The 144179-nt window shown below is 38.8% G+C and overlaps 8 protein-coding genes and 2 pseudogenes across 10 annotated transcripts in view; 4 read left to right on the forward strand and 6 right to left on the reverse strand.

Moving 5' to 3' along the window:
• The window catches only part of LOC130734248 (protein FAR1-RELATED SEQUENCE 5-like), a 3589-nt gene extending 3183 nt beyond the window's left edge, over window positions 1-406 (forward strand). The window contains exon 4 of the mRNA XM_057586588.1: window positions 73-406. The gene's annotated coding sequence lies outside the window, so the exon portion shown is untranslated. The remainder of the gene's footprint in view (window positions 1-72) is intronic.
• Window positions 407-7974: 7568 nt separating this feature from the next.
• Window positions 7975-13579, forward strand: LOC130734250 (probable beta-D-xylosidase 7). Its single transcript, XM_057586590.1, has 6 exons — window positions 7975-8555; window positions 8677-8976; window positions 9862-10031; window positions 10243-10340; window positions 11371-12138; window positions 12861-13579. The coding sequence occupies exons 1-6, from the start codon at window positions 8148-8150 to the stop codon at window positions 13451-13453; spliced, it is 2337 nt and encodes a 778-aa protein (XP_057442573.1). The 5' UTR covers window positions 7975-8147; the 3' UTR covers window positions 13454-13579.
• Window positions 13580-17802: 4223 nt separating this feature from the next.
• LOC130734251 (uncharacterized) lies at window positions 17803-23663 on the forward strand. Of its 2 annotated transcripts, XM_057586594.1 has the most exons (7): window positions 17811-18017; window positions 18133-18219; window positions 20483-20598; window positions 20690-20866; window positions 21298-21396; window positions 21938-22180; window positions 22814-23663. In XM_057586594.1, the coding sequence occupies exons 3-7, from the start codon at window positions 20524-20526 to the stop codon at window positions 23285-23287; spliced, it is 1068 nt and encodes a 355-aa protein (XP_057442577.1). In that variant the 5' UTR covers window positions 17811-18017; window positions 18133-18219; window positions 20483-20523; the 3' UTR covers window positions 23288-23663. The 2 variants fall into 2 exon arrangements, with proteins under 2 accessions (XP_057442576.1, XP_057442577.1); XM_057586593.1 differs by lacking the exon at window positions 18133-18219 and having other exon boundaries at window positions 17803-18017.
• A 744-nt stretch (window positions 23664-24407) lies between these two features.
• Window positions 24408-27693, reverse strand: LOC130734252 (2,3-bisphosphoglycerate-dependent phosphoglycerate mutase 1-like). The gene is made up of 9 exons (XM_057586595.1): window positions 27271-27693; window positions 26403-26685; window positions 26005-26228; window positions 25734-25852; window positions 25482-25638; window positions 25238-25339; window positions 25023-25142; window positions 24794-24848; window positions 24408-24684 (listed from the first exon to the last, which is right to left on the reverse strand). The coding sequence occupies exons 2-8, from the start codon at window positions 26680-26682 to the stop codon at window positions 24804-24806; spliced, it is 1047 nt and encodes a 348-aa protein (XP_057442578.1). The 5' UTR covers window positions 26683-26685; window positions 27271-27693; the 3' UTR covers window positions 24408-24684; window positions 24794-24803.
• Window positions 27694-31147: 3454 nt separating this feature from the next.
• Window positions 31148-32906, reverse strand: LOC130731733 (protein DOWNSTREAM OF FLC-like). The gene is made up of 2 exons (XM_057583975.1): window positions 32646-32906; window positions 31148-31683 (listed from the first exon to the last, which is right to left on the reverse strand). The coding sequence occupies exons 1-2, from the start codon at window positions 32803-32805 to the stop codon at window positions 31316-31318; spliced, it is 528 nt and encodes a 175-aa protein (XP_057439958.1). The 5' UTR covers window positions 32806-32906; the 3' UTR covers window positions 31148-31315.
• An 11926-nt stretch (window positions 32907-44832) lies between these two features.
• Window positions 44833-47373, forward strand: LOC130731734 (uncharacterized). The gene is made up of 3 exons (XM_057583976.1): window positions 44833-46413; window positions 46506-46794; window positions 46881-47373. Exon 1 carries the CDS (start codon window positions 45017-45019, stop codon window positions 46100-46102), a length of 1086 nt encoding a protein of 361 aa, XP_057439959.1. The 5' UTR covers window positions 44833-45016; the 3' UTR covers window positions 46103-46413; window positions 46506-46794; window positions 46881-47373.
• A 268-nt stretch (window positions 47374-47641) lies between these two features.
• Window positions 47642-48137, reverse strand: LOC130730850 (uncharacterized). The gene is made up of 2 exons (XM_057582987.1): window positions 47952-48137; window positions 47642-47866 (listed from the first exon to the last, which is right to left on the reverse strand). The coding sequence occupies exons 1-2, from the start codon at window positions 48135-48137 to the stop codon at window positions 47642-47644; spliced, it is 411 nt and encodes a 136-aa protein (XP_057438970.1).
• A 570-nt stretch (window positions 48138-48707) lies between these two features.
• LOC130731735 (probable glucan 1,3-beta-glucosidase A) lies at window positions 48708-52289 on the reverse strand (annotated as a pseudogene).
• A 43600-nt stretch (window positions 52290-95889) lies between these two features.
• Window positions 95890-100031, reverse strand: LOC130734253 (probable glucan 1,3-beta-glucosidase A). Its single transcript, XM_057586596.1, has 8 exons — window positions 99791-100031; window positions 99573-99692; window positions 99297-99482; window positions 98094-98252; window positions 97547-97716; window positions 97266-97421; window positions 96398-96750; window positions 95890-96242 (listed from the first exon to the last, which is right to left on the reverse strand). The coding sequence occupies exons 1-8, from the start codon at window positions 99989-99991 to the stop codon at window positions 96061-96063; spliced, it is 1527 nt and encodes a 508-aa protein (XP_057442579.1). The 5' UTR covers window positions 99992-100031; the 3' UTR covers window positions 95890-96060.
• Window positions 100032-121770: 21739 nt separating this feature from the next.
• On the reverse strand, window positions 121771-125452 carry LOC130734254 (probable glucan 1,3-beta-glucosidase A; annotated as a pseudogene). Its single transcript, XR_009017842.1, has 8 exons — window positions 125293-125452; window positions 125047-125166; window positions 124773-124958; window positions 124317-124475; window positions 123316-123485; window positions 123044-123196; window positions 122240-122592; window positions 121771-122072 (listed from the first exon to the last, which is right to left on the reverse strand). The product of XR_009017842.1 is annotated as a probable glucan 1,3-beta-glucosidase A (transcript).
• Between the last annotated feature and the right edge of the window lie 18727 nt (window positions 125453-144179).

Raw genomic sequence — 144179 nt, forward strand, 5'->3', positions numbered from 1 at the left:
ACGGTCACTATTTTGCTTTCTACCACTGTTACCACTGACTTCTAATTGCCTATGTTTTTTGTCATCTCACAGGTGGGGCTGCACTATTGGAAGGGAATCACACACTATCTATCTTGGAAGGGGAACCTCGCCGGTGGATGTTGGGTGCTCTGAGTAGCACGGTTGTTTCAGTAATGTTATTCGTGGATTTGTAATGTTCTTTTTCATAAATTGGTGTGGATTTGTAATGTTTTATTTGAACTATCAGTACTTTAAATGGTCTGTTTTTAAAATTCCTGGTACAATATGCTTGTTACATTTGACATGGTATGTACTAAATTGTGTATTTCACTTGTAATATGTGAGATGTGTATTTCACTAGTAATTTGTGGGGTTTGGAAATGGTTTTCAAACATTTTTATGTGAGGAGTGTGGTTTCAAACCACGGTTATTCCTTGAGTTTCTAGTGATAGGAAATATTTTTTATGTGAGGGGTGTGGTTTGGATGAGATTAAAGGGATTAAAACCTATTAGAAATCCCTTGAGGGTGAAGTGAAGAAGAGGTTGAATTAAATTAATACTAGTTATTACAGAGGTTGAATAAGAACCAATTAATACTATTTAATACTAGTTAATACAGAATAATACCAAAATAAAAACCAATAACTACTTTATTTGGTTGCCAACTTGCAATCCCTTGAATTTCTTGAATTAGGTTCATTTTTTACTTCACCCACTGTCTTCACCGCCAATTCAAAAAGAAATTACAAAAAAATTCTCTTTTGGATCCTTTTTTCCTTTTTTTTCTAATACTAATAATTATCCCAAATTTAAATAGTTTGGACCAATTTTTTAGTTACTTACTTACTCACTAAATTTTCGATACCCTCACTACCTAGTTTTATTGTGTTATGTTAAGTTGTAATGGAAAAATATATGCCCAACACAAAGTGAACTTCATTGAAATAGTAATGGCCATAATTGGCTACAAAATGGAAGAGGGACAAAGGGGATGACAACAAAGGGGCAGGGTAGGCTTTACCCTACGCCTGACCAAACGGAAGACAGCTGTGTTAATTCACATTCAAGTTAAAGCACATCACGTGCTTAGTTACCTGAACACGCATCATGCGTATCTGATGCGTCTCAGCAAAGGAGATGAGGGTAGAAGACAGGTGAGAAGGGACAGATGAGTGTACAAGAAAGGTCAGAAGGGACATATGAGATAAGACTTAAATATTTAATAAATATTTATAATTCATTAATAATCTTTTATTATCTACAAATAAATAAATAAATAATTAACAAATATAAATATTATTTCTAACAGAATAATATAATAACAAATATTAATAATTAAAAAATATTAATAATAAATGCATAATAAAAATATTTAAATATTATTTATTACAATATAATAAATAAAAATCAATTTTTTAATAAAAACAAATATTAATAAATAAAAAATATTTATTATTTTAATTTATTATTTTTTAGAAATAAATATAAATTATTTTGTTTATTGATATTATTTACAGTATAATACATAAAAACAAATTTGTTTTTTTTTTGGTAATAAAAAACAAATTTGATTTAAACGGACCTGAACAATTTTTTTTTGGCCCGGATTGAAGAGGCAAAAAAAATAAACCATCTGGGCCATGACAAAAATACATATACTTACAAAAACTTGGCCCACTTCGCTCGACCAGCTCCTTCATTCTTCATTTTCAAAAAAAAAAAAAAACGTGCTCCTCCTTCAAGCATACCCAGATTATCCTGGGATTCATGTCTTCGCCATAACCTGGGTTTCATGTCTTCACCGTTATCCTTCAAGCACACCGAGATCCTCCCTTGTTTTAACACAAACAGAAAGTGTTACTGTTAGTATTCATTCAATCCAATAATTGAACAAAGTAACGAAAAAACCAAAAATACTTCGAATCACAAATTAAAAAAGTGTTTGCAGGATAACATCTTCGCATCCCATACATGCACTACTTAATTTCAACACTTGAAATCTCTTATTTGAAAACCCCCAAATTCAACCCTAATTTCAGAATAATGTCAAATCCCTAATTTGAAAACCCCTAAATTCAACCCTAATTTCAGAATAATGTCAAATCCCTAATTTGAAAACCCCCAAATTCAACCCTAATTTCAAATTGACTTCAATTCAATAATTTGAAAACCCAAATTTCAACTCTAAAACGGATCAAAATCGCTTTAATCTGGCAGAACCCCAAAATTGAACCAAATAATTCTCTCTTGTTCATGCAGTAATTATTTTCAAAATCACCTTAATCTGGAAAAAACCCAACAAAGAAAAACCAATTTCAGAACTCGAAAACGACACTTAGATCACCAACTTGTTTCAAAAATTTTAAATCCTAAACTTCAACAAGGAGAAGGGGATGAGAAATGAAGAACTTACACTTCGGTGGAATGAGAAAAGGAAACGCGATGTGTGACAAAGGGATTCGCTAGATCTGGAGACGAATCCACCCATGGAAACCGGATTCGATGTTGGGCTTCGAATGAAGGTGGGTTTTCAACGGATGGTGGGTATCAAGGGAGGTGGGTTTCGAGGAAGAGAACAGGCGACGCTGAACGAACGATCTCGGCCTTCGATGAAGGTGGTTGGAGGAAGAGGAAAGGCGACGAGAACGCTAGATCTGGAGGTGGGTTGCGATGAAGGTGGCCATGAACCCTAAAGAGTTCTCGAGAACAAAAGGCCAAATGGGTTTTTGTGTTTGATTTCTGGGGCGTATGGGTTGAAAATGAAAGTGATTTAGATCTGATTTTGAAAATTAAAGTGAGTGGGTAGTTGGAGTAATTGAAGTGAGTAAGTGGGAGACAATTAATGATTTTTTGGTGTAATTAGTAGGAGTAATTAAGTAATTAACTGATTTACCTTATCATTTTACCTCCCCAATTACCACTATGATTTACCTTCAATTAACTACTAATCTTTATTTACTAATTAAATCATTTATGGTTTATAAATTAATTATTTTGTTTTCAAATATTTAAAAAATACAATATTACCTATGGTATCAGGTCAACCGGGAGTGGTGTAACATTAGACCACAAAAAACTGGTCCATAATAAATAAATCCATATTGTTATGTTAAAAAACCACAGAGTGCGTAGATCAACTGACACGAGGTTGTTCTAGCTTAAGCAAAAGTCTTGAGTTTGAATACATGTGAATGTTGTTGGATATAATTAAAGGCTCTAGACGAGCTTCCTCTTCCTCCTAACCTTCAGAATTTGTGACCGGCCTTCTAGCATAGTGGTCATACTCGACTTGAAATTGCAAGAACAATTTAATACACCAAAAAAAGAGGTTGTATTGCACAATTTGTCATAACAAAGTCATATGATTGCTACATCCATAATCAATCAATCATAAGTTTCTATCAGAGGAATCATCCTTCAAATTTGACTTGGCCATCAACAACAATTCATCATTATCTTCATTCATTTCAGCATAATTTGCACTTTCTTCCCAACTTAAGTACTCATACTCATACTGAAAGTGACCAAGTTTATGGCACTTGTAAAAATCAATAGATTCTTGTTGGTGTAGTTTCTCCTTCCACCACGACCACAATTATCAAACCACTCTCTGCCTCCTCTTCCTCCTATCCTAATCCTTCCAGCATTTGTGACTTTCAAGGCTTGCTCCTACTTCTTGTACCCTCACATCTTTTGCTCAACTACTTTGAAGTTGATCAACTGTAGGAGTGCCCACATTTTTTTTTATTTCTCAATGGACCAAACAACATAACTAAATCTTCCAGTCATAGATCTCACGTTTTTTTCAACAATCAACATTTCCTTCACCGGTTCACCTCGAATCCTCATTTTATGCACAATACTCAGGTTCTTGCAAAGTAATCATCGACAGTTTCACCTTCTTTCATTCAAAGAATTACGAATTCACGTTTGAGAGTCTGTAGCTCCGCTCGTTTCACCTTGGTTGAGCCTGCAACTTAGGGATGTCAAAATTACCCACACCCGTGGATAAAAACCCGTTATGGGTAAAATTACCCGCACCCACGGGTATCCATGGATTTATTTAATGGATATTTCTACTATCCATTTATTAATGGAGCGGGTACGGATATTGATGTATCTATACCCATAGATACCCACCCAATATATAAAATACTAAAATATATTTTATATGTATGCGTAGATGTATATTAAGTCTAGTATCTAGTGAATTTGTGATTGAGTTATACAATGATAATGGTAAAAAGAAGCCTTTAGACTCAAAAAAGGGTAGAAAAGAAATATTTTCTTTTACACAATGATTGGTTGTAAAGTCCAATCTTAAATTTAATTTTGAACAAATATAGGTGAATTTATTTATGTTCATGGGTGTCGGGTGCCCATGGATATCCACGGATATGTTAAAATTCGGTTAAAACCCACTTAATGGATATCCATGTGGGTATGAAGCGGGTATGAGTATAAATTTTTACATGTGGAGCGGGTGGTGGGTATATACTATCCATGCCCACCCGTACCCATTGACATCCCTACTGCAACTTCATTTAATCCTTAGCAAAATATGGTCACCATGACCATGATGCTTCTCTCAATTGATTGAAACACATAATTCTTTGCCTTGAGATCCTTCAACTTGCACTCTTCATTCGCTTTGACTTGTTATGGGGTTGCATCTTGTGGGAGAGGTGGAACTCCTCCTTCAATTAGTCCTCATTACTCCTTTGATCACAACAAATTTTTCATGAGCATCGCCCAATGGCCATGAAATTCGCTTCAACTGTATTCTCACAAGAGCATTTTCTCTCTCGATTAGATCTCACTCTTTCACAAGATAACTGTCGTTTTCTGGTTCAGAGCCTTTGCATAGTTCTTATACCAAATGTAAAAGCTACTAGACACAATTTTTCTGAGATCAAAGAACTTCACACATTTCATTGATTTCTACTGTATTTATGCAACAACTCATTAGCTGTTAACTTAACAGCTAATTGATTAAACAGGCCTCCACAATTATAACTCCATGCACTTTGTGAACCACAAGGGATCAATTATTGTTCCGTACGTAAATTACAAAAATTTCCATTTTTGTTTTTCAATTCTCTTCTTTCTCCTTTCTCTCTCCGCCCCCGTATTAAGCCACCACCCACCACTTCCGCCCCTCCAACCGCTCCTTCCCCACCACGAACGAGAGAGGTCAATCCACCATTATCTTCAACAGCCACCTTTCTCTCTCTCTCATGTCACTGGCTTTCTTCGTACAACAATCAATCTCCAATAACCATATTACTTCGCCCATCGCTGCAGAACCACCTCAACAGCCACCGTCCAGATCGCGGCTACCGCTACTGTTCTCCAAACATTTTGCCCCTCTCTCTGATTCTCGTCTTCTCTCTCATAAGTTTCTTTCTCCCTTACCAAATCTGTGCTACGCACTATTACTTTTCCCTTTCTCCTTGTTTCTTACACAAATTAGGCATGAGGAACTTTAGAGCAACTCCAATGCCAAAATCCTTATTTGGTTTCTTAACACACTATTTAGCACTATTCTGCACTATTCATGTGGGCCCATATTGCCATATCAGACTTAAGAAACTCCTAAGAAACTGAAGCAGATTTTGCTCAAACTCATGGTTTCTTAAATTACTATTTAAAGGGTCCCACCCGTGTCTCACCATACAAGATAAATTTATAATATTTATTTTCACCCAATTTAGATTTAAATTTTAATACTAAATCAATACTTCAACTAAAAAATAATTTAATTAATATTTATACGAATTTAATTTAAATTTAATTTTACTTAATGGAAATATGTTAGAAAACCGGTAAAACCGGTCAAATCTCGCCAAAACGGGCAGAAACCGGCTATAACCGGTCAATAACGGTGGGATGACCTACTAAGCAGGTCACCCACTATATATTCATCTTTTCCTCCTCACTCTCCATTCTTCAACCCTAGCCGCACCCTCTTCTTCTTCCTCTCTTCTCCCTTTCTCAATCTAGATTCCTCAAGCTCTCTCACTCACCTTCTTCTTCCTCGAGCTCTCTCCCTCACCTGCATCACGCCTCCTCTTCCCCTTCCTCTCTCCCTCACCTGCATCACCTCATCTCTGCTCCAGACCCTCGACGCCTCCTCTTCTCCTTCCTCTCTCCCTCACTTCTTCTCCCTCGATCTCTCTGGTCCACGCCTCCAAAGCCCCAGGCGATCACCAAACAACAACCGCCGCCACCAAACAACCACCACCGCCACCATACAGCCTCAATCCGCCCCCCACAACCCCTGTTTCATAGCTTCAAAGCCTTGAAGCTTGCAAAAATCCTTCCTTTTCACACATGCAAGATTAATGCTTTCAGATCAGAGCTTCCAGAACTTCAACAGAGACTTGAAGAATTTTTTATTTATTTATGTAAATTTCAATTTTTGTGTGTAAAGTTTCAATTTTTTCATGTAAAGTTTCAATGTTTTCAATAAAATTGCAATTTTCGTCCTCTGATTATGTCTCTGTTGAACTTGAATTGTTCAATTTCATCCTTTCTGTTTATTTCCCTCTGAAAGCTGTTGGGGAATGTTGGTGAATAAGTGAGAGAAAATATCTTATTTTAATTAAGAAACCGAAAAAGCAGAGTTGCTTGCAGAAGCAACTCTGCACTATAGTTAAGAACCCAAAACTGCCAACTAAGCAAGCTCCAATGGGTTGAAAAATTAAGAAACGGTCCTTAGCATCTCAAGCTGGTTTAAGAAACCAGCGTTGGAGATGCTCTTAGGCTAGGGTTTCATTTCCCCTTCCCATGAACCGTCCACCACCAAGAGCCTCCACCTCTTCCTTCGTTGTTGGATCTGTCACCCTCTACGGTGACTTGCACTGGAGAAGGTTTGATCTTTTTCATTTTTGAAGCTTTGTTTTGAACAAACAAGGGGGTGGGTGGGGGGAAGGAGACTCTGGGCATTCATTTGGAGGTTGTCTTCCACGAAGTCTTTAAGCTCCACCGCTTAATCGCCATTGCATGGTCTGCGCGTTTCTTTTTGAATAGTAATGACCAATTCTTTCTCAATTCCTCTACTCTAAGGAATCAGTGATGCTGGATTAATTTGTGTTTGTAGGTTTGAATTGCCATTGAACAATTAATGCCATGCGCCCATGCCATGTTGATTTGTTGAGAAATTGGGTTGATTTGTTGACAATGAGGAAGGAAGGGTGTTACGTTGGGGTTCAGGAGGGGGTGACTGCTCCGATAAAGGTGGTGGTCGAGACGACATTAGTAGGTGGAGGCAGCCAGTGACAGATCCAGAAATTTAAGGTTGTGAGGGCAATGTATACATACGTAAAAGAAAATAATATGTACTATTAGAAGTAAATGCATTTTTTTACCAAAAGAGACACAAGTGAGAGCATTTTTTTACCAAATGAACCATAAAAAACCACATACTTAAATTACTCAAATGAGGACATTTAGGAAATTGAAACACAAGTGAGGACATTTTTTACCAAAGAAACCATTAAAAATCACATACTTTTACTACTCAATTTTTTTTAATGATTTTTTAAAAAACCAAGTGAGGACACTTGCCCTCATGGTCCTTAACCTGCATCCGTCATTGGAGGCAACAATGGTGGTATTGGCCGGTGGAGGTGGCTTCTCCGTAAAAGGTGGTGGCCAAGACAACACGAGCGGGTGGAGGCAGCAGCGATGGCACTAGCCGGTGGAGGTGGAGGTGGAGAGAGAGTTTTGGTGGTGGAATGTAGGAAAGAATATTTTAGTCATCCTAATTATATTTTTGAATGAATCCGGATCCTTAAAAATTTAAATATATATCTAACGGTTCGTGGTTTAGTTTTTAACTGACCCACAGTAGATGTAAATCGTAAAAGGGTCCTAGAAGAAAACATGAAATTGAATTGAACATGGGATGAAAAAGTTATAAATGTACAAGTTAAGACAAGGGTATTGTGTTGTGTCTAAAATCCTTCAAAGAGATGTCTTGTTTGGGATGAGGCCAAGCACGTTATCACAATATACAATAATAAGTTAAAACTCAAAATAAAGTAAACTGAAAATGTGTTGTTGGACATGTTCCCGTGACACTGGTCTTTATAACATGCTCTGTTCTCTGCAACCTGCACTCACCACTGCATCACATTCACAGCATGGCTCTCTTATCCCATGCCATCACCTTCTTCATCATCTCCTTCCTTTACCTAACTCACCACCAACTCGCCCACGCCCAGTCACCAACTCAGCCACCTTACTCCTGCGGCGCTCACTCCAACTCCTACACCTTCTGCAACTCCAAGCTCCCCATCACTCAAAGAGCCAAGGACCTCGTGTCACGACTCACCCTTGACGAGAAGCTCTCCCAGCTCGTCAACTCAGCGCCACCGATCCCCCGCCTCGGGATCCCGGGCTACCAGTGGTGGAGTGAAGCTCTGCACGGCGTTGCAGACGCTGGCAAGGGCATTAGATTCAATGGCACTATAAAATCAGCAACTAGTTTCCCCCAAGTCATTCTCACCGCGGCTTCATTCGACGCCAATCTCTGGTACCAAATTAGTAAGGTACGTACCGAGTTTTGCACACCAACTGCTTTTGTGTTTTTGCATCTACCATTTAATCCGCAACTCATTTTCCCCAAGTTATTTTTCAACAATAAAGTGAATAATCTACATTTTTTTGAAGGTGATTGGAACAGAAGCTAGAGCGGTGTACAATGCGGGGCAAGCTCAGGGGATGACATTTTGGGCTCCAAACATTAACATTTTCAGGGATCCGAGATGGGGGAGAGGGCAAGAAACTGCAGGTGAAGATCCTATGGTGAATGCTAAGTATGCTGTGGCGTATGTTAGAGGGCTTCAAGGGGATTCATTTGAAGGAGGGAAATTAGGGGAGCGTCTTCAAGCTTCAGCTTGCTGCAAACATTTCACTGCTTATGATTTGGATAATTGGAAGGGTTTGGATCGCTTCGACTTCGATGCTCATGTAATTATAGAACAGTAGAACTAAATAACTAAAAGTAATTAATTAATAATATAAAATATTAATCCTCTGGATCCATTGGTTATTAGTTAGTTTAGTTTATTCTATTTCTTGGTATGTTTTGTTTTTTATTTAGAAAAAGTAATTGCTTTATTATTTTGTTTTATGCCGTTGATGGGTGTTTGGAACTTGGGACCATGATGTCGGGTAGTCGCGTGTTATTTGGTCTTTTTCTGTGAGTTTGAAGAAAATTTCTTTTTTTATTAGTAAAAGTTGTTCATTAGATTGGATTCTTTCAAATTTTAGCTATAGTGGTGCTGTCAATTACAATAATGGTTAAGGGATACCTATTTAAATGTACATGCTATAAAATAATAGAGTGCAAATGAGTTGTCTAATTTACCCTATATTGTCATTTAACCCTATCTTAGGGGATTCATCAATGATGTTTTTAAGATATAGAACATGTTAGAACATCATGGGGTAAGTTAGATAACTTGAGTGAAAAATGAAGTAAATATGAATAAGCGGCGATACATATGATATATAATGTAATGTGATTGAAAAATTATGATAGATTGAAAATTATGGTAAATATTGGATAAAATCATATTAATATTTTGACGTATGCCTGAGGAAATTTTAATTCATAACACGTGCAGTGTTAAATATTATTGGGTCACCTAATAATATTATTGGGCTAGCTGCTTCGGAAGAGTAATCATTTATGCACATGATTTCCAGCTATAGTTGTTTATAGCTACGACAAACATTAGAAACGGTTAAAAATCGTCACTAAATCGTATGTAAATTGCATGTAACTAGAAATTATGTCGGAGTAACATTAGTATTTTCTGAATTGTTCAATTTAAATTGTTTTTGATGCAGGTGACTCCGCAAGATTTGGCGGACACCTATCAACCCCCATTTCACAGCTGCATACAACAAGGGCGAGCAAGTGGAATAATGTGTGCTTACAACCGTGTCAATGGGGTTCCAAATTGTGCAGATTTCAATCTCTTAACCAACACCGCAAGAAAACAATGGAATTTCAATGGGTATATTAGCTAGCTTTTCTCCTTTTCAAGCAATGGTCTCACTAGTGAACTTGAGAAGAGAGAATGACACTTTTATTCCCTTTTGGTGAAACTTCTTTTCCAATTTGAAAGTTTTAATTTTAAGCTATCACTGGAATGTGAGAGTGACACATTACCTTTTTATTCACTAATTGGAACGCTTTTGTTTTTGGATTTTAATACTTAATATCAGGTATATTACGTCGGATTGTGGAGCAGTCTCGATCATACACGATAGGCAAGGCTATGCAAAAACAGCAGAGGATGCTGTGGCTGATGTCCTTAGAGCTGGTATATTGCCATTTGCCACTCTTCTCTTTTCAATCCTTAATATTTTCTTCCTTTGTTTATATGATCATAGAGATATAGTATAAATAAATCTTTATGTAAATGAAATCACAATGTGAAGAGGGTAATTATCTAATCCTATTGATGTAATAATGTTCCCAATGCAAGATGCTTTTCTCACTTGTCTTAGGCCAGTTTACTTTCTTTGCCCATGTTACTAGCAAAGTCATATGGTTTTGGTCCACATTTTTTAAAGGTCACCCCCACGCATGCCGCATGCCATTGCCAAATTTTATGCTCTTTCACACCACTTTTCTATATAAAAATTGATCCCATGGACCTACACCTTTCAGGAGGATCCCTTGAATCATATGTACTAGCTTAGTTCGGATGCAAGAAGACACATATTTCAAAGCATGTTAATCCTAGATTTGTTTTAGTTAGGAGTTCAAATTTCACGTTAAGCCCTTGAAACCGCATCAAGCAAAAAATCACACAATTTAGCTTAAGCATTAGGGTTCGGCGATTTAGACTTTGGTGAGATCGACAATTGCTCGATATCCAGATTTTGTGGCAGTTTTGAATTACCATAAATTATGGAGTTATTAAAAAAAGGAAAAACACATTTCTGGTGGTCATGTTGGGTAACGGACCACCAGAAATGATTTTTTGTAACTCTACGATTTGGTTGAACAACACAATTCTAGGATTCAATAATCATTTTTGTAAGCATTAACATGTATTGACGTGTGTGCAAAAGTTTTTCCAAACACACATATATAGTAGATCCAATTGAATGTGATCCTAACAGAACCCAAGAAGAAATAGTTGTTACTCACTACTCCCATGATTTCTGTCAAATAACATAGCTAATTTTATTACATCAGCATTTCTTGCAACTTTCCTTTGTAACATATAGCATTTTTGTGGGATATGGGACTTTAAAGGTCTTTGAAGATCATTCAAGATTTAATACTAATGTAATTTTGATGGACCGTGATGATTGACTTGATTGTGTTATGAAATTTTCCAGGGATGGATGTGGAATGTGGTGATTACTTGACAAAGCATGGTAAATCAGCAGTTTTGCAGAAAAAAGTACCAATATCTCAAATTGACCGTGCCCTTCACAATCTCTTCTCCATTAGAATTAGGCTAGGCCTATTTGATGGAAACCCTTCCAAGCTCACATATGGCTCAATTGGTCCCAACCAAGTCTGCTCCAAACAAAACCTAAAACTAGCACTCGAAGCCGCCAGAAACGGTATTGTCCTTTTAAAAAACACTGCATCAATTCTCCCCCTTCCAAAAACAAACCCAAGCATTGCAGTGATAGGCCCCAATGCCAATGCTTCATCACTAGCTGTTCTAGGAAACTACTATGGCCGTCCTTGTAAACTGGTCACTCTGTTGCAAGGCTTCCAGCACTATGCTAAGGATACCATTTATCACCCTGGTTGTAGTGATGGAACACAGTGTGCTTCTGCTGAAATAAACGAGGCGGTGGAAGTTGCGAAAAAAGTGGATTATGTGGTGCTGGTTATGGGGTTGGATCAAAGTCAAGAGAGGGAATCACATGATCGTGATTTCTTAGAGTTACCAGGGAAGCAACAGGAACTGATTAATAGTGTTGCCAGTGCTTCTAAGAAACCTGTTATTTTGGTCCTCTTGTGTGGAGGTCCTGTGGATATCACTGCAGCTAAGTTTAACAAAAATGTTGGAGGCATATTGTGGGCTGGTTATCCTGGTGAACTTGGAGGAGTGGCACTGGCCCAGGTTATCTTTGGAGACCATAACCCAGGTGAATTTTCTACTATACCCACGAACAAATAAACACATTTATAGAGTTGTTTAACTTACACTAGGTATTGGATAATGTGGTCAAGAGATAGGTTTGTTGAGAATTACACTATTTTCTTTGCTTGAATTTTCATAAACAAAATTACAGAACCATCTCGGAGGAGACTATTAAACTTCTTGTGATTAGTTTGACAACCCAGAATATGAAATAAAAGCTTAGCACTTCTTTTAGAAGTATCATTCTTGGATTTCAGAATTGGGGCGAAACTTTTCACGTTAGAATTAGGCACAAACTGAAATTTTAGATGGAATCAAAACCTATCATCGATCCATTGATTAGGCAATTTATAAATGATTCACTCGCAAATGTTCAGTAAACTTCACACTCAGATGTCCATCTTTGGGCATGGGCATGAGGGGTGTTAAGGTTCCACATTGACTAGATATAGCTAACTAAGTCATTATCAAGAGTAAAACAATCTTTGATTTTAAGCTACCATTTGGGTGAGAATTACTTAAACCGAATTCTAAAATGGACAAACTAAAATTTACACATTAGTCTTCAGGTTTCTCCATGCAAGTCACATTATAATTTTAGCATAACATTTTTCTTGATACCCAAATTGGAATAGGGTACATGCCTTAAATAATTTTTACGAAAGCATCTTTTCCTAAAGCTATTTTTAATCAAATGGGGTGCTTTCTATGATCACTACAATGCAGGAGGAAGACTACCAATTACTTGGTACCCAAAAGACTTCATCAGAGTACCAATGACAGACATGAGGATGAGAGCTGATCCAGCATCAGGCTACCCCGGAAGAACCTACCGATTTTACACAGGTCCAAAGGTCTATGAATTTGGCTATGGTCTAAGTTACTCAAAATACTCCTACGAGTTCGTATCCGTCACACAAAACAACCTTCACATCAACCAGTCATCCACTCATTTAACGGTTGATGAAAACTCCGAAACCATCCGTTACAAGCTGGTTTCGGAGCTCGGTGAAGAGACTTGTCAAAGCATGTCTGTCTCGGTGACTTTGGGAGTTAAAAATGATGGAAGCATGGCGGGGAAGCATCCAGTGTTGCTGTTTATGAGGCAGGGGAAACAGAGAAATGGAAACCCTTTAAAACAGTTGGTAGGTTTTCAAAGTGTGAAGCTAGATGCAGGGGAAAGGGGTGAAGTTGGGTTTGAACTTAGCCCCTGTGAGCATCTTAGCATTGCAAATGAGGGAGGTGTAAAGGTGATACAAGAGGGGTCTTATTTATTACATGTTGGGGACAAAGAGTACCCTATGAATATCTCTGTTTGATGATGATGCTGCAATGGATTGAGTCTTCAATAAGGTAAAGGGGTAAAGCAAATTTATTTGCAGCTAGTCTATGAAATTGAAATTTCGATTGGCTCTAGTGAAGGAATCATTATCAATTTATCATTATTTCCAGTGTTCTTCACCAGAGTAGAATTATGCTATTATATTTTCCGATGCAGAAAAGAAAAAAAGAGTTATGCTATTATTTCCTATTTGAAACATATCAGTTCACAAAACTTTTACACGTGGTGATCAACAATTGAATGAGTTGTTGCAAAAATACAGTAAAAGAAATCTAGGATGCACGAGTATGGGTACGGTACCGGGTACTGGTGCGACATTTTTCAAAAAATCATGGGTACGGGTACGTTAGTATATATATTCATATATATATATATTTAATGATTATATTTTCAACATATTAAGAGAAAATCTGTACAATAAAATCTTAAAATTCACATTGTTCTAAAAAATAACAAAGCAAATGGAAGAAATTGAGATTTTTCCATGATGCAAGAAAGAAAACTCAAAATTGAGTAACTTAATTGACTAATAGATTGATGCAAATTGAAGATATTAGTAGAGTATATAGGCTTTTATGTGTAATAGAAGTAGAGATACAAAAAAGTATCCAAATGATACCAAAAAACTACACAATCAAATTTCGGTATAGATTGTGTATGCATTTTTAAGTATCCATGAAGTACCCAAGAGTACAAGTACCGGGTACGTACCGGGTACGAGTATGTTGGTCAAACTGGAGTACCCGTGCATCATAGGTAGAAATCAATGCAATGTGTGAAGTTCTTTTATCTTAGAACAATTGTGTCTAACTAGCTTTTACATTTGGTACTCGTAAAAGAGTGAAATCAAATCACGAGAGAAATTGTTCGTGTGAGGATACAGTTGAAGTAAATCTCATGGCAGAGAATAGGATAGGAGTTTCCTTCAACCTTCAGTACTAAGATTTGATGGTTACTATGACCTTTGGGCCATGCTCATGGAGAATTTGTTGTGATCAAAGAAGTATTGGGAATCAGCCGGAAGGAGAAAATCCACCTCTCCCACAAGATGCAACCCCAGGACAAAACATAGCGAATGAAGAGTGCAAATTGAAGGATCCCAGGGCAAAGAATTATGTGTTTCAATCAATTGAGAGAAGCATCATTGGTGACCAATTAACGCAACAACATTCATATGACTCAAATCCAAGACTTCGGTTTAAGTTAGAACAATTCCGTATCAGTTAATCTACGAATTTTATGGTTTTTTAACACACCAATAATAGTATTTTATAAAATTAGACAATAAGCAAGAAAATATGAAAATACTATTTGCTTAACATCTCGTAATTCACTTCCTCACCACCCAATTTCAACTGAGAGCTAGCTAATGTTGAAAAATGCTGAATTATATTCACTTACATCTCTAAAATCTTGTGCGTGTAAGTTCTCCAATTTTTTTTTGACAGCAAAAAAATCATATTATTGAAGAGAAAATACATGAGAACATCCTTCTCATGAAAGAAGGGAACATAAAAAAAGAACAACCAAAACAAAACCCCCTAAAACCCCAATTTTAGAGAAAGAACATCATCAAAACCTTACTAGGAAAAACCATTAGGATAAAAAAAACCTAGTGGATTGTTGACAAGTCAAAACCTTACTTGTAAGTTCTCCCATTACAAGTAACTTTTGGAAGGATAAAAGATGGTCATATCTCTTATTCATTAAAAAGAAAAACTAATGGATCTTTAACAGTATGATCCCTAGCTTTTAGTTCTTCATGTTAATGATGTTGAATGAAAACCATTTTTCAACGTGATTCATAACATGATGATGAATTTCAAGACCATGTACACATGTCAAATACTTTCTTATAAAATCATCAAGACGAAGGAATTCAAGCTTTGCTAGATTTGACATTCTACAATAAAGAAATAAAAAAAAATCTAAAATACGATAAATACTTAAGAATTCTTAAAATAGAAATATTGATATATCATATTGCAAAACTACAATGGAAAAAAAAATCTTATAAGTGAAATTATATAAGAATTTGAGTGAACAAAACTTCTTATATAGATAAATAAAGTTAAGTCGATGCTAGTTGATGATGTGTCATTAATTTTGACTTGTCAACAATCCACTTTTTTTATAAGCCGTAAAGATATATTGAAATGAAGTTAACAACAATCCACGTGATAAGTGATAAAGGTTTTTTCCTTGTTATTTGTACTGCTTTGGAACTAAACCCTTATGATTCAATCGTAGTAAAGTAGATACGAGTTTATCGTCCTCAGGGATTGTGTGAATATTAGTTCCACCCGTTAAACATTGATTTGAGCGGATAAAAAGATGTTTGATAAATTATTTTTGTAGTTTTTGAATATAAAAGAAAACAACAAAAGAAGGTTTACTGAGGTAACACAGAAGAAAACGTATTTAGAAATGTCGTCACCTAGTCCTTTGATTGTTTTCAACTCAAACACTTATGTAATGGTTCATTTCACTTATGATGCCGAGAGCTATCCACCTAACTATCCCTAGCCTAGGTGAATCTATCAATTAGAATTCCTAGACGTAATCCCTTACCATCTAGAAAACTCAAAAGGAATAATATAGCTCAAGTTCTCTCTCAAAGACATTCCCAATGACAAATCCATCCTAAGACAAGGAATCCTAGGCTTGCGAATCTCCGTTCTCACCCGGAAACTCCTGTTAGAACTCATAACTCCACCTGTCACGTAGAAATTCATTCCTACCCAAGATATTCTCACCCTAAGACAATTGATACAGTAAAAAGTTTCTCTCTTGGACCAGACCCACACCAATCTCTCGATCTAATGCTAGTCCCCTGAAATCTAACATGGATCAATAGATACTTGAAGCACAGAAAACATAACTTTAACAACGGTGTTGTAACCTAAGACATAAGTGTCTACTTTCATTGAACTAAGCATACACAAACTCACAATAATCTTCCGATCTATTTATGAATTAATAAAACTCTTTTTTTCACTCACGTATACACCTGATTTTCATCACATCATAAGTTTAATCTTATTTTACCCGTCAAAACAAAAAATCTTATTTTAATTAAAATTAAAAATAAATGTAACAATTTAATTTTATATGACATAATTTAATTGAGTTTCAGTCTAAAATTGTTTAAAACTGTCTTACAATCTAAAACTTAACTAGATGTCCTATTTCTTCTTATGATGTCCCAACCCCGCCTTTTAATTATAAACTTTTATTTTTGAAACTAATTATAAACTTGTACATAGTAATAATTAAGTGAATTGCGTGAGTGATTGAATGGGGAAAATAGAATAAGAGTAAAATTATAAAAAGAAAAAGTGTAAATTCCATTTGAACCAAATATTCATATATGCTCGTGGTTGGTTGGTTTGGAAAATGTTTAAACTTTCAACACCAACTGATTCTTTTTTGGTACATGAGAAGATAAGAACCAACCGGTTCTGAGATAAAAAACCAGCCCAACCTACATGTAAAAATTGCAAATAACATTTTTAAATCATTGGACATTCTTTTATAATTATTTTATTTAATTAAACGTCTAGAAGATGGAAATTTCAAGCAGCGACATTGCCGCTCACCCACTCTGACTTGTGACTGCATTTAGAATTAGACCAGGAGCCAAGTTTGATTTCTCCAGCACATAAGGAAGAAAAAAAAACATAAAAAAAATGTGTTCCATGTGAGATAAAAATATTATTTAAAGTCAATATATATTATTCTCACTAATTTAATTTAAAATATGTTTTAATCTTAAAACATATTTATTTTGGTACAACTCTCCATATGTTTAGGTCAACTTATTTTAAATTTTAATAAAATTAAATTTAACGTAATAAAATTGTATTTGTTCTAAAATATAGTTTAAGTGGTAAGAGCTAATTAACATATAAGTTAAAGAAATAGATGTTCAGAGATCAACCTTGGACAATTGTACTATAAAAAAAACCTTGGACAATTGTAGTTTATTTTTCCTATTTAAACAAAATAAAATTGTATTGCTTTGGATGTATCAAAAAAATAAAATTGTATTAAAAATTATTTTGTGAGGTAAATTAATAATTTTCTTTTGTTACATTGGAAAGATAAATCGTACCTGCAAAAAATCGATCTCTATACCCCACCCAAGCCATATGTTCCCCAGCTCCTACCACTTAAGCTATTCTACGGAGACAAATAATTATTTATGACGTGAAATCCTACCCTCAAAATGATTTTTGAAATAAAAAAATAAAAAAATGAGTTATCAGTTATGTGTCGGATGTGCGGAACTTAAGATTCCACATGGATTCAGCTGATTGTCACATGTGTGATTGCAAGAAATAAAGGGTATCCGAATCAGCATCAGCATCAGCATCAGCATCCATCGGCTTCGCAATCTCCAAATCCATTTATCCTCATTATTACACTCACCGAGCGTATATAGCCAAAACAAAAACAACGGAGTTGACCTTTCAAATCTCCCTCAGAATCGTAACCCTCTCAATCACGCGCCGCCGTATCGATCCCAACTCGACTCTCAGGTCAGTACTGTCTTAAACTGTTTTGTTGATTCAGCTGTTTCGATTTGCTGATCTGATAATGTTTTAATGGGAATCTGGAAACATAATTGAATTTGGGTAAATTTCACCGTTTCAGAAAATTTCTAGACTGTAAGAAGAGCTATAACCGCTTGTGGTAATAGATCTGGGAAGTTTACTCTACATATTTTTGAAAATTTGAAAAGTAAGTAGTAGTCCTTGGATATGTATAATTTTTCCGTTTTCAAATGTGCCTACATCAGTGTTGTCAAATCGCGATCGCGGACCATCGCGGTGAGCCAAAAATCACCTATTTCGGCCACTATTTAGCGGTGAATAGCGGCGTTGCGATTAGCCAAAAATCCGCTACGCTATAGCGGCCGCTATTTGATTACACTGGCCTACATGGGTTTTATATCATGAGAAATGGATAGATTTAAGTATGAGTCTGTAGCCTCTAAAATGAGTAATGGTGAAAATAAAAAAAATTATTTTCTGCACTTTATCCCTTAATCGTGGAGTCGCACTACTTGTTTTGTCATTTTCATTTTATTTAGGGTGTTATATGTGTGTGTTGGAGTAGGAAGGTCTAATACAGTTAGATTGGAAGCCTATGAGTCCCCCGCGCGTCTAGTAAAATCTGAGTTGGTGGGCAGCCCTCCCTAGGGAGATCCCATGGCGCTCCTACCTAGGAGTGGGGCTGGTTTCCCCAGCATGCCACTGGCCTCTGCCTGGTATTTTGGAGGTGCTCTTCGTTCTACCATTTGTTTAACCAAAAAAAGAGAGAACATTACATGCCTACAAATGTCCAAAATATATGAAATTCGGTGAATATGATCATCAAAGTAATATACCATGATTCAACGGTTTGATTGATAAATTTCACATTCTACAAAGAGTTATATAGTAGTGTAATTGTCGAATTTTGACATGTAGTGTCAATTAATCATGTCTCATTTATTTTATGACTATCTTGCTGTACCCATATCCTAAAATTTTAAGAAATTCCATATTCTCATGTCATCCTTTTGTCATATCTGATTATCGTACCTGTATCCATACATCAAAGTATTAATTTTTTTGAAGGGTTTCAATAATAGGATTAACTTGTTGGTTTGTTGTTCCTGAAGTGTGGTATTACTCAGTGACTGCCAGGCCTCATCTATCAAGGCCTTTCTTGAGCCTGCAGTGGATGATTTGGTTGCCTTTAATAGCCACTGGTTTATGATGAAATATGAATTAAAATATTGGTTTGTGTAAAGGTTTTAAAATGAAAAAGTACCAAGGGAATGTAAGGGCAAGTCATTTAGGTTTAACAGATGGATGGGCCTAATAGCATGCTATATTGTCCAATATTTGAAATCCTCGCTAGCTACTTTTAGTTGCAAGTTCCTATATTCTCCTCAGTTCAATATGAATAAACAAATAGGCATTTGATCAGTTATGATTTGACTTGATTATGAAAGTAAATCAGGGGAATTTGCAAAAATGTTTTAACTAGTAGGGGTTATGATTACATAATTAGAGTGCCAATAGTTCCACGAGTAATTGAGTTTTTCAATGGTAAAGTTATTACCCCACCCCCCCGGGGTGTTCTGAGCTATTCCTATGATTCCATTTGCCTCATGTTGCATAGGAATAGGATATGCCTTGTGGAAATAAAACAAATGTCAGAATCTAGTGGAATATTTAAATTTCAAAAATAATCTTGAAAGATTGATTCCATTCCAAACCACGTTGAATTGAATGTAAGGTATAAACCTACATGAACCATTGGTATCTGTTATCTATTTTCATCCATCAGTGTTAATGAATTCTATTATCTTTCAACTTCATATACTTTGATTTTTTCATTAATTGGTAATGCTTGTCCAGTGTGATGTCAAAATATACAATGAAACTTTGTCTTTATTATGGTTTGTGGTGCATTGCTTTCTGCCACTTGTGGAACTAGAAAGTTAGTTCCGGGGTGCATTCATCATCCACACATCTTTCGCTGAATATATACCTGCAATATGCACTTTTTTTTTGGTTGGGGGGCTGTGGTATCCCTCCCACCACCAATAGAGAAACTTCAATGCTGTCCTATCCCTGCTTCTGGGTTTAAAACTTTGTTTTGATCCCTCAGTTTTATATGAATTAAAAATTTTCAATCAACATGTAATCTATTTCTTAATAAATACACCGACTATCCTAAGTGACTATAAATGAATACTGATATTTAAGGTTATCTCAGGAATTCAGATTGACCCCTTCAAAGTTTAGCTGGCATAATTTCACTGAATGTGGTCTTTAATTTATTGTTGATGTTAGAGTTGTTATATTTACAGCTTTTATTCATTTTTAAAATTACAGCCTGACTGCTTAATCGGCTATTGGATAAAAAGATACCTATGTCTAGCTCTCTGTTTCTTAAAATATTTAGAAGATTAGTGGTTACTTACATAACTTGGTATTGACTACTGCAGCATTTAATTTGGACTTTTAGAGAGTCTCTACACTGACCAACATGAGCATGGATTCAAAGAAATCCGCCTCTAATGGTCATGAGAAAACGTTAATACCGCAAGAACAGCAGGCAAAGGTATGTTTTGACACAGTTTTTTGGAAACTATTAAACTGCAATGTTTTGAGCAAAGGAGCACTGTGACGGATTATGATGTTCTTCCTTCTAGATCAATGAGTTGAGAAGGTTAATTGGGCCGCTGTCCGGTAAGGCATCCATCTATTGTTCTGATGCATCCATCTCAAGGTATTTGAGGGCACGGAATTGGAATGTCAAGAAGGCAGCTAAAATGTTGAAGCAAACCTTAAAATGGAGAGCAGAGTACAAACCGGAAGAGATCCGCTGGGTGGGTAGCGACTTTTATGTTTTTTTATTTCAAACTAACTTTTGAGTCATAATGCATAGCTGGGATGAGCCTTGTTTTATTATGTCTATGTCAAGATTTTTCTATATAACTAGTTTAGTATGGTGAAGCCAAGTATTTGTTCTGTATGTTTTCACCCTTTCTTAAAGTGGAGTTGAGGATAGCCTGAGTCCTGAGTAAATATTTAATGTTCTCAAGCAGAGCCACTGGTCTTGTTGCCATATCTGATCAATATGGCACAACCAGCAACTGAATGTCATATTAATCTGAAGACTCATTAAAAAAATTCAGTTGACCTAGTCAATTATTGACTCATGAATTGTGTGTAATCTGGTTAAGTTAGGTCAAACTATAAACTTTCCGAAATTATCTTCTGGTGAAAGTTGTCTGATGTGTATTTTCTGCCGATGCAGGAAGATATTGCTCATGAAGCAGAGACAGGAAAGATCTATAGGGCAAATTATATTGACAAGCTTGGGAGAACAGTCCTTGTAATGAGACCTGGCCGCCAGGTATCTTCTGAAAATCATTCTTACGTTGGAGCATTTCTAAGTCAGATGTTTAGAGTGGGCTTGGATTTAGTGAAAATATAAGAATGAGAATGCAGGAATTGTTTAAACATATTTTTTTCAAACTACCTTATCGCCTTATCGGGTTTCAGTTCTACCATTTTAACTCCTAGAAAGCACTCTTTTACTCAGTGCTTTGACATTGATGATAGATCAAATAGATGATTGATAGGAACCAGCCAAAGAAGAAGAAATAAAACATCGGTATTATTCAAGTAACCCCAGGTTATTTGAGAGATCCTAGACTCTCCTATTCCCAATTACAAAATGGTCCCCAAAAGATGCTGTTTCTCTCTAAGTCTCTTATTTATAACCTTCTCTCTCACTCGAACTAACTCTCTCAAATTAGCTAAAACTACTTCTCAGCTAACTATCTATGAGTACCGATCGATGATACCTGCATAACTGATAAAATCTTATGCATAATTGATCTTGTAGTGGATGTTATCTATTTTTCTAATTTTCTTCTTTATTTGGAGTGCAGAACTCAAAGTCAACAAAAGGACAAATTAAGTATTTGGTATACTGCATGGAGAATGCTATTTTAAATCTTTCACAAGAACAGGAACAGATGGTCTGGCTGATTGACTTCCAGGGTTTCAATATGTCACATATATCAATCAAAGTGACACGTGAAACTGCCCATGTATTACAAGAACATTATCCCGAACGGCTTGGTCTTGCAATACTGTACAATGCGCCTAAATTCTTCGAACCATTCTTCACGGTAAAGCCTTTTCATTCTCGCACTTCATGCTTCAATCTTCTTGGTATTGTTTATGCAAACATGTTGCTTTTGGTTAAGCCATATATAATTTAACTTGTAATGTAATGGCCTATGAAATGTTTAATGAAGCACGAGTTGATGTTTTAATGCTGAATATTTTAGACTTATGCCAAAATATGAGTCCAAAAATGAATTTCGTTCTTAAGGATCTTTTTATGCTCTATGGATATTCGAGGCACTTGAGGTGAGGTTGTGATTGAAATCGAAGTGCACTTGGTTCAGAATTGAAGCACTGGATGCAAGCTCCTTTCTTTTTCTTCCATTCATTATTTGTGTGATGAACTAGATCCAAGTTTTTCATCTTTCATTTGATTTCATTTTTTTAATTTTCCAAACCTGTCATTCTTTATAATAATGAGGCTTAAGGACTCTAAAAGTCAAAAGTATCCAACTCATTTACTTCTATTACTTTGCTTCTGGCATAGGAATCTATTCACTGGTTTCTAGAATTGCAAAGCTATGTAGGAAATTTTGTAGTTTACTTATCCAAACAAGTGCATTTGTTTTAACTGCTAATAATTACTCTGATTAATCTTGTTCCGTTTTGTGATGACAAAATATATTCTGCTGCAGATGGTAAAGCCCCTATTAGAGACCAAGACTTATAATAAAGTCAAGTTCGGTTACTCTGATGATCAGAACACCAAGAAGCTAATGGAGGATTTGTTTGATTTTGACCATCTTGAATCTGCATTTGGTGGGAAAGATACTGCAGAGTTTGAGATAAACAAATATGCTGAGCGAATGAAAGAGGATGACAAGAAGATTCCCTCTTTTTGGGCAAGTGAAAACTCTACATCCTCAGTCCAAAACATTGCTCCTTCTTTAGATTCAATTAAGTTAGACACAGATTCTGATGCTTCAGATAATGAGAAAAAAGTATGTGCATCTGACAGTGAGAAAATTGATTGTTCCCCTAACCCCGATTCGGAAACTGACATCATTGACCATGATGAGAATAATCTAGGGAAAAGAAATGACATCATTGACCATGATGAGAATAATCAAGGGAAAAGAAATGCAAATGAAGATAGCAAGGTGCTATGACTTTCTTGTTTGAAATTTAGAACGAGAAACTACATCCCTTAGAGCCTCTGAGTTTACATAGAGGCAGTGAGGTAGCAAGGTGCTGTGACATTCTTGTTTGAAATTTAGTATCAAGAGACTTTTTGTTAACTTGATGTTGTATTTAAGATGACAGATGATTTTACTATGTTATGATTTTACCATGCGCATGTTGGTTTGAGTAGTGGACGCATAAGTTAATGCACTTTTTTCAAAAGCTACACTTTGTGGCTACTTGCTTGAGTTGATTTTGGAACCTAAATTGGTTTGCAACAGCTAAACCAAACACACTTGTAATATATTGGACCTTCTCACCTTTAAAGTTGGTATGGATTCTTACTTGCTCATCCAACAATAATTGGCTTCTCTTAGACTCTTATTGACAGATGATTGATTATTATAGCAAGCAGGTCTATTTCTCCTTCACCCAACTGCATCATGTCTAGGAATTCATGTGTTATCTAGGCTTGGATCTGGTTCCTCTAAGGTGAGAGTCTCATGGAAAATTTATCCTATTCTAACCTAACCTAACGTTTTATGGTGTTTGATTTTCTAAATCGCCTATCTTCTCATACGTTTTCTTTCAATTTAATTTATGTACTACAAAGTATTTATAATTCCATGCACTGAACAGATATTTTGGGGAAATAGAAAATAAATTTAAATGTGAAAATACAAAAAGTAAAACTTTAATTTTAAATTTTAAAATAATTTTAATTGTTAAAAAATTAATTTAATTTTAGTTTGTAATTATCTCATTATTTGTGATGTTTGATGAAGGAAATTATTTGATTTTGAATACTTATATTTTAAATTAATATTCATTAGAGTTTGATTTAATATACAAAGATATAATTTTGCTTATAAAAAAGAAGATATAATTTTGTCAAATTTTGTAACAGAACACAAATTTAATAGTATATAAGAATGGATAAACACCATCACTGGTTTTTTTATACTTAAAAAATAAAAATTCAAACATTTGTTTTTAATTTGAACAGATTAAAATACTGCAGTGCAGGCTATTTTGAATTGAAAACTGTAAGAAAGACATTCATGTAAACTCCCACTGCAAGTGGAAGGAGGAGCTAATGAAAAGCAGTATTCTGGGATAACAAGTTTTATTGTAAGAATTAAGGGTATCCAGTAAAATTGATATTACAACTCAATGAACTCATATACATAATGGACGTGAAATCATTTATATAAGAATTGACTCATGGAAGGTTTAACTAGCAGTCTAGGACACTGGAGTGAAGCTAGACATCCCAAAGAGAAGCCCAAACTTTCATTGTATCTAACTCAATACTGATAAATCTGGTTTCTCCCTTATGTGACTCTCCTTCAATGTTGCTGATGCTTGATAACTGATATGTTCCCTGAAACAAAGATAACAAAATGGGAAAAAAGATAAGAAAAGAAGAAAAAATAGGTGACACAGAACAGAAGCATAAACAGAAGTAGTTCAGTAATTGATGTAAACCCAACCTTAAAAATATCATTGAAACATGTCATCCAACCTCTGTCTGTAAAGAGCCAAACCCTGTGATGATTGAACCGAATAATAACGTCGTCAGTGCCTAGCAGACTTTTAAAAGGAAGATTTGAAGAATGGAACTTTATTTGAATACCAAGCTAGTAACAGATACCAAAAGAAGCATATCATCTCAGCAAAATGGGATGAAATTTAGAAGGAATATATAATATAGGTGCATACCCTAGTATAGGCATAAACACCAGCTTCGGTTGGGGCTATGGGACTACCCCTCCTTATGAATCTTCCTTCTTTGAAAATATATAGCATTGGAATTCCAGTTGATAGTTCTAAACTAATAACCTGTCAAAACATGAAAGGATGAAAGAATGATTACTAGTGTATCTGTCATGGCTCATAAGCATAAGATTCATGATGATTCAGAATTCTCCAGTAACCTCTTGGGAAGTAAGTTTGTCAAGATACATGATAATGGATCTCAGTGAATTTCCATGGGCTGCAATCATAACATTCTTTCCAGATAAAAGCTGTGGTTCAATCTGCACCATGATGTCACTTGAATCAGTATTATAACACATAACACTGATTTGCTAGTGCGTGTTTGATTTCCCGTTTGCCTCAGCACAAACGGGAAATACAGATCCCGAAGCACAAACAAAGAAGCAAGATTTTGTCACGTACTTGGTCTCTAAAATAGGCAACTGCTCTTTGAGCACACATTTCCAAACTTTCGCCATTTGGTGGAGGTATGTCATAACTTCGGCGCCATTCATGGACTTGTTCCGTTCCATATTTGTCTGCTGTTTCTTGCTTATTGAGACCCTGTAGCTCCCCATACCTAAAATTATGACAATTAAAGCATACGAGTCATTTGTAACATACAAGGTTGAAAAGCAGGAATCCCAAACAAAAAATAGGGAAAATGTCTATTACATTCTTTCATTTAGTTGCCAAGCTGTTATGACTGGAATGGATTGCTTTTTTGTATCTTCACTAAAAACTTGACTCCATTCCCTTGCTTGTTCACTCTCATTGTGCATTATAATAGGCACCTACATCCAGGAAAGTTGAATAGATGTTTGAGAGTCTTATAATCAATTCTCATTTAACAGAATCATTTTTAGGTGATTATTTATTATTGTAGATGTTTAGCAATCAACTTAGAGAATTGATTCTAGTCCCAGAATCACTTTTAGGTAGTTACCTTCCGACGACGGTGCTGTGTCATGGCAAGCATGGCTGTCATTTGTGCACGAATTAAAGCAGATGTGAATATGACATCAACTGGAATGTTGCTAATTCTTTTGCCAGCTTCAATTGCCTCATCTATGCCCTTCTCGGTTAGTGGAACATCAACACAACCTGTGAATAAGTTTTTTTCGTTCCACAAGGACTCGCCATGTCTAATAAGGATCAGCGCAGCTTCACCTAAGTAAGGGGCGAAAATTCAACACATTAAGCAAAATCAACGATGACTAACTAAAGGACACAATACAAGTTTTCTTAGAAAAGAAATACAACATTGGAATGCTACTCTATTAATGAACATGAAGGATGAAATGTCCAGCAATGAGTGTTAATTGACAGCATATAGTTTCTTACTTGATTTCTTGGGAGTGTCACTTGTATTTCTTCTTGAAGGGGATGATGACACTGTATCAACCATTGATGTTTGAGAAGTTGAAGATCGAATTGCACTGCAATTCCTCTGCCTAGAGCTATTAATTTTAGTTCCTGTCCTTAACAGGCATTTACTGCTGAAAAAATCCTTTGCCTCCAGCTTTAATACATTGTTCCTAAGCTTTTGGTGATGGCTAATATTGTTGAAGCAGGAATGGGATTGGAAGGTTCCAATAGCGTGGTGATATACTTCAGTAGCCATTCTCTGAAGATTGAAAAAAAAACAAGGAATTGTTCATTCATTACATTTATCCAACATAAGGAACAGAAACACATTTCAAAAACTAAATGAGATTATTTTAAAAATAAAAAGACCAAAATGAGATACTTTAAAAATCAGGAACTAAAGCCAAATACTGACAAGTTTTTTATATTTACTTTTTTGGCCTTAGCACAAGTTTCCTCTACAAGAGGCTAGCAAAAAACATTCACGTCACAGTGAGACTAGCTCTTGAGCGGTTATTTTTCCCCCCGGTTCACAAGACTCAAACCCTTACTTAAGGAGATGTACCACATGAACCAACCACCATTGGTAAATACTGAAAAGTTACTATTCCTAAAAACATACTTTTTCTATAAAGATGCAGATCTATGTGTATAATTGCAAAACAGAAGATAACCAAATAAGACATATATAATGAAGAATACAGAGAAAATTGATTCAGAGTACCCTGCAGCAATTAACAGAGGAAAACAGCAAAACAAATAAAAACATGCGAAACTGAAAGTGGAAAGAGCAAACTAGTATATCTAGTTTGAGAGTTGATAAAAGGCACAGATAACTTCTTACCTGCTTTGTGTAAGGATGACAATGAAAACAATGTTGGTGGAAGAAGATGAAGGTGATACAGAAGCTACGTGATATGATGTCAATTATTGAGAGGGAAAAGGAACAGAAACTGGAATAGCAGAAGTATGAATGTAAATATGTAATGGCACAGAAGAAGTAGGTGTTTGATGTGGTTTGTGGCCCCAAAAGTCACGTTTTAAACAGCTTATGACAGTTTATATAGTTCGATAAAAACTAAGAGTGGTGCCACAATTCACAAGCACAATAATCCAAGCTTCGTTAACTATATAGTTTCAACCTACCACTACCAGTTTTTCTCTGCTCAATGTTTGTATTTAATGCTTAGGAGATGAAGAATCACTTGAACTGGGAAAGAATATTCTTTCGTTATGTCGTTGTGTGCTCAGTGTAAACAAAGCATTTAAAGATTTGTAATCAACTGAGTAGTATGGTTAAAATAAAAAATATAATTATTTATTTTTTTATAATATTAAAAGTTCTATGTTATCAAATCAACACTTTCAAAAAAATGTTATCAAATCAACTTTTTAGCGAATTTCAGTTATAAATTTGTAACAGAAATTTTGAATATTTGATGTACGTAAAATTCTATTTTTGAAGAAAGTTTAATATAAAATGAAATTTATAAAATATAGAATTTCACGTTAAGACAATTTTTTATCCTTTGAAATTTTATCTCCTATTTGAATAACATTTTATCTCTGTTAGATTACTTTTTTTTTCTCCAACGAAAAACTAGGTCACAGACAAGGAGGACTTGAAAAACAACGTTCCTAGCTCCCTGTTGAGCCTATTCTCAACACAGATGTCTGGGAGGCAACTATGAAGCCTCTTTCCTTGCAAGCCAATCAGCTACACCCTTCCCATCCTGTGAGATCCAACACACACTCATTTCCAGCAGCGCGAGAGCAACTCACGAATTTGCCTCAAGATTTAGGCTTCAACGTGCATATCAATCCCCTCCTCATCCTCAAGAATTATGATGAGATTCTTGCAATCACAATCACATAACACATTACGGTAACCTCAATTCCAGGTCAAGTCCAACCCGTCTCTTAATGTTGTCGCTTCCGCCAAGAAGGAAGACCCCCCACCCCCCTGCCGCATAACTACTAAAGCCCACAATCCAGTGGCCACAATGGCCTCGAAGAAGGCCGCCACCCCTCATGTTGTTCGCATCCTCTAGCTAGCTTCTGTTTGTGTTTAGCTTGACCGCACCATGAGGCCAGGGGAAGCACGCCAACCAGACTCTACCGCCCTGCCATCCTCCAAAGCCTCGGCTTGACTGTAATTCACGAACTCCTCATGATCATGATTAATTCTACGCATCTTCATTTGCAAGGTCCAGGGACGCTCCTAAAAAATTATGTTGTTCAGCCACCGCCATACGCCCCACAACGGTGCGATGAACCTAATACCATGCTTACTCCTCGCTTGCCTCTCTATCCAACCAGACAAATCCTTGTGCGTGAACCCGTTATAACTCAGTGCTCCCAAACCCTGCCAGACCTGCATCGAAAAGGAACAATCTCGCAAGCAATGGACCCCATCTTCTTGCTCATGCAAGCAACCACTGCAGACAACCAATGTAACCAGGTGACAACAGACTCTGTTAGCATTAACTAGTAGTGCGTTATGGAGTGACATCCAGAGAAACATTCTAACTTTCTCTGGAATTTTCTGCTTCCACACCAAATTCCATGCTCCATCTCTTACCTGATCTTCCACCTAGACTCGAAGCCACGTATACCCCGATTTCACCGAGTAAATGTCATTGCTACTTCCTTGTCAAGTCCATATCCCCAGAATTCTCCTCAACCACCTGAGTTACCCGAGAAAACCACTCCCTTGTACCCAACGAGAGGTAATGTAGAGTTGTTCCAGGTGCCACTGATCATCATGAATCAGGTCCCTTAATTGGAGAACAAAATCTGAGACGTGCACAAAGGGAACATGAGCTCCAAGGAACCCAGATCCCGACCAACCACTGTACCAAATCCATGCGAATTTAACGAAGTCGCGCCAACATGCTCTTGCGGTCGCGCTAGCATACCTACACACTAAAACTAGGAAAAAAGACATAAAAATATATGGAAATAACAAAAAAAAATCCTAAAATAAACAAAAAATGCAAAAGGACATAAAGTTAGACTAAAATGTATTGAAATTATTAAAATAACATATTTCTTCGGTTTTAAAATAACTGTTCAAAAGAAAAGAAACACACATTAAAAAATGCAATTAATTTTGCAAACTTTTTAAAATATATTATTTATTTTTCTATTTTATCCTTTAAAATAATATTTTTATCACTCACTATATGGAAACATATCAATTAATACTCTTAAAATTCTAAAATGAACAATGAAAACAATTTTTTGTTCTCTCCACCAATTGCACAATTATTTTAGAATAAGGGAGTACTAAACTATCATAAAATACCCAAGAGAATGACCCTATGTCCAAGGGCCGACAGTGCAAATGAAAAATTTAAGAATTCTTAAATGTTTCAACATCTCGTAAAGAAATCTAGAATGATGATAATTAAACAATATTCTATTCTGATAGATATGTAAGTAGTTAACCTCACCAATGTGCCTCTTCAATAATAGTTAACGTGTTCTTTCACACATCCAAGAGACATGCCCTTTAATTTTGTAATTGTCAAGGTACATTATCTTTCCACTAATCCAAAAAGTGATGTTATTTCTACATTACATTTTCTTAAGGATAAAACATAGATATAATACTTTGAGTATTGCATATGCTATTGTCCAATGTATAGTCTAACCATTTGCTTTCTTAATTTATGAATGTGATAATTTTTTTGTTATTTTTAACTATGTGTCATGTTATTTTAAACTCATTTTCAACACACATGTTATGTTATAAAAATCAAAGAGTCCTTTAAAAAAATGTTACAAGTTTTACAAAAATATTGTCAGGAATGTTGTTTCCCATAACTCTCAAAACCAACAAAATCATTTCCGAGTAAAATGAAAAATATGTTTGGTGTGTATATATTATTCTTCAAAATGTTTTTTTTAAGTTTTATTTAAAAAATATACAAATAATCATATTTAGTGGAAGGAAGGGTTAGTGGGAAATAACTTACATTTTTTTTTTGAAATAGGGAGATAACTGACATTTTCATTGGAATGTAAGATTCTCCTTCTTTCATATGAATAAAATTTATAAAATCTTGTGTAACTTACATGCCTGAGAATCTCTCATACTCGGAAATAAAAAATTTAAAACTTGTACCAAACCTAAAAATGTTAAAATATGTTACTAGAGAATTAAGGTTTTTAATTGAGTGTATTTATTTTAGAGTTGAACCTTAAGAGTCATTTGTAAAGTAGTATCGGATTGTCGTATGTGATTACTAATTCCGTTCAACAATTTAGGTGCTTAAGTAATAGGATTGAAAAACAATTGATATCTTTTAGATTGAAAAAAACCTAAGAAAATGGCAAATATGGTCTGTTTGATTAGGGTCTTTAAAAAGTGTTTTTCAGTTTTTAAAAACTGTATTTGAAAAAACTTTTCACTTTCAATTTTTAAAACTAAAATACTTAAACAACTAAAAAATGTTTTCTGTTTCAGTTTTTAGTTTTCAAGTTACAATTTTTTTAATGTTGGGAAGCATTTAGTTCAAACAGATTTTTTTCTTAACACAGTTTTTAAATATGGTTTTCAAAAACTTAAAAACTGCAATCAAATAGATCCACTACAGTTTTTTAAGAACCGTTTTCTTTTTTTACAAGATAAATTATTAAGGACGTTGTTGAGAGTTTGAAGGACAAAGGGTTCATATCTTGAATGATGCTGCTGTTATTTGGAGTTTTAAACTTTAAATAGAACAATAATGAATTAATGATAAGAGAGTAGAGAGATTTAATTTATTGGATACATTATTAGCAGACTAAAATAAAAGATAGTCTAAACTATCGGTGAAAAAAGTGCAATTAAGAAAAAAAAAAAATTAAATTAACTACAAATCAGGAGCACCCAAATGTTCCAATTAAAAATCAGAAACTGATCTGGCAAGATTTACTGACATGGATTCTCTATTGAACTCTTGGAACTTGCTGATATTCTCAGGGCAACCAGATGCAACCTCCTCCTTCATGAAACCCATATTGTTAACAAACCTATCACCGGTGGTGATGCCGTTAAAGCGGTTGAGAATGACATGGAATTGGTGGCGGCCAGGGGTGGCTTCTTTGCAGTCATGTAAAGGACTGCTCAACAGTCTGGCATCACAAATATGATCTGTCAGTTTCTCATCAACGAAGATCTTGTATGCTCCTGATGAGTCAGTCCTTGCTTTCTTGCTGTACACAATGTCACTGGTGAGATTGTCCTTGCATTGCAAAAGAACCTCCGCACCTAGGGGAGGGAAAATCGTCAGAGTTACATAAATCAGTGAGAATTGGAGCATCAAACTAACACTTAAAATAAGGCATTTTGAAATTTTTATATCAAATTGTGCCTAATCATATTCCAATGTTGATTATGAAAAAAAACTTGTCAATAAATGGATCCGAACTTGCTGCAATATATGTTTCCCCTCTTTGAAACAGTTTATTTGAGTTAGCATAAAACTTATGCACGTATTAGAGCATAGGTAAATAGCTTAAGACCCTACTTATAAACTGTTTGAGCTTATTTTCATAAACGGTTCATATTAACTTTAAGTTATTACTCAAGCGCATCCTAAATCCACGACAATTAGGCTTCAGATCTTGGCTATGTAAAAATGAATCCAAATGCTTTGATTTTGTATAAGCTATCAATTTGTGTTTCCAAACGCAAATAGCTTATTAAATTTAAGCGCTTATGATATAAGCTCTTATACAATAAGCGCTTATTCAAAAACGCTTAATTAAGTTGTTTTTCCAAACGCTGTCGTGATCAATTTAGGATTAGGTGTTGTGTGGCAATTTACGAAGATTTATCCATCTTTTTAAATGAGATTTAAATGAATTTCAACTAAGTAATAAATAAGAGATTGTTAACATGAGAGTGTTAAAAATAATCTTGCTAGCCTTTTTATTGTTTGCAACCTCCAACATAAATCGCAATTGAGCGTGGGGTACATCTTCATCTGCGTACTAAATATCAAAACTGCAAAAGCAAAGATCTAGAAATAGAATTTAAATTCCAAATTCAATAATTTGAAAAACATATCATATCTAAGATTTGGCGCAAGATAATACTTTTATTTTATTTTTCTTGAGTACAATTTAAGAACAAATAAGTAAATAGAAATAGTGACAATCAGGGAGAGAAGATAAAATGAGATCATCATCAGAGTGTGGATAAATTATTGACAAGAAGGGGTTACATACCGGCAATGTAGGCGGTAGCCGGAGTCTCAAAACCGGCACGACAAGGGTCACAGTAAACACGACCCTTGACGCAAAAAGGGTTCTTGTTCGGGCGAATGGCTGCAACCATCGCCGGAACAACACACAAAACTACCAGAAATGTTAATATTCTCATGACCATCTTCACTGTCTCTCAATGAAAGTGATAATTACAGAAGTTGTGTTGTTCTATAATCAAGAAGAATAATGAGTATCACTACAATTGAGATCGGATATGAGAAGATGCGTGATTTGTGTTCAAAACTTAAACTGTTTATTTTGACTCATATTACAACCATGCAATTTACTCGTTTAATTGAGCTAGTTGATCTAATATAAACCATTGAGTAGTATTCGCTAGATGTGTGGTGTGGGATGAATTGTCTGTGACTGTGATGCTGCCACTGTGAATGTGGTTAGCTAAGTGTCAAATTTTTGTGGTTGTTTTAAGAAGGATATAGATTTACACGAAGGAAAAACAAACAAAACAAGCCCTCTTAGACGGTTACGGCTGTAGTTAATCAAGACTCCCCATATATATAGGAATCAAGTTATTTGAGAACACACAACACAATCATTAATTTAAATTACAAATTTCTTGTATTTGAGTTATTTTTCCGGTACCTTTATTTATTGAGAAAAAGTTTGATACACCGTTTTACACTGTTAACTAATCAGATTTCGTGAAAGACTGACATGACAAATCTTTGAAGTCCGATTAGTTGACGGTATAAAATAACTTTACAATATCAGTGCATCAAAATTAAACTCTTTATCAATCTTTATTAATTTCAAGTATTTTTTTTTTTAATTTCCTTAGCCGTTTTCATTTACATTATTAGCCGTTTTTCTTTTTACCTTAGTTTATTTCTCAACTATTCTTACTTTCGTATCTCAGAAGCAATAACTATTAGTTTTTTTAAGTGTCATAGGAACCTACAATGATGACTAGAGTCTCCTCTTTGAGTAATTATTTGTTTAAAAAGTCATTATACATTGGTTTCTTAGCTAATGCACACGGTTGTTCTTAACCTTAATTAATTAATTTAAACTAACAAATTGCACGCCAAATGAGATCCATATTGTTATTAAGAAGTTTTCATCTCCAAATCACGACTCACGTTGGTATATGCAACTAATATTTTGACCAGGGTCGTACAGCCCCTTAGATAAAATAGGCGGCTGCCTAAGGCCCCCAACAAAAACTTAGGCCCAATTTTTTTTTGTTAAGAAGCACCACAGATGCATGCGCTGGGAATTGCAAATAGATAGCAAAACATAATATGTGACGTTGGGAATTGTTTAAGAGATGATATATATTTAATATTAGTAGTGAATCAATGTTTTTTTTTTGAAACTGGTAGTGAATCAATGTGATATTGGGGCTTGTGGTGGGTGGAATCATTGAAATACTACCGGAAATAAAGGCTCATAGTGGATAAAAAAAAAAAAAAAGAATCCTGCCTCTTCCATAAAAAAATTATTCAATTAAAAAGGGAAGCTACATCAATATTATCATCTCTTGTAAAACTATTCAATATTCTGAATATTATGATATTGATGGTCTTGTTTATTTTCAGAATTGAAACCACTAAGAGAAGTGTTAGCGAAAGAAGTTAACACACCAATAGAAATTTTGAGTTACTTTTTTTTTTGAAAACAGAAGAATATTATTAAATGGAAAGAAAGCATGAGGACAACCCTCTCTTTTAAGTCCATACAAAATCATCTCCAAAACCCATCCTTAAGGCTAAAACATAGAGAATGTGCCTCATTAAAACCTTACTAGGAAAAACCCAATGGAAAAACCCTAGTGAAGGAAAAAAGAGTACACAAAACTCTAGTAAGCCTAAGGGAACCTTACTAATATCAATATCTTATCAAAACATAAAAACCACAAAACTAGTAACACCTCAGTACTATGCCCAATACACTTCCTTCGAGCACACTATTACACCAAATTGGCATATCCCAACAGACTTCCTCCATGTAGTCAAGAAAACAGCATTCGAATACAACAATCCTCCCGCAACCTTGAACCTATAATTCCCAAAACAAAACCTTGTCAAACCAATTTGGATTAAAACTCTCCCCTACAATCACGAAAGTAAAAGAACTAAACCAATGGCTTGAATTAAAAGCACCAGAAGCTAAAATTATAACACCCAAAAGAGGTATACACTCCCCTGCACCAGCATGCCAATAATCAAAATACTCCCCCATCTCCTAGCAGAGCCCATAGTATCAATCCCATGCACCATAAGTAATTTCAACGAAACCAAAAATTCAATAACTGTCAAAGACCCAGAGGGAAAGATAGCTGCAACGCCCCTATTTTCAGAAAACATCAAATACGCGACCTCTTCAATCCTACTCCATAAAAGCAATATTTCTCTCCCTCCCCCTTTTTGCCAAACAATCTGCCATGCCATTTCGTGAATACATGGTGCCCCCATCTTAAGTCAGTGTTCTGCCAGATGGGGATGGTTCTTTGCGATTTGATCTTGAAGTCCCTGTATTCCCACCTCTTCGTCCCCTCTAAACACCAAACCCAACTCCTTACCTAACTGCTAAGTCTCCTTTGCTCTTGTTTTAAGGTCCAGGACAAAACCATCATCGTCATCCCAAGCGAACTCAGGAGTTACCGCAACCTTAGGCTTGTTTTTACTTCCCTTTGGCCTTCCTCACTTCCGCTTAACCTTCCTTTCCTCTGGTTCTCGAGCTTTGGTTCTTTGTATTTTTTTGGACCTTTTTTTTTCTCTCTCTTTGATCCACTGTTATCAGCTCATCAAACAGCAAATCATTAGCAACATTTACTCCATCCTCCTCTGCGTTGTCAAAGTCTTTTACATCACTGTTGTTTCTTTCCCTCTCACCGGCGGTCTGTTGAATCAAGCCCTCCTCAATTACAGGGTCCACAGCTTCCGTGATCCGATTTGTCCCCTTTAATCTTGCCACCGCTTTTATTTGACGTAATGAAAATCTCCTTTCATTCAACCTTCTTTGAATCATACCATCATAATTAAAAACGTGGGCCCTTGTCACTAAAGCTTTGTTTAAAACCACCTCAGTATCCTCATTTACATCATGGGTCCCTTTCTTCAAAAATTGCCTCACCACCAAAGAATTTGAATTGGAATTTTTCAGCATATTATCATTCCAACTAGTCATTTTCACTCGTGCGTTGCACGACGATTAAGTTTATTGTGTAGATATATCTGTAGAATATCAAATAACAGAGAATAGGTTCAAACATGTATGTGAATAGACCAACGTAAAATTGTTAAATAGAATTCGTTGTATGACCTACCGATGTCAACACATGAACAATATTATAAATCCAAATTTTTACGGAATGCGTTGAAAAAACAAAAAAAAAACAAAAAAATCACAAAAATGTCAACAGCATGATCGCTGTCCATGTTCAATTATAATGACTTCAGACTTGAAGTTGAATTTTGCTAGCAATTCAATATTTGAGCCTCATAACCTACAATTGAAAAAGTAGATATCAGAGTAATAATTAGTAAGCAAAACAAAGATGAAGTTGATATATCATTTGAAAATAAAAAACAAACCTTATAGCAACGGAATTATCCTTCAAGTCCAAGAATGACCAATAAGCTGCTTGACATTTATTTATACTGTCAACAATTAAAACAAAGACATATCATATTTGGTATTTAAAAAAATATAAACCCAACAAAATTGTATTAAAAAACACCACTTACATATCAAATATTTTCAAAGACTTCTTGATAGACAACGTTGCGGGTAGTGTTAGAAACTATTCCTTGGTCATCTAGGATTAGTATCTTCAAACCTTTTCTAGATTTAACTCTTGATAGTGCAATATATAATTGCCCATGAGTAAAGACTGGCCTTGGCAAATACAATCCAACATGAGATAAAGATTGTCCCTGACTTTTATTTACAGTCATTGCAAAACATAGGGTAACATGGAATTGTCTGCGCTGGAATTTGAATGGAATGTCAGAATTAGATGGAGTTAAGCTCATCCTTGGAATAAAGGCTGTTTCCCCCATTGTGTTTCCGTTTAGAACAGTAGCAACAATTATATATTTAGTCAAAGCGTTGACTATCATTCGAGTGCCATTACACAACCCTGCAGCTTGGTCAATGTTTCGAATGAGCATGATAGGGACACCGGGTTTCAGTTTAATTTGATGGTTTGGAATTCCGGAGCATTTGTAATCATTTAAGAATTCAGATGTAAACCATTCCGCATTGACACCTGAATCTTCATCTGACTTGCATGGAGTATCACAACTCAAATACTCTGTTTCATCACCAGGAATCATACCTAACATAAAGTTGTTGATTTCCTCTACACTTTCAAGTGTTGGTGCAAGGATTTCTCTTTCTTGGAAGAATGAATTTTTTTCCAAATTAAACAAAAGTTTCAGATATGCAAAATTTACTATTTCAAGTAAGGGAACCTTACACGGTGTTCAATAAGGAGATCCGGAGGAATCTCAATGAGTGATTCGGCTTCATCAATAGTTGTAACTGTTCCGTCTCCCACTTGAAGCAACCAATCAGCGAACTCTTTTATTTCTGCTGTTGAAGAAGATGAGTTAGCATTTTGCAATCTCATATTAAAAGTCAACTTCATTACCTTGCAATGCTTCCATAGATATGAAGAATTGATAACAGATCCCACAATCTCAGAACGACTTCCTTTGGAAATAACTGGGAGTATTTGTCTAAAGTCGCCTCCTAGTACAACAACTTTCCCTTCGAATGGAATGTCATAACCATATTTAGATCTAGTCTTTATAATGTCATTTAGAGATCTGTCCAAAGCTTCAAAGCAATGTTTGTTCAACATAGGTGCCTCATCCCAAATAATTAGGCTTGCTTTTTTCAACAATTCAGCTTTTGGGGAACCTTGACGAAGATTACAGGTTGATATCTCATTTATTGAAATAAGAATAGAGAATCTGGAATGAGCAGTTCTACCTCCGGGTAACAACAGGATGCTATTCCGCTGGATGCGACATTTAACACAATAAGGCCCCTTGAACGCAAAGCAGCAGATAAGGTGTTCCAAACAAATGTTTTTCAGTTCCTCCAAAACCATATAGAAAAAAGAATCCCCCATTATCAGATAATACAACATTCAAAACATTTTTATAAACTCCTTCTTGCTCTGAAGTAAGGCAACAAACCAATTCTTCATGAATCTTAAGCATTTCATCTTTATTGTAATTCAACTCATCTGCAACGAATCTATTTTCAAAATTATATGCTTCAGTAAATTTAGGATATGACAAACATGGAAATTCCTTCAATGACATTCCATTTCCTTGAAGTATTTTTTCAATCTCTATCAAACATAGGTTCTTTAATTCTTCATCATCTATATGCAGATCTGAATGAATGACAAAATACTTTTAAATTAGAATTAATGAATAACAAAATCAATAACACTGATTTAATTTTAAAAGTCATCCATCACAATTAAGACAAAATAGTAAGGTTTATTAAGTGGTTTATTATGTTTAAACAAATGCATTTGTGGATGGTAAATTAATGGTTTCATTCATTAATAAATATGAAAATCATTTAAGTTTTTAATTATGAAATATGAGCTATGCATGTTTTAGTATTAATTTATTCAAGCATGCTAAAATGAATGTTGATTGTTTTAAAAGACATAAAAGAAACATAAACTTGATTACAACCTCTAATTGGATGACCGTTTAAGTTTTCATCCTGCAACACACGGGTAGAAAAAATCTTGATTTAATGCTTGACTTTCTTTTAACAAATTGATTGTTAAAATTTAGAAAATAAAATAAATTTTATTTAATTGGTGATACTCCCCTATTACTAAAAATAAATACTTAATTTCAGGAAATTATAATTTAATTAGGTTTTAATGCGTTAAAAATATTAACAATCATCATTTATTATAAATATTCCAAAATTTATTGCATTAATAACGAATTATTGTAGACGAAATTCAAAATAACAAAATAGGTAAACTACATTAATTACGTTCAATTATTTTTAGAATAAATCCGTTAAATTTTTACATTAATTCGGTTGACTTATCTTTAAAAATTCATGACAAAATTTATTTATTTTACTTGATTACAATGATTTAATTATGTAATTTAAGTCACGGTTACAAAAAATAGTATTAATCACGCATTTAATGATTTTTTTCTGAATTAAATTTTACTCAATAAATAATCAAACGAATTTATGATTATTAGAATAAAGGTATTTTCAACCTTTATAGCGTAAAAAAACCATATTTATTAAAAAAAAAACCAAATTTTCTGCATTAATAACACATTAATTACATTCAAAACATTTTTAGTCTAACTGCATTAATTGCATTCAAAACATTTTTATAAATGATTGAATATCTGGAATGTTGAGTGCTTTCTTTCTGTCATATAAAATGCCATCACATAAAAGAGACCAGGACTTTCTCCAAACTTCTTATAGCCGGGAAGACAGGACTTTCTCCATACCCTCTTTGCAAAAGAGAGATGTTTCATCATCAATCTTTATTCTTGTTGTAATTGGATAACAAATATGCGAACCATGAACGTGCAACTTCCACATGCTAGCTTAACTAACATGAACAATCCTGGCTTGTGGATTTGTAAACTTGAAGGTAATCTCCTGAAACGGCTGGACATTATTAAGATCGCAGAAGCTTCTCCAACCACTGCATATCTTCGCATACTTCTTACTTCGAGGAATGATGACATTACACTTTACCTCTGAACCGGAACTCCCAATGAAAATCCAACTTTGAACACCCGCTTGAATAAGGTATTGCTTAACCCTTTTAGGAGCATGCTACATGTAACGGAAAAAGAATGGAAGTTAATGTATTTGAATGTAACTTTAAACACACCAGCATGTACCGCTTAGCTTGACATGTGCTAAGGGTGTGAGTCCATATTAATTCATATTGACCATTGAATTCTGGACTGATGACGGGCTCAGGATTTGGCCCTTCATTCTGATGAAGGGGTAACACCTCGTCTGCAATAGGCCCTTCTTGAGAAACGTCGACAACCCGAACATCATCCATGCCAGGATTGTCAACATGCAAAGGGCTTTTCGGTTGTTCAGTGTCGGGATAGAGAATATCTTTATCCAGATAATCTTTAACCTGGAAATGGAAGACAGAGTCACCAACAAACCGGAGATCGAAAAGACATTCTTCTTCAATCTGGTAGAAGTCACGCAACACATAAAATCCGTTTGTCAATTTAGGATCCGAATGATTCATGTTGTATACAACAACATGAGTATTCCCAACAGGGTCAATCAACATCCATTGGTCGCCGAGCTCATCCTTGAAATCACGCACAAAAGATTTCGAAATAACTCCATGACGCTGCATAAGTAAAATAAAAGAGATGGTTAAATATTTAGATACGATAAGGGAAGAGAAATTCATAGGAGTTGTGATTATAAACAAACCCGCCACTTGTAACTTAGGATAGGAACCCAATGCTTGTAGTGCAGCCATGGATAGTCTTCAATATTTTTCGTGGTGGATGAATTTTTTAGTAGACCAGAGAAGGTTAGAAATATGTTAGGGGAAAAGCAACCAAGACCATATATAATGGAAAAAGTTTGCACTTAAATTAGGTAATGATGGAAAGAAAACAATTTTTTATCTTCCATATTATTTTCTTAATTACATCATATTACCATAATTGATTATATTTTATTTGACAACTAATTCTCTCATCTATAGATAATAAAAAAAACGTGGAACATAAAATAAAATAATTTTTTTATAGATTTAAGTGTTAATTTTTAATCTGGTTGTCAAATTTATTTTTTTCAATTATTAAGTGTCAACTAATCTGGTTGTCAATTATTAACACATCGTAAAAAAACTAATTCTCTCTAATTTAAGTGTCAATTTTTAATCTGGTCAATTTATTTTATTTGACAACTAATTCATTATAATGTTTTTCCATAACTAATAATCATCCGTTAAGACTCGAGACAAAACTTAAGATTTTATTCAGTTTTACTTGAAATTTTTTTTGATACTATTAATTATTTGACTTTTATTAAAATATGTTTTGGAAAATATTACCATCATTCCTTTTTTGAAAACTTGATGGAAATAACGATTTGCAATTTGGTTTAAATCATTCCTTATTTAAAATCTCCGTCAATTTAGCGGTTCATATTCAGATTTTGGGAAAATATGGAGGAATGAATTCAGTTTGCTCTAATTCCTTCAATTCTTCCGTTTTTTTTTTTGAAATAAATCAAGCAGAGATTAGTTTTTTAAAAAAACAAACCTTAATCCAGTTTTTTTATAAAATATAACTAATTCGAAATTGGTGTTTAATTAAGGAAATATTGGTTAATTAGAGAAAATCTCACATTTATTTACCAAATTATTTTATTATGGGTTGGAATCAATCAAACATTAATGCCCAAAGTATTTCCCCTGAATTAAAGCTGATTTAGCCAAGGAATAGCAAAGTTCATTGTTGTGGGCTTTTGGTTGATTCATAGCTCCTTTATATTGGGTTGTGCATGAATTCTACTTTGGAGAGACCATTTAATATGGGACAAAGTATCAAAATTATGGGGTAATCAGTTTGTGTAATTAATTTATTTAAGTCTCTCTAGCTGTGACACTTGTCAGCCAGAGAGAGGAGTGAGAGGAAAATTATTCTGGGAGTGCCATGTGTTAATTTTTTCTGGATAAGGATTTTCTTTTAATAAGTATATAGATTCCAAAACTTACGCCCCCAATTTCCGGCAACACTATCTCCCTGCCAGTAGCGTGAATTTAAAGCATTTACTACGACCCAATTATTTGGTTTCCAAATTTTCAAATTGAAATCACGTCCCATGACATTAGTTTCTTCTTGTTGTTTCGTCAATGCTTTTTCCGTTTCTATCAAATTTTCAAAGCACTTTAATCCCATTAACTCCTGGACCCCATATCCCGCCTCTTTCAAAAATTGTAACGCCTCCGGCACCGTAACTGGGTAGTCCACCGTTGCCACCGTTTTGCCGTCGGTGAGGCCGTCTTCATCACCATCTTTACTTGGTGTATCCATGACCTCCTCCTCATCCATCCCCTGACTCCGATCCTCTGAATCTGAAGCGAAAGCTTGCTCTTGTGATACTGCCTTCTGACGAAGACTCAAACAATCTTGATACACCGACATCTCTTTCTCAACAAGCACCTCACAAATTGTGCCATCTATGTTCACATCCATAACCTGTTGTTCGATAAGCGGATTAGATGTCTGCACCAGCAATCTCCCATAGTCGAGCCTCTCCTTTCTAGCTGTGATCTCATCTACGCACACAAAATTTCCCAATGTATCACCCAAAGCCACAAAAAACCTTATATTCCATGCTCCAACCAGAACCTTCCAAGCTCTAACCCATATCAAAAGCGATTTACCAACCATGAAATTCGAGCATGGTTTCACCCACTCAAAGATCTCCTCCAATGGACTCTTTGCCTCCAAGAGAGTAGCTTCCATGTCAGCCTTGGACTCAAATTCCAACAACACATCACATGCACCCAACACCTTAAGGATGATGTTAGTAATTCCAAACAATATAAGTTTCTCCCGGACAGCCTCAATTGATTGTAACCCATGTGTCGTTGCACAAGCGCACTGTTGTATCCACATAACATCATCATCATCCATAGAGTACATTGCATTTGTGTTTGGATCCTCCACCATCTTCCTTTTAGCATCCTCACTTGGCTTCACCTTTGGCTTCCATACCTTTCCCTTCACTTCAAACTTCAATGTTGTATTGTTCTCACGTAAATTAGAAGCACCCAGAGCCCTGTTCATCTGATACTTCGCTCGTTTTACAGTTAGAAACACCCCTTGAAACTTCAATCCATTGAACATTCTAATCGCCCGCCGAGCATCCATGTCATCTTCGTATCGAACAAAGCCAAACCTAAATATCCTTCCCTCCCTTCGTCGTGGTTGTAAGTACACATCCCTCATCGGGCCTGCTTTCATAAAAATCGCTGTCACCATCTCCTTACTAACACTAACTCTGAACCCATCAATGAAAACTGAAAAGGAGCCCCCAACTACACCTTCTCGACGCTGCCTCTCTTTCAATCTCTCTCCCCAACGGTTACTCTGACGCTCCTCCACATTCCTCCTCTGCGGTGGCCGGAATCGCCACGCAGACGTTCTATGGCCAGAAATATTGAGTTATATTAAAACTCTATATTATTTTCCAAATGTTATATTGCATATAGAATTTTATTGACAATCTCTGTAACAATTACAACTGTTTAAAGAAGTTTTGCAAAATTAAAATTGTTTAAATCATATCTAAGATCAACAATGTTACAAGAAAAATTGAATGATTTAGCTCTTTTATCTATTGAAAGTGAAATGTTAGAATTGCTTGATTATAAAGCTTTGATAAGTGATTTTCCAGCTAAAAAAGCTAGGAGATTAATAAAAAAAATATTTTATATAATATTCTATGTCTCTTTAAGATTCTCGTAAAAAAAATCTGCTTTAAGATTTTCGCCTTAGGCCCCAAAATGTCTATACACGACCCTGATTTTGACAAAAAAAAAAAATCCTACTAACAATCGCAAAGTTAGTAGCTGCGGTACCTCTACGCCTAGCTCTACTACCACTACTCAACTGATGACTATGAGACCAATGTCCAATGCTGCAGGCGATGTCGTATATATCTACAGTAGCTGCTACATACCTACCTCAATGGAAGCCGTTTACATGACTGGCAGTATGGATCAGAGGGGATCAGGGAAGGTCTTCTACAACAACACCAGATTCACATGGCCATCAATGAAATTATTTGTCAAGGAAAATTTTACAAAATGAATTTTGCTAGGAATTTTCTACCGATTTGTATGTCACTCAGAAGTGGGTCCTCCTACGGTACACAATAAAAAACTCTTGCAAATGTGCACAAGTGAGATCTGACCCCTGTAGTGGGTTTCCCCGTTTTAGTATTATTTTTAAATAAATTCTTTTTTCTGAAAAATAAAAAAATGAGTTAGTTTCTGGGTTCATCTCCATTCTTCTTTCTCTATTCTCTCTCTTTTTCCAGCCGATTCATCCACTTCACCATTGTTATAACAGATAAAGGTCAACCTCCCCTAGTATTCCCCAGCATCCCAAAAGCTTCAACTTCATCATCTCCATCTTCAGCTTCCTCATTTACCAGATGAAAAATCAACTTTATAATTGTTCAAGTCCATGATAAATTTCTTACTTTCTCTTCTACATTTTCCCCAGTTATATTCTCCGGACTCTAGAATTTGTTTAGCTCATTTCTGGTTTCTTGATTCTCGAATCAGCCCCCATATGTCCAATTCACTAATTAATTATCTTGATTGCTTTTGTAATGCTCAAGGTTGAAGTGAGGATAAAATATTAAAGGCTTAATTGCACTTTTGGTCCCCCAACTATGGCCTTCCTGCAAAAGTCGTCCCTAAACTTCAAAATTAGAAAAACTCGTCCGCCAACTATACACACAGTTGCACTTTTGGTCTTCCGTTAGCATTCCGTCAGAAATCTAACGTGAGAAGCTTACGTGGCTTACTCACGCGTTTCTCACGTGATCATTCAGGAGAGAGAGTGATGAGTGGACACACATGTGCTTCTCACGTGATCTAACCAAGCTACAACAGGTCAAAATTAGGGTTTTGAATTTCAAAACCTAAGGGACCAAAATTGCAGCTCACAGAAAACCCTAGGAGAAGAGAACGAAGGAGGGTGAAGACGATGACGGCCAAGAAGGCGACGCCGACGAAGAAGGTGAAGAAGACGACGCCGACGAAGAAGGCAACAATGAAGAAGAGCACCCCGAAGAAGATAGCAGCAATGACAAACAACAATGGACCCAAGAAGGGGACCCCGAGGAAGAAACCATCTGCGACCAACAGCAATGGACCCAAGAAAGGGACCCCGAGGAAAGTGATTGAGAAGAACGTGGATTGTGACAAGGAAGAAGCAAGTGGTGTGGTCCCAGAACGTGAAGTTTCTCAGGATGCTGTTCCTATGCCCTCTACCCATGTGCGAAGGTAAGATTTTTTATTCTTCCCTTTATCTTTATGTCATGTTGAATGGGTAATTGAATTAAATCAATGTTGTTTGTTGTCCTTTTGTTGTTTGTTGAATTTAGGCTTGAATTTAATATTGTCCTTTGTTTTGTCCAGCTCCTTAGTGTCTAATAGTATAAGAATACTGCTGCATCATGGTGGGAAATTGACCTTTGAACCCAGATTTGAATATCATGGTGGTTCTGTAGAACAATTGGTTGACTGGGACACAGATGTAATATCTTCTATTGAGATGGGTAAGGAGGTATTTAAATTAGGGTATAAGGCTTTTAAAGCTTTATGGTACAGGCACCCTGGGGCAATAGGTCCAAGTGGGAATAGGCGTATAATCACTGATAAGGATGTGCACCAGTTCTGCTCTGATGTTAAGGGGTATAATCTAGTCCATTTATTTGTTGAACATGACAATGAGATATCATTAGATGTTGTTGACTCAGATGATGATGTTGCAATAGTTGATAGGTTGGATGTGATTTGTGGGAAGTTGATTCAGGGAGAAAAGGATGTGGAAAAGGATAAGGTGATTCAAGAGGAGGTTGTTTCTGTGGTACTAGAGTGTGAGAAGGATAAAGTGGTTGAAGAAGAACCTGATAAGGAGAGGGTGGTGGAAGAAGAGGTTGGTAAGGACAAGTTAGTGGTAGAAGAGGCTGAGAAGGAAAAGTTAGTGGAAGAAGAGGCTGAGAATGTAGTGGCAGAACAGGTTGAGAAGGAGAAGGTAGTGGCAGAACAGGTTGAGAAGGATAACCAAGTGGTGGGAGAAGAGGGAGATGATGAGTCATATCACCCTAACAGTGATGACAGTGATGATTCCTCAGTGGTGTCACTAGATGATAGTGACTATGAGGAAAACTGGGACTGGACCACAGTCTTGCCTCATGAGTCTCTTGTTGATATACCTCATGATGCTCCACCACCTGATCTGTATGAACTTTCATTACCTGTAGACATTAATGATCCAAGAGCAACATACTCAGATTTTGAAGATGAAGATGGGGATTCTGTTGATTTAGAGAGTCCATCTGAAGGAGAAGGAGAGGGAAGGGCAAGGAGATACCCCAGGTTTAGACCTGCAGAAGATGGTGATAGTGTGAACTTTGTCCTTGGTCAGATATTTGACAGTAAGGATATTTTTATTCATGCTGTTAAGGAATTTGCTCTGCAACATAAGAAAGATATGAAAATAGTGAAGAATGACAAGAAGAGGGTGGTTGTTAATTGTGTCAAAGGCTGCCCATTTAATCTGAGAATCAGTAAGACAAATAGCAGGTACTACTTCCTGCTTGTCACATATGAGGCTACTCACAATTGCTGCAGGTAAAACCTAATCTTCCAATTCAAGCAGAGACAATTGATGCTGAGATGGAAGACTTCAATCATATGCCCACTGATTCAGCAAAGGTTGGAATTCTCCAAGGAAGCAGCTGATAAATGTGTAGCAGTTTGGAATGGTTCTGACAATTTCAGACACTTCCAAGTGAAGAGAGATTCTGATTCTTATGTTGTAGACCTGGAAGAAAAGACATGTGCCTGCAGGAGATGGCAGTTAACAGGCATTCCTTGCTCACATTCCATTGCATGTATGTGGTTTGCACGCAGGAAACCTGAGAATTATGTGGATCCAAGCTACAGGTCAGTTTCAATCTGTAGTTCTACATGTTGTTATAATTGTTCTTAATAAATTCCAATTTGTAGTTCTAATTGTTGTTTTGAAAGAATCACAGGAAATCAACTTTCCTGGAAACATATTCTTATCTAATCCAGCCCAATAATGGGCCTAAGTTATGGCCAGAAGATCCTGCACCACCCCTGAACCCTCCTTTTGTAAGAAGAGCTCCTGGGAGGCCAAAGAAGGCTAGAAACAAGGCAAATGATGAGAAGAAGAACCCTACAAAGTTGAAGAAAGGAGGTTCTGCACTAAAATGTAGAAGATGTGGAGGACAAGGGCACAATGTAAGAACTTGCAAAGTCAAGGACCTAGCTGACAGAGAGATTCCTGTTGGAGGGAATAAGGTCAGATTCTTGTCCATTGCATGTACTCTTATACCTGTTCCTATATGTAATATTATTGTTCTCATGGATGTTCTCTAATTTTGCAGGATAACCCTACAATACTGCAACCTGAGCAGAGGGATGTGCAAACTACTCAAAATGCAACTCAGGATGCATCTCCTGTGAGCCAGACCCAAGGTGATCCTCCTCTTAGCCAATCTCAAGCTCCACAGGCTCCACAATCTCAGGCTCCACAGGCTCAAGCTGAAGGGAAAGGGAAAGTGAAACAGCCAGCCAAAGGGAAACAGGGACAAAATGCTAAAGGAGGAAAGAAGATGAAGCTTGGAGAAGTTAGTGGATCAAAGTAGTAATGTGTTTTAGGCTTCAAAATGTGTAATGTGTTTTAGGCTTAAAAGACAATTGAGCAATGTGACTCTTTTTAATGTTTCTGTAATGTGGTTTAGGCCTAAGTGCCAATTGAGAAATGTGACTCTTTTTATGGTTTCTGTAATGTTGTTAAGGCCTAAGTGCCAATTGTGTACTCTACTGTGGGTGTTTGATGACAAATGAAGGCCTAAGTGCCACTGTTATTTTGTTGAATCAGTGCAGGAATTTTGTGTGTTACTTTGTGTTTTGCTTCATGACAATTGAAGGCCTATGTGCCAAAGTTACTTTGTGTATTGCACGACAAATGAAGGCATTGCATCAAAATACAACAGGTTTGCTTTGCATCATAAAGAGATAACTAAAATATCACAGGTCTCTAATTCATTCATGAAATACCACAGGTTTACATTGAATCAAAATCTCAATTTCATACATAAATAACAACTACAACAAATTACATAGCCCAACACCAACTATCCCCCTATTTGTTTACATAAGCAAACACCAACAGAATCATCAAAACGATACAAGTCACCAAAGAAATCTCCAACAGCCTTTCCTTCTTCTTCATATCATCAATCTTCCTCAACAGTGTACCAATAATTTTCTTCTCCCTTGCAACTTCTTCATCAAACCTATCACATTTTACTAGTCCATGATATTCATCATACCAAACAAAGAATCTGCAGACTCTCTTGCCATGTTTCTGCAAATACAGAAAAACAGAGCTATGAGAGAACAGATAACAGATATATGAGAGCAAGGAGAAGACAATGGGTAAGAACACAAACCTTGAACAGTCCACATCCGTAAAATTTTCGCCCAGGGTTATCACCAGTCCAGGATGTAACGAGTGGAGCCTGAAAGCCACAATCGCAAATCGGACCTCCCTTCCTCCTCTGTGAACAAGAATACGAGCCAGAACTTTGAGACCCACCTCCCATTTCCTTCCACCCTTCGCTTGGAGGAGCTCGCATAGCCTTCTTCTTCGTTCTTCAGGCCGTGATTCAGAGGGAGAGAGAAGAAATCAAAAACCCATCTTTCAGATCGTGGGTCGGGTGAAGAAGAAGATGATGGGAGGAGATGACCGTTAGATCACGTGAGAAGCACATGTGTGTCCACTCATCTCTCTCTCTCCTGAATGATCACGTGAGAAACGCGTGAGTAAGCCACGTAAGCTTCTCACGTTAGATTTCTGACGGAATGCTAACAGAAGACCAAAAGTGCAACTGCGTGTATAGTTGGGGGACGAGTTTTGCTAATTTTGAAGTTTAGGGACGATTTTCACAGGAAGGCCATAATTGGGGGACCAAAAGTGCAGTTGAGCCAATATTAAAACTGTAGCATAATACATCAAATTCATCCCACATAACTGAATACAAGATCTAATGACTGGCTTACTACATTTACCTTTAGTTGTTGTAAGGCTGGTTTATTTATCAGTCAAAAGATTGCACAAAAGATCCCAAAAAAAAACTTTGTAAAGCTCCGATCCTTTTTATTTGATGATCACAAACTTTTTCTATTTTGTTTTGGTCAACAAATTTCTAAAGCTTGATATAACCATTTTTTATCATCCACTCCATACTCCAGTGGTTGAAGGGATTTTTGTAACTCCAATAAGCCCATCCAAATGTTGCTTGCCCATAAACATCTAACTGGGCCTTGGCGAATCTTTGATACTCTTCTTCGGTAGCTCCTTGGAGTTGCCATTCAGCAACCCATTCACCTTGAATTAAAATTAATGTGGTTTAAAACAAGAATTTAAATTGACTAAAAAAACAAGAATTTAAATTGACTAAAAAAACAAGAATTTAAATTAGTACATAATATATTTAAAATAAATGAGTAACGTCAATTCTAAAATAAAATCCAAAGTTAAATTTCATGAAGTATTAAAAATATTTGTATTCATAAGGATAAAGAAAGGTCATTTGAAAACTCACCTACAAAAATCAGAGGACCGTTTGAAGTTGTAAGATAATTTAACTCTGCTTTACGATCGTTGTAAATGTAATCAATGTTTTGTTGGACCGTCATCCTTTTAAAAAAATCTCCAAAAGCATTGTAGTAGTGAACATCTATCACAGATCGCGTAAGACCATTGCCAACATCGAAGAATTCTCTAGGGTTTGATGAACCAATCCTATTTGAAAACACAACATAAGCTGTGGAGGAGTGTTTGCGCACTGCTTCATAACCAGCCTTGTAGTACTTGTTTAGGCTCTCGAGTGTCGCACCATGTGAGTGAGGCTCATTTAAAAGCTCAACTGCATAAAGGCTTGGGATTTTTGTATACCTATATACAACACATGACAATATAGAATTGATTATATAATGCAAGTACCAATGGTTTTAAATTGTGGTTTTGCAACTGCCATCGCAATATCAAAGTTTTTCATGACTTCTGTAACATCTGGGTGTCACGAATCTTTGAGTTTTCTTCGCGATCTACACGTAGGAAATTTCATCGCCCCTCCAACAAGTACTTTACCTCTCTAAAATCAATCCCTGGACCTAAGGGCTAAGTACCTTGGGTAGCTCTGGTCCTGGATAAATCTTGGAAAGTAAAGTACTCGTTGGAGAGGATGAAATGTCCTACATGTACATAGTAGGAAGTCCTAGAGGTTGGTATAGACCCCAATTTTAAAAATTATGATGCAACCGTCAATGTGATCTCAGCTACAATTTAAAATCACGATGTTACCATTTAAGTTTAAAACATGACGGTTGTATATAAAAGTGTTCTATATGTAATATAAACCTGGCAGTTAGGAAGTCTATAATGTTAACTGTTTGTTGGATGTTTTCATCTGATTTCCCCCACTCTTGAGAACCATCTCTTGAAGAGCTGTGCTCCTCGCCATTTTGAGAACTAGGTGCAGCATGAAGATCTATGATGATTTTCAATCCATATTTCCTGCCCTCAGATCAATAATCTATTAATATTGTTTTCAATTTCGTTATTAACTGAGCCTTTTAATTTTCATTTTAGGATCTAGCTAGCTAAAGCCACATAAATACTAGAAAATAAAGTTTTTGAACTCACTCTACCCACGAGAAGGCATTGTTCAAGGAACCTCCAACATATGGCGGTGGAGTTGGATCAATTGCTATCCACCAAGTACCAACCAACAGGAATTCTAACAGCATTTAATCCATTATTTGCTATGAACATGAAATCCTCTTCCACAATATAAGTGCTCCAATGTTCCTGTAAAAAACTCACACCATCAAACACATTTCTTTTTGTCTACCAACTTGACCTGCAACTTTCTGGTCAATTTCTTTAGCTTTGAAATAACTTGATTAATCTAAAATTCTTAAGGTTACCTTCATAATTTGCGGTGTTTTTATTGGCCCATAACCATTTGTGAGTTGGAATTCTCCTTTCAACCCTCCAGTGATTCTCATTTCAAAAACAGTTAGGTCATCTTCTCGCCATCCACTTACCTCTGAAACATCAGCAGTCACCAGCACCTCTGTTTTTACCTGTAAATTAATTCCACCCAATAAATTCCACACATGGATAAAAAATAAAAACATTCACGTGCTTCAAATTTTAAGGTTTAGAATGGTTAATTAATGACAAAGAATCCGTACAACAAGTGGTATTCCTTGTTGGTCACATTCTACCAAAATGAGGTTAGATGGACTTGTCGAATGGATCTCAAGTCTAAAGGACATTTTCAGTCTTCTCTTCTTATAGTCTGATTATGTCTTATCTAACGGTGGTCAATCCTCTCGTCGAAGATGCTCACACTAAACAGTAAACGACTTGTCACAAAATACGCTACATTCCCATGAACGATGATAGAATCTCCGACTTCATAATCAAGGGATGGGGTGAATTAACCAACATGTCACACCTCATTGATTTTTATTCTTATATTACTTTTAAAACACTTATAATGAATATATGGGGCAGAAAAATAATTTCATAGTATTAGACTATTAGTAGTTATTCGTGTCTGGATCATTCCATCCAAATTGAATGTTCATAAAGTGATGGTAAGCAATTGATCAATTTCATCCCATCCTCATTTAACAAACTCAAATGTCACTTTTTTTTTCATCTCATCATTTTCACTTTTTTACTTTCCAACTTTAATTTCTATTCCTATCACATCACCCATCAAATCTCTTTTTTTGTCATATTTCTTTTGATGTGAGTGTGGTTTACAACGTGAAGGAAACTTTATTCAACATAAAAACATCTCACTTCATCCACCACCCCATCATTGTCGTCAATCCTAAGTCCAAAAGTAACTCATCAATTTATAAGGAACATTTAAAGACTCCTAACAGGAAGAAGATATATATTTAGTCAATTAACTATAATTTATTTCTTTCTTCTACATTCCTTCACTAAAAGAAAGGAGGACTAAGATTAATTACCTGCAAGAAGCATCCATTTGATGCTTTGATTCGAATACGGTTTGAATTCTCACTTTCCTTAATGACATTAAACGTTGCAGAATCAGTGGGAGTGTTGGTCAAAGCAACTGCATTAATCCCATCTAACCCCACAAACTGCTTGTGGAACACTCTCAATCTGAAAGTATTCTCGTCTATCCTCCAAAGCTACACAAGATTATAGGGATTAGGGAACATCATCAAAATCTAACACCCATCTTACTCTTTCTTTTTTTTTTCTTTCACAAAAACCAGTTTCAATTGATGAACAAAAATCACTCACAGAAAATGTTTCCCAACCCGTAGCGGTAGCGCGATTTGCAACAAGGTTTGTTCCTCCACCAGACTCTGCAAATAGATATTTCCCTGTTGTCACAGACTTGAATTGAAGACCAGTTCCATCCTACAAAAAATGACCATGTAATATGTCTATGAAGAGGGCTATGAAATTAAAATAAGAAAGCATAAAATTAATTGAAATGCAATTTTGTTATATATATAGATATTTACTGATCAATAAGTCTTTATTTGGAATTCAATCGAACAGAGAAGGTTTCATCCAACCTTCAGTAACCAACCAAGCACCTAGATTAACTGCTTTCACTTGAAACTCAGGATTTTGAGTTAACAAATGTCTCCCACCATAGGTGATAGCAAACATGGTGAACATAGTCAAGTTGAGAAGCCAAATTTTGAGGTTGATACAGCTTGTCATGTTTGCATTTGCACGGGTGTTTTTAAAATTTTAATATATTTAACTATTATTAGTTTTTTTTAATAAATACAAATTACGCAGAGAAGTTGTTGAAGGTATGAAAAACACTAGAAATGAGAAGTTTGAATAGGGTTTTGAAGTTTTAAGGCTTTCTCTCAAAGATTTTAACAATCTTTTCGGTATAAAGAATATAAGGTGCAAGAGAAGAGGATAGAGAAAAACACACAATGATTTTATCCTGGTTCACTTGATGAATCACTCAAGCTAATCAAGTCCACCCGTTAAGGTGATTTCTTCCTTCTTAGAATGAAGGCAATCCACTATTCAAAGATTGTTACAACTACACTAGCACACCTTGCTCAGTGACTAACAACCTATGAACTAGCAACACTAAGACAACCTTGTCTTAGTCTTCTCAAGAATACTGACCTCACTGGTCTCTCAAGGAAATACAAACAAGGTTTGGTTTACAAAGAAATGCTTCTGAAATAAGCAAAAGTAAGCACTATAAGAACAATGAAGAAAATATTGCTAAGGTATTCGCTTGATGTTTTTCACTTGTATTGCACAATAGTTTCTTAGCCAATTTCTTCTATCTTCAGCTTTTAAATACTCCAAGGTTTAGGGTTTGTATCCGTTTGAAAGAATCCATTCGTTGGAGAACCTGCTGTGGCTGAACGTCGTAGGTAAGGCGGTCAAAATGGTACACTTGCTTTTGCACGAATGACAATGACATTGCCTTAGCCTAGTATACTCCTGATCTTGGGCGACGCTTCATGTAGGAACTTGTGAAGCAATGTGATCAGATTCAGAAGGAAGCTTGGATATTCTGACATTCAGAACTTCTGCTTCTGGAACGTTCACTCTGAACATCTGGTCTTCAGAATTTGAAATCCTTTGGTCTTGAGAGTCAGCTTACACTTGGACTTCAGAGTCTTCAAGTCTTCAGCTTCTGGACCGTTCCTCATAACTTCTGGTCTTCAGAACTTCAGTGCTTTAGTCTTTCAGAGTCCTTATCAGAGCTTTAGTCTTCAGAGTAGGGCTGAGCATGGACGTGTTCGGGCTGGTTCGGGTCAGACATGGCGGGTTTCGCACGGTTTTAAATGAAGGATATCTCAACCCATTTCCGACTGAAGCAGTGATCGGATTACTCGGGTGCGGGTTGGGTCGGTGGACGGATTGGACGGGTTGGTTTTCACGGGTGTTGGGCCAAATCACACATCTGGTTAGAGATTTGTTGTTTTACTAGGATTTGTGATGGCAGCAAGTGAACAGAAGAAGAGGAAGGAAGGGAGACACTTTTGGAGGCTAAAACATTGAACACCCACGTTACCATTGATAGTCGTCTGCTATCAGAAGTTTCCTGGGTTCGAAATCTGCTCCCACCGCCGCAGTGGGCCGGGCTGCAATCGCCAACATCCTCACCTCTTGGTACCTTCATGAATATGAAGAATGGCTTTTGGGTTTGGTTGGGGGAAAGAGTTATAACACGAGAGAGGTTGAAAATTGGACTTGAAGTATAGAGATAACACTGGACTTGGATAAGAACAGAAAGTTAAAAATATAGTTGGAAAAAGTTTAATTTTTTGTTTGGTATGAAAAACTTAAGCTACAAAGTGCTTGAGCAGGGGTGCAAATGCTTTTGATAAATATATTCATTCATTTTGAAAATATTATATTCATTATATCACTTTCATTAAGAAGGTAAAGTCTGCATACTTTTTAGTAGATGTGATATGACAAATGCTAGGCCCAGACTTTAGGTTTGTAAGCTTTAGGACAATAGGTGGTAACGTGTTGAAGAGAAAGTGAAGCCACAGCTGCATGTCTATTATACTATCATTATTTTTTAAAATACACTGACGGGTGGCTTCGAGTACCGAGGGGAGAATAATCTGAAACCGAGCCCGACCATGGTTAACCGTTTCAACCTCACTTTCTCTACCCGTGGACCCGATGACCCGCCCGAATCTACCCATTCCACTTTTTTTAGCATCGGGTAATGTGGGTTCGGGTCGAAATGATTTTTTTGCTCACCCCTACTTCAGAGTATCTGAAGCATTTACTACCGTTCAGAAGAATGTAGTGATTGCATATGCGTTACATTGGTTACTCTTGGGCCTTCATATTCTGATATGTATATGCCTTAGAATCAGAGTCATAACATGTTTGGCACACACTTAGAAAGGACAAACGTTAACGTACACTAATTGTTCATACACAATAATAAGCTTGTTGTCCTCAAAACGTAGAGTTGTACCACCTGACCAAATCTTTGTCTTATAGTTGCTAACTGAATAAGGGAGGAATTTGAAGAAAGAATGATTTTAGGTGAGGAAGTTTCTAATTAAATAGCTATTTATTTATTTATTTTCTTCAAAAACTGCTGATTTGGCTTAACGAGAGAGTGAGTTTTTGTGAGGAGTGTCTCATTGATCAGAATAAGGTCTCTCATTTATTATATAACTAGTATATGACTCGTGCTTTGCACGGGAGAATTTAAAATTATATGTAATTTTCATTGTTTCTATAAAAAAAATGTGAAGTCTATTCTTTAATTCTTTTGTAACTTTTCCGATGTGCCGAAAAAAATCATTTTGTAATTTTTTTATGTATTTTGTTAAAGCTGTGTTTATTAAGTCTTGATTGCGGTGAATAGTCCTAGTATGTCGAAAAATTAGAGGTCACTCTTGATGAAGTTGATGTTGCAAAGTACAACTTTTTAAGTACAATTTGTCGGTTGTGTGATTTAAAGATCTTTTGCAAACTATAGAATATGTGTTATGTAGATTGAATAAATGAAGTAAGATGAATTATAATAAATATTCATTTGAAATAATAAAGCTCAAAAAGTGTCATGCCATGTTAAATTATTTAAAATTCAAAGGTAGCTAGTAAACCAAAAAAATAATTAGATAAAATATGTAAACAGCTATTGAAATTTTTCCTGCAAAGCATTTTCCTTTGTGTAGCTGCAATGAACCTTGATAAACGCCATATAGCAAAGAGGTACCGGAGATCATGAGGCGTTATGATGGACCCATCAAAGATCACTTAAGCATGTAATCCCTAATAAAAAGTAAATAAAATTGTTTGGTGTAAAAGTAGTTTATTTTGAAGATATTATTAGTGACGCTAAAATCTATATATATATATGAAAAGAAGGTTTTCTTTTAGAAGACCTATGCCACATGTCCCCTCCTAAGTTATTCATTTTCTCTCCAAAACAAAAAAATTCATCCAACATTTTTTGTTTCAACATGAACATCTCATATCCTATTTAATTGACTTAATTGTCTATTTCAAAATATTATTTTTAAAATTTCAAAAATTATCATGAGTTTTAATTATTAATATATTAAATACTAATAATTAATGATCATAATTATTTAGATTAAAAGTGAATATTAGATTTTTTAATTTTTTATTTTACAGCTTTTTTTTATTTTTCAAAAATACATTTGATTTCTTTTTAATTAATGTCTAAGTAATATTATTTTGGTTTTGAAATGAGTATAATGAGCAAATGAATATTTGTACATGAGTATATCAAATAAATATTTTTTTTCAATTTTCATCATTACTATGATTTTTAAGAAAATGAATTTTGAATTTAAAAAATAATAATGATGACAATAAAAAAATTAATGAGTCAAACAAGTCATACCGAAATCATTTTGGAAAAGTAGGAAAATGTCAAGTGTAATAATGGTGCATAACTCTTCAAATCAGTTCAAACCAATAACTATGAATAAAGTTTCAAAAAATTTAACTATTAATAAACCATGCTTAGTTAGGAAACTTTAAATTTCAATTAAAAAAATTCAAGTAAATAACCAAATGGAGCATTTCACAGAAGAAGATATCTGATATTTTAACTTCAAACCAATAATAACCACATAGTCATTTCCAAAATAAGACAGGCATAATTAGGAAATTTTAAAACTCTATTATATTTTTTTTATACATCGGAAATTAAAAAACTCTATTATATAACTATAGTGTAATTTTTTTATAATTATTCTATATTTGTATATTTTTCCAATTAATCAGGTATATTTATATTACCATGTATGATAAAACCAACACATTTATTTTTCAATGCAAAAAAAACAACATGTTTCTCTCTCGGCAATTAAAATTAAATTTTTATTTTAAGAATAAAACATATGTAATTCCAAAAGGTGATGATCTAATTTTCTTCCTTTTTTAAGAATGAGTTTGTGGTTCTGGATCACTCGCAGGAAGAGATGAGTCTTTTTTAAGTTTTTTTTTATTAATTTAAGAAATAAAATTACGTGTTAAATTTATAGCATTAGTAACAATTTCAGCATCATTTTGTGCATACATCCTCAACAACAAGGCAAGGACTTTCATTTTACGCCATTTTCTATTTATCATATACTTCTTCATCCCATCTTTAGGATTTCTTATGAAAAAAACTCATCCTACTTTTTTTTTTCTCCGTTCGTCTACTCCATGATAAATTATGTGCATTACCTTGCACATAACTTATCAATTATGTGCATTGCCTTGCACATAATTTATCAATCATGTGCAAGGTAATGCTTTTTATCTTAATGCAAAAATAATTAATTTTGCTATACCTGCGCACTGTTTAGAATTCATTTGCTCTTTTGAAACATTTCTCATATTATTTATTTAATCTATAACATTCTCTTTCACCCGTTCTTTGTGGCATTGTGTTTATCTTATTTTGATTTATTGTTTTCAGAGTTTTATTTCCATTTTTTTTATAATTCTCTACCACCACTGTATAATCGTAATATTATAAGTTTATTATTGGTAACATTATCTTCTTATTCACTCCTTTTTATTTGTTGTGTAAAATGATTTATTTCATTTTTCATGATAGAGGTGTTCGCGGTTCAGTTTTTAGGAAAAATTCATCTGATCCAATCATTTCGGTTTTATAATTTAATCATCCAATTGTTTTTTTTTTCAAATCCGATCCAATTTTATCAGTTTGAATTGGATTGGATTTCAGTTTTTCAAAGAAACTAAAAATCTTGAAATAAATAACTAAATAGCAAATAAAATCGTAAAACAAGAAGCATTGTAAAAGTTACAGAGACAAGATATCATGCTTAACACTAACATCAATATTGTAAAAATGAATTAAGTACGCACTAATATTATGATTGTTAAGTGATGACTGTAATTTGTAACACTACTGCATTACCAGTGCAGAATATCTAATTAACTCTATCTAAGTTGATTATCAACCAATATTACAAACAAATTGTGTTGAGTAAGAGGCAAAGGAGCAGAACAATGAGGGTTTCACTTTCTCTGAATGAAAAGAAGACATATGTGATATGTCTCCTAACTTGGAAATGGTTAAACACATTACTCTAAAGATTTGGGTATACATGGAATAAAACATTATAAATATGGTTAAATGGGTAATTATGTATGTCAAAATTCAAATAAATATATACTTTCGGTTTGGTTTGGATCTGTTCGATCTTGGACATGGGAACTGAAAACCAAACCGATCCATTAAAAAAATATAGGTTTTTGCGGTTTTCAGTTTTTTCGGTTTTTATTTTTTGGATCGGTCTGAACGGTTTTAATATGTTTGGTTCGGTTATGAACACCCCTATTTCATGATCCTATTTTTTACTCATTCTTCAATTTTCGATTCACCATTATATATTGTTTCACCCCTTTTTTAAATCATGAGGGGAAAGACAGAAATCCTTCAATTTATCTGCTTGGATTGATAAAATGGATTTTTCCTCCATCGTCCTAGTAGGCGGTGGTTACCAAAGGTATGATCGAAGAGCCAAAGACAAAAAGGGGGAATGAGTTCAAACTTAAAAGTAATAGTCATGTGAGACTTTATTCAAAAATAAGAGAAGTCTTTAGATCTAAATAATTTTCGTAAATTATCTATTATTTTGGTTTTTTTAATCTGGTGATTTTTTCCTATGATTTTATTTGAGTTTTATAAGAAGTGGGATTTCATTTTGTTGTTACATATTGATTTCTCTTTGAAATTAACATTTTGAATCAAATTATATATTATTATTATTATTTTTAATGTTATTATAAATAGAAACATTGATATGAAAAATAATCAATCAAATATTAATAACTAAAAATGTATTAAAAAAAATTAAAAATATTGATTTAATGTATATACAAAAATTTGAGTGAATTTAAGTCTTATAATTTAAATTATTTAATTTTTTCATAATTAAATAAGTAAAAATTTATAAGTAATAAATTATGGTAGATTAATACACAATTATCACTATTAAAAACATATAATTGAAACGATTGTTAAAATATATTTACTAAAAAGATACAAAGCATAATATTACACGAAATTTAAATTGTAAATAACAAAAGTCACCCGCTAGTAAATATGGCATGCACGTTCTCATATTTATGTGCATACGAAAGGTGTGGTTCTTATTTTTTATAAGCACGCAAAGCGTATTATTTTTGTACATTCGAAGATAACACACTTGAATGATATGCTGGATTGATAGAAAACATGAATATTGATAATGAAGTGGAAAAAAGATAAAGATAGGAATTAGAGAGAGAAAATAAAAGATGTTATGAGTGATATTACTAAAGAGAAAAAAGATAAATATAAAGTGAGATGTAAATAAAGTGAAAAACAATAGGGGTGTCCAACACGACTTGATTCGCCTTAAATCGAACTAACCATTCATTTTTGTTACTGGGTCGGATTGGATTAATTGCGGTTATGGGCGAACCACAAAAATTGGTTCGTATGAGTTCAGTTGGTCGATTTTTGATGGGGCTGTATTATGGCCAAAGTAACTATTTTTGAAAGCATATACTAGCATAATTCTAGTTTAGCTATGAAAAGGGGTGATCACTTCCTAATTACTTTGGCTGAAATTATATTAATATATTGATTAAATGATTAATTTGAACGAAAATATTAGAAATATATTACCTTTCAATTATAAAAAATTTCATTTTTTATTTAGAAAGAAAATAAATGTAAATCAAATAATTTTAGACGAATTAATTAGGTAAATGTCAATGATTCATAAATACATTCAAGTTCCTTGAAAAAACCAAGCTTCACATTTTTATTGAGAATTGCTATCACTCAATCATTTTTATCTCTCCATATGTATTAGAAGAACTCCATTTAAAAGATACCGACCTCATCAAATAGAGGTGTTATGCCCAGTTGAAACGCACCAGATAGAATGGACACTTCTAAAATACTCAGTCAATGAAACATAGTTGTTATCATGTTATGGTTAGAAGAAATACACCAGTTAGAATAGACACTTCTAAAATTTTAAGCCTAAAGACCTATTGGTGTTGCTTAAGAAGTACCATATGTTTATCGGTGCACATAATAAAGTGTTCATTTAATCAGTTCAAATCATTATAAATGATAAGGAAGATCATATGATAAATTATAAGAAGATCATATCAGAGACCAATAACGCACCACGAACAAACTAAATAAAATAATCATGTTATAAAGTTGAGCAGTTTGTGTAAGTACAATAACTCAATAAGTATAACATTCCAAATGATAAACACACCTATGGGAACACATCCCTTACAACATCTCCGTAGGTATGACCATCAACTAATATATTAAATCAATTACAATAAAACCCTAGGAATGCATTATAAGTCATTAGGATAAATAATAATGAAGATGTCGGCTTTATATCAAAGCATCCAAGAACATTCTAAAAAACCTTCTCTAAACAATTAACAATACTACTCCTTTTTCAGGTCAATACATGCTACCGCCCTTTCTATATTTTCCTGTCCTATTGAACCAATTGGAGTTCTAAATCAAATGTACAATTGTACAAATAAATATTCGACCCATAAAAATATTCGTTTTACACTGTTACCATCATGGCAAGGAAAAGACCCAAATAAAGTTAGCCACGGAAGATAGCCAACAAAATTTGGTCCAATGAAGATCACATAAAATTGAGCTCCTCTTTCTTCCTTTCAGACAAAATTTGAAAACATCATAAAATTCAAAACTTTATTAGGCATGACAGACCTGAGCTTCAGATGAAGGATAGTTCTGGCCAAGCCAAAGAGTTACATGCTTAGTTCACAATAAACAAAAATAAACCATAGTCCAAATAAGGAAACAATATAGAAGAATTGGGCTTCAAGAAGCGCTTAAAAATGACAAATAATGTCAATTGTCTAAGATTCACTTATGTCGAGAGGTAAGAGGTTGCCCTCTTCCCCTTTATCTCAAACAATGAGAGATACACCACTGTTTTCTGCTATGAGATTGACTTATCCTGATTGTTTCCTTCAAAGCCTATGATTGCAAGTCAAAAAAATCATAATGGGTCAGAGAGCGGTAGAGAGCATGACTTTGATAGAGAGCAGCTGAAATGCTAAACAGGAAAGCATGCCAATAATAATTATAAATGAAAGGTTGATTACCAAAGGATTAAGAGTGAACTTGAATATTGTTGACAAACCAATTACTGATTCTTGTTCTGGGTTATAATTTGGTTCATTCAATAACATTTTGTAGAAGTCAATATAAATGATTATTTACAATAAACGTAATTGTGACATTCTTAGGCATGAATTTTCAGCATAATGGTGAGTGTAATAACATGCTGAAATTATTAGTAGACATCGATTAAATTATTTGAAAAAATAGTTATTTGTATTAACTATCATTAAATAAATGTTAATCTGAAGGAAAGGTGTTGTCATTAACCTTTTTTTTTATGAAAAATTGGTCTGCATATGTTGTAATTCGGTTCCTTCCATAACATTTTGCGAAAGTCAATGCAAATGTTTATTGATAATAATAATTAGAACATTTTCAAAATTTAAATTTAAGATTTAAATTAGAGTAAACTTAATTAAGGCATATATTCAAGCATGATGCTGGGTCGGTTTGCATTTCATCTTCTCACCCTAGGACCCGGGCCCAATCACTAAGGTCGGGTTCTTCTAATGTGAGTCTACCCTCTGAGCCTCAGGTACATTCCCACACCCTACCCAATACCGTGGATATTCCCTCAAACTTGACCCCTCCAGCGTCTGCCACTCTTGCCTCCTCTTCTCGCCGGGGAAGGCCGCGAAAGGTAGTGCCGTGCTCCCCTCCGGAGGCTTCACTGGGGGAATGTCCAAATGAGAACAATCAATTGATGATCATTCCACACACTGAGGAGGAGCCTCTTGGTGCCTCTACTCGGGGTCGCAGCGCATGGAGGATGGGGGTCTACCTTGGAATGGTGTATGACTGTTCTGATGAAGTGGCAATACAAGGCCTGATTGATCAGATTGGGGCCAGGAGTCAAGCATAAGTGTAGTATCAGGTACGAATTCTAATCACTGTGGCTGATTTTGTTCATGGAAAAATTATGGGCTTGCTGGAACGTCAGGGGTCTTGGGAAAGCCTCAAAGAGACACGCAACAAAGATGGCCCTCATTAAACTGAAACCGGTGCTGATTTTCCTCCAAGAGACGAAGATTAATGAGAATAATGTGAATATTCTGGAAGGGTGGGCAAGAGGCATGGATTTTAAAGCTGAAACTGTTCCAGCAAATGGGTCTGCTGGAGGGTTGATTTCGATGTGGAAACACGACTATTTTGATTTGATAAGCACTACCAAAAACCCAAGATTCCTTGGCCTAACGGTGAAGTTCCCCAACAGCTGAGAACAATACCTGCTGATAAACGTTTATGGTCCAAATTCAGAGGTTGAGAGGGGTGATTTCTTCTCTGACCTCGGTCTACTTCTGAATACTCATCATGGACCTATAGCGATTGGCGGTGACTTCAATGCCATACTTCACGAGTCGGAGAGAAAAGGGCCAGGGAATATCAGTGCTGGTGATCAATTTTTTAAACTCTTCATAGAGCAATATATGTTGCTGGACCTACCCATGCGCAATGGGGAATTTACATGGAATAGCTCGAGAAGTGGGGGAATATGGAGCAAAATTGACCGGTGGATTGTCAATGATATGCTGATTCTGAGTCTAAATGGGGCATCACAGGCAGCAGAAGATTGGAATGTTTCGGACCATCGGATTGTGACTCTTACAGTTGGTTCTAAAGATTTTGGTCCGAAACCTTTTTGCTTCTTTAACCATTGGCTCCTGGAGGAAGGCTTCAGAGAAGTGGTCGAAGAGTGGTGGTGCTCTGCTGTGGTGGAGGGCTGGTCCAGCTTTGCTTTAATGCAGAAATTAAAGGGACTCCGCTCAAGAATTCGTGATTGGAGGCGCAGCAAGGGTGTCTGGGGTGTGGAAAGCATAAGAGCATTAGAAGAGGAACTTCAATCTATCATGAGCCGTATGGAGTGTGAGGGGGTCAGTGAGGAGCTGCGGAAGAACCGACTTGAAATTTTAAACAACTTATGGAGGTTGTACAGGTTGGAGGAAATTAAGTGGATCCAAAAGTCTAGAACCCGTTGGCTCAAAGAAGGGGACAAAAATTCGAAGTACTTCCATAGAATCTGCAAAGTCCGGGAGTCAAAGAAAGAGATGAGTCAGATTCTGGTTGATGGGGCACAAATTCATGATCCTAGGGAGATTAAGAAAGCTGTGTTCAATCACTTCAACAGTTTTTTCAAGAAAGGGCAGCGGGTAAATGCAACTTTCAAATGCCAAAATCTTGCTAAGCTAGGTGATGATAAGAGAGCCTTCCTTGAGAGAAGATTTTCAGAGGAAGAGATTTGGGATGCTATTAAAACTTGTGATGGAAACAAAGCCCCCGGTCCCGATGGTTTCAACCTTAATTTCTTCAAGGAGTTCTGGAGTCTAATCAAAGGGGATATAGTAAAAGTGTTTGAAGAATTCTTTGAGCATGGAAAATTAGTCCGAGGGCTAAATGCGGCATTCATCACATTAATCCCCAAGAATGCTAACCCGGCAGTTCTCACAGACTATAGACCCATTAGTCTCATAGGAAGTGTTTATAAATTGATAGCAAAGGTCCTTGCCATGAGAATGCAAAGCATCATGCCATCACTAATTACCCAGAATCAATTTGCTTTTACCAGCGGTCGTCAAATTGCAGACTGCATACTCATAGCGAATGAAGTGGTGGATTCTATGAATAAGTCGAGTGAGGGTGGCTTTGTGCTAAAACTAGACTTTGCCAAGGCCTATGATAATGTGGACTGGAACTTCCTTCTCAACATGATGAAAGAGATGGGTTTTGGGGATAAATGGCGAACTTGGGTTGAGGGATGCATTTCCTCCGCTACATTGGCTGTCTTGGTGAACGGCTCTCCCACAGATTTTTTTCAAATTGAAAAGGGACTAAGACAAGGTGATCCGCTTTCACCCTTACTCTTTAACATCGTAGCAAATGCACTGTCTTGTATGCTGAATTTACTGGCAGTGGATCAAGCGCCTTGTGGCTTCAACATGGGAAATGGCCTGGTTATTAACCACCTTCAGTTTGCTGATGATACACTCATATTCTGCGAGAATAATGTGATTCAATTAGAGAAGATTTATGCGGCCTTGGAAGCCTTCTTGTGGGCCTCGGGTTTGAAGGTTAACTTTGAAAAATCTCAATTAATAGGCTGTAACATAGCTGCTGAGAGAGTACTTGAGGTTGCAAACATAATCCAAGTGAGTAGTGGATCTTTACCCATTCAATACCTTGGTGCTCCATTGGGGGATAATCCTAGAAGGAGAATTTTTTGGGAGCCCATCGTTGAGAAGATGAGAAAGAAACTAGCTTCTTGGAGCTCAAATTTCCTATCAGTGAGTGGAAGACTAGTCCTCTTGAAAGCCGCAATTGCCTCTATTCCGGTGTATTACATGTCTGTTTTCAAGGCGCCAAATGGTGTGATAGGTGAGTTTGAAAAACTGATGAGGGGTTTTCTATGGGGCAGTTCCCAAGGTAGGAAAAAGATCTCTTGGGTGGCGTGGGAACAAGTTTGTAAAAGCTCACAGCTTGGAGGATTAGGCCTCGGGTTCTTGGGCTGGAAGAACCGTGCTTTACTTCTGAAATGGGCATGGAGATATGGGAAGGAGAAGAATGTATTATGGCGGAGAATCTTGTCTTCAAAGTACAATTGGGACCCCAAGTTCCTGGTTTTACATCTGCTGGTGGAGAGGTTCTCGAATTGTTCTATCTTGTCACAAGACATCTTGAAAAACCTCCTTGAGGACACAGTAATGGCTAAATCTCTTAGGGATGCACTCTTCTGCAAGCTTGCATCAGGTACTTCAATACGATTCTGGCTGGATCCCTGGGTGGAGATGCTACCACTTAATCAAATGTTCCCGAGACTTTTTGCTCTTGCCACAGAGAAAATTGCAATGATTCATGAACTTGGCAGCTTCATTGGCAGTAAATGGTGCTGGTCCCTAGAGTTCCGTAGGCAATGCTTTGGTTGGGAATTAGAAGAGAAGAAAAGGTTATACTCTTTTATCAACTCAGTTTTGCCTTGTCAAGGAGAAGACACGATTCTGTGGCTTGGAGATCAAATGGGAATGTTCTCTGTGAAGGCGATCTATAATCTTGTGGAAATAAAAGTGCTTGAAACTGATCCCTTTATCATTTCAAAGAAAATTCGAAAAATCGCCCCACCAAAAGTTGTCATTTTTTTATGGCAAGCCGCTTTGAACAAGATCGCTGTTAAAGAAAACCTATTGAATCGTGGGGTAGCCGTGGAAAATGCAGGTCTTTGTAGCATCTGTGGCTTAGCTGTGGAATCCACCAGCCATCTTATGCTATTTTGTGATGCGATTTGGAAACTCAGGTGTGACATTATGAACCGTGAAGGACTCAAATGGTGTTGCCCCAACAATCTAGAAAACCTGCTGCTGGAGTGGAACTCTCTCAGACGCGTCTCCGATCAGGTCCTATGGGAGCTGATCCCGTTTTCTCTCTGTTGGAGCATTTGGCTGGACAGGAACAGTCTTATTTTTCAAAGCACTACCTTCAACAGTGTAAATGTCTGGGATATGCATTTATCAAGAATAGCTTGGTGGATTAAAGCATGGAGAAAAGACTGCCCTTATGCTATGACTGATTTCATCTTGAACTTTGAAGCAATCTCTCTCAAGGCTGCCGGGTCAAATCCGCGTACTGCTGTTTGGTTTCCCCCTCCGGAAAACACTGTGAAATTCAATGTAGACGGCTCTTCTTTGGGAAATCCGGGTAAAAGTGGCATTGGTGGGGTGTTGAGAAATTCTTCAAGGCAGATCCTGGGTGTGTTCTCTGAGGCTGCTGGAATTCTGTGGGCCTACGAGGCAGAAGTGAAAGCGATCCGCAAGGCTTTAGAATCCTGCAAACATTTCAAGTTTAAAGACATTCTTATTGAATCTGATTCCTCTCTTGCGGTGGAATGGATTGAATCAAAAGAAAATAGACCATGGAAACTATGTCAAGATTTATTGCAGATTGATCTCTTATGCAAGGAAGTGAATTGTCTAAGTGTGTCCCACATCTACAGAGAAGCGAACGGTCATGCGGATCACTTAGCAAAAACGGGATGCCATAGATTAATCCCTCTTTGGGGTAAATTTTGAGCTGCGTTTTTATTTCCATGTCACTGACCTTCCCCATCATGTTTCAGTATTTGCTGCTGTGTGTGCTGTACTTGCAGGTTGGCTACCCTTCGTGAGCGCTTTTGGTTTTTGCCCATTGCTATCCCAGATTTCTGTCCCTTCTACTCTCTTGCTGGGGCTCTCGTCGCGCCTTGGTTTTTCTTTGAGTCTGGCTACCCATGCTGGTGCTGCTACTTCGTGCTGGACCTGTGTTTTTTATGCTCTGTTCCTATTTTGCTTGTATTTCTTTTCTTTGTAGTGTCTCTTGTCTTGTTCCTACTGTGTTGTACTATTGAACTCACAAGGGAGAGTTGTGTTCCCTTGCTTTTATCCTTTAATATCAGATTTCTATTTTCTAAAAAAAAAATGGTGGGTGTAGTTATTATTTTATTACAGATTTAATAACATGCACAATTTATTAGTACACATTGATTAAATTGTTAAAAAGGGAAATTTTTGTAATCAATAATTAAAAATTAATTAAATTATTAAAAAAGGTAATTTTTTTTTGGTTAATTATTAATAATTAATTTTCCATTTGATGGACTTTTTCGATTGATTGCAGTAATAAATGAACATATTAAAGGTATTAAAACTAATATGTAATCATTAATTTTTAAAAAATTAATTAACGTAATGTTGCCACTAATTTTTCTATTATAAAGCTAAGATTTAAAAGCAATTAAAAATAGTTAAAACTGTTTAAAGAATATAATAATTAATGGTATAATTAAGTGAAATTTTGACTGAGTATTAATGTGTAATAAATTTCTCATAATTCATCTCAATTTAATGTCTTTTTAAAATCAGATTTTTATTAAATAATAAATTGGGACCCATTTTTTTAAATACGTGATTTATAAGGAGTAGATTGACTAAAAATTAATGTATTAAAAAAACATTACATACGTGCTTTTTTTTTTCCTGAATTATGTAATGTGGTAACTATTAAGCATTAAATTAGTGCATAATTTCGGGCATAAATTGATGAAAAATACATAACTCTTATGAAAATGTTTTAACTAATAAATTAAAAGATATTATTCAGTTTAGAACGCATAAGAAATATGTTTGATTAATAATTAATGATTTGTATTATTTTTTGATTAGTTTTTCCAGAAATAAATTTAGAATTAAAAAATTTAAATTAATAAATAATAATAATTTTATCACTAATTTTTCGATAATTAAGTTGAGAGTTAAAAGCAATTAAAACTGATTTTAGAATAAAAATTGTTGTAATTAATTTTGCTAGATATACATTTAGAATTAATTTTTCCATAAATAAATTCAAAATTAAAAACAATTAAGATTTAATAAATGCTTTGACAAAATAAAAAAATTAAAATTAGAATTACTAACCAATGTCATCATTAATCTATATACTTTATAAAAGAAAATCGTTATGCACAACATTATAACACATGACACTCTAAGAATGACTTTCCTCACACTCATCTCTCTGGCTGACAAGTGTCACAGCCAGAGAGACTTTCGCACATTAAATACACACATTAATACACCTATTTAATTATTTTTAATTATACAAATTAATTTTCCTCTAATTTGTCACCTAATAAATTAGCACCTATTAAATGGACTCTCACAAATACAATTCATGCACAGCCCACCAAAAGCCCACAACCATAAAACAATTAAAAGGACCATATTTTCACAAGAAACACAAAAAACATTCAGACTTGGAAAATTAGTATTAAATGCAACCACAACGTTACTATTGTTTTGACAATCAGGTATCTGAATGTTAAATGCTTGACTTTTTCACCCGTGATTCCACGTTTTGCTGCTTGACGTTTTTTCAATCATATTTGAAAATCCCACGTTTTTTCAATCACATTTCCACAATTCCATGCGGGCCATTCAATATGCTTGACTTTTTAATTTTGAACGAATAAATGATGGAATCATGGCCAGATTCTTTTATAAAATATATGATACAATTAATTTTTAAAATAAATGGTATATCCGTTTTTTTTTAAAATCACATTTGAAAGAATTTTTTACATTTTAATGCAATGACAATTTGTTTAAGAAAATTCTTTTTCGAATTTCGTTGATTAATTCTAAACAGTTTAATTATAACCGTTGATTACCATCACTTAATTTAATTATATATCATTGAAAATTTTAAACATTTAATTCGTTGACATATTTAAAAAAATCATAATATAACATTTAATACTAATTACTATTTAAAAAACAGAAAATGTTGTTTTCCTTATTTAACATAAATTTAATTTAATTGAATTAAAATTATTTTATTACACATCAATACTAGGCCAAAAATTCAAATAGTCTTGCAATTAATTATGAGCCAAAATTACGTTATTAACTTTATTTCTAATTAATGATTTCTAATTTTAAAGCAATAATTAAGGTGATTAATGATTCTAAAATAATTAATCCAAGTAAGTTTTATTTCCCTAGTTACAAAGTCATTAATTTTCGAAAAAGTCAAAATAATTAAACATAATTTGCGTGTGTGGAAAATTAAAAAATAAAGCTGATTATATGTTTGTATAAAACGTTTTTTAGAAATACGGTTGTATGTACTATACTGTACGAACTATGTACTTGAACTAATTAATACATGTATATGTATACACACATCCTATAAAAACTTCCACGGGGAAAAACATTTTGCATAAAAAATAATTCATGTAAACACTAATAATTTCTGCTAACTCTTTATTACCCTTCGACCCTTATGTCTCATAGCTCTTACCACTTTTGCAACTCTTGGTAACAATTTTTCATCTAATTTAAGTTTGTTTTTTACAATCTTAAAAATGTTTTTCACAAAATATTTATGATTAAATATATGAAGTTTTTTTCAAATTTTACAAGTTGTGTGATACTCATTGTTATTTTGCTTGGTTGAATACTCATTTTTTGCGATTGTCGATTCATTATTACGTGCCTAAATAATGAGATCAATATTCACCGAGCAACGCACAGGGTAAAACGCTAGTTTTATTATAAAAAAAGAAATGAATTAAATACAATTAAAATTGATAAAATAGCAATAATGTCGTGTTCTATTTTGTTATAAATAAGTCAAGAATTAAAATCAATTAATTTTACCGTAAATAAATTCAGATTTAAAAGCAATTAATATTTAATAAATGCGTTGACTAAATCAAAAATTTATAATTTGAATCACCAACCAATGTCGTCATTAATTTTGCTATAAATATGGTAACGAATTGAATACAATTAAATGAGATTAAAGAGAAACAATTTCATGTTCTATTTTGCTACAAATTAGTTAAGAATTAAAAACTATTAATTTTCCATAAATAAATTCAGAACAAAAAAAATTAATATTTAATAATCAATATTCACCGAGCAATTTAAAATTTGAATTACTAACCAATGTCGTCATTTATTTTGCTACAAATGAGGAAATGAATTGAATACAATTAAAATGAATTAAATAGAAATAATGTCTTATTCTATTTATCTATAAATTTGGACTGGGCGAGACCCTATGGTCCGTCGGCCAGGCGCGCGAGCCAGGGCGACGTACAAGCCAGGAAATTGAGCCTTCACCCAGGAGGCCCAACCGGCCCATTAAGAGAAGTTAGGGGCGCCAAGCCCAACCCCCAAATCGATAAATAGGGGACGGTTGCCAATTGTAAGGGACTCTTAGCTCATTTGAGAAATAACAAGCTTGAAATTCAGTTATTTTCTCTCTCTAAGCGGTTACGCTCTAAACTCTTTCTAGATTTTCACATCACGATCCTTTCACTATGGGTACCGTACCTCATCTCTATGTTCTTGGATAGAACATTTGGCGCTATAACACCCCGATTTCGGTGGCGTCACTTTAGTAACCAAAAGTAAACTTAATGCGGAAAAACGTGAATATTTTTTTTTGATAATAACTAAGACGAGACTGAATTAAATAAAACCCAACAATAACAAAATCAGAACTAATATATAATACATAAACAGCCCCCGCTGTAGTACTAACCTCGTCACGAGTAAACCTCCAGTGACGGAAAGAAAAGTGTAGCGCCCGAAGGCAATATGTACAGACTGAAAATAAAGGTGAAGTGTCCGCAACACCATCCCTCAAAACTGAAAATCAGCTGGCCCATCGGCCTGAAGCAAGACCTCCTAAGTCCAACCAACTCTCTGTGATTCCTGTTAAGAAACCACACAAAAGCTATAGGTGGGAAGCTACCCTGTCCCAAAAGAAACAAATGATGTTCAGAGCTAAGACTCTACTCCTACACTAATCCCATCTTGAGGAGCTCACACCAGCACCAAAACCTACATGCTAGCATGATCGTCGTCCGAATTCGAAATCCAGAACGACCTAGTCTATGTACACCATCCGTCATCCTCTCGCTACCGCGACGCGCTCCTGTTCCAGCATCCCAACCTAATTTCCCCCGAAGGGTAAACCATGGTGAACCAGTCCGCAATACTCATCTGACAAAAGGCGTTGTCCGCCAAAACACACACAGAAGACGCGAGGGTCAACTCTAAAGAACTATGTAGATAATAAACCCAATAGGTACAAATAATATATAGCCACTTAGGCTTATAACTAGAGATATCATTCCTAGGGTTGCATGTTCCACCAAATCATAATGACAATAATAACATTTAGCATGTTCCAAGTAAGTTTATCAAATAGCAACCACACTCATCAACTAAGTCAGTATGCATGTTGCGTGATATGTATGCAGGTTAACCCAGTCAACCAATATGCAATCCGGAAACGGATGGGCATCAAAACGGATCAATCCTAGCACCAGCAACGGTGAGCCCATTTCTGCCCGCGTGCCTCTTACACCAAGCAAAGGTATGGACAACAACGAGTCAATCCTAGCACCAGCAACGGTGGGACCATTTCCGCTCGCGTGCCTCTGGGATGGACATCAACGGATCAATCCTAGCACCAGCAACGGTGGGACCATTTCCGCCCGCGTGTCTCTTACACCAAACCAAGGTAGCCAGATCAGCCGTAACCCGTAGGTCTGCCATTTCGGTCTGCTACAAGAGACGTCTACAAACGCTCTTTCACGGCATTCCGGGTCTTATGACCATTTTGGAAACCGACGAGGTCCAGAGTACGTCCTGTGTTAATACCTCATTAATGTTGCATGTATGCAAAATGATTAGTCAAACAACGTCTCCGTCCTCACTCGACACGTCGCCACGTGTTCTAGGGAAGTTAAAGTCTCTAAAAGCTTACCCTAAGGTAAAGTCGATTCTGCGACAAAAGACACACTTCACAACACACATCGCTGCTCCAACAGCACAAGAGTATCACATACTCGGGAACTAACGGTTCCCCGGACTTATCCCCAGGATAGCCCAACAACATCGCTGCTCCAACAGCACAACAACCAACGCTGCTCCAACAGCACAACAACCAACGCTGCTCCAACAGCACAACAACAACAGACTCAACACTTGGATCCGACGACACTTCTCGTTTTCCAAACTATGATTTTCATCCAAAGCCTCCTTTCGAGATTATTACCCTTACTTAAAGATTTAGAGGTTTTTTAATGTCTTATGAATTTTCTTTTCAAAATAATATCCTTTTTAGTCTTATCGCAATTCCTATAAGTTCTCGGGATCTTCGAATCCCCAAATGACTCCAGAGAATGTCTCGATCCATAAACCCTATACAAGGCCCGAACCTCGTTCGTCCTATCAAACTTTCTCAAAACTCTCAAAATAAAATCGGCATGACCTGCCCGCTATTCTCACCATTCAGAATCTCAGATTTTCAGTGTAAAGCATATTTAAATCATCACAATCAACAACATGTCATATATCAATAAATCGCATCATAAACACTTAGCACTTAGCATATAAAGCATGCACCACACATCCTAGATTACCCACATAGCACATAGCATGTAAGTCAATCTTCAAAAACATTCAGTAGATGAATCATCTACATTGTCAGCCGAAGCCTCAGAAAACATTTTCAATCACACACAATCTCAGTGCATAAACAGTAAACAATGTCGAAATATCGACCCTAAGCATTAACTAGAGATTCAGTGAGAAGCCCTCACCTGAAGGTTCTCCAGCAAAAACTTCAAACTCTTCTTCACAAGCAAGGTGTTGATCCTCAGGAAATTCCTCAAAATCACCTTTAGAACAAAACCACAAAAATCAATCAGAATCTATCGGAAACTAAGCTATCGATACTTACTAAGGTTACTCGAAGTAATCTATACTCTAAGGTACGATAAACTAGCGCGAAAAGACAAGTTTTCGGAAAAGGAAATTTCCTCCTCCCCCCTTATAGCTCTCGGCCACTATAGGTAATTGTAGGGTTCGATTTTTCTTCGATCAAACTTGGTTCCTATGCTTTCATAAGCCGTAACTAAGGGTATTCTGAACTCGGAAAAATTATCGGATCAAAAACTGTCGCAGGGGTATTTTGGTCATGATTTTTAACTTAGGATTTTCAAAACTGAAATCCCAAAAATAAAATTTTGCAGGGACGTCACCAACGACGTTTATGACAACTAATCCTACTAGCACTAAGCTAAGGCGATAGTTTTCAGCCTAGAGGTTGGAACTTTACTCAAAAACTACATAAAATGGGTATTTTAGGTTCAAATTGATTCCGGCGGAATTCCGGCGACATAACGGAAAATCTAATCCGACAGAAGTGATCTTGGGCATACATAGAAGAGGTTTAGAATCAGAAATGAAAGATTCAGGATAGTTTTGCAAAAACCCATAAACTATCCGCTCAGAAAACTCTACAGAAAAGCTATGGAAAAAGCGATCGGAGGTAAGGATTAGCGACTATACCTCGAAACCTTGAAGTAGCAACTGATTGATCGACGATCAAGCAAGGTTTGAACAAAAACTCTTCTTCCTTCTTCCTTGGATGAGCTCGCGGATTTGAGGAGAGAAAATGGAGGAAAATTGTGTTTTTTCTTCCTTTGTTTGCTATATATAGAAGGTGGAAATTCGCGGGAAAATGAAAGTTCCGCGAATCCGATTTTTCCGGCGTCATTCACCATGAATTCTAAGATAGGTTTTGGCAAAGGAATTCCCAAGCTAAGAAGATGTCTCCTTGTATTTTTGGCAACTAATGCAAAGTCGGTGCAAAGTCGGTGTAAAACTATTTTACCCGATAAGTTGCTTTTTGCCTCGAATGTCGGAATGGAAAACTTCCTTCTGAAGAAAGATTGAAATCATCAAGAGAAATGGGTGTACGCGTGTGGAATATTCATTTGAAGCTCTGAATAGATAAAGTCCTCAAAGTCGGGAAATTCTAGGGTTTTGAAATACCAGGGATTCGGTTTAGGCAAACTTCCGATGATTGGAATCGGACGTTCGTAGATCCTAGAGTTTCGCCTCGAACCGATTGTTATATATGGAAGAAGAGAAATTCTAACATTTCTCTGAAGATTTTTGGAATTAACTGCCAGCGTGCCTAAAAGTGAAAATTAGCTATATACTAGGGTTTCTGACCTAGGTTTAAGCGTAAAACGTTCGTGCTATAACTTTTATCGATCATAATGCAATCCTTGAACTTTTCCTGAACTTTCTCCTTCATAAATATATTTCATTTAATAAACTTTCGTTCAGGTTTTTCTTCACATTACATCGACCCTAATCGTGAATAAGAAGTTTATTCGCTTAACATAAGCTTAAAAACTTGGGTCTTACAGGCGCCGTCTGTGGGGATCGGTAGATTTCGATTCCCAGACTACGTGAATTGTGATTTGGTTGAGAGAAGTTCGATTTTCTGTGTAATTTTCTTCGGTTTTTGGATTTTTGGTTGAATTCCTAGTTCGCTGGTGAAGCTTGATGGAGACACATCGTTGACGAAGTGGAGGAAGGCTGGGACACGTGTGCGGTCCGCCATCGCGTCGCGCATGTGGAAGGCAGCGCGACGAAGGGCAGGAGTCCTCAGTTCCTCGGTGGAAGTCTCGGGAGGTGAACTGCTATCATCTCAGGCGCTGGACGCTCACAGAGATTGGAGATGGTTAATTCGCGACGTTAATAGCCACCTGGAGTAGCAGGATAGGGAAATCCGAAGGACGGAGGCAGTGGCGGAGCTTAAAACGTCACGGGGGAAAAATTACCGAAAATCGCGACTTTTCTCTCGAAAGGGAAAGCCGGTGTGCGCGAATAGACCGTGCCAGACAAGAAATTTTCAGGAAATGCGGGCGACACGAATGGCTGGCGAGCCGAGGGAAGAATGGTGCGCTTACCACCAGGCAACGGGCCACATTACAGAGGAATGTCACGCTTTGCAGCGCGCGGTTGAGCTATTAGAGCTCAGGGCGATAAGGCCTCTACGACTAAAGACGTGAGCACGATCGCAGGAGGATTTGGTAGAGGTGGAGTCACTAGTAGGGCTGAGCATGGGTCGGTTTCGGTCGGCGTCGGGTGAAACATACGGGTTTGGGCGGTTTTATATCAAACATAAATCAAACCGTTTCTGACTGATGAAAGCTTCGGATATCTCGGGTGCGGGTTGAATCGATGACCGGGTTGTGCGGGTCGGTTGGAACGGGTATTGTTGAGCTTCATAGAGAGCTTGTGTTCCTTGTCTAGGACGAGGTAGCGGCAGCGGTCTTCGCAGAGTCACCGCCACTAGAGGTTGCAAAGCTCTCATCTTGCAAGGTCTTTTGTTCAAAGATGACTAACAATGGAACTCCCTAGAAGAGGCAAGGGTGAAAATAGAATTGTGAAGATGGAAGAATGGGTGTGGCCAAGAAGAGGAAGGGGGAAGAAGGAGAAAAATGGTAGTGAACCAGAGTGGAAGCGCGGTTGGAGTCTGGAGAAGGAGAGCAAGAGAAAGACAAGGAAAAATTTATTTGAAGAAGGTAAAGTGATGAATGGTGACCGGTGAGGGAGTATTTGATTTTTTGTCTTATTACCTCTTTATTTCTTTGTCAAGCACGTGATGAAAGGCTACTTAGGCTAGTATGGCAGAAAAGAAAAGCTTTGTTACAGAAAAAGTTGTAGGCTTTAGTCTCATCACACACTGATGAGTAGTCACAGCCTAGTGTGACAGTGCTAGTTGGCTCATCACGTGAAAAAAAATAATTAATTTTAATACCTTGGGTCGGTTCGAGTTCCGATTGATTGAGTCTTGCCCACCCGAAACCGACCGGTTGCAACCGTTTCTAGCTGTTTCTACACACCGAAACAAACCGAAATCTGACCCGCCCCGCCCGCAATGATGAAAAATAATTCGGTTTCATCGGGTATGGGTCGGTTCAGATATTTTTGCTCAGCCCTAGTCACTAGTGCAGCAAGAAAGCGATACGCCAGGGCGGTGAACACGGTCACGGAGGTTCCTTTCGGTTTTTCACACCCGGACAGTACATTTTCGTCCGCGGACTTCTTCGGAATAAAGCCGCACCTAGACGAGCCGATTGTAGTCCTACTCCGTTTCAACTAGCTCAATGTACAGCGAGTGCTTCTGGATCAAGGGAGTTCGGCGGACATCATTTACGGTAATTCGTTTGATCGGTTCGGTTTAGGGAGACCTCACTCCCTACGCAGGGACTCTTGTGGGTTTGCAGGCGAACAAGTGTGGGTAAGGGGCGTCCTCGACCTTGATACTACATTTGGCGAGTTTGAAAACGCTAAGACGCTGAAGGTAAGATACTTAATCTTGGGAGCGGTGGGGTCTTACAACATGATAATCGGCCGGAATACCTTGAACCGACTGTGCGCCGTGATCTCAACAGCACATCTGGCGGTCAAGTATCCGTTACCAGATGGGCGTATTGGAAGAGTTGTTTGGACCAGAAGAGTGCAAGAGAATGCTATTGCAACGCGGTGGAACGATATGGGAAAAAGAATGCCTCGACAGGACACCGATGCAACGAGGTCGATGTGCCAGAAGAAAACCTAGATCCGAGAGGCGAGTGCCGCGGTCTTGGAATGCGGCAAGCTTGAGGTACTATTATAGTTGAGGATTGAGGAAGAACCCTGCTCGGCACGAGGGCGAGAAGCTGAGCGCGACTCATGAAGATTGTCGGATAAAAAACAAAGAAACACATTCTTGTTCTCCACCTCGGGAGTTTGTTGGTAAAAACGCCTAAATAGTAAAAACAAAGACACGTTCTTGTTCTCCATCTTTGGAGTTTGTTGACTATAACGTCTGATTGAAAATACAAAATTTTTATCAAGCCATTTCAATCACACTGAATTGTGGCAAGAGCTAGGTGGGAAAAATTCCTTGAAGGTGGCGATCCCAATACGACCTTGATATCTAGGGATCGCTCCGAAAAAGCCGACGCAACTTGCCGTCACTCGTCGGCGATGTGTGCGGATAAGCTTCTTATCCCAAGAACCTCCCCGAAATATGAGCGAGCAAACCTAACTAGGCTAAGACTCGGGCAACCCATATGGCCATTGGGACCCGAGCAACTATAAGTCCTCGCCAAGCAAAATTGGCCAAGCCACACCTGATCTTACGGGAAACATGGTGTGAACAAAGCCTCAGTTCAAAAACTGAGCAAAAGTCCTAGTTAAACCCAGCACACCACCAATGTCGTTGAATGTAATTCAGGGACAAGGAAACTAAGGGGGACACGAGAGAAAGCGAGAGAAAACTTCGAGAAGCAATAAAACAAACATAGGAAATAAAACTGAATTGATTAACTAAAAGTCGAAAATACAACGATCAAACAAAGAAAGAGAAGTAGCATTACAATTATTCAAAGTAAATTAACATCATATCTTTTTCTCTTGTTCCACAGCATCCCCGAGATCAACATGAACAACTTCTGGTGGGTCTTGCGGACCCTCCAACCCAGCGGGGGTAACCCTTTTAAAGGCTCCCAAGGAGTCAAGGTTGATAGTAGGATGAAGGTGCTTGACTTGAGCTTTGGCGATAAGGAAGCCGCGAACACGCTCCTTGGACGCCGCATGGGCTGCCTGCTCCCTTATTTTCTCTTCCAGGGTGGCGGCTTGGGCCTTATTATTAACCAAAGGTTTACACTTGGATGCCAAATCCGACTGGGCCTCGGCAAGTGTCTCATTCTTGCCCGCTAGTTCCTCACGCAAGACAGCAATCTCCTTGTCTTTAGCGGCAAGGATTTCCTCCTGAGAAGCAGCAGTGACCTCCTTGGCGTCAAGGTCCCGTCGGAGCCCCTCGACCTGGGCCTCAAGTTTTTCCTCATTCTCGTTCGTCCTTATCAGCGCAAGTTTCGCCTCCTTGAGTTTCTGCCGCATCTTCTTTGTCTTACCCTCCTCCGCCGCCAACTGGTTGGACAACTTGGAGCAGGTGTCATTAGCCCGAAGGTTATCAGAGCGCAGCTTCTCTACCTCCTGGCGAAGCCCAGCAATTCCGGTAAGAGGCTGCGCCTGCCAGGCCACTTGGGCGAACAGACAGCCGGCGCGGAGAAGATTTGACACAGCTTCCTGGGCGGCGTCTTGCGGATTCTGACAGGGAACCCCCTCAATTTCTCAAGATAAGGATGAGAAAGGAGGAAGGAAAAAGGATCTGGGGGAGAGCTGCTGGAAGGACCCTTAGGGCGGGCTGTAGAGACATTCTCTCCCTCGCCACCAACCCCGGGAGAACTAGGGGCTGATGGACCGAGGGTTGTTTGGACGAGCGAAGGAAACGGCGGGCGGATGGAAAAGGGTGATTGTTGACCTTCCACTGAGGTCACGTGGCGAGGGGCATCTGGAGTCTGGGAAGCACTAGTCTCGCCATGACGGTCGGACACCAAGGGATCGCGAGCGCTATTCACAACAACAGGATTATACACGACGGGCCCTCCGCCTGCGCCAGTCAAAGGAGTAGCTTGAGGGTTTGGCTCGCCTAGTTTGCTCCTCTTGGGTGAGCAGGCGCTCACTGGCGAGCTTTGTCTTTTTCCTCCAACCTAGGCCGAGGAGGGTGCCTTAACGTTCCCAAAGGTGAAGGCCTTCAGCAGATCAGCGGTAGAAAACTTCATATTTCCTGAAAAGCAAAAAGAAAAATGTCGTCAGCAATAGAAAGACTAAGAGGAAGGCTTGAAGGAGACGCTTAAAAGGGAAACCTAATTGAGGGAATAGTTTGGAGCCTGGAGGAGCGCCGAGTAATTCAGTGCAACTAAGGCGGGGAAGCCGGGATAGGACCCCAAAGGCAAAACTTTCTTCGGAAGAGGGAAATGCCTTAGGGGGGTCGGCCATGGACTTAGGACATTGGGTCCAGTAAAACGGGAAGAGGGCTTTCCCTTCTTTTTGCGTGAATGTCAAGGGGTAAGTGGGGTGAACAACGACCCGGAAGTACCGGCGGGCTAAGTGGGGTTCGGAGCCAACTTGGTATGGAACAAACCGTTCTCGACCCGGTCGGGGCGCCATAACAACCCAGCCGTAGGACCCCAGGGATCGGGAATCCACTTTAAAGAAAAAGGAAAAAATGGCAAGGGAAGGCGCTACATCGACACTGTTGCAGAGAATTTCAAAACACCTCAGATAGGTCCAGGCGTGAGGGTGAAGTTGGCAAGGAGAAACGTTGACATCACGCAGCACTTGGGTGAGAAATGGGGAGAAAGGGAGTTTAATGCCAAGATCAAGAAAAAATACTCGTATACGAAGAAGAAATGAGAGTACTTGGGGTCATTGAACACACGGTGTTGCCAAGGGCGGTCTTGGTCCCGGCATCCGGTGGTGCGAAGGAGGTTCTCTAACAACGGGGTGCTACAGAGACTGTCAGCCCTGCGGGCAAGGTCGGAAATAGAGTCGCTAGTGGAAAGCTCCGATGGCTGGTCAAGGATTCCTTGGTTAGGAGCATCCTGAACAGGGGAAGGAAAAGTGGCGAAGGTTTCCAAGCGATGAGCTTTGATTTCCTCTATAGAGGAAAGGGCTCCTGTTGAGGGCATCATAAAAAAATGAAGAGAGAAGGGACGAAGAACTAACCGAAAGGGGGCTGTGTGAAGGGGATCAAGAAGGGCCGGAGTTTGCAGAGTCGTTGAAAGAAGCAGGTACGAGAGACAGGAGCAGGTATGAGGGCAGTTGGGAATAAGTGGTGAATGATAGGGTAAGGGGGAATTTAAGAGTTAGGGTGAATAGCGGTTGGGAAATCGTGTCCCATCGTGGCAAGATGAAATGATTACTCAGGGGAGCATGACATGGATTTTGGGGGACGGGAACGACACATTAAATGAGAAGTTACAACGGTTGAAGCTCATTGGTTTGAATTCAAATTGACAGGCTTTGTTATGATTTGAGGGGACACGTCGGAGATAGCGGTTGAGATTCTACAGATTCGTTGACCTTTGTATTATTTCAGTACATTACATGTGGCTTACACGCGTCAATCCATCATGGTCCATGGCGATCACTACTGAAGCGGAGCGAGGGAGCCAAGCACTATCGCCACAAGCCCACTTGTGGACTCGTGGGATCGAAGGAACTTGCTGGGGAAATTAAAAAATCAGTCTTAGGCTTTAGTTATCAATCCATGTTGGCGATTGTTTTGAGTCATTAAGCTATAGCACTAGTTAGTTTTCTCATGATCGTCGCCTCAGGTTTCTTCTTAAGGACACACTCAGCTCTCATGCTTCGAGCTCGGTGTCTTGTGGACTGGGCGAGACCCTAGGGTCCCTCGCCCAGGCGCGCGAGCCCAGGGCGACATACAAGCCAGGAAATTGGGCCTTCACCCGGGAGGCCCAACCGGCCCATTAAGAGAAGTTAGGGGCGCCAAACCCAACCCCCAAATCTATAAATAGGGGACGGTTGCCAATTGTAAGGGAAGAAATAACAAGCTTGAAATTCAGTTACTTTCTCTCTCTAAGCGGTTAAGCTCTAAACTCTCTCTAGATTCTCACATCATGATCCTTTCACTATGGGTACCATACCTAATTTCTATGTTCTTGGATAGAACAAATTTAGTCAAGAATTATAAAGCAATTATGTCGTGTTATATTTTGCTATAAATAAGTCAAGAATTCAAATCAATTATATTTACCGTAAATAAATTCAGAATTTAAAGCAATTATTATTTAATAAATGTTTTGACTAAATCAAAAATTTAAAATTTGAATCACTAACCAATGTCATCATTAATTTTGCAATATATATGACAATGAATTGAATAAAATTAAATGAGATTAAATAGCAATAATATCATGTTCGATTTTGATATAAATTAGTAAAGAATTAAAAAAATTAGTTTTTCCATAAATAAATTCAAAATAAAAAGCAATTAACATTTGATAAATTATTTGACAAAATCAAAAATTTAAAATTTGAATAATTTACCAATGTCATTATTTATTTTGCTACAAATAAGGAAATAAATTTTAGGAAAATCATATATGGCACGACTGATTCTCCACGACAAGGCACGATGTAGTTGTTTGTAGATTGCTTACGCAATTTTCTCTCTCCTATACTTTATTCTCTCCAATTCTGATTGGTTCCTTTTTCTCTTCGTGGTGCTCGGGTTGCCTTGTAGCGGCACTCATAATTTTAAACAATTAAAATGAATTAAATAACAATAATGTCTTCATTCTTATTTTTAAAAGATACTAAAACTGATTAATTGATTTAGTCATCATTTCCTTTTTTTATAAAAATATAAACGGACAAGATCCTATTTTTTGAACTTAATCCACAAAAAATCAAAATTAGTCAAGCTTTAGTACAATTAATTGATCACTTTAGTATCTTTTAATAATTCATAATTGATACGAATTTTTTAAATTGACCCAAAAAAGGAATTAATAGGTGAGAAAGGAAAGAAATAGATAAAAGCAGGAAAGGTAATTAAAAAGTGAGAAAAGAAATAAATTTAATGACAAACGTAAAAAAATAATGAAGTAATTGAGGGAAGAAGAAGATGAAGAGATGAGTTTGACGAAAACAAAAACAAATAAAATTCCATTACATGAATCAAGAAAAAAAAACTAGATATATTCACTAAATTTGAATGGACTTGTATGTACAATATTACATTATACAATAAACGTGTAATTCAAATTTTATAATTTCCTTTAACATGAGGCAGAGTATACATTTTGGACTGTTCTTACATAACGGCCTGAAAATTTGTTCTGCCCGATAGAATTCTTTTCAAAAGTAGGCTACACAGAAAAATAGAATTCCTCCAACACCTTTTCATTAGGTGCCACGCAGGCGATGATTGGACCTAGAAGAACCCCTGAATGTATATACTATGGATGGATAAAGTGGATGTGGCTTAATGCGAGAGTGAGTTTGTGTGAGGAGTGTCTCATTGATCAAAATGAGGTCTCTCCTTTATTATATAACAGAGTGGATTTTCAAGATTTAGAAAACATGTTTCTTTTGACTTTTCATTTTCATTTTCAATGTCATGGTCGATATTGTCGCACCGCTGCCATCGTCACTACCACAACCACCACCACTACCACCAACTGTCTCTATCATCGATCGCCACCACCACTACCACCAACATCATCTTCACCACCTCGTCACCGCTGCCGCCACCACTTCTGGTGTTTCCACCACCATCATTGCCTCCTTCCCCACCAATGTTGCCAGCACCACCATCGTACCACCGTCTTCACGACCGCTACCAGCACAACCAACCTCCACCATCACAGCTTTTCAAAACAATGAAAACGGATAAAAAGGAAGGAAATTAGGCTGAGGCTAGGTACCGGAAGGAAAAACAAACATAAAACAAGCTCAATTTATGGATGCAAAACTTATATCAAGTTTTTTATATTAATTTTATCAAAATTTTCAACACATGTATAATTTCTTAAATTTAATAATAAATACAATTTAATTTTAGAAATAATTTCACATGTCATTGTCTGAAATTTATTGTCTGTTTGGTCCCCGAATGATAGCTCAACTGGTAAGAGTTAGGGATATAGGGTTGGGTGAGATGAAGAGTGAAGGGTTCAAAGTTTGAACCCTGAGGAGGACTAATTTACTAACATTACTGGACCGGGCGAGCCCCCATGGTGCCTTACCTGTCGAGCAGCGGTCGCCCAACCTGGGAATTGGGCCTCCTCCAGCAAGGCCCAACCGACCCAACAAAGGTAGTTATGCATGCTAGGCACAGCTCCCCCACTATAAATAGGGAGTGGTTACCTTTTCTAAAGGACTCTTTGCTCATTTGTTAAATAACACATGAAATTCAGTTATATTCTCTCTCTAGCTTTCTATCTCTAAGTGCAATCTCTCTACTATAGGGGTTATACCCTCTCTCAATGTTCATGGCAAGAACATTTGGCGCCGTCTATGGGGATCCATAAATTTTGTACTCCCGGATCACGTGGATTGGTTGCACAGTTCAAAGAAGCCTTGATTACCGCAGTTTCTGGAAAATTCGTTGATTCCTTGTGTTCCTGAGAAGAATACTTATGGATACTCGGCGTCGACGATGTCGTGATTCACCGGAGCGGAGAGGAATCTCACCTCCATGTCGCGTTAGGGTGGAGGAGCGAGTGGTGCGAGCGCGTCGCGAGGAGGCTCAGCACGAGCAATCGGCTACGTCGCCTCCTCCATCTCCACCTCCACCATCTCCTCCCTCGCCCTCTCCGACACCGTCGCGACCGACTCCACCGTCTCTGCCTTCGCAGACAGGATCTCCGGGAAACTCTCCTGCACCAACGAAAAACTTGACTTCGTCGCCACAACTGACGGTCACTCAGCGGGACTGGCGACGCATGATGTGAAGCGGGATAAAGGCGTTCGCGAGGCGGAAGCAGTTGCCGAATTCGAGCCTTTCTCGGAGGAGGTGCGAGGTGTGACACCCGGGGCCGACGAGGGCGGGGAGTGATCGCCGGTGCAGTGAGGCACGGACAAGAAGCGGCTCCTGGCAGGCTTCTAGGCGGAAGGGCACATGAATGAACCGATCTCGCACTCGAACAAGAGGTATTCCGAGACTGTATAGGTATGAGACTATACTGTTGAGGAGGGCATAAATGATTTGATTGGTACTACTCATAACAACAATCGGGAGCCCAACTCATAAAAACTCCATGGTTAAGTGTGCTTGCCTTGGAGCAATATTGGGATGGGTGACCTCCTTCGAAGTTTTCCCGGGAAGCGCGTAAGTGGGGACAAAACGCACTGAAAAGACTCGTGTTGTTAGCGTGAGGTCAGTCGTCAAGATCGGGATGTTACAAATGGTATCAAAGCCGGCCTCTCCCAGTACGGTGTGGTTCGGGGACGAACCAAGTGGAAGTTGGTGGGCCTATGACACCCGGGGCCGACGAGGGATAGGAGTGATCGCCGGTGCAGTGAGGCACGGACAAGGAGCGGCTCCTGGCAGGCTTCTATGCGGAGGGGCACATGAATGAACCGATCTCGCACCCGAACAAGAGGTATTCCGAGACTATATAGGTATGAGACTATACTGTTGAGGAGGGCATAAATAATTTGATTGGTACTACTCATAACAACAAGATGAATCTTCTTTTCGGGAGCCCAACTCGTAAAAACTTCATGGTTAAGTGTGCTTTCCTTGGAGCAATATTGGGATGGGTGACCTCCTGGGAAGTTTTCCAGGGAAGCGCGTAAGTGAGGACAAAGCATGCTGAAAAGACTCGTGTTGTTAGCGTGAGGTCAGTCGTCAAGATCGGGATGTTACACGAGGAATTGCCATTCCACACAACATGAAGAATCTAGTGTTGGAGTCTTACAGCGGAAGAACAGATCCGAATGATCATCTTCTCTACTTCAATAAAAAAATGGTGATCAGTGCGGCATCGGACGCAGTCAAGTGAAGGATGTTTCCCTCAACGTTCAAATGGCAACAATGGCGTGGTTTACGACTTTGCCTCGCAGCTCCATCGCCAATTTCCGTGACTTTTCATCGAAATTCTTGATTCAATTCTCTGCAAGAAAGGTCAGGAAAGTGATGATCGACGGTTTGTACAACCTGCGTCAGTTTGAGGGGGAAACTCTGAAGCAATACATGGCGCGTTATAGAGCCACGTCTGTTAAGATTGAGGACTCCGAGCCACGTGCCTGCGCTTTGGAATTTAAGAACGGATTGCGGCCTGGCTCACTGAACAACAAACTAAGTAGGAAACTAGCCCGATCTATGGCAGAGATACGTGCACAGGCAAACACGTGAGGACGATGCGTTCAAATGCAAGCGCGCGGAGAAAGAGGATGATGGCGCTCGTGAGAAACAGGCGGAAAGAGAAAAGCATGGCGAAGAGAAGAGTGAGTAAATAGGCGCAAGGACAAGAAAGGTAAGTCGGCGGTAAAACCGGCTAAAGAGTAGTTTTACCCGCGGCGGGAGAATTTTGATCGTCGCCGCCTGTGGCAGCAGCCGGGTTCTCACCGGCGAGAAGAAGAGGACGCGGCGCTCGGCGCGCATTTGATGGATATCCTCTGCGAGGTGAAGGCTACCCACATGGTCAGGGAGTCCGAGCAAGCGGCACGTCCGCTGCGTACCGGAGTTAACACGACCAAGTGGTGCGAGTACCACCGCTTGGTGGGCCACGACACCGACGATTGCTACACCCTAAAGAGGGAGATTAAGAAGATGATCATGGCAGGGCGTTTGAAGCAATATGACAGGGGAGGTCACCAACAGGGAGATCACCAGCAGGGTGATCGCCAACAAGATGATCGCCAAAAGGGAAATCGCCAGCAAACCACGGAGAAGGACCAAAAGGAAAACTTGGCGACCGACAAGCAAGGGGCTGAAGAAACCTTCAACAAGGAAATGGAACCGGCGATCGGAACCAGGGGTTCGGAGGTGGGGCGACACTCAGGCGGCGATGAAGCGACACGTAAGGGCGGTAAGTTAAATTCAGGAAATCCCTTTCGGTTTCCAGCACCCTGACATAGTGGTATCAATAGCAGACTTTGAAGGTATCAAGACCCATAAGAATGATCCTATCGTGGTCATGGTAAGGATTAACAACTTCAACGTCAGGCGAGTCATTTTGGACCAAGGTAGCTCGGCAGACATCATTTATGGCGACGCATTCGACAAGCTGGGGATGACAGACAAGGACTTGACCTCTTACACGGGAACCCTGGTAGGCTTTCCAAGCGAGCAAGTTTGGGTGATGGGATATCTGGACCTTGATACGATCTTTGGTGTCGACGAGAATGCAAAGGTGCTGCGGGTGAGATACCTAGTTTTGCAGGTGGTAGCTTCCTACAACGTGATCATTGGCCGAAATACATTGAATCGAATGTGTGTTGTGATTTCCACAACTCATTTGGTGGTTAAGTACTCACTAAACATCAGAAAGGTCGGAAGGATCACAGTTGACCAGAAGCGGGCCAGAGAGTGCTATAACAACTGTTTGAGCTTGTATGGGAAAAAGGGGGCTGCTGTAACGCCCCAATTTCTCGAGGGTCACTTTAGTAACCTTTTTCCAAAAACGTGTGTAAATTTTCGTTGAAATCAAACTTTTCAATAACATTGCTTACAAATAAAATGTAGTAACTTGAGAAGTAGACTTAATAAATCATGTTATTAATAAAATCTTTGGAAGCGTACAATGATTCTTTCAAATTACAACATAATGATTAAACTAGTGTCCGACCGCCCCCGAGCCAACACAACAAGAAGGTCTCTAGGTTAGGTTCGAACCCTATAAACAAACTCAGCTCACCCCCAAGTACAGACTCAATTATCATACTCAATACCCGACTCATAGGTCGCGTGCCCTCCAAGGCCTCCTCCAGAGCTCGAATCATATCGCCTCGCATCCTCTGCTCTCGCCAATCCCATAGCTGAACCATCAGTCGCGCAGTCGATGTCTCGAGCTGTCCACATCAAGCAGATATAGGGTCGCATCTCGACTGATCACACGCATGCTTGTTGTCTAGGCGTTAAGCGCCCCAAACAACAAACAGCAAACAAGCAAGGGTCAACTTCTAACACACACACACATCATAAGTAGGGTATACTACCCTATCAATCACAAGTTCTTCACTAAGCTAACATTCACAAATATGGGAACTATATTAAGTTCTAAGGTTCACAAGTATAGGGAACTATCTCATAATTCTAAGTTTCACAAGTATAGGGAACTGTCTCATAGTTTATTGTTAGTCAATGCTCGTGCACATGCATGCAGACGCTTTGGATATCCATAAGCCAATCCCTCATGGAAAGGCAGGACGAACACGACTCCACGATCGGGGTTGGACACCTCCAACGCACCACTGCCCAACAGCTTGATGATCGGGGTTGGACCTCTCCAACGCACTGCCGTTTCACGTTCGTCCTTTGTTCAGGTCCATCCCCTGAACGTCACCACTGACTAGCCCAATCCAGGTCACCAGCCGTGGCCAACCAAGCCCAGTCCAGGTCACTTGGCCCACAAATGCATGCCATGCAAGTCAGTCATCTTCACTAGGCCCTAGGCCCATCACGTTCATCTCAAATGAACAAATTATCATAACCTAGTAACTTGCATGCATATCGATAAATGTAGCTAACACCCTAGGAACATAGGCATGTTCATAATAATACTAGCTAACATTTATTGCATCACCATCATATAGCATATCTAGTACATACATCATCAATAGTCCTAGCATCATGCTTGCTAACAATCACAATCACAAACAATTTATCTAGGCCGAGGCCGAAGTGCCCTTACCTCAAAGGTACGCTTTCCTAGAAGTCCGGGGTTGCTCCTTGAAGCTAGATCTACAGTTGGAAATTTCCAACCAACGAACGGACAGAGTAACGTTACTAATCGGACAATCGAATCGATCATAAGCCTATCCCCTTGTTGATCACGAAATTCCCCCCAAAAACCTTGAAAATCCAAAATCATTTCTTTCATAAGATCAAACATTCTTTTCTAAAACATTTTGCTTGAAGATCATAAGAACACTTGAAGAACTTTCGAAGAAAAACATAATTTTCGCATAGATTCAATCCTCCCAAGATCAAAACCTCCTTTATAAAATCCTTTCTTTGAAGGTCATAAGAACAAAATAAGAACATCAAGAACTTCTTTAAGAAAACCCTCAAATAGATAAACATTTCTAAGCAACTTGATTAAAATCATTCTCTTCTGGATTTGGCAGATCAGCTTAAGCTGCAACCACAGAGCATATTGAGAATGACCTTGCTCAAGGCTTAGAAACTAACTAACTAACCTATGAACAAGAAAATAAAAGAAAGACAAGAGAGGGAGAGAGAGCTCACGCAAATGCAGAGGAGAGGAGAGCTCTTGGTGTGAAGAAATGAGAGGGGGAAATGCTCTATTTATAGTGAGGGGTGAGAGCCAAGCATTAAATGCTTTTCTTTCTCCCCAAGGAGCAGCCCAAACCCACGAAATACTCAGCCCATATTAGGGTTTCTAGAACTTTCCAAGCTCCCCATATTCAACCCTCAAATTTAGGTTTATTTCCTAATTAAACCCTTAAGAAAATAGCATTTAAATCCCTAATCATTTAAAATAAATAAATCTGAATCACATGGGTTTTCAATCAGATTTGGAGAGATCCCTGAAAGTTTAAAAAAAATTAGAAATTAATCCCCCATCAATTCCTTCATAAAACCAAGCTAAAAAGGAAATTATTTGCAAAATTATTTCCTTTTCATCCTCTACTAGGTTTGGCCGACCACACACACCTCATGCTCAGATTTTTCACCGAAATTTTTTAAAATAATAATTTAAATAAAAACCCCAAAATAATTAATGCATTAAATGCACAATTTCCCTCCTAAATGCACCCAAAACTTCAATTTTAAAATAAAAAATCCTCATCAATAATTTTTGGCTCCAAAAATTCGTGCACCAGCTCCATGATGCCTCAAAAATATTTTCAGAATTAATTTTGATATTAAACCATAGGTTAAAATTATTTAAATGCATTTTATTTAAATAAAACCCCATTTTATTTAAATAAAACCTTCAAAAATAAAACCAAGGAATATTCTCTCCTAGAGTATTCTTAAAATCATGCCCAGCACCTCCCCATAAGGTGTGGCCCACGAAATCATCCTCGTCGACTCGATTCGCCAACTCATCGCTGCCGTCAGGTTGATTTTGACCTAAAAGTCGCTGTCGCCGAACCCTAGCAATATTATAGTCAAAATGATCGTATCGTCGGGCTCATCAATGTCTAGAGGTTTCTAGGACTTGATATTGCTTCTAACAATTAATCACCTTTTTAAAAGGCATAATATCACATATAGCACAAGCAATTCACAAAATATTATTTAATATTATTATTAAAATAATATGCCCTAAAATGGGGTCTTACAATAACACCCTCCTTAAAATAGTTTCGTCATCGAAACTACTATAGAAAGAAACACCACGTCTCCAATGCGAACTCTGATACTTTCCACGAATTTTTCAGTCGTCTCAACACATAGGTTATTGTCCTTAGTCTCATCTTTCCCGTCTTCATGTGACATCTCTAGTTGTCTGGTTCCACATCGTTTCCACAAAGGGAATCCGTCTCTCCTTAACGTTCGTTTCATAGTCCAACACCAACTATCATTCCGATCACCATTTTCCAATATTAAGTTGATCAGGCTCAATATCCAAAAGATGGCAATTAGAAAAATAACTGGTAAGGATGTTCGATTTACTCACATTACATTGTCTATAACCTAGACACTCGTCGTAGAACCTTACGAAACTCTCCCGTAAGAGCACGACCTAGACTGCCTCATTACAGTCACACAAAAACAACAAAAGTTTAAGTCAAACAGGTGTTATGCTCACGCTGGTACACGCTGGTCGGCGTCCCGTCCAGGTGATCCAGATGCAACATCAACAGCTCAGACACGGGAAAACAAACTTTCCGGACACCGAGGTCAAAGGTTCCATCCACCAGTTCCCTCGTTCGGTGGTTCCATCCACCACCTAGCCCTTCGACGGTTCCATCCACCATCTAGTTTGTCCGATTCATGGTTCCATCCACCATATATCATCATTGGTTCCATCCACCAATCCCGTTTTTCCTGATGGTTCCATCCACCATCTTGGTCTGACCAATGGTTCCATCCACCATTCCTGCTCAAATGATGGTTCCATCCACCATCTCATCGATCTGACAGTTCCATCCACCATCCCGATCGATGCACTCCGATCATTGGCTCCATCCGCCATCCTTCCTTAGCTGACGGTTCCTTCCACCATCTCCGCTAAGCGAGGATAATCGAGAGTGTATCACAAACACACAAGATATCACAAAAACTCAGGAAAGACATTGACTCGATCAATGTGCTTTCTCGCTCTATGACTCCATAATGAGCCGTTAACACACCAAGTTACATAACACACATTAGGCACAAACAATTCACATAAAATAATACTAAATTTCATTTATTTGACAGAGTCTGACACAGTACCACCCTCCTTAAAATAGTTTCCTCCTTGGAACTACCGAGAAAAGGCACACCATGCTTCCGTTGCGTACTCTGATACTTCTCGAAACCCGACATTCTATTCTTGTGTTGACTCCTCAACTGTCTCAACGCATAGGAGACTGCCTTCTTTTGTTGTATCATCACACAACCAAGTCCATAGTGAGAAGCATCATAGTAAATTTCAAAAGGTTAATCTGCTCTTGGAAACGCTAACACTGGCACGGTCGTCAAGCACTTGTTCGGATCTATGAAACTAGCCTTGTACATCTCTGTCCAAGCGAACAGTTGGTTCTTTCGGGTCAGTCGTGTCAAAGGTCACGTCAACCTTGTTTAGCTAGTGGTAGTGGACACAAAATCTCGATGTGGTCAGACGTGTCCCACTTGGAGCGTTCATTCCAACCTCGATCTTCGGTAAGCGACAACCCTTAGTTAAAGCATACTTTTAAATCTTCCTTGCAGATGTCGGCATGTCGATCCAATTTTCCACACTTAAAGCAAGCTACGTCCTTCCATCGAGCTTGGTTCCCTTGGCCGCCATGAGATACATCATTCTAGGTTGCTTCTGCCTTTAGTGCCTTGCAATCCCTCGCCAGGCGTCCTGGCTTGTTGTAGCTCAGCATTTGAGCCATAGTGAACTTCATAAGGGTCGCTTGCTAATGGCCTAAGTCAACTGTGTGTTAGATGGATTGTGTCGTGGAGGTATCTTTCAACTTTCACGAGTTCCTCATCTAAGTTTATAGTCCACAAAACACCCAATAAGGCTAAGCACTCCAAGGGTTCAACATCACGACAATGATGCTCCAGACAATCTCACAAGTCAAGCAAACATCTTAGCAAACAATTTCTACCCAACTCTCTCGAACACGACTCTTAGGGACTACTAACCCAAAGCTCTGGTTTTCTCAACCAAAGCTCTGATACCACAATGTAACGCCCCAATTTCTCGAGGGTCACTTTAGTAACCTTTTTCCAAAAACGTGTGTAAATTTTCGTTGAAATAAAACTTTTCAATAACATTGCTTACAAATAAAATGTAGTAACTTGAGAAGTAGACTTAATAAATCATGTTATTAATAAAATCTTTGGAAGCGTACAATGATTCTTTCAAATTACAACATAATGATTAAACTAGTGTTCGACCGCCCCCGAGCCAACACAACAAGAAGGTCTCTAGGTTAGGTTCGAACCCTATAAACAAACTCAGCTCACCCCAGAGTACAGACTCAATTATCACACTCAATACCCGACTCATAGGTCGCGTGCCCTCCAAGGCCTCCTCCAGAGCTCGAATCATATCGCCTCGCATCCTCTGCTCTCGCCAATCCCATAGCTGAACCATCAGTCGCGCAGTCGATGTCTCGAGCCTTGTCGTTGTCCACATCAAGCAGATATAGGGTCGCATCTCGACTGATCACACGCATGCTTGTTGTCTAGGCGTTAAGCGCCCCAAACAACAAACAGCAAACAAGCAAGGGTCAACTTCTAACACACACACATCATAAGTAGGGTATACTACCCTATCAATCACAAGTTCTTCACTAAGCTAACATTCACAAATATGGGAACTATATTAAGTTCTAAGGTTCACAAGTATAGGGAACTATCTCATAATTCTAAGTTTCACATGTATAGGGAACTGTCTCATAGTTTATTGTTAGTCAATGCTCGTGCACATGCATGCAGACGCTTTGGATATCCATAAGCCAATCCCTCATGGAAAGGCAGGACGAACACGACTCCACGATCGGGGTTGGACACCTCCAACGCACCACTGCCCAACAGCTTGATGATCGGGGTTGGACCTCTCCAACGCACTACTGTTTCACGTTCGTCCTTTGTTCAGGTCCATCCCCTGAACGTCACCACTGACTAGCCCAATCCAGGTCACCAGCCGTGGCCAACCAAGCCCATTCCAGGTCACTTGGCCCACAAATGCATGCCATGCAAGTCAGTCATCTTCACTAGGCCCTAGGCCCGTCACGTTCATCTCATATGAACAAATTATCATAACATAGTAACTTGCATGCATATCGATAAATGTAGCTAACACCCTAGGCACATAGGCATGTTCGTAATAATACTAGCTAACATTTATTGCATCACCATCATATAGCATATCTAGTACATACATCATCAATAGTCCTAGCATCATGCTTGCTAACAATCACAATCACAAACAATTTATCTAGGCCGAGGCCGAAGTGCGCTTACCTCAAAGGTACGCTTTCCTAGAAGTCCGGGGTTGCTCCTTGAAGCTAGATCTACAGTTGGAAATTTCCTACCAACGAACGGACAGAGTAACGTTACTAATCGGACAATCGAATCGATCATAAGCCTATTCCCTTGTTGATCACGAAATTCCCCCCAAAAACCTTGAAAATCCAAAATCATTTCTTTCATAAGATCAAACACTCTTTTGTAAAACATTTTGCTTGAAGATCATAAGAACACTTGAAGAACTTTCGAAGAAAAACATAATTTTCGCATAGATTCAATCCTCCCAAGATCAAAACCTCCTTTATAAAATCCTTTCTTTGAAGGTCATAAGAACAAAATAAGAACATCAAGAACTTCTTTAAGAAAACCCTCAAATAGATAAACATTTCTAAGCAACTTGATTAAAATCATTCTCTTCTGGATTTGGCAGATCAGCTTAAGTTGCAACCACAGAGCATATTGAGAATGACCTTGCTCAAGGCTTAGAAACTAACTAACTAACCTATGAACAAGAAAATAAAAGAAAGACAAGAGAGGGAGAGAGAGCTCACGCAAATGCAGAGGAGAGGAGAGCTCTTGGTGTGAAGAAATGAGAGGGGGAAATGCTCTATTTATAGTGAGGGGTGAGAGCCAAGCATTAAATGCTTTTCTTTCTCCCCAAGGAGCAGCCCAAACCCACGAAATACTCAGCCCATATTAGGGTTTCTAGAGCTTTCCAAGCTCCCCATATTCAGCCCTCAAATTTAGGTTTATTTCCTAATTAAACCCTTAAGAAAATAGCATTTAAATCCCTAATCATTTAAAATAAATAAATCTGAATCACAAGGGTTTTCAATCAGATTTGGAGAGATCCCTGAAAGTTTAAAAAAAATTAGAAATTAATCCCCCATCAATTAGAAAGTCAAAGAATCAAATCCTTAATATCTCTCCTTCATAAAACCAAGCTAAAAAGGAAATTATTTGCAAAATTATTTCCTTTTCATCCTCTACTAGGTTTGGCCGACCACACACACCTCATGCATAGATTTTTCACCAAAATTTTTTAAAATAATAATTTAAATAAAAACCCCAAAATAATTAATGCATTAAATGCACAATTTCCCTCCTAAATGCACCCAAAACTTCAATTTTAAAATCAAAAATCCTCATCAATAACTTTTGGCTCCAAAAATTCGTGCACCAGCTCCATGATGCCTCAAAAATATTTTCAGAATTAATTTTGATATTAAACCATAGGTTAAAATTATTTAAATGCATTTTATTTAGGCTTAAAAGCACATTTGGTCCCCCACGAATGCGAATCGTGCAAAATGAGTCCCTAAACTTTAAAAATAGCATTCTTAGTCCCCGATGTTACCCTCCGTTTGCAATTATAGTTTTCCGTCTATAAACTAACGGCATCTGTTAAAAAAGTTGATTAAAAAATAAAAGAAAAAAAACCCAGAAACATGATGAACTCGGTCATCTTCTTCATCATAAACCAGAAAAACCCAAAAATCAAAACCCTCCAACTTCTCCACCTCTCCCTGATTGATCTTCATACTGGATCTAGAAGGAAGGGAAAAGGTTGAATCTGGATCTGGAAGAAAGGGAAAAGGTCGAAATCTAGATATGCAAGGATTGGTGGTTATCTTCATGTTGGTTGCATAGAAATGTTACGGGAAAGTGAAGTATTGGTCGAACAAAATTGGAAAGAATGGAAGTGTTGTTGAGGGGTTGGGATCTTGTTTTGGGTAGACTAAAATTAGGGACAATGAAGTGATATAATGTTTTCAGTTAGTGGGGGAAAAGGCTAGAAAGAGGGGTTGATGCATTTGTTTTGCCGTGAGGGAAGAAGAAAGGAAGATGGGGCTGGGTATTTAGTCTCTTGATGGAAAGAAAATGAGAAAGAGCATGAGATAAGGATGAGAGGAAGGTCTTGTGAAGCGGAGAGGTTGAGTATTTTTTCTTGTTAGTTGCAGATTAAATGTAAGGTTCTATATTCTGGGTTTGGGAGATGAATTTGATGAAGAAGATGAAGAAGAGGGGCATGTGCAAGGCACATGCGTGCCTTTTCACTTATTAACCTTCTTCTCTCTCCTCCAAGTCATTTAAAAAAATCCACGTAGGAAAAAACCGTTTAAAATCTAACAGAAGGACTAACTGTGGTAACGGGAGAAAACGTAGGGGACAGAGAATGCTAAAAAAATAGTTTAGGGACTCATTTTGCACAATTCGCATTCGTGGGGGACCAAATGTGATATTAAGCCTTTTATTTAAATAAAACCTTCAAAAATAAAACCAAGGAATATTCTCTCCTAGAATATTCTTAAAATCATGGCCAGCACCTCCCCATAAGGTGTGGCCCACGAAATCGTCCTCGTCGACTCGATTCGCCAACTCATCGCTGCCGTCAGGTTGATTTTGACCTAAAAGTTGCTGTCGCCGAACCCTAGCAATATTATAGTCAAAATGATCGTATCGTCGGGCTCATCAATGTCTAGAGGTTTCTAGGACTTGATATTTCTTCTAACAAGTAATCACCTTTTTAAAAGGCATAATATCACATATAGCACAAGCAATTCACAAAATATTATTTAATATTATTATTAAAATAATATGCCCTAAAACGGGGTCTTACAGCTGCCGCCGGACATAGATGTTACAAGGTTGAGGTTTTGCAGGACCTCCCTAGCTAGAGAAGAACTAGAAAGGATGGATAGTTTACTGATTCAGCGGCGGAGAGTTGCTGGGCGAATCTGATTGCTGATTTCGAGGAAAAAAAGTTTAGCAGGGGAGTTTTGGCTATTGGAGCCAGGCTCATTGCTGAACAGGAAAAGCGTTTGGAAAGACTGTTGAGCGGAAATTTGGACCTTTTCGAATGGATTGAAACGGAACCGACAAAGTGAGGAATACCTAAGGTTAAGCCGCCAGTACCGCAGGTACACCGCCGCGAGGGCAAAGGAAAAGGGAAAGATGTGCTACAAGAGGCGGTCAAGACCTCCAAGACAAAGGGAAGGTTTAAGATGCCCAGGGCGGGGCGGCAATAGAAGGGCAAGCTGAAGTTAGGAAAGACCACATGGAACCACAGGGGAACCCGGCGAGGGGGACCGTTTTCTGAAAGTGATGAATGGAGGACGAGAACTTCAGGGGTGAAGGATGTGAAGCTTGGGGAGTTGTTGTAGCTGGAAGCACGGGATGGCGACGCTGGGATATGGCGAGCTGGAAGCTTTGAAGAGTAAGGACGAAAAATAAAGACGAACTCTTTTTCTCCATCTCGGGAGTTTTTTAACGACGCAAGTCAAGGTCGTTGAAGAGGTGGCAGACTTGGACTTTGGCGACGAAGAACACATACTCGCGTTGTTCAGCAACGGCGGCTTCACTCCTCAACCTGATTTCAAGATTCTCGGCGTTAACCTTGGCATGGGCCTTTACCGCGGTGATGACGTCTTCTTTCGCCGCCAGGTCGATCTCTGTTTGAGCCTTCAAGCTGGCGATCGCCTTGTCCTTCGCCGCCAGTTCTAAACTTTTCGCTGAGATGATTTCCTCCTTGGCGGCTACCTCTTGCAGTATTTTATGTTTTCGCTCCTCCAGCTAAATCTTGGCTCGGTTGGCTTATTTTCCCAACTTGGTCAGTTTTTCCTCGTAGGTGGCCTTCTGGGTTGATAGTTGGGATTCCAGCACCTTGCACCTTTCGGCGTGCTCAAAGTTGGCGGTGCGAAGTTGGCTCACCTCTTAACGCAACCTCTCAGCAACCTTGGTGGCAGAACCGTAATGCTTAAATGCATGTCCAAAAATGCTCCCGGCGTGGAGGAGGCTCGACATGGCCTCCTCAGCCATGTGGTCCAGACCTTTATCCAATACCTCTTCCTCCAACTTTTCAAAGCTGACTTGTGAAAGGATGAAAGGTTGAGGTCCCTTGAAAGTGAAAGGGCGGCCGCGAGGAGGGCCTTCTTTTTCACCTTCAGGCCGGAAAGCTTGCCGAGAACCTTATGCGTTCTGGGGCGATAGACCGACTTGGCGAAGGGGGGAGACTGGCAAGGCTCCCGTCTTGCCTTGGGAAAGAATGATTTTTCCCTTGTGTAGGGCGAAAGGTTTGAGCAGGGACCTCAACCCACTGGGCGCAGATGATGAGACAGGCTCAGCATCGGTCGTGGACTGGTCAACAAGGAGTGGGGATTTCTTCTTCGGTGGCGGGCGAGGAACCTTAAGGTCACATGATAACTTTCTTACTTTCTCTTCTACCCATTTTTCCCGGTTATATATATATATATATATATATATCATGATTAGATCTGACGGTCACGATTTATTCTCATGTTCTCATATAAGAATCTCTTTCTCACATGATACATCCCCTATATGAAGTAAGAATATATATTCTTCACTAGCTCTAGATTTTCTTTTTTGTAGCTTTTACTGAGTGAGCTCCTTCCCAGTTTTATGATTTGCGAATCAATCCCCCATATGCCCAATTCACTAATCAACTATCTTGATTGAGTTTGTAATGCTCAACGTTGAAGTGAGGACGAAGCATTAAAACTAAGTATAATACATCAAACTAAGCATATACTAACTGAATAAAAGATCTAATAACTGACTTATTACATTTGCCTTTGTTGTTGTTAGGCTGGTTTATTTATTAGTCAAAAGATTACACAAAAGATAAAAAAAAACTTTGTAAATTTCCTTTTTATTTGAGGATCACAAACTGTCTAATTTGTTTTTGGTAAACAACTTTCTAAAACTTGATATAACCATTTTTGATCATCCACTCCATACTCCAGTGATTGACGGAATTTTTATAACTCCAATAAGCCCATCCAAATGTTGCTTGCCCATAAACATCTAACTGGGCCTTGGCGAATCTTTGGTAGTCTTCTTTGGTAGCTCCCTGGAGTTGCCATTCAGCAACCCATTCACCTTGAATTGAAATTAATGTGGTTTAAAATTAGTACAGAATACATTTAAAATAAATGAATAACGTAAATTCTAAAATAAAATTCACAGTTAAATTTCATGAACTATTAAAAATATTTGTATTCATAAGGATAAAGAAAGGTCATTTGAAAACTCACCAACCAAAACTAGAGGACCGTTTGAAGTTGTAAGATAATTTAACTCTGCTTTACGATCGTTGTAAATGTAATCAATGTTTTGTTGGGCAGTCATGCTTTTAAAAAAATCTCCAAAAGCGTTGTAGTAGTGAACATCTATCACAGTTCGCGTAAGGCCATTGGCAACATTGAAGAATTCTCTAGGGTCTGGGGAACTTAACCTATTTGAAAACACAACATAAGCTTTGGAGGAGTGTTTGCGTACTGCTTCATATCCAGCCTTGTAGTACTTGTTTAGGCTCTCTAGAGTGGCACCGGGTGAGCGAGGCTCATTTAAAAGAGCAACTGCATAAAGGCTTGGGCTTTTTGTATATCTACATACAACACATAACAATATAGAATTGATTATATAATGCAAATAACAATGGTTTTAAATTGTGCTTTGCAACTACCATCGTGATATCCAAGTTTTTCATGAATTATGTAAAATTGGCTGTTACCAATCTCTGAGTTTGCCCTGTAATGTATACGTAGAAAATATCATCGCCCCTCTAGCGATTATTTTACCTCCTGAGAATCAATTGTAGGACCTAAGGGCTAAGTGCCTAGCTGGGGTAGCTCGAGTCCTGGATCGAGTATTGGAAGGTAAAGTACTCGCAAGAGGGATGAAATATCCTACATATAAATCGATCGTAGGGAAAGCGCAGAAGTTAGTATGGACAACCGTATGCTACAACTTCATTAGCTGCATTCCTCCCTCCCCTAATTTTAAATATTATGATGCAACCGCCAATGTGATATCAGCTACAATTTAAAATCATGATGTTACCATTTAAGTTTAAAACATGAAGGTTTGTCTATATAAAAGTGTTCTATATGTAATATAAACCTGGCAGTCAGGAAGTCTATAACTTGAACTGTTTGTTGGATGGTTTCATCTGATTGTCCCCATTCTAGTGAACCATCTCTTGAAGAGCTGTGCTCATCGCCATTTTGAGAACCAGGTGCAGCATGAAGATCTATGATGATTTTCAATCCATATTTCCTGCACCAGATCAATAATCTATTAATATTGTTTTGAATTTCGTTATTAACTGAGCCTTTTAATTTTCATTTTTTGTATCTAGCTGAAGCCACATAAATACTAGAAAATAAAGTTTATGGACTCACTCTGCCCACAAGAAGGCATTGTCTAGTGTGTTCAAGGAACCCTCAACATAAGGCCGTGGTGGACTTGGATCACTTGCTATCCACCAACCAACAGGAATTCTAACAGCATTTAATCCGTTATTTGCTATGAACTTGAAATCCTCTTCTACAATAAAAGTGCTCCAATGTTCCTGAAAAAAACGTCAAACATTCACACATCAACATGTAAATAGTTGAACATCTAGAAGTTAGCTACGTTTCATGAAACTTTGCTTCTTTTCTTTATATCATATGTATATTTCACGAAAGACAATTGAAGGGGATATATATACACCTCTTTTAGTGAGTTTTTTTACACCCAAGACTCAAACAGAACAAATTTATATGTAAGAAATGTTAACAAGTGTTATAAAACTCTATTTTTTATAGAAGCTTTTTTGAAGAATTATTAGATAAAAGCAAACACAATTCTTTTGACTTCCAACGCTTACTACCAATTTGAGTACTTGACCTGCAACTTGCTGGTCAATTCTTTGGCTTTAAATATATTAATTAATCTTAATACTACCTTCATTATTTGTGGTGCTTTTATGGGCCCATAACCATTTGTGAGTTGGAATTCTCCTTTCAACCCTCCAGTGATTCTCATTTCAAAAACTGTTGGGTCATCTTCACGCCATCCGCTAACATGTGATACATCAGCAGTCACCAGCACCTCTGTTTTTGCCTGTAAATTTATTACACCCCATCAGAATTGGATAAAAAATAAAATATTCATGTGCTTCACAATTTAAGGTTTAGAATAATTGATGAATGACAAAGAATCCATACAACAAGTGGTTTATAATATAATCCTTGTTGGTCACATTCTTCCAAGTTGAGGTTAGATGGATTTGCCGAATTGCATGACCTCAAGTCTAAAGGGCTTTCTTAGTCTTCTCTTTTCAAATTATGTCTTGTTTAAAAAGTAAGAAATGTACATTAAAATCTACCCAATTGTAAAATAATTTTATGGGCGACTAGCCCACGTACAAAGTGAGGACGTGTTGTGATTTCCCTTAGGCTATATTCGGTTTTATTGAACATAATCAAACAGATCAAAATAAAATATAATAGAACGAAATGGAATGAGATCCAACATAATGAAAATATTATTTCGTAGTTTGAATATTTTATGAGATGGTGAAATAAATTTATCACTTCATTGTTCGGGTCGAAGTCATGAATTATTCATTTTTTATCCTTAATTTTTTAAAAGAGCTTATCACTGATAACAACTACTTATTTTATCACTGCATGTACTTGACTAAGCGGTAAATGGCTGTTCACGAAATACAATATATTCTCATGAGCGAAAATCAAACCCCAGCTTTATAATTAAAGAATAAGATGAGCTAACCGCTACGCCACACCTTGTAGTTCTTTTTTTTGTATATTACCTTTTTAATATAAATTTTTATATTACCCCAGCTTTTGAAACACTAATATTGAATATATAATATAAACAGCAGCACAAAAAATATTTTAGTATCAGTAGTTATCAATGTCTCAATTCCATCTCATTCTTTCCAAATCTCAAAAATTGATGGCAAGTAATGGAACAATTCCATCTCATCTTCATTTAACATACTCAAAAATTAATAGAACATTAAAAATCTACTTCATCCAACCTCATTCCTATCCTTATCATCGATCCAAACATACCTCAGCAACTTATAACAAACATTTAAAGACTCCATTCTATACAAAAAATGAAAGGACATTTAATTACCTGCAAGTAGTATCCATTTGATGCTTTGATTCGAACACGGTTTGAACTGTCACTTTCCTTAATGACATCAAAAGTTGCAGAATCAGTGGGAGTGTTGGTCAAAGCAACTGCGTTAATCCCATTTAACCCCACAAACTGTTTGTTAAACACCCTGAATCTGAAAGCATTCTCATTTATCCTCCACAACTACAAGATTACAGGGAACATCATCAAAATCTAACACCTATCTCACTCCAAAAACCAGTTTTAATTAATTGATGAACAAAAATCACTCACTGAAAATGTTTCCCAACCCGAAGCGGTTGAGCGATTTGCAACAAGGATTGTTCCTCCACCTGACTCTGCACAGAGATACTTCCCTGTCGTAACAGACTTGAACTGAAGACCAGTTCCATCCTACAAAAATTTACCATGTATATGAAGAGGGCTATGACAATAAGAAACCATAAATATAATATGAATTGCAATTTCTTTCTGCATAGATATGTACTTACCAATAAGTCCTTATTTGGAATTCCATCGAACAGAGAAGGTTTCATCCAACCTTCAGTAACCAGCCAACCACCTAGATTAACTGCTTTCACTTGAAACTCAGGATTTTGAGTTAACAAATGTCTCCCACCATAGGTGATAGCAAACATGGTAAAGATAGTCAAGTTGAGAAGCCATATTTTGAGGTTGATACAGCTCGTCATGTTTAGATTTCTTTGATATCTTTGTCTCAACTTTTAGGAAATTGTTAACGTATTATATAGGGAATAGAGATAAAGTGGAGTACAGCCGTACAGGTCTAGAAACTCTAACCCATTACAGTTGACCCAGTTGACCCAATTGATTAGTTCACAAAATGCACTTTTTATTATGAGTAGTTGTTTACTCTAATTTTTGGTAAAGAAATGAGAATTAGATCAATTTCAGAACTGAACTTGAGTCCTTTTGGGTTTTTTTTATTGAAAATGTTTAAATGACAATTTTAAATTTGTGATTAACAAAAAAGTACTTGAACTTTAAATTGGATTTAAACACTTAGATTTCGAAATTAAAGAAAGAAATGAACAAGAAGAAGAAAAGAAATTGCAAACAGAACAAATATTGCATGATAAGAAATCATACTTTAGTTTCTCTGACTCCCAATTTGTCACCTTGAGTTTGGCTAATATTTTAAGAGATAATTTTTGAGTATCCGATTGGGAACCCCAAAAATCCCTCGCTAAAAATGTAAATCCAAACTATCATCTTAATGACTAGCTAGTTAACTATAACATCGCACGTGTCTTTCAACACTAAACTAACTACTACTTGAAAACTTTATGCGCGTCCAACAGTGTAATTTCTCTTTTCCACGTGGTTGCACCCGTTCTAACTTGAAACTTGACCCATCGACTCAACATCAATATGTAACTGTCATTACTTTTGAAGTACTCCTTGTAAATAAATGATAGAACATATACCTATAGGCTTTGCAAGAGTGTAGGAAGTCCCTTAAATGAGACTTTTGATCATGTGGGAAACATTGGGTTGTCCTATCTTAGTTTGTTGTGCCTCAACCTTCTTGCAGTCGATCGGTTATGAGCTAGGAAGCGACGTCCCATTCCGAGTCATTCTGTTTGTCCTTTTGATGAGTGCTTATGTGCATGCCTTTTGGTCGACTGAGACACCTCTAGGTCCGACAACATCGTAGCCGGGTGGAACAGGAGCCCCTCAGCTTGGTATTTCAAATTTAAAGTTCTTTTTGTTTGATCTGTTTACTTGTTCAAGTAAGAAAGAAAGCCCAAAAGGTCACTTTATGTATACTTTTTTCCCGCTTTTTTTCTTCTTCTTAGTTGAAATTCCAATTTCGACCTCTCTATCAAGTCAATTTTCTTACCATCCTTCATATCTTTGTTCTATAATGCCCACTTCTTCACTTTTAAAATCTTCGTTAGAAGCTTGAATCAAGAAGTGCTCACGTTTTCGTTGTTTCAATTTTGGCAATCAGATCTGATTTTCCCCACGATTTTTGTAACCACTTTGGCGGTTTATCCCTTTTTAACCAAGTTATAGACCCTAATTTTTGCTCCTTAAATTTGAATTTTAAATTAGAGTCTTCCTTCAACCTCTCGAAGATGGAAATCGTTCCTATTTTGCTCTTCCTTACATATCTTTTCTACAATTTTCAAGTGATATTGATGAAATTCGTCCCTCCAACTCCGAGAAGGGTTGTATTCTAACCCTCCCAGCTTGGGTTTAATCTCAAGTCTACACACAAAATCTTTTTGAGAGGATCTCGAGAAGAACAATTTTTTGAAGTTTTCTCTTATTCATTTCTCGTTATCGTTTATGCAAATTTTCTTCCAACGGCTCGTAAGAAACAAAAACAAACTTCACAACTGATTCTCACATACATCAGAGGCTTCCATATTTGATTAACAAGGAGATTCTATCTACTAGCTATAGATCAACTCTTCTCTGATGATGTCAACTTGAATGCGGTCGGGAGTACTGAGAAGCCTAACCTATATTCCTTCATTGTTCCGAGCTGAGCTGATCTCATTTGCACTAAATGACGAAAGAGATTTTACCTACACCATTACTAATTTTAAATATTTTCAGTTTTTAAAATAGATAACAGTTTTCAAAACCTTAATCAAACATGTCCTAAACCATTGATTTCTAAATTTGATGACTAAGAAAAAAATTAAAACTATTACTGCTGCAAAGGGTAGTGGACAAGTGGGGAGATGGGAGACAACCTATGTTGATCTTGAGGAAAGTACTCGGGAAGTACTTCATTTGCTATGCAATTTATCCTTCTAGATGTTAGTTAGTGGAAAACTATATTTCAAGTGGAACTAATGAATGAGAACTTGGGATCAAACTCCATGAGCTGATAAAGATACAAAGATATTCTTATTTTTACAATGATTTATAAATCATCTTTTTAATTTTTCATTTTTAAATTAGATATTATACAAAGTTTTAAAAAAATATGTACCAAATAAATTTTAACTCAAAATGAACTTTTAAACTAAAAAAATGAAAGTTCCAAACGCTATCCAAGAGTCAATAGAAAACAACAAGAAGTCAATTACAAGAGGGAAAGGACGGTGGCGGTGCTGGACTTGATGCGTTGTATGTGAATACTCAACTAGTAATATATCTAGTAATGTTAACGCAGCCTAATGCGAACTCTAATGGGTCAGACTTCAGAGTTTCTAGATTTGGACTCCACTTGATCTCTATTCTGTATATTGCTTTAACAATCTTCCAAAGCTTGAGATAAAGATATCACAGAAATCTAAACATGACGAGCATCTTAAATCATTGCGGTTGTAGTTAGTCGAGACTCTATCTATAATGTTATTTGTAAATACAATATAATCGTCAATTCAAATTACAAATTTTGTTGTATTTGAATTATTTTTCTAGTTTCTTTAATTATTTCCACATGGACTGGGGAGACCCTGAGGTCCCTCGCCCAGGCGCGCCAGCCTGGGGCAATATGCGAGTCAGGTAGTTGAGCTTTCTCCCGGGAGGCCCAACTAGCCCATTAGGAGAAGTTAGGGGCGCAAAGCCCAACTCCCGAATCTATAAATAGGGAGAGGTTACCAATTGTAAGGAACTCTTGGCTCATTTGAGAAATAAAAGACTTGAAATTCAGTTATTTTCTCTCTCTAAGCGGTTACGCTCTCATTCCCTCTAGATTCTCACATCACGATCCTCTCACTATGGGTACCGTACCTCATCTCTGTGTTCTTGGATAGAACATTTGGCGTCGTCTGTGGGGATCGGTAGATTTCAATTCCCGGATCACGTGGATTGTGATTTGATTGAGAGAAGTTCGATTTTCCGTGCAATTCTCTTCAGTTTTCTAGAATTTTGGTTAAATTCTTGGTTCGCTTGTGAAGTCTGATGGAGACACGTCGTCGAAGACGCGACGGAGAGCAGGAGCAGCGGCGCGGCTCTCCACCGCATCGTGTAGGAGGCAGGTCACGACGAGAACAGGTCCGCCGCGACGAGTCCGAGCAATTGACTCCTCCTCCACCTCCACCGCCTCCACCTCCTCCTTCTCCAACACCTCCTTTGCCTTCTCCGCCGTCCTCACCGGAGCAATAGAGGTCACCAACACACTCACCAAGAGCCTCGAGGGGAAGAACACTGTCGCCACAAGCTCCGATCACCGGTCGAGATTGGCAACGTCTGATCTGAAGTGTCGATGACATTCGGCAGCAAAACGATTACTTACAAGAGCAGTTGGAGTATTATCGTGTCGAGCAACAAGATGAAGGAGAGCGTGAAGCCGAGGCCGTGGCGGAGTTTGAACCGTTCTTGGCAGCAAATAGTGGCAAGGCCGATCCCAAGGAGCATCTGCTGTATTTCAACACGAAGATGGTGATAAGTGCAGCTTCTGATGCGGTGAAGTGCAGAATGTTCCCGTCAACTTTTAAAGGCACGGCGATGGCTTGGTTCACGACTTTGCCTCGCGAATCTATCACGAACTTCCGCGATTTCTTGTCAAAGTTCCTTGTTCAGTTCTCCGCGAGCAAGAGCAAGCAGATTACGATAGAGGACTTATACAACGTACGCCAGTCAGACGGAGAAACTCTGAAGCAGTACGTGAAACGATTCAGCGCGGCGTCTGTTAAAATTGAGGAGTCGGAACCACACCCTTGCGCGCGCGCTTTTAAGAACGGGCTGCAGTCAGGAAAGCTGAATAGCAAGTTGAGTCGTACGCCGGCTAGGTCGATGGCAGGGATCTGGGCGCGAGCAAATACCTACATTTTGGACGAGGAGGATGATGCCTTCAAGAGGAAGCGCGCGAAAATAGAAAAGGATGGCGATCAGAGGGACGCGTCATCAGAAGGCAAACAAAGTAAGGAAAAAGGAGAAGGCGGTAAGCGGCGAGATAAGAAGGTAAATTCAGGAGTGAAAGTAGCGAGAGAGTTGTTGTATCCTAGGAAGGAGAGCTTCGAGCGCCGTCGCCCGTGGCACCAGGCCGACTCCCGCCGGCGGGAGGAATCAGGGAAAAGCTTAAGTGCACATTTGACGGAGTTGCTTCAGGAAGTTAAGGCAACACACGCGGTTGAGGAAGGCGAGAGGGAGGCCAATCCACCCCGAGTGGCGGCAGATAAGACAAAGTGGTGCGAGTATCACCGTTCGGTGGGCCACGACACTAGGGATTGTTTTACATTGAAAAACGAAATTGGAAGGCTAATCCGGGCGGGGCGCTCGCAGTTGAACGACCAAGGTTATCGCTCGAGCGGCGAACGACAGCAGGGAAACCGGTATAAAGGGGGCCTCTAGCAGGACGAGCGCAGGCGGGACGATCGCCGTCAGACGCCGACCACTGACAAGAAGGAGACGCTGGCATCGAGGAAGAAGGGGGCGGAGGAGACCTTCAACAAAGATCATGAACCTCCAGTTGGGACAATAAACACAATTGCAGGTGGCTTTGGTGGAGGCGGTGACACAACCTCGACGAGACGAAGGCATGTAAGAGCGGTGACATCGGTGCAACAGTTGGAGCAGATGATAGATAGGAAGATAGAAAGATTGAGGAATAGCCAAGGACAGGGTAGGCTGGATGGTAGGACGGGAAGAGATGAGCAATTCATAGATGCACATGCAGAGGAGCGCTGGGCAAGCATAATTGAGGGTTTGGAGAGGTATAAATTCAGCAGAGGGGTGCTGGCGATCGAGCCCAGGCTCACGATCAGTCAAGAACGACGCCTAGAAAAACTGGTAGAGGACAATTTCGACCTCTTCAGTTGGAGTTCGAAGGATGCGACACTTTGGGAGCTGCCGAGGTTCAGGAAGCCAACTCTCTAGAACAAGGGCCTAGACGAGCGAAAGGAAACAAGGGTGATGAGCCAGGAAATGGACAAGCGGATCTTTCAGCGTGGTAGTGGCGAGCCAAATGGAAATAGGGTGCTTATGCGACCTGGAGGCAAGCCGAATGCTTGGAAAAGAAGCCCAGCGAGCCGCCGCGTGGGCAAGGGAAAAGGAAAGGCAGGATACTGGAAACCGGTGGGGTCGGCAGTTTTCAAAACTGGTGTAGCTAAGCGCGGCAAGCAGAAAAGCGAGTTAGGTGAAGTTCCTCATTACTATGGGGCGGGCTGGCGAAAGGATCAACCTCGCAATGACAATGAGTGGGTAGCTAGCACATCGGGTTTGAAGGGTGAGGTGCTTGGCATGGTGCTCTGATCTGATGGGTTGATGATAGAAGCGAAGACGCGACAAGGAGACTGCAGAATTAGGACAAAAAATAAAGAAGCACTCTTTTTCTCCGTCACATGAGTTTTTTAATGAGGCATCCCTCAAATGTAAAATCTTTTTACAAAATCAAATACAAAAGGATATTCCCATCAATACTCCTAGCTCGACTAAGACGTTGCGATCGCCCGGTGGGAAAAATTCCCTGAAGGTGGGGCACCCCGCGCGTAGGAGACTCGATATGGCTTCTTCTGCCACGCTGTCAAGGCCGAAATTCTCAGCTCCTCTCATGTTATCAAAGAAGGGATCAAACAACATAAAGTCGACAAGAGTAGGTTGCTGGTATGGGGGAGAGTTCTCTTCCTCGACAGCGTTCAGATGACTGGCGGCAGGAGAACAGGGGTGAGGAGAAGGCGAGACAACAGGAGCTTGATCCTGGGAAGCCCTGGGGGAGCTTACCTCAGCTTGTTGGGATGTATGGTCAGAAGGGGATGTTGTTTGAGTAAGATCAGGGACAGCGTTCTCGGAGACGCCTTGACCAATAGAAGTCTCCTTAAGAAGGGGTGAGGTTTCTACCTCGCCGCCCTTGGGGTCCGGTTCGTCCTCGCCCGCCACGCCCTAGGGAGGAACAGATGACTTGTCGGTTTTGACCCCCTTGGCTTTCTTCTTTTTATTCTTTAGCAGAGGGATAGCGGCTATGGTTCCTCCGTCTGTGCCAAGATCAGTTTCTTTGGATTTGTGGGAGTCTTCCGCTAAGGGGGGAAGAGCGGTGTTGATGGTAGAACTCGGCTCCGGCTCGTCAGTCTCAGGAGGAATGACAGCATCAGGCGTGAGTTCGTTAGACCCAGGAGCTGCAGTGTGTGGCGTTGCCCCGCCGGCCTCAGGAGAGGGTGGCTTAGGCTCAACCGATGCGGACCCGCGTACCCGTTTCCTTGGGGAGGGGGCGGTGGTCTCGGTGCCGGCATCTGCAGCAGTGCGTTTCCTCTTACTTCTGTTGGTGTTGAAGACGGGATGAAATTCGAAATTTTTGGCGGCCAGGGCACGCTCCAGTTCGGTTTTAGTAAAATTCATTTCTCCCAGGAATGAACCAAGGGTGTTCTTGCGAGCGGCCTCGAGCAATTGGGAACACTCAAGGACCGAAAGCCCAGCGAGAAAGCCAATGACGATTTTATCTCCATCACTCAGCGATGCATCTGACGGCGGCGGAACATCGCGAGGGCTCTTGGTCCAGTAGAAGGGAAACAGGGCAGTCCCGTCCCGAAGGGTGAAAGCTTCAGGATAAGTAGGATGCACGGTTATACGGAAGTACCGGCGCCCAGGTCCCATCATGTCATTGCTCTTGCAGGGGTGGAGACGCTGGCGGCCTATGCGTGATTTCAGGGAAACCCACCCTAGGGTTTTGGTTTTTAAAGACTTCGGCTCCACGGCTTAGAAGTAAAAGAAGTGGGCGGTTTTTAATTCAAGGCCAACGACATCGCAGAGAATCTCAAAACAACGAACGAAGGCCCAGGCGTTCTGATGTAGTTGATAGGGGGCCACGTTGATTTCCCTCATAACTTGGCGAAGGAAAGGGGAGAAGGGCAGTTTGATTCCTAGGTCGAGGAATAGATATTCGTAGACATAAAAGAAGTGGGATCTCTCCACGCCATGGTCGACCGCACGGTGCTGCCAGGGCCGGCGAATCGATAGGCATCTCCCGGTGACAAGAACCTCTTCGAGAGATTTCTCATAGCAAAACCCACCATTCTGGCGGGCCATCTCAGTAACAGACTCATCAGAGAACAATTCAGAGGTTTGGCAAATGGCCTTTTGAACGAGGGTTTTATCCGCGGACTCTGGACGGGTGGCAAACACCCAGCGCCAGAAAGCGATGATTTCCCCCTCGCCCAGGGGAAGTCCTCCGGAGGGAGGAAGGTCAAATGGAGGCGGAGGCACATGAGCCATGCTTCGGGATCGAGAAGATTTTTTAGTACGGCGTGGGGAAGTCATTCTTGCTGAAGGAGAAGAGTGGAGTGAAGACGCGATAAGGTGCTAGGGTAAAAGTTTTTGGCAAGATGTGAGGATTATAGAAGTGGTGAATGATGGAACAATGGGGATTTAAGAGTTAAAATGAGTAGCGGTTGGGGAATCGTGTCTCATCGTGGTAAGGTGGAATGATTACACTGGGAGAACGTGACGCAGTTTTTGGGGAAATGGGAACGACACAATAAGTGAAAAGTTGCAACCGCTAAAGTTCATTGCTTTAAATTCAAATTGATAGACTTTATTGTGATTTGAAGGGACACATCGGAGATAGCGGTTAAGATTTTGTGGATTCGTTGGACTTTGTGTTATCCTAATGCATTACATGTGGCTTACACGCGTCACTTCATCGTGGTCCAAGGCGGTCATTACTGGAACGAGACGAGGGATCCAAGTGCTGTCGCCACGAGCCAACTTGTGGACTCATGGGATCGAAGGAATTCGCTGGGAAAATCAAAGAATTAGTCTAAGGCTCTAGTTATCAAGCCATGTTGGCAATTGTTTTAAGTCATTAGACTCCGGCTTTAGGTAACTTACTCATGATTGTCGCCTTGTGTTTTTCCTTAAAAGACACACTCAGCTCTCATGCTTCGAGCTCGGTGTCTTGTGGACTGGGCGAGACCCTGGGGTCCCTCGCCCAAGCGCGCCAGCCTGTGGCGACATGTGAGCCAGGTAGTTGGGCTTTCTCCCAGGAGGCCCAACTGGCCCATTAGGAGAAGTTAGGGGCTCCAAGTCCAACTCCCGAATCTATAAATAGGGAGCGGTCACCAATTGTAAGGGACTCTTGCTTCATTTGAGAAATAAAAGACTTGAAATTCAGTTATTTTCTCTCTCTAAGCGGTTACGCTTTCATTCTCTCTAGATTCTCACATCACGATCCTCTCACTATGGGTACCGTACCTCATCTCTATGTTCTTGGATAGAACACCAGCATTTATTTCATGTCTTTATATTAATTTACTTACGGGTCGTTCGGGTGCTTGTCAGTTTCCAAACGCAAATTTAAAAACAAAACACTTTCAATAAAAATAGAGCTGATATGAGTTTTTACTTAATTTCAAAACCGTTTTAGCTTTTTTCCTAAAATCACAAAATATGGTTTTGTAACTTCATCACCAACACCATCCACCGCCACCACCCACCATCCTCACCAAGAATCTCCACTGGCCCCACCACCATTGCCATTGCCACAACCACTACCACCACCACCAACCTCCACCGCCACCACCTCCACTTGCATCCTCCACCAATACCATCGCCGCCACAACCAGCAAGCACTGCCTACACTACCACACTCTCACACTACCACCGCCTCCACCACCCTTCACCAGTGTCATCACCACCTCTGCCATCACTCGCACTACTACTACCGCTGCCACAGCCGCCACCACCCTCCAACGTACATAACCATTTACACCTCCACCACCACCATAATGGCCACTACACACCACTACACAAACCACCATGTCGCTGCCACCATCATCATCGTCAAGACCACCAAGTAAAATCCTCTCTCAACCACCACACCTTCATCGCCATCACAACCACCTAAATTGACACCTCCACCGCCACCGGCGTCGGCACCACCACTCACACTATAATGTTATTTGTAACCGTATTTGTAAACAGAATATAATCATTGATCCAAATTACAAATTTCTTGTATTTGAATTATTTTTCTAGTGCCTTTATTTATTTCCAACATTTATATCAAGTCTTTATCTTAATTTACTTAGGGTCGTTTGGGGTGGTTGTTAGTTTTCAAATGCAAATTTGAAAATGAAACACCTTCGGCAAAAATTGAGCTGAAGTGAGTTTTTATTGAACTTTAAAACTGTGTGTTCTAGGAACGAACATTGAAGGAAGGGATAGTACATAGAGAGTGGAGGAATGTGCTAAAGAGAGAATGAGAATGAGAGAGAGAATGCTGAATTTCATGTGTTATTTCATCAAATGAGCAAAAAAAGTCCCTTACAATTGATGTTCACCTCCTATTTATAGAACTTGGGTACTACCTATTGGGCCCATTGGGCCCCTGAAGTTGAGGCCCAACTTAAGTCCAGGATCCCGCCCTTGGGCGGGCCGAACCCTGGGCGTCGCCCCTCTAGGGGCTCGCACAGTCCACTAGTCCACAAGACACCGAGTTCGAAGTATGAGAGCTAAGTGTGTCTTTTAAACGATTTTACATGCATCCTATGGTGTGCTGGAATCTAAGCTGCCAACATGGCTTAAGGAAAAAAGAAGAAAACTACACCGCCGACATGGCGTAAGCGAAAGGAAACAAGCATCTTTAATCGCCCAGTCCACTGGTCTTGGCGAGCGACCCAAACCGGAAAGTCCACAAGTCCACTGGCGGCGGGAACGATAGCTTTGTACTGACGATTGGTTGGAGTAGGCGAGCGTCTTTTGTTCGGCGAGCCAGGTGACAGGTGTTAATCATGTACTGATCATCCAAGTGTTGGCTGGCGATGCCCCTGGCGGGCGGCTAAACTTTACTGGCGACACCATTTGTTAGGCGATGGCATTTAGTCTTCATGGAGGCGAGGCCTTTCGCGCTTTCCCTTGTTTCAAAAACCTTTCAAATCTCTAACTGCTCCATGTGATACGTCAGTTACGTCAGTTTTCCCTTTTCTCCGCAACCGTCACCTCACTCCTCATAACTGTCCAATCATGCGCAGTAACTCCCCATCACACGCGACCCACTTCCCAAAAACCATCATGACCTCCAGCTTTCCACACGCGTCCACCACGCGTCACCTCTCCAACTTCCCCCCTTGCCTATAAAAACCCTTTTCCCCTACAATCATCCCTTTCCGAAACCTCTCTTTACCTCTCTTATCGCTTACCAAGCTCCCTCTTCCAACTTCCGCTCCGGTGCCGCCGCCTTTCACCCTTCCCGCTACCCACTCTTCACGTCCTTACCCGGTGAGTCCTTGTTCCCTTATCTCTGCATCTTATCTCTACTTATCTTTCCTTATCCCTTACTTAGTTGTCAAAAATGGCTTCAAACCCTAACTCCCCTAATCACACCTCTTCTTCTGAGAATGACCCCGACTCTACCGCAGCCGGCGGCCTCCGTCTAGAGGTTCCGAAAATTCCCCAGTACCGAACGAAAACCTTTGCAACCCTGCCCCTTCCAGTCCAGATAGCACCCTCCCACGAAGCGATAGACCAACCCTCCGTTTTCCAGGATAGGGAGCCTATCGTGGAATTCGTGAGCAGCCTTGGTGGTTTATTTGACGATGATGAAATAAACGACAAACTCAGGATTTGGCCCTGCAGTGCTGAGGACCGCCCCTGGCTTCATAGGGCCAAAGGCGATGTGAAAAGATCCCATTTTTTCTTCGTTTATGAGTATATGTTTGGCGAGCTTGGAGTCAGGCTTCCTTTCTCGCCCTTCGTTCAAACCGTCCTCCGCGATATCAATGCGGCTCCCTGTCAACTCCATGCCAACGCCTGGGCCTTCATCCGGTGCTTTGAGATCTTGTGCGCCGCTGTTGGCACCGCCCCATCTCCCACCTACTTCTTCTACCTCTACGATGTTGACCCCAAGTCCATCAAAAATAAAGGATGGATCTCCCTAAAGGCCCGAGCCGTCCGTAAGTGCCTGAACCCTCATAAGAGTAACGCGAAGTCCTCCTTCGCCCGGCGATATTTCCGCGTGGCAGTTCACCCCGCCTATCCTGAAGCTTTCACCCTTAGGGACGGGACTGCCCTTTTTCCCCTTTACTGGACGGAGAAGCCCAATGGGATTACCGACCCTTCAGAAGAATCTTTGTCTCTCAATGACAAAGCCTTTTTGAATCTCCTTGCTCCGCTTCATATACTTGACTGCTCAACAGTCCTTGAGGGTGCTCGCCTCTCAAGGACACCCAAATACTTAGGTCACATAATTTATTTTTACCATCGCCATTTCTCTTCTCACCCCTCATGTCGCTACTGACCCTCTTTTTTTTTATTGTTGCAGAAGATATGAATTTCACCAACGCTGAGCTCTTGAAAGCCTGTGAGAGGAAAATGGCCCGCTTTTCCCCGAAGTTCAACACTGAAGGCGACGGGAAAAAACGGGGCGGTGCTGAGAACCAAGCCGAGGGAGCTCAGGCCCCCAAGAGGAGGAGATTAGTCAAAGGCTCCTCCGCCAGCTCCTCCAATCCCGGCGCTCAACCCACCGCCGCCGCTGTGGCCAAAGGCAAGAAAACTGCCACCACCGCTGCCATTGCAAGCTCCAAGTCTCCAACTGACGGGACGAGCCAACTCCCTGCCGCCGAAGCTTCCGCCGCCGCGGCCACTGAGCCTGTCACTGTCACAGCCCTCGATTCTGCTGCCGCTGGTACAGCCACCGGTGCCGCCGCCAAGTCTGCCACTATAGGCGCCACAACAACAACCGCTGACCAGTCATCAAATGCTGGCATAAGCGCCGCAGCTGCCGCCACATGCTCCAATGCTGCCGCCGGGGAGAAAGAAAGAGAAACAGAAAAGGAAAACCCAAAGTCTCCCCCGCGCCAAGTCACACCTCCTAGCCCGCCTCCCACGAACGATGAGCGTTCTTTGTCTCCCCCGCCTCGCCAAGAAGAAAGACCCTCTCCCAATGCCGCCACCACTTCCGAGGCAGCCCAGATTGAGCAAGCCCCTGGTAACAGAGGTGGTTCTTCTAGCCACTTCAACATGCTACCCAATGCTATTGAGCCCTCAGAGTTCTTGCTCACTGGCCTCAACCGCGACGTCATAGAAAAAGAAGTGTTGAGCCGAGGCATTAACGAGACCAAGGAGGAGACCCTTGCCTGTCTTCTACGCGCTGGGTGCATCTTCGCCCACGCGTTTGACAACTTCAACTCCGCAGCTGCTGAAGCTGAACGGTTGAAGGCTGAGAGTGCTCAGCACCAAGAAGCCGCTGCTGCTTGGGAAAAGCGCTTCGACAAACTGGTGGCGCAGGCGGGAAAGGAGAAAGTTCATGCCGACAAGTTGATTGGCGCGGCGGGAAACAGGATCGGCGAGCTGGAAGACCATCTGAAGCTGATGAAGGAGGAGGCGGACGGCCTTGATGCAAGCCTCCAAGCTTGTAAAAAAGAAAAAGATCAAGTAGAGAAGGACTTGGCCGCCAAGCCAAGGAGTTAGAGCTTGAAACATTGGGCGCTGAACTGGAACTAGCAAAGAAGGCGCGGGCGGAGCAGGAGAAAAAGTCTGCTGAGTCTTTGGCTTTGGTGAAGGCAGATCTGGAGGCGATGCGGGCTACTTTTGAAGAGATCAAGAAGGTGAACGAGGCTCATGGGGCAACCCTCGTCACGAAAGACGCTGAGATTACTTCCCTTCTTGCGAGGATCAAAGAGCTAGAGGGCGAGCTTTCGGTGGAGAAATCCAAAGCCACTGAGGCGAGGGAACAAGCCGCCGACATTGCCTATGACAGCCACGAACGGGGCTTCTACCTCGCCAAGGACCAGGCTCAACACTTGTTCCCGAATCTTGATTTCAGCGCCATGGGAGTAATGAAAGAAATCACTGCTGAAGGATTGGTTGGTCCTGATGATCCTCCTTTGATTGACCAAAACCTCTGGACCGCAACTGAAGAAGAAGAAGAAGAAATAGGAGAAGAAGAAAGAAATGATGAATAGTGTAATTTTAATTTTTACCTAACCTTTACCGCCATTGCTCTCACATCGCCTTTATATTGAATGATTGTTAGGTTTAAGCGATTGTTGAATGATTGTTCTCGCCGTAAACCCTTTTGTTTGTTACTTCGCGAATCGCCGCATTCTTATTGTTAAAAAATTTAAGAATGAATTTCATAGTTAATCGTCCCGACGCACCGGAGTAATAAAATACTCAACATTATGAGTGACTAAGCACTCGTTTTCCACCTTATTCATTCGTCGACCTTATAACTTGCGCTACTTTTCACGCGTCATGTGATTGAATTACGCCTAACGATTTCGTGCGTTAATTTTAACTAGGGCTTGTTGCTTGGCATTTCTCCGTCAAGACTTTAAACATTTTCCACAAAGGGATAAATGGCCTCCATTCTTGAGGGCTTCGCCCGGGGCTTACAATGCTTGGGTCCCAATGGCCATTTGGGGGTCCCAAGACTTTTGTCTAGTTAACAGCGCTCGTCATATTCTGGTGAGGCTTACCCAGCACATCGTTTACGGGACCGGCGATCACATCAGATTTTCCGGGGGGAGATTCCCAGGCGTCCAAGGCCATTTGTGGAATCGCCGCCACCTTCAGGGTTCCAGCAAGCCCCTTTGGGGATCAAGCCTGTCCCACCTAGTGATCGCCGTATTTCTTTACGTCGATCGGCAATTCTGATCGTTAGGGAATCCCTGGAATCTTTGGACATGAATTTCATGAATTTTCGTTTTATTTGATGGAGCGCCTCGTTAAAAAACTCCCTTCGGAGAAAAAGAGCACGCTTTTATTATGGCGATACATTGGAGAGTTTGGAGATATTTTTTAGAGAAATTAAAGACATCTAACTTTGGAGAATTCATCTTGGTCATCAGAAGCTCTTCCTTGGAGTTTTCCACCTTTCCAGCTTTCTCGTCCACGATCAACTGTAATAATAGCGTAGGCTCAAACCATTGAATGACCTGGGTAGTCGCCTCCCATCAAGCTCTTCCAAGTGGTAGGCCCCTGTACCCAAAACTTTGACAATGCGATAGGGACCTTCCCAATTCGGAGTTAGCTTGTTTCCCGGGGCTCCTGATCGCCACTTGAGGACCAGATCGCCAACTTGCATATCTCGGACGCGAACCCTGCTATTGTACTTGGCGGCCACGCGCTGCTTCATCGCAGTTTCTCGAATGTGCGCCTCGTCACGCGTTTCAGACAAAAGATCCAACTCCATCGCCATATTGGCTTGATTCTCCCCTTCGAAATCTGGCTGAGTCCGCCATGTGAAATTGTCAATCTCCACCGGCAACATGGCATCTACCCCATAGGTCATTCTAAAGGGGGTTTCTCTTGTAGTAGATTGCACAGTGGTGTTGTACGACCATAGTACCACTGGGAGTTCATCCAGCCAGACTCCCTTAGCTTCTTCAAGCCGTCGCCTTAATCCACGCAGAATTACCCTGTTTGCAGATTCTACTTGCCCGTTCGTTTGCGGATGCTCCATAGAGGCGAACCTCATCTGTATGCCCATTTCTTTGCAAAATTCCCTTGTTTGGTTGCTTGAAAACTGGGTCCCGTTGTCGGACACGATCGCCCTTGGGATCCCGAACCTGCAAACAATACGCTTCCAGTAAAAGTTGACTATTTTTGCAGAGGTTATTTTGGCCAGGGGCTCAGCTTCAATCCATTTAGTGAAGTAGTCCACCGCTACTAATATAAACTTCATTTGCGACCTAGCAGTCGGAAAAAGTCCTACTAAGTCCACACCCCACATGGCGAAAGGCCATGGGGCGCTCATCGTTACCAGCTCTTTTGGCGGTGCCTTGGACAAATCCGCAAACACTTGACATTTTTTACACCGCTTCACAAAGTCCATACAATCCTTCCTGAGGGTGGGCCAGTAGAAGCTCGCCCTTAACACCTTGCAAGCCAAAGACCTCCCCCCGATGTGGCTTGCGCACACTCCTTCATGCACCTCAGACATTATCGCCTCATATTTCTCTGGCGGCACGCATTTTAACAATGGCGTCGAAAAACCACGGCGATACAAGTGTCTGTCAATGAGAGTATAGTGGCTCGCCTCTCGCCGTTGCTCCTTCGTGCATTGCTCCACTTCCGCCGGGTCCCCCGCCAAGATAGATAATATAGGTCCCATCCACGTCGCCCATCTGTTCACACATGCCATGAGCTCGCCTTCAATGCTGGGGCACGCTAGCGTTTCCTGAATCACACTTTTGTTGTTGCCGGGCTTCCGTGTGCTCGCCAATTTGGCCAACGCGTCCGCCCGCTCGTTTTCTGCCCGAGGAACATACTCTACCACAACCTCTTGAAAAAGTGTCATCAAATATCGCACTCGCTCAAGGTATTTGATCAGATTGGGATCCTTGACCTGGAAAGTTCCCTTCACTTGATTCTCTACCAACTGCGAGTCCGTTCTTATCAACAACCTTCCGATCTTTACTTCACGCGCCAACTTCAATCCGGCGATGAGAGCTTCATATTCTGCCTGGTTGTTTGTTGCCTTGAACTCGAATTTCAGCGATTGCTCCAGTACTAGATCTCCTGGTCCTTCCAACGTTACTCCCGCGCCACTGCCACTGCTATTGGAGGATCCATCTACAAAGAGAGTCCACTGAGTGTCCACTCTTTCAAACCGGTCTGGGGTCAACTCCACCACAAAATCAGCCAGTGACTGTGCGCCAACTGTGCCCCGCTTATCATATTGCAACCCATATTCAGATAATTCAACCGACCAGGCGACCAATCTACCTGACAAATCCGGTTTTTGTAACACTTGTCTCAGAGGCAAATCCGTCTGCACCTTCACTGAAAAACTCTGAAAATAAGGTCTCAACCGCCGGGCGGTGACAAGGACCGCCAGTGCCGCCTTCTCAATTTTCTGGTATCTGACCTCTGCGCCCCGGAGTATGTGGCTAACAAAATAGACAATTCGATGCTCGCCATCTATTTCCTGCAGTATCACAGAACTCAGAGCACTATCACTCACAGCAAAATACAAGTGCAGTGGGTGTCCCTGTATTGGTTTTGACAAGATTGGCGGTGATGACAGGAGTTCCTTGAGGCGAACAAAAGCTTCTTCACACTCCGCCGTCCACTCAAATGCAACATTTTTTCGAAGAAACTTGAAAAAAGGGAAAGATCTATCACCAGACTTAGGAAGAAATCGAGATAAAGCTGTTATTCGCCCTGTTAAACGCTGGACTTCTTTCACATTAGAGGGGCTTTTCATCTGCTGAATCGCCTTGCATTTGTCTGGGTTTATCTCTATTCCTCTGGATGTGATCATGAATCCTAAAAACTTGCCGCCCTAAACCCTAAACCCTAAACCAAAAGAGCATTTCTCCGGGTTGAGGCGCATATTGTGCTTCCTTATCTCGCCGAATGCTTCTTCCAGATCTTGATGATGGTCCAAACCACGTACTGATTTAACGATCATATCATCAACATAGACTTCCATGTTTCTTCCCACCTGTCCAGCGAAAACCCTATCCATCAATCTTTGGTAGGTCGCCCCAGCATTCTTTAATCCAAACGGCATGGTGCGATAGCAATAGTTGACTCTGGCGGTCATGAAAGCCGTTTTGTCCTCGTCTGCCGGGTGCATGCGGATTTGATGATAACCAGAATAAGCATCCATCAAGCTAAGCAGTTCGTTGCCCGAGGCACCATCAACGAGACCGTCAATGCTGGGAAGGGGATACGAATCCTTTGGGCATGCCTTGTTTAAGTCTGTGTAATCCACGCACATTCGCCATTTTCCATTCGCCTTCTTTACCATCACGACGTTTGCCAACCACGTCGGATATTTCACCTCCCTGATGAATTCTGCCGCCAGCAACTTGTCAACTTCCTGTTGAACCGCTTTTCCCTTGTCTCCGCCCAAGCGCCGCCTGAGTTGTGAAACTGGCTTGACACTTGGATTCAATGCTAATCGATGACAGATGAAGTTTGGATCAACTCCGGGCATGTCCTTGCAGCTCCAAGCAAACAAATCTAAGTTCTCACCTAGCAACTTTGCCAGGCGCGTCTCCTGCTCGTCCGTCAATCTGGTCCCAATCTTTAAAGTGCGATCGCCAAACTTTAGCGCCTTTGTTTCCTCAATTGGCGTGGGCCTGTTCACTCGCCCCTCGCCACGTGGGTCAAGATTTTCATCCGAAGTTTCAATTTTATAACATCTGTGCCCAACCAACGCACTCTTCTTGCCATACAGGTTGAGGCAATTATTATAACATTCCCTCGCCAATTTCTGGTCAACCTTTAGTTTCCCAACCTCGCCGTTGCTTAGTAAATACTTGACCGCCAAGTGGGCTGTTGAAATTACAGCACAGAGGCGATTCAATGTATTTCGCCCAATGATGACATTATAAGATGCCACCACCTGGAGGACCAGATACCTTACCTTCAAAACTTTTGCACACTCATCTTCCCCAAATATTGTGTCCAGATCAATGAATCCTCGCACCATTACTTGCTCTCCTGCAAAACCCACCAAGGTTCCCGCGTATGGAGTCAGATCATTGTCAGTCAGTCCCAACTTGTCAAATGCGTCACCATAGATAATATCAGCTGAACTACCCTGATCCAGTAGTACCCTTCTGACGTTGAAACTATTCAACCTTAATTGCACTACTACTAGGTCATCCTTGTGAGGTTTTATCCCCTCAAAGTCTGCCATCGAGATTGTTATGTCAGGGTGCACGAATCCGAAAGCAACTTCATGAACTGAATTAACTGCACGAACATGACGTTTCCGCGCCGCATGGGTGTTGCAACCACCGCCAAATCCTCCAGCGATGGTGTTTAAGGTCCCTACGGGCGGTCCTGAGTGTTGAGCGAACGTGTCATCAGCCCCTTTTGCGATGATAGCCGCTGATTCTTGCTTCTTCTTGCCCTTATTGTCCGTTCGCTCCTCCTCTCGCTTATCCGTTTTGTTGTGATCGCCATTGTTGCGCCACTGGCCTTGGCGATTTCCTCGATATCCTGCCCGAATCAACTTATCAATCTCCCGGTGCAAAGTCCAACAGTCGTCCGTGTCGTGCCCGACGGACCGATGGTACTCACACCACTTCTTAGGATTGGCGTCCCGGGGTTGATACTTTGGGGCCTCTGGCTCATCCACTAGATTTGCGTCCCTCGCCTCGCGGAGCATATCCGTTAAATCTGTGTTCATCACCATGTCAGCCTCCTCCCGCTGGCGATGAGACTTAGATTGCCAAGCTCGGCGTTGTTCATAATCATCGCGCCGTGGATACAACTGTTCCTTGGTTGGTTTCAATACCGCCTTCCCCTTATCTTGTCTTTGCTGCTTGCCATCCCCCTTATCTTCGCCATTCTTATCTTTTTTCGCGCGCTTGGGTGACGTGTCGCCTTTTTCCAGTTTCGCGCGCTTTCTTTTGAAAGCATCGTCCTCCTCGTCAAGAATATAAGTGCTAGCGCGAGCACGCATCTCTTCCGTCGAACGTGCCGGCTTGCATGTCAACTTGCTGTTCAACCCTCCCGGTAACAAACCATTCTTGAATGCTAGAGCACAGGCTCGAGGCTCCTCGTCCTCTACCTTGACCGATGCAGCGCTGTACCTTGCCATGTACTCCTTCAGTGACTCTCCTTCTTGTTGGCGAATGTTGTATAGGTCATTGATCGTCACCGGCTGATTCTTATTCGCCGAGAATTGCACTAGAAACTTGGATGAGAAGTCTCTGAAATTCGAAATCGATCCGCGCGGCAAAGTTGTGAACCATGCCATCGCCGTCGATTTGAACGTCGATGGAAACATCCTGCACTTCACCGCATCTGATGCCACAATTATCACCATCTTCGTGTTGAAATACAGAAGATGATCCTTCGGATCAGAATCTCCACTGTAAGAATCCAGAACTAACGTTTTCATATTATCTGGAATCGCCACACTCTCAACGTCCTCCGAGAACGGACGGAACTCAGCTACGGAATCCGCTTCTCTGCCTCCATCATCTTGTTGCTCGCGGCGGTAGAAATCCAACTGAGCTTGTAAATGCTCATTCCGCTGCTGGATGTCGCCAATGCTGCGCATCATACGGCGCCATTCCTCCTGCGTCACAGCCGGTTGTCGCTCCAGAGTAGGTGAATTCTCTAGTGAGCGTTCCGGAGATCCGATCTGCGAAGGCGATGGAGGAGGTGGTGGTGATGGAGGAGGAGAAGGCGGCAAAGAAGCACGCGTAGCCTGTACTCTCGCTGTTCGCATCGGAGAATCTAAAACAACTCGCTGAGGTCGCCGAGGCGGCGAGGTTCGCCGTCGCACCGGCGAATGATGTTGCTTCCTGCGTCGAGTCTCCATCTAGACCAGGAATGACACAAATTTGATCGTAAAACAAGCACCGATCACAGAATCAAACCAAGAAAAACTTTAGAATCACTGAATCGTAACCAGAAATCGCCTCTTTGCACAATCAGTCCACGTGAATGGGAATAGAAAGTTTATGGTCCCCACAGACGGCGCCAAATGTTCTAGGAACGAACATTGAAGGAAGGGATAGTACCTAGAGAGTGGAGGAATGTGCTAAAGAGAGAATGAGAATGAGAGAGAGAATGCTGAATTTCATGTGTTATTTCATCAAATGAGCAAAAAAAGTCCCTTACAATTGATGTTCACCTCCTATTTATAGAACTTGGGTACTACCTATTGGGCCCATTGGGCCCCTGAAGTTGAGGCTCAACTTAAGGCCAGGCTCCCGCCCTTGGGCGGGCCGAACCCTGGGCGTCGCCCCTCTAGGGGCTCGCCCAGTCCACTGTGTTAGCCTGTTTTCTAGTACCATAAAATATGATTTTGTAATTATGGTTTTTAGTTCAATAACTTGAAACTTTATCACCATCACCATCCACCGCCACCACCCAACATAGTCACCACCACCGCCACCACCACCTTCAACGCCACCACCATCAACACCACCACCGACCTCCATCGCTACCACCTCCACTTGCATCATCCACTAATTCCACCGTCGCAACAATTAGCATGCACTACTACTACCACCCTCGCACACCACCACCACCTCCACCACTCTTCACCATTGTCACCTGCGCCGCCACCACCACCTCCACCACCCTCTAACACAAGCGCTTACACCTCCACCACCGCCACAATAGCCACTACCACCACGTCGCTGCCACCACCATCATTGTCATGACCACCGGGTAAAATCCTCCCTCAACCACCACAACCACCTCCATTGTCACCACCAACGCCACTGGTGTTGGAACCACCACCAGCACTACCACCTCCAATGGCGTCACCACCCCCACCATTTCCACTACCATTACCTCTATCACCACCGCCACCCTACTCTACCATGACCGTCATTGTCACTGCCACTAGGTAACATTGAGGCTCATCCCTAGTACCTGACTCATCCATTATAATTTCGCAGCTACCACTCAAGGTTGTCAACAACTTTTTTTAAACTAAAAAACTCGAAACATAAAGCCCAAAATTTTCATTATCAGCCATTCTTTTTACTTTAATTTATTTCTCAATTATCCTTACTCTCATATCTCATGAACAATAACTATGAGCTTTTAGTCAGGGTTGAGTACATGGGAAGGCCAATTAGAAAATTTCCAAAGGCGTCCAAAAATATTAAGGCCCTAAAAAAATAGTATGTATACTACTAAAACTTAAGAGAGTTAATAAAACAATGAAAAATTACGTAATATTAATGACAACATAGGAAATGCAACGAGAGAACTTAGAAGCGCAACATGAGAAGTGAAACTTTGGAAGTTAGTAGTAGTACTAGTATTTGTATGAGCAAATTTATATTTTTCAAAAAATAAGTAAATAAAATATCTGTTATTTGACATTCTCAAAATTCAAAAATTAATTTGTGTTACTCATTAGGGCTAGTTTTTTTTTTTATGACTTACGTATCTGTAGTATTGTATAAGTTTGTTCTTCACAGACTTCACTCATTGTTTATTCTCTAGAAAAAAAATTTATTTTCTACGTTGAAGTGAATTATCAAATGAGATATTTTAATCAAAATGTTGCAAAATCCCACATTGTTTCATTCATTGCGTTTATGGTTCTATTGTTCATATTCTTTTATTTATTTTGCAGTATAAAACTCTTATAAATGATTTCTCATCTCAAAATACTAAAAGATTAATATAAAAATTCATAATTTATACGATATATCATATCTCTTTAAGATTTTTGTCAAAACAAAATCACTTTAACATTTTTACCTTAGACCTCTAAAATCTCTATACATGGCCCTGCTTTTAGCAGTGTATTTAAAACCTAAACTAGGGAGTAGAGTCCTCTCCTCAAGTAATTATTTGTTTAAAAAATCATTATACATTGGTTTCTTGAAGTCACGTGATAAATTTCTTACTTTCTCCTCTACATTTTCCCCGCTTATATTCTTCACAGATCTCTAATTTTTTTAGCTTTTACTGAGTGAGCTCCTTTCAAGTTTCATGATTTGCAAATCAACCCCATATGTCCAATTCACTAATTAACTATCTTGATTGCATTTGTAATGCTCAAGGTTTGAAGTGAGGATAAAATTGAATAAAAGGTCTAATGACTGCCTGATTACATTTACCTTTCGTTGTTGTTAGGCTGATTTATCAAAAGATTACACAAAAGATCCAATAAAAAGAATAAAACTTTGTAATGCTCCTCTTTATTTGATGATCACAAACTTTTTAAAGCTTTATTTTGTTTTCGGTCAACAACTTTCTTTTTTTTTTTGGTCAATGGTCAACAACTTTCTAAAGCTTGATATAACCATTTTTTTATCATCCACTCCATACTCCAGTGATTGATGGAATTTTTATAACTCCAATAAGCCCATCCAAATGTTGCTTGCCCAAAAACATCTAACTGGGCCTTGGCGAATCTTTGTAACTCTTCTTTGGTTCCCCCATCGAGTTTCCACTCAGCAACCCATTCACCTTGAATTGAAATTAATGTGGTTGAAAACAAGAATTTAAATCAGTACTGAACACATTTAAATTAAATGAATAACATAAATTCTAAAATAAAGTGCAGAGTAAAATTTCATGAACTAATTAAAATATTTGTATTCAAAAGGATAAAGAAAGGTCATTTGGAACCTCACCTACAAATACCAGAGGACCATTTGAAGCTGTAACAGAATTCAAGTCCGATTGACGGCCGCTGTAAATGAAATCAATGTTCTGCTGGGCATTCAAGGTTTTAAAAAAATCTTCAAAAAGGCTGTAGTAGTGAACATCTATCACAGATCGTGTAAGGTCATTGGCAACATTGAAGAATTCTTTAGGGTCTGAGGTACCTAGCCTATTTGAAAACACAACATAAGCTGTGGAGGAGTGTTTGCGCACTGCTTCATATCCAGCCTTGTAGTACTTGTTTAGGCTCTCTAGAGTGGCACCAGGTGAGCGAGGCTCATTTAAAAGTTCAACTGCGTAAAGGCTTGGTCTGTTTTAATACCTATATACAACAATAACAATATAGAATATTGATTATATAATGCAAATACCAATGGTTTTAAATTTTCGTTTGTAACCGCTGCCATCATGATATCAAAGTTTTTCATGACTTCTGCAACATCTAGGTCTCCCAATCTTTATGTTTTCTCCGCGATGTACATGTAGAAAATTTCATATCCCCTCCAACAAATACTTTACATTTCCCTAGTCAATCTCAAAACCTGAGGGTTAAGTACCTTGGGTAGCTCAGGGCTTAGATGAAGTCTGAGAAGGTGAAGTACTCGTTGAAGGGCATGAAATGTCCTACATATACATGGTAGGAAATATGCATCCCAATTTTAAAAGGTGTGACGCGTGATCTCAATTACAATTTGAAACAATAATGTTTCCATTTACATTTAAAACATGAAAGTGATATTTAATTATAAAAGTGTTCCATATGTAATATAAACCTGGCAGTTAGGAAGTCTATAATTTGAACAGTTTGTTGGATGGTTTCATCTGATCCCCATTCTTGTGAACCATCTCTTGAAGAGCTATGCTCAAAGCCATTTTGAGAAGCAGGTGCAGCATGAAGATTTATAATGATTTTCAATCTATATTTCCTGCCACCAGATTAATAATATATAAATATCGTTTCAGTTTCAATACCAACTAAGCCCCTTTAATTTCAGAATCTAGCTAAAGCCACATAAATTCTAGAAAATAAAGTTTATGAACTCGCTCTGCCCACGAGAAGGCATTGTCAAGTGTGTTCAAGGAACCCCCAACATAAGGCCATGGTGGAGTTGGATCACTTGCTATCCACCAACCAACGAGAATTCTAACAGCATTTAATCCATTATTTGCTATGAACATGAAATCCTCTTCCACAATATAAGTGCTCCAATGTTCCTGAAATAAACTCATAGCATCAAACATTCACATATCAACGTGTAGACAATACATCTAGAAGTTAAGGTCCCTTGTTTAGCCAATACAAGTCTTTGGACCGAAACACTATTTGGCATCCAGGATATACAACAGGTTCGTGTAAGAGTTGGAATCGGGTCTGGTGCGCTATTTAGTGTCAATTACTTTTATAATTATCTGTCGTTTTTTACTGCAATGAAAAATCTTTTTTTTATCAAGAATTAAAATCAAATACACTTACAAAATTAGAGATTAATTTAACAATTAACTATTTTTTATATATTTCATGAAAGGTTATCATACTCTATTAGAAAGTATTTAAGATGCGACTAACTCTCTTAATAGATATTTTTACACAAGACTCAAAGCAAAACGAATGTATATGTATGTACATGAGAAGAACTCAAAATATTATGAGTTTAATGGATATGCACTGACAGTGTAAAATAGTTTTACACAGACATTCAATTGAATTCCGCCAAATCAGAAAATATGTTATTCTTTTAATTAAAATTAAAGTCAGATGTAATTATCTCTCTTATGTGGCATGCTTTGATTGAATGACTGTGTAAAACTATTTTACACTGTCAGTGCATATCCATTAAACTCAAATATTATTATACGTAAGAAATGTTAACGAGTACTCTTAAACTTTATTTTTCAAAGATTCGACTATAAAAGGTAAGCTTCTTTTGAAGAATTATTAGATTAGATAAGAGCAAGCACATTTGATATGACTTCAAACTCATGCTACCAACTTGACCTGCAACTTGCTGGTCAATTCTTTGGCATCGTATTATTATTTAATGTTACCTTCATTATTTGCGGTGCTTCTATTGGCCCATAACCATTTGTGAGTTGGAATTCTCCTTGCAACCCTCCAGTAATTTTCATTTCAAAAACAGTTGGGTCATCTTCTCGCCATCCGCTAACATGTGATACATCAGCAGTCACCAGCACCTCTGTTTTTGCCTATAAATCAGTACCACCCAATCAACATTTTTTATACAGCCAAGTGGGTACATAATTAAATCACATTTACATATTAATCATTGTTAAGTGTTAACAATGACTAATTGGATTGTGCAGTATGAGTTGGTTAATCACACGTATTCGAGCTAAGAACATTCATAACTTGACGAACATTCATAACATTCGTAGAAGTATTTTTTATTCACCAAAGTCGAAATTGAGATTTTCCCGAAATGAAACATGAAATAAAACATGTACTACTTGAACCAATCATTCGTTTGTAAGCAGAGAATTTACCTGCAAGAAGTATCCATTTAATGCTTTGATTCTAACACGGTTTGAATTGTCACTTTCCTTAATGATATTAAACACTGCAGAATCAGTGGGAGTGTTGGTCACAGCAACAGCGTTAATCCCATCTAACCCCACAAACTGCTGGCTGAACACCTTGAATCTGAATGCAGATTCGTTTATCCTCCACAACTACACAAAAGGACATTAACATCCAACATCACTCTTTTTCACACAAATTAAATTAGCTTCAATTGATGAATAAAAATCGATCACTCACAGAAAATGTTTCCCAACCCGAAGGGGTGTCGCGATTGGCAACAAGGTTTGTTCCTCCACCAGACTCTGCACAGAGATATTTCCTTGTTGTCACAGACTTGAATTGAAGGCCAGTTCCATCCTACAAAAAGAATGACCATGTATTATGTTATGTCTGTGAAGAGGGCTATATATGAATTTAAAATAAGAAAGCATAAAATTAATTGAAATGCAATTTAATTTGTTATATATATAGATATTTACTGACCAATAATTCTTTATTTGGAATTCCATCGAATAGAGAAGGTTTCATCCATCCTTCAGTAACCAGCCAGCCACCAAGATTAACTGCTTTCACTCGAACTTGGGAACTTGTCATGTTTAGTTGTCTTTGATCTTTGATCGATCACATCTCATCCTCTGAATGCAGACGACCAATTTATATAGAAGCTTAAATATGTGTTTAGTCAATTAGTATACCAAAGAAACATAAAAAAGTTCAGACCACTTGTAGCAAATTGTGTTAAAATATGTGTTTGGACCAACCCATGTGAACCCAGTGGTTGAAAGCGGCAATAAATAAATAATACGAAATAGGCTGGTGCTTATAAAAAAAAACGAAATAGGCTGGTATAAGCATGTGAACCCACTAGTATTTTCTATAAGCCAAATTTGTATTAAAACTTGGAGTACAATGGGTACTCCAACCCAAGAAGGAAATGATGAAACAAAACAAGAGAACAAGAACATAAGGTGAAACAAAACAAATGGCAGTAAAAACCAGAAAAAATCCAACACCCTTTGATATACTTCATGCAGCACCCTCTGACACCAAAGCCATATGCAAACCTAGCTAGCAAATACACCTCATGATCCACCCAAAGGCTTGACACCCCCACACAAAGTAACAGTGGGGTCTCAAACCTCATTCTTGCAATCTATCACCCTCGTAGAAAAGCCATCGGAAGACAGAGCACACTTGGCAATAAAGACTTCACTCAATTGCAGCTCGTAAAAGAAAGGCTGGTAAAATACTCTTTTTACTTTTAAGGATACACTCCGATACATCTATCTATAGTAATTGATTTATTTTTTGAAAAATTAACATAGATCTCTCACTTGTTAAAAAAATATTTTGACTTTTCAAAAATTAAACCAATCGTTATGAGTGTAACAACTAATGTCACTAAAAGAGTGTGTTGCTAATATTTACCGATCAATATTCTCTTTATTCCATAAAAATTGTTGTTTAAGATTGTGGTGCAAAGATTAAGATAACAATTAATGATAGTACAATAAAGTTGCTAAAATACCCTTATTTAGTTTTACTAATATCATGTGTATCTATTAAATTCTATTTTTTTTTTGAAACTAATAAATTCTATATTTTTTTTTTGTTACTAATAAACTCTATGTTATGTTAGATAGAGAAGAATGTAGTTGATAGATAATAGTCGTGATTGATTTTTTTTTGAACTAGTTGTTATTGGTTAATATGAAAGGTGATAAGTGAGAGAGAAAAAATTAAATGGAGTATAGGTGAAAAAAATTAGAAAAAATATCTTGATTTTGTAAAACAACAAACATTTTGAAAAACATGAAGACTAAAATAACAATCTTTGTGGGATGGAGGGAGTGATTTCCAAAACCACAAGCTATAATCAAATTCAAAGTTGAAGAAAAAATAGAATATTCATTAATAAGATCCAAACGATAGTTGATGATAGACGATGAACTGAATCGTTTGGCGCAGCAGATAAGCAAGAGTAAATGAAAAAGACAATGACACACAAGCTTTTATATTGGTTCACCCCCAGAACGATAGGGTTACATCCTGTCCTCGACGTTTACCGCGATTTTACTAAGGGTGAGTTCTAAGGACTCCTCCTTACAGGTATTATTCAGTTTGCCTCCTCAAGTCAGAGTATTTCTTAGCAACTGTCTATCCAGGCATTGAGTATTATAGCCTCTCCAGGCAAGTATTATTTCAGAACTACCTCTCCGAGCATTGATACTCTTAAAGCCGCTCCAGGCTAAATATTATTTCAGAACTGCCTCTTGAGGCATTGAGTACTCTTAAAGCCTCTCCAGGTTAAGTATTATTTCAGAACTCTCTCTCAAGGCATTGAGTATTTTTTGTCCCTGCCTCTCCAAGCATATGAGTATTCTTTTGTCACTGCCTCTCCAGGCATTGAGTAGTCTTAACGTCTCTCCAGGCCTCGAGTATTCTTTTGCCACTGCCTCTCCAGGCATTGAGTATTATTTTGCCCATGCCTCTCCAAGCACAAGTATTCTAAAGACTCCTCCTACCAAGTATTATCAGGACTCCTCCTAACAAGTTTTATTAGGACTTCTCCTTACAAGTATAAAGAACTCTTCCTTACAAGTATAAAGAACTTCTCCTTACAAGTATAAATGACTTCTCCTAAATGATCTTTTTCAAGACCATTTCTACTACTTTACAATCTCTTTTGAATAAGAGGAATAGTAGTAAAATGAAGCACTAAGAACTATAAAGTATTGTAGAATTACTTTATGTTCTTTTAAAACAAGAATGAAATAAAAAGATAAATCTCCTAAGTGTGATTCTCCTTGTTGCTGAGGCTGATGATGCTATCTTCTTCTAAGCTCAGACCTCTAGACATTTCTTTAGACGATAAGAATATGTTCTTGAGAGCACGTTTGGAAATCCTGAACTGGGTTAGGATACTTTGATTGAATCCCAATTTAGATTTCTAAAAGTCTGGTGTTTGGACTTGCAAAAAATCAATTTGTGAAATCTTCAAGACTTTGTATTTATAGCTCCTGATCTTCTGTGAGTAGAGATTTGGCCGTTGGATGGTATTCACATAAATTATGACCATTACATCGAATTGTGCTGAAGTCCATAAACGTGTTGAATTGGTACAACTCAATGCAGGCCTATTGCTTTGGAAATTGCAATTTGTTTAGCATAGGTCGGAGCTACTATCCGTTGAGATAACCAAAATGCTCTTTGATAGATGGAGCGTTGTGCCTTCAGCCTTGGTTACGGCACCGTGTTAGATCACGTGCTGCTGCAGATGTTGAGACTTCTCTGATACGCTTCCTTGTGGATTTTCTTCATTCATACGATGGTGTATAATCCACTAATGAGGTAGCTTGATTCCAGTGAGTTACTTCGTCTCTTCACCTTTCAACGGATGTCTTTCTTTCTCCCCTTTTTGACTTGGTTGTAGGCAAAATGACTTTAAGTTTTTTCCTTAGGAGATGGATGAACTGATGATGTCAGGATGAGGAACAGTCGGCACAGATGATGGACTTCATCTCATTCCTAGACAGATAAGGGAAAACTCAAGATCTGAATATTATGATGATTTACCTTGATCATTATGCATATTTGATGGTTGCTTGAAACTTTAAACTTTGACCTCTCTCTCTTAGGTGTTGTCAGAGATATTTTGCATATTGACATGATGTTTCCTTTCTCTGAACACAGCTTCTTCTGATTGGCCAACTTGAGTTGGACAATTGATTTTCCTTTGCAAGTTGTCTTTTCTTTCTTCTAGAGACGATCGTTCCTTGAGACAATTCTGCTCTTCTTTTGGAAGGTCTTCTGATTTTCTACTGACGGTTCTTCTTTCAATTAACTTTCTGATGTCTGCTGTCTTGTCTTCTTTTTCTCTTTGCTCAAAATCTTTCAGTTGAAGAATCATATCTCTTTGTAGTAGCAGCTTCTTATGTTGAGACGATATTCCTTGTCATCATTGAGTCATACGATATAATATGCTTTGTTGAGCTTCATCTTTTTCTTGTGTAGATGGTCTTTGCGGATATAACTTTTTCTCTTTGCAAATGTACCGTCTTATTAGAGTAGATGACTACTTACTTAGACTATCATTGTTTGTCATGAATTCCAATGCATATGAAATTCCAGATGAAACAAGTAGATCATAAGTTCTTAGTTCTTTTGACTATGCTTGTTTGTCCTGAAGTTCCAAGACGTAACAAGTAAGTCACATTTAAGTAGCTCTTGAAAAGTAAACAACAAGGATTTTTTAGATATCAATAATAGACGCTTGGAAGTCTCTTAAAAATTGTTATCATTCAAAATAAGATAGACGATGAAGGCATTTGAACTTAACATAGCGGTTGTTTTCAACATCCGCAGGTGCAATCCCAATGGTTCTAAATAATAACATATGTTGGTGACAAAGATCCCGCGATGGTTTTTAACAACCTATCGGACCATGTAATACAATAGAGATTTATTTTGGGGCAGTTTTAAACGCTTGTTGTAAGACCCTCAATTTTGAACTATTTATAGCTTGTTTGATTATTAATGTGTTGACTGTTATGTTGTTGTGATGTCTGATTGTTGACTGTAGGGTTGTTGTGTGTTAGACTGATGACTGTTTGGTTGAAACGAATGAGAAAATGCATGATAAAGTGTTAATATTTTCATTTGAGAGCACTGGATTAGTTGGTTTCATATTTATTGTGTATAGAAATAATTTTTAGCCTTAGGTTTTATTATTAAAACTGAAAATAATGTAAAATAGGGGAATAGCCTTAAAAGTAATTTTAAAATTAAAATTTATTTTAAAGAAGTGGAAAATAAATTAAATATTCTCTTAAGAGAAAATGAGTGATTTAGTTGGCTTATTTCAAATTTAAAGAGATAATCTTGAACTTATCTTAGAAAATCTTTTAAAAATTGAAGAAGAGATAACATTATTGGATAAATATATCTTGATAAGTTAAAATAATTATATTTATTATTATTTTCATGATTATGGAGAGAAGAATAATTTTGGGTTTGATGTTTGTGGAGAGAAAAATATGTCTTTGAACTTTGTCCAAAGCTAGCTCTTGATCGATTACATCCCATCCTCTGAATCAGTGGCAAATCCATACATTTCATATTGTGGGGGCAAAACACACAGCAATAACTTAAAAAATTTTAAGGTGTTGCGGGTGGCATATGCATAAATTTGTAATATTAAAAATATAGATTCCTCTTACTAAAAATGAAAATTATAAGTTTATAATTTTTTTAGTTAAAAAGGTAATACTTTAAAATTTGCTTTAGACATTTTTTAGTGTTAGGTTGGCCCTTACTTTTACAAGGGCTAATGATGCATAGAAATTAATAAAGTGGCTTATGAGTAATTTTAGAAAGTTGATAAATTTTGAGAACAATTTTAATGTAATTAACATTTTTTAAGGAGTGTGAAATCATTAAGGACTAGATGGACTAGGCTTATAAAAAAGGAGAGAAAATAGACAAGTGCATGATAAACACAAACTAATACATTTTTTTAAGTAGGCAACACAAACTAATACTATATATAAATTTTTATTTATTAATCTAGAGAAACAGAGCATGGTTTTTGGACTGATATAGGCGAACCGGGTCATTTATTTTGGGCTTATCACTATCATGTAACAAATGGGTCGGGCAACCCATGGTCCAGCCGGACCAAAACCCAAGTTATAAATAGAAGAGGATCGCCCAAGCGGCAGGGATCCTATCATTTTCACGCATTTTCGTTTACTTTGTTTACTTCGCTTGCTCTCAAACTGGTTAGCCTTTAGTCTGTGGTTTATACCGGAACATTGGCGCCCACCGTGGGGCCGAAGGATACTTTCCTAGGCTTCAGTTTTCACCGCGATGGTGACTCGATCCGGGGCGAACGGAGAGAGGAATCATGTTCAACAAAATGATGTTCCTCCCGATGCTCTTCAACGGATCATGGATGATCTCAATGAACTTCGTCAACATAATCAACAATTACAAAATCAACTCACTGATCTCAATCAGACTCAGGGTTTACGAGAGGGCGATCGAAGAATGGCTGAGACGGTGGTGGACTTTCAACCTTTTACAGAAGAAATAGCGAATACCGCCGTCCCGGACAATTTGAAGACGTTAAAGCTTGATTCTTATTATGGTGATTCAGACCCAAAAGATCATTTAGTGTATTTCAACACGAAAATGGTCATTGTAGGCGCATCAGATGCGTTGAAGTGCAAAATGTTGCCATCAACTTTTAAAAAATCAGCGATGATTTGGTTTACCACTTTACCGTCAAGGTCAATTGTCAATTTTACTGAATTATCTACAAAGTTCTTGTCTCAGTTTTCTACCAGTCGTGCACAAAAAGTAACTCCGGCGACATTATTTAATGTTCGTCAAGGACCAAATGAGACTTTGCATTCTTACATGGGGCGTTTCAATCAATTATCTGTTCATTTGGAGGATAAAATGCCAGAAATTTGCATTGCAGCTTTTGAATTGGGCTTGAAGCCGGGTGGTTTGAACAGTAATTTGAGTAGAAAGCCTGTGGAGACAATGGTGCATTTGCGCGAAAGGGTACAAGGGTACATCAGGGAGGAGCAGAGTGATCGGATCAAGAACAACCGCCCGAATGCAGCGGTTCCAGGGCAGAAACAACAGTTTGAGACGAAGAAGGGAGCGGTTGCAGATCAATATTCGAAGGGATGGACCGAGAATAGCAGCGCAGGGTATAATAATCGTAACCGTTATGACGGCTGATTTGCTAACCGTTCTAATTTCAAAAATCGTGCTCAACCGTATGGAGTGCGTGGGCCAGGACATTCGATGACGTGGACTCGGAATCAAAATGACCGTGCAGTACCTTTGGCAGTTAATTTGACTGAAGCTTTGCACACGTGTTTGGAGGCGAATGTTATTCGTTTTCCACGGCAGCCAAAGCCGTCAACGGGTTACGTGGATAAGAAGAAGTGGTGCGAGTATCATAGGATTTCAGGGCATAATACTGATGATTGTTTTACTTTGAAGAAGGAGATTGACAAATTGATAAAGGCTGGGTATATGAAGCAGCTTGAAGGGCGAAGCAATTCAGATGAAGCAGGAACTTCAATAAGACGAACTGAAGATGGAAAAGAGATTGAGGGCGATGGTCAGGATAGACAGTCAGATGGAAAAGCAAAGGGGCGAATTCATTCTATTTTTGGTGGATTTCGTGGCGGAGGGATGACTAATTCAGCTCGTAAAAGGTACGTTCACTCCATTAATGCTGTTTACTCTAATGATTGGGGAAGTTGGGCAACCAATCAACCCGATATAACGTTTACTGTGCGAGATTTTGAGGGAATACAGCCTCACGAAGACGATCCAATTGTTGTAATGCTGAGGATTGCTGATTATGAAATTGAGAGGGTACTTCTGGATCAAGGAAGCTCGGCAGATTTGATTTATGGTGACGCTTTTGAAAAGTTAGGGCTAAATGAATCTGATTTGTTGCCTTATGATGGCTCTTTAGTGGGTTTTTCTGGAGAAAAAGTATTTGTTCGAGGATATGTGGAATTGAAAACTGTCTTTGGAGAAGGGAAGAATGCGGAGGCATTTGCTATTAAGTTTTTAGTAGTAAAATGTACTTCACCGTACAATGTACTTATTGGGAGGCCATCACTAAACAGATTGGGGGCGATCATTTCCACAAGACATTTAACGGCGAAGTATCCATTGAGCAAAGGAGGAGTTGGAATTTTAAAGGCTGATCAAATGGTTGCTCGAAAGTGTTATTCAGAAAGCTTCAAGCAGTATGGGCACATGGGCAAGAAGGCGGTGAAAGAGGGGCATCGGGTCTATGAGGTGGATTTAAAACAGTCAGAAATCATTTTGGATCCTCGAGAGGGATTTAGTGAGCACAAGATGAAATCAGAAGAGGACACTAAGGCGATCCAGATTGGGGAGCGAAACTTGAAAGTTGGTGTCAATTTGACTATGAGTCAGGAAAGCAGATTAGTGAAGTTATTGTCTGAGAATATGGATTTGTTCGCATGGAGTGCAAAGGATTTACCAGGGATCGATCCGGAATTTATATGTCACAAATTGGCTTTAAATCCCGGAGCGAAACCTATTGTTCAGTTTAAAAGAAAGATGGGCGAAGAAAAGGCAGAGGCTGTGAAGGTGGAAACAAATAAGTTACTCGAAGCTGGATTTATTAGGGAGGTAAAGTATCCAACATGGTTGGCGAACGTTGTTATGGTGAAGAAGGCTAATGGAAAGTGGCGAATGTGCACGGATTATACAGATTTGAACAAACATTGTCCTAAGGATTCTTATCCTTTACCAAATATTGATAAGCTTGTTGATAGGGCATCAGGGTTTGGAATGCTTAGCCTCATGGATGCATATTCAGGGTATCACCAGATAAGAATGTACCAGCCCGATGAGGAGAAGACAGCTTTTATGACAAATCAGGCGAACTATTGTTATCAGACTATGCCGTTTGGGTTGAAGAATGCGGGAGCAACATATCAAAGGTTGATGGATAAGGTGTTTGACAAGCAGGTGGGGCGGAACATGGAGATTTATGTAGACGACATGGTGGTCAAGTCAGAGGAAATAATGGCACATTGTTCTGATCTAGGAGAAGCTTTTGGTGAATTAAGAAAGCATAACATGAGACTTAATCCAGAGAAGTGTTCGTTTGGAATTCAAAGTGGAAAGTTTTTGGGTTTCATGATCACTAGGAGAGGAATTGAGGCGAATCCTGATAAGTGCAAGGCGATACTTGATATGCAGAGTCCAGCTTCAGTTAAAGATGTGCAGAAATTAACAGGAAGAATAGCGGCTTTGTCCAGATTTCTTCCGTGTTCTGGGGAAAAGTCAGCACCATTTTTTCAATGCTTAAGGAAGAACAAAACTTTTCATTGGAATGAAGAATGTGAGAAGGCGTTCCAAAGTTTGAAGGATCATTTATCCAGGCCACCAATTTTAGCCAAACCAGTTCCAGGTATTCCATTATCAATGTTTATTTCCATTTCTCATAATGCAGTTAGTTCAGTTTTGTTGCAAGAAAGTAAAGATGATATGAGGATCATATATTTTGTGAGTCATGCTCTTCAAGGAGCTGAAATTAGATACCAAAAAATTGAAAAGGCTGCATTAGCTCTAATCATATCCGCCAGGAAATTAAGACCTTATTTCCAAGGCTTTCCAATTGTGGTAAAAACAGATTTGCCACTTCGCCAAGTTTTGCAAAAGCCTGATCTGGCTGGACGAATGGTTTCCTGGGCTGTTGAATTGTCAGAGTTTGAAATCACTTTTGACAGGAAAGGTCTGGTTAAAGCACAGGTATTGGTGGATTTTGTTAATGAAATGTCTTCCAGTGAGAAAAATATGGAAGTTGGCGAATGGAGTTTGTCTGTAGATGGCTCGTCTAATGTCAAGGGAAGTGGAGCTGGAATAATCTTAGAAGGGCCAGGTGGCGTGACAGTTGAGCAGTCACTCAAGTTTGACTTTAAAGCAAGCAATAATCAGGCAGAGTATGAAGCTATAATTGCAGGTTTGAAGTTGGCGACCGAGATGGGGGTCAAGAGTATAATGATTAAAACAGATTCTCAGATAGTTTCCAGGCAAATCCAGGGTGAATATCAGGCGAGGGACGCACAGCTGGCTAAGTATTTATTGAAAGCTCAGGGATTGATAAAGCAGATAGGCACAGTGCAGGTCAATTATGTTCCGAGGGAGGAGAATACAAGGGCGGATATTCTATCAAAGTTAGCAAGCACCAAGAAGCCGGGAAACAATAAGTCAGTTATCCAGGAAATCTTAAGTAGCCCAAGTATCGAAGAAGATGAGACAATGATGGTGTTAACTTTAGCGGATTCAGATTGGACGGGGCGTATCAAGAAGTGTTTGGAGGCAGAAGGTTCTGATGTGCTGACATTTTCTAAGGATCAAATTCGCGAGGCAAGTCATTACACATTGTTAGGCGGTCAATTGTACAGAAGAGGGATTGGAATACCTTTATTGAGATGTCTTCCCAAGGATGAGGCGGAAAGAATCATGTTTGAGGTTCACGAAGGTGTGTGCGCAAGTCATGTTGGGGGAAGATCTTTGGCGGCGAAAGTGCTCAGAGCAGGGTTCTATTGGCCAACTTTACGAGGGGATTGTATGGAGTATGTGAAGAAGTGTGGTAAGTGTCAAATTTATGCAGATTTACATAAGGCGCCGCCTGAGACTCTTAGCTCAATGAGTTCATCGTGGCCATTTGCAATGTGGGGAGTAGATATTCTGGGACCGTTCACTCCAGCAGGTTCTCAGATCAGATTTATTTTGGTTGCGATAGACTATTTTACTAAGTGGATTGAGGCGGAATCAATGGCGAAAATAACAGCAGAAAAAGTCAAAAAGTTTTATTGGAGAAAATTGGTTTGCAGATTTGGTGTTCCAGCAACTATCGTCTCAGACAATGGAACGCAGTTTACAAGCAGGATTGTGAGGGATTTTTGTGCAGGAATGGGAATTGAGATGCGTTTCGCCTCAGTTGAACACCCTCAGACAAATGGACAGGTGGAGTCAGCGAATAAAGTCATTCTCAATGGAATTAGAAAGCGTCTAGGCGAAGCTAAAGGATTATGGGCTGAAGAGTTGATCACGGTCATTTGGGCGTACAATACTACTCCTCAGTCAACTACTGGCGAATCACCTTTTAAGTTGACTTACGGGGTAGATGCTATGATACCAGCAGAATTGCAGGATGTAACTTTCAGGGTGGCGACTTATAATGAAGAGCAGAATGACATGAATAGATTGGTTGATCTCAATTTAGCAGAGGAAACACAAGCAGAAGTTCGTTTGAGGCAGGCAATGGTAAAATAGAGGTCGGAAAGGCGATACAATTCTAGAGTGGTTCCGAGGCAAATGAAAGTTGGTGATTTGGTTCTGCGTAGGAAGGCAAAAGGACCTGATGATTCGAAGTTATCACCTAATTGGGAAGGACCTTACAGGATTCTGCGTGAGCTTGGTCAAGGGGCGTATCATTTGGAGGAGTTATCGGGGCGAAGGGTGCCAAGGGCTTGGAATGCACAGCATCTCCGTTATTATTACAGTTGAAGTGCAGGGTGGTTCGTTCGGTTTGTTTGGTTTTGTACAGTTTGTTTCAGTGTATGTTTGTCCAAGACTATGTTTCGTTGTTTCAGTTTGTGTGTGTTGAAGTCTACGTTTGTTGGTGTAAGACTATGTTTGTTGTGTAAGACTAAATTCGATGCACTCTTTTCTCTACCCCAGGCGGGAGAGTTTTTAACGAGGCATCAATTATTAATGAATAACAGGTATGCACTCTTTTCTCTACCCCAGGCGGGAGAGTTTTTAACGAGTCATAACCTTTTTAAAATGATCAAGGCGTATCATTTTACTTATTTCTTTTACCCATAGCGGAAACTTATCAACTAAGGTCTATCAATTGGGCGACGTCAGACAATTGAGAAAAAAGTAAGTCTCTTAAAACAAGAGCATTCGACCACGAATTCATAAGCACAGTCTTAAATTGGATTTAAGCTTGTCCAAACTAAGCACAAGTCTCCACGCGAGCATATTAATGAAATCAAATATTTTGACTTTGATTTCCATGAATAGCTATGTCAAAAATGCAAAATTTGACTAAGTTATGTACACAAAGGCCTTATGATTCCAAAGTAGTTGATTAAGTTTAAAATTCACAACATTTGATGAGATTCATTTAAGCAAATTTCATTTTGTACTGCAAAATGTGGGAATAAGGTATTCAACTAAACGACGAAGGCGGATCAAATTTGGTGAAAGGTTAGTAAAAGTTATTCATGTTAAGTTATACTTTGAACTTACTGATTGAAAGGTTAGTAAAGCGCAGTGTTATTAATTATTTTGATTGTCTAATTGATATAGTTGTTATTATAGGGATCATGTTTTTAAGTTAGAAGGAATAACATAGTATTTCTTGTATTAAGTTAAGATCTGATGTCTTCATTGAGAATGGATAGTGACAATAATAATTTAAGGGTAGAAATTATAAATTTAAGTATTACAGTTATCTAAGTGTGATGCAGAGCCATCAGGATTAACCAATTTGCAGACAATGATATATAGAAAACATATTACCTTAATAGTACTTAATAAAACATTACATAATATTTTAAGACAAACTGTGGAGCTATTTGCTCAACACTTACAAATACAAAAGACAAACTCTAAACGAGTTTAAACTAACTTAGGAAATAAAAGAGAGCTAAAGATGAATTAATACGGTAGTCATTCTTAAACAGAGACAGAACTAATGGTTTTCCCCTTCGCCTTCTTTGTCGTTGACATTTTCATCTTCTTCATTTTTATCTTCTTCTCCTTCGTCTTCCTCATCACCAGTGTCAGGGCTGATCAACTTGCCATCGACAATCCTAGCATAAGGATCGGAACCGGCAAGGTTGATGGAAACTTGAGGATTTAGGAAAAGAATCTGTTCTTTGGCTTTTGCAAATCCGGCTTCAAATTGATCAAGGACAGAATTCTTCAGTTCAGAAACTTTTGAATGCAATTTTGAATTTTCATTCTTCAATTCAGCATTGGAGGAATTGAGATGAGTGATTTCCGCTTTGGATTTCACAAGTTCTTCCTCTTTAGCTTTCTGAGTGAGGTTTAAGTCTTCAGCATGTTTCTTCAAGCGTTCATTTTCTAGGGTTAAATCTGCGGCTTTCTTCTCATGAACTTTGTTGGCAGAATCCAACAATTTCATGGTAGCTTTCATCTTCAGAATCTCTCTTTCTTTCTCTTCTAACTGTTTGGCGGAGTTGATCCCATCAAAGTCAGCGGTCTCCAGGTCAATCATCTTGGAAATCGCCGCAATTTCAAGTCCTTTCGTCATGATGGCTTGACAAGCTTCCTTTAATCCAATCTTCTTAACCTTTTCCCGATCCGCCTCAAACACCAAATTTGTTTCCACCAGCGAATTGAAGTCAATTTTGGAGTCCCATAGCGAGGTCACTTCTTCAGAAGTGAGCTCTTCAAATTCTTTCAGCAGGCTTTTCCATGAAGGGGGCGCAGCACTTGAAGACCCAGCTTTGTGTGTCATATGTTGAGGATTACCCTTCACCATAAATTTTTCCATTGAGGGCTGAGAAGAGTCTTTTCCTTTCGCCGATTCAGGTGTTTCATTCTTTCTCTTCTTCTTTTGAGGGCGATTCGATTCGGTGCCTGAATGACTAGCATCGGCATCTAACAGAGTCTTCGCTGGGTTTCTTTTTTCCCTTGCAGCCTGTTGTTCTCGACGGAAACGGAGGATGTCATCATCAGAGAGGCGAGTCATTTTTGCTGAAACAAAATGGTAGGGTTAGAAATCAAATAAATACTTGAGGTACAAAGATGTGGAAATTTAAGAATCTTACCCACATATTCACCCAATCTGTTTTCATAATGGGCATCTAGAAATTCGGTGAGATTCAAGTCAATGCTAGATAGAAAGGTGCAATCCACCATTTCTTCAGGGGTGAGGGAGTCATCAGGAAGTTTGATGATAGCCTCATAACGGGCGGTCCAGTAGAAAGGGAACTTTGGGCTTCCATCATTGAAATAAAATACATCCTTGCACTTTTCTGTTTCGTTTAGCCTAAAGAATCTCCCTTTAAACTGTTTGTAGTGGCTTCTAAATAGGGTAAATAGGCCTTTTCCCCTAGCGGCGGCTAGAGAAAGATATTCGCCTTTTATGCTTCTACCACTAGTTTCAAAGAAGTAAAAAAACTTACTGCTAGTGGGTTCGATACCTAACACTTGACACAAAAGTTCGAACGCCCTCAGGTATGCCCAGCTATTACAATGGAGTTGTGTTGGGGCAACATTCAGTAGGGTTAAAACAGAGCAAGTGAAATTTGACAGAGGGAGTTTATATTTTAGGTCAGTAAAAATGTTTTCAAAGAAATAGGTGTGATTTTTGCCGTTAGGGTCAGGAGCCCCAAAACAACAAGGTTCGTTAGGTAAACAGGGGACTATGTCCAGGTACACATCTTGGCCATCAGAGCGAAAAGTGTTTTCAGTAATTAAGTCCATTACAGTTTTAACATTGCAGAATTTAGTGAACCTAGATTTAACTTTACTAGTGACCCATGTATCGACTGCAATGGAAGAAGTTTTAGAGGCTTTAGAGGCTTTACGGGTACGTTTTGCTTCCATTTTGAAAGGAATTCCTGAAATTGTAAAGGATTCAGGAGTTATGACATGTAGTGGGGTAAAATTGGAGTTGCAGTTGTGAAGGAGATTAGTTTTTAAGAATGATTTCAGTAAAACAAGAAGATGAAGGGGGAAAGATTTTACATGAAAGGTTTAGTGTAGAATGATGAAAAAATTGTACAAGCAGGTTGAGTGAGAAGTGCTTACCAGGGAAAGGATCTGATGAACTTGGCTAATTTGGGGGAGTTCTGGCAGTGTTGGAGAACACTCGTAGGTCAATGCAGGAAACTCTACGAGTACACAAGGTTTGAAAAACTTTTGAAAGAGAAGAGTGAAGTAATTTGTAGTAAAAAATGACTGCTATATATAGAGAAACGACGGAAGGTGAAGAGATGAGTTAAAAGGTATGGTTAAAGGCACTTAAGGTAAATGGTGAGCAAACGCGTGGTTTGTGTGAATCCACGCGTTCATTCAAGCCACACATTCAAATTCATTAAGGCGGTGAATCATCGCGCCATTAAGAGACGATGTTTGGCAAAAAGGTAGCGATTGAATGAAGAGTGACGTCAGTTGGCAGGTGAATGTGTCGTTTCGAGGGAGTCGAGTCTTTTCAGAGAAGGGCTACTCCATGAGTGGATTTTAAATGCATTTCTTAATTAATGTGAGTAGCATAGCTTAGGTAGGCCTTATGCATTACGAGTTTCAAGATATCTGTGTTATATTTGTGATGATTGCAGCAGGTACAAAATCCGGAAAGAGATTTGATTTGTGCATAGTGATTGAAGTGATGGGTGAAGTGTCATTTAGACTTCATACGCCACACAGACCGATTTAACTTTGTAATGATTAGCTTAACATTATTTAAATTATGGTTAGCCTTATTTTGTTGAAAGCCTGCGCGCTCATGAATTTATTCACATTGTATATGGGCGAACCAGACGTTGGGGGCCTAATTAAGACACTATCGTTTTAGTTCTAAAACATCAGTGTCTTGCGGGCCTGTGGACTGATATAGGCGAACCGGGTCATTTATTTTGGGCTTATCACTATCATGTAACAAATGGGTCGGGCAACCCATGGTCCAGCCGGACCAAAACCCAAGTTATAAATAGAAGAGGATCGCCCAAGCGGCAGGGATCCTATCATTTTCACGCATTTTCGTTTACTTTGTTTACTTCGCTTGCTCTCAAACTGGTTAGCCTTTAGTCTGTGGTTTATACCGAAACAGTTTTGATGTTATAACGAAGGGTAAAAAAGTTTTGAAGGGTCGATAAAGCTGTGTTTATAATATTGTAGATATAGCCTCTAGGTGTTATATCTTTAAGGAGAAGCTGGGCTTTAGAGGGGCACTTTAAAAATTATGAAAATATCAAATTTATAATATTGTAGATATAGCCTCTAGGTGTTATATCTTTAAGGAGAAGCTGGGCTTTAGAGGGGCACTTTAAAAATTATGAAAATATCAAATTTATCCTATTATTATATACTAGTCTGAATCTGAATTAGTAAACCAAAGAAACATATAAAAGTTCAGACTTGTAGCAAATTGTGTTTAAATATGTGTTTGGACTTGGACCAACCCATGTGAACCCAGAGGTTTGAAAGGCGGCAATAAATAAATAATAAGAGAAGAATAAAGCATAGTAATATACTCTTCTAACTTTTAAGGATATACTTTAAAAAAAAACTTTTAAGGATATACTCTGACACACTACAGATTGGCATTGGTTTATTTTTTTTTGAAATATTAACACACTTCGCTCACTTATTGAAATAATGTTTTCACTTTTAAAAAATTAAACCAATAGTTGTGAATGTATTAAAGAATGTACTTAAAAGAATGTGTTGCTAGTTTCTCCCAATCAATATTCTCTCTATTCCAAATAGATTATTATTTAAGGTTATGGTGCAAAGAGTATAATGACAAATATTGGTAGTACAATATTACTAAAATACCCTTATTTAGTTTTGGTAGTATCATGTGTAGAAGAGTTCTATCTTTGATAGAGAAGAGTTGTGATTGTTGGATAATATGAAAGGTAATAAGTGAGAGAATATTAATTAAATTAGGGTATAGGTGGAAAAATTAGAAAAAAAAATTTAATTTCATAAAACAACAAATATTTTGAAAAATATAAAGACTAAAAAATAACAATCTTTATGGAATTGATAGAGTAATTTCCAAAACCACAAGCTATAATCAAATTCAAAGTTCAAGAAAAATAGAATATTCATCAATCAAATCAGTCACTATAAAAAAATTGTTGTTTAGCTGTGGTTTTCAACATCCGCAGGTACAATTCCAGCAGCTCAAAAGAATAAGTTATGTGTAAGATCAAGTTTTGATCTAGTAGTACAACTCTATGTTTTGATGATTACATGTTAACTATTAAGTATGAACAATTATGGTACTCTAACGTTGTTTTCTGAGTGTTCAAATGACAGGCCAAGACTCTGGTCCTATTTCACATGATTCAGAAGCACAATGCTCAAAGAGTAACCTCTGCAATGCTTTCGCACGTACTATGTTCAATCTGAACAGTAGATCAAACTTCAGAAAATCTGAAGATCATAAAGCTCTGATATGGATTCAGCTCACTAGAAAATCTGAAGAATCAGACGCTCTGAAGGATCAGACGCTCTGAAGGATCAGGAGCTGAGTAGTGAAGATTCTGAAGTCCAAGAGTAAGCTGGCTCTGAAGACAAAGTACTTCTCCTCTGAGTCGAGAAGCAGAAGGTACAAAAGTCAGAGGATCCAAGATTCCCTCTGACTCTGATCATCAAGCTTCACAATTTCCAAGATGAAGCATCACTCTGATCAGAAGTCAACAAGGATAAATGTCATGTCGCTATCCAAAGTACAAAAGCAATTGTACCATTCCTGACGACCTTACCTAACTGATTCAGCCACAGCAAAACCTGGAAATCCCATATTTGCCCTCCAACGGTAGCATCTCCATGCAACGTTCAAACCCTAATCCTTGGAGTATATAAAGAGGTTGAAGAATGAAAGATGCGGTGTAAGAAACTTGTTCACGCGCAAGCAAAATTCAAATATCTTCTTAGCAATCTTTCTTCAAATAGAACTAAGTGTGTTTACTATTAGCTTTCCAAGAAGCATTTATTTGTAAACCCAAAACCTTCAAACAGTTGTTTGATTTACCTTTAGGAGATCAAGGTTGATCGGATCCTAGAAAAGGCTAAGAGAGTGAATCTTAGTGAGCTAAGTCAGTGTATTGTTAGTCACTTTGCAGGTAACAAGTGCAGTTGTAACAAAACTCTGATTAGTGGATTGCCTTCATTCTAAGAAGGAAGAAATCACCTTAACGGGTGGACTGGATTAACTTGAGGGATTTATCAAGTGAACCAGGATAAAATCATTTGTGTGTTTTCCTTATCTCTTATCTCTACACTTTTATCATTGGTGATTGAAGTGATTTATTTAAATCTCAAGTGGGTTGAGCTTTTAGTTTTAAAACGCTATTCAAACCCCCCTTTCTATCGTTTTTCACACCTTCAATGTTGGCGACAAAGGTTTTCTGGGCTTATTAACAACCTCTTCTCGGACCATTTAATATAACAACGATTTTTTCGTGGCGGTTTTAAACGCGTGTTTGTTGAAGGTTGAGTGCAAGAAAAATGGTATTCTAAGGGTGGCTTTAAAAGGCGCAATATGTCAAAAAATTATGCGCATTTCCCACCCACTACAAATTGCTTTCTTTCAGCTGTTCAAAAAAAATAGAAATTGCTTTCTAATGAAGAAACATGACCGTGCTTTCTAGAGGCCATGGTCGTTCAACCAAATAAAGCTCCACGACTGTGCATCCCCTAGCTTGCCTGTGGCTAAAGACATGTAAATAAACCATGGTCGTGCTTCTTGAAGCCCAACCATGCCATTTCACGTAGCAAGAAGTCTCGTCTTTAACCTAATTGTTTATATTTCAAGAGAGGCTCGAGGCAGAACAAAGGTGTTGCACATAGTGACAGAGGGTGTGTGTAACACCCTCTAAACCCCGCATAATAATATATCATAAATCAGAGTAAAATGCATAACACAGAGGGTGTCACACTTATTCTCCAGAAACATAAATCAAAACACCTGTCATGCTCATAATAAATATATAAATTTTCCAACTTTAATGTCGCAACATCATATGCATAGCACAGCGGATTTATTTCAACTCCAAAATTTAACATAAAGAGAGTTCATAGGTAACTCTTAACATCAAGGTACAAAACTAAACGTTTCCCGGTGTTACATAACAGAGCATGACTCCCCTAACTAAACCGTAAATGAAAGACTAGCTTCTCCAACTAACCCTCGCGAGAAGCTCCACTATCTTCGGTACCTGAGCGATGTCGCATAGAACATCATTCCAACAGAAGGGTGAGAACTCATATCATATGGATAAGCATAATAATAAATAATGTAAAAGCTTATCTATACTCCACATAAATTACTCACATTCACTAAAAAATAATAAATTATGTAATTTTAACATAATTAATCAAGTTCACAGTTATGGCAAATACTCCATAAATTATAGCTCAATTAGAACATATATAATAGTCTCTAATTACCACCACATCAAATCTCTCCAAAAATATCATCATAACACATATGACTCAAGTGAGACCCGTGCAAATGTCTTTGGTACCAAAGTTGTTATCCTTAGCGGTATCACCGCGTCCACTCCAGACAGATAACCACCAATAAAGCCCTCGCTCTAGGCTTCAAAACCACTCCAGTTTTGGGACAAGTCACTAGCCTCCACGAGAACTAGCAAACATTGCCTCTTGACAACTATGCAGTGTATTGTGCAAAACTCAACTAACATATGCATATTCAGACCATCTCCAAGTCCTAATTATTTTAGCATATTCATCACCAGTTGCACAAAACACATATTACATGTTATCAATTATACAACTTGCAATCACAACAACTTAGCATCTCAAACATAACATCAATTCAGAAACAACATCATATAATGATTATTAAAAATAGATGTAAATTAAATATAATTCATATTTAACAGGTTCTGCAACTATTTCCTAAAGACTGGATTTCTCTCTAAATTTTCCCAAAAACTCGCGACATGCTCATGCTCGCCATCTCGCGACATCTCACTGCACAACTCGCCATGTCGCGACATCTCACGACATCTCCCTACGCAACTCGCCATGTCGCTGAATAACTCGCC

The sequence above is a fragment of the Lotus japonicus genome, chromosome 1, assembly GCF_012489685.1.
Source record: "Lotus japonicus ecotype B-129 chromosome 1, LjGifu_v1.2".
Classification (NCBI taxonomy): domain Eukaryota; kingdom Viridiplantae; phylum Streptophyta; class Magnoliopsida; order Fabales; family Fabaceae; genus Lotus; species Lotus japonicus.

Coding starts and splice junctions, on each gene's coding strand:
- LOC130730850 (XM_057582987.1), bottom strand. CDS start 48,137: ATGCGAGCTCCTCCAAGCGAAGGGTGGAAGGAAATGGGAGGTGGGTCT. Junction 47,867..47,951: donor ACGGATGTGGACTGTTCAAG/GTTTGTGTTCTT, acceptor CTGTATTTGCAG/AAACATGGCAAGAGAGTCTG.
- LOC130734252 (XM_057586595.1), bottom strand. CDS start 26,682: ATGGCTACTGAAGTATATCACCACGCTATTGGAACCTTCCAATCCCAT. Junction 26,229..26,402: donor TGACACTCCCAAGAAATCAA/GTAAGAAACTAT, acceptor CCCCTTACTTAG/GTGAAGCTGCGCTGATCCTT. Junction 24,849..25,022: donor GTGTTTATGCCTATACTAGG/GTATGCACCTAT, acceptor CAATCATCACAG/GGTTTGGCTCTTTACAGACA.
- LOC130734250 (XM_057586590.1), top strand. CDS start 8,148: ATGGCTCTCTTATCCCATGCCATCACCTTCTTCATCATCTCCTTCCTT. Junction 10,341..11,370: donor GGCTGATGTCCTTAGAGCTG/GTATATTGCCAT, acceptor GAAATTTTCCAG/GGATGGATGTGGAATGTGGT. Junction 12,139..12,860: donor CTTTGGAGACCATAACCCAG/GTGAATTTTCTA, acceptor ACTACAATGCAG/GAGGAAGACTACCAATTACT.
- LOC130734253 (XM_057586596.1), bottom strand. CDS start 99,991: ATGACGAGCTGTATCAACCTCAAAATATGGCTTCTCAACTTGACTATC. Junction 99,483..99,572: donor CGGGTTGGGAAACATTTTCA/GTGAGTGATTTT, acceptor GTAATCTTGTAG/TTGTGGAGGATAAATGAGAA. Junction 96,243..96,397: donor CGGTCCTCTAGTTTTGGTTG/GTGAGTTTTCAA, acceptor TTTCAATTCAAG/GTGAATGGGTTGCTGAATGG.
- LOC130731733 (XM_057583975.1), bottom strand. CDS start 32,805: ATGGTCATGAGAATATTAACATTTCTGGTAGTTTTGTGTGTTGTTCCG. Junction 31,684..32,645: donor GGCTACCGCCTACATTGCCG/GTATGTAACCCC, acceptor TCCCTCCCCTAG/GTGCGGAGGTTCTTTTGCAA.
- LOC130731734 (XM_057583976.1), top strand. CDS start 45,017: ATGGGTAAGGAGGTATTTAAATTAGGGTATAAGGCTTTTAAAGCTTTA.
- LOC130734251 (XM_057586593.1), top strand. CDS start 20,524: ATGAGCATGGATTCAAAGAAATCCGCCTCTAATGGTCATGAGAAAACG. Junction 20,867..21,297: donor AACCGGAAGAGATCCGCTGG/GTGGGTAGCGAC, acceptor CTGCCGATGCAG/GAAGATATTGCTCATGAAGC. Junction 21,397..21,937: donor TAATGAGACCTGGCCGCCAG/GTATCTTCTGAA, acceptor TTTGGAGTGCAG/AACTCAAAGTCAACAAAAGG.